Source organism: Ranitomeya variabilis, chromosome 4, assembly GCF_051348905.1.
Source record: "Ranitomeya variabilis isolate aRanVar5 chromosome 4, aRanVar5.hap1, whole genome shotgun sequence".
Lineage (NCBI taxonomy): Eukaryota > Metazoa > Chordata > Amphibia > Anura > Dendrobatidae > Ranitomeya > Ranitomeya variabilis.
Window position 1 is genome coordinate 567235438 of NC_135235.1, and position 144179 is coordinate 567379616.

The following is a 144179-nucleotide window of genomic DNA, read 5'->3' on the forward strand; positions in this document are numbered from 1 at the left end:
AGAACAGCTTCTTCTGTTTCGCTCTGCTCTGTTGGTTGGCTATCAATGCCGATGTAATACTTATTGACAGCTGGCTCCCTGCTGCATAACTGCGGGGAGTTGCCTGTCAATCAACATAGCGGGGAGCTGCCTGTCAATCAACATGACATCAACAGTTGACAGAGCAGAGGGGAAGAAGAAGCAGCTCTGCTGATGTGAGGTCACATGAAGCCGGGAAATTTCCACCTGAGTCTGACAGAGCAGGCAGGTGGTTAACAACTATCTGCGGTAAAATCTTAGCTGCATGCACAAAAATAATTAAATTCTCGGCTATCTACTTGAAAAATAAAGAAAAAACTAAAGTATATTTAGTACTTTCCATGTGTAAAGGAGAGAGAGAGAGAGAGAGAGAGAGAGAGAGAGAGAGAGAGAGAGAGAGAGAGAGAGAGAGAGAGAGAGAGAGAGAGAGAGAGAGAGAGAGAGAGAGAGAGAGAGAGAGAGAGAGAGAAAAAACTAAAGTATATTTAGTACTTTCCATGTGTAAAGGAGAGAGAGAGAGAGAGAGAGAGAGAGAGAGAGAGAGAGAGAGAGAGAGAGAGAGAGAGAGAGAGAGAGAGAGAGAGAGAGAGAGAGAGAGAGAGAGAGAGAGAGAGAGAGAGAGAGAGAGAGAGAGAGACCAGAATGGAAAATGCATGATTTGTTTAACCCCTTCACGACCAAGCCTATTTTGACCTTAATGACCTGGCCGTTTTTTGCAATTCTGACCAGTGTCCCTTTATGAGGTAATAACTCAAGAACGCTTCAACGGATCCTAGCAATTCTGAGACTGTTTTTTCGTGACATATTGAGCTTCATGCTAGTGGTAAATTTAAGTCAATAATTTTTGCGTTTATTTGTGAAAAAAATGGAAATTTGGCGAAAATTTTGAAAATTTTGCAATTTTCAAATTTTTATTCTGTTAAACCAGAGAGTTATGTGACACAAAATAGTTAATAAATAACATTTCCCACATGTCTACTTTACATCAGCATAATTTTGGAAACAAAATTTTTTTTTGCTATGAAGTTATAAGGGTTAAACTTTGACCAGCGATTTCTCATTTTTTCAACAAATTTTACAAAACCATTTTTTTTAGGGACCACCTCACATTTGAAGTCACTTGAGGGGTCTATATGGCTGAAAATACCCAAAAATGACACCATTCTAAAAACTGCACCCCTCAAGGTGCTCAAAACCATATTCAAGAAGTTTATTAACCCTTCAGGTGCTTCACAGCAGCAGAAGCAACATGGAAGGAAAAAATTAACATTTAACTTTTTAGTCACAAAAATGAACTTTTAGCAACTATTTTTTTATTTTCCCAAAGTTAAGAGGATAAACTGGACCCCGAAAGTTGTTGTACAATTTGTCCTGAGTACGCCGATACCCTATGTGTGGGGGGGGAATCACTGATTGGGTGCACGACAGGGCTCGGAAGGGAAGGAGCGCCATTTTACTTTTTGAATGAAAAATTGTCTCCAATCTTTAGCGAACACCATGTCGCGTTTGGAGAGCCCCTGTGTGCCTAAAGCTTGAAGCTCCCCCACAAGTGACCCCATTTTGGAAACTAGACCCCCCAAGAAACTTATCTAGATGCATAGTGAGCACTTTCAACCCCCAGGTGCTTCACAAATTGATCCGTAAAAATGAAAAAAGTACTTTTTTTTCCACACAAAAAATATTTAAAGGCCCCGTCACACATAGCGAGATCGCTAGCGAGATCGCTGCTGAGTCACAAGTTTTGTGACGCAACAGCGACCTCAGTAGCGATCTCGCTATGTGTGACACGTACTAGCGACCCGGCCCCTGCTGTGAGATCGCTGGTCGGAATGGCCTGGGCCATTTTTTGGTCGTTGAGGTCCCGCTGACATCGCTGAATCGGTGTGTGTGACACCGATCCAGCGATGTCTTCACTGGTAACCAGGGTAAACATCGGGTTACTAAGCGCAGGGCCGCGCTTAGTAACCCGATGTTAACCCTGGTTACCAGCGTAAATGTAAAAAAAACCAAACAGTACATACTCACCATCTGATGTCCGTCAGGTCCCTTGCCGTCTGCTTCCCACACTGACTGAGCGCCGCAAAGTGAAAGTGAAAGTACAGCACAGCGGTGACGTCACCGCTGCGCTCTGCTCTCACTGTACGGCCGGATCTCAGTCAGAGCAGGAAGCAGACGGCAAGGGACCTGACGGACATCAGATGGGGAGTATGTACTGTTTGTTTTTTTTGGTAACCAGGGTAAACATCGGGTTACTAAGCGCGGCCCTGCGCTTAGTAACCCGATGTTTACCCTGGTTACCCGGGTGCTGCAGGGGGACTTCGGCATCGTTGAAGACAGTTTCAACGATGCCGAAGTCGTTCCCCTGATCGTTGGTCGCTGGAGAGAGTTGTCTGTGTGACAGCTCCCCAGCGACCACACAGCGACTTACCAACGATCACGGCCAGGTCGTATCGCTGGTCGTGATCGTTGGTAAATCGCTATGTGTGACGGGGCCTTTAGCCTCAATTTTTTCATTTTCACATGGGTAACAGGATAAAATGGATCCTAAAATTTGTTGGGCAATTTCTCCTGAGTACACCGATACCTCATTTGTGGGGGTAAACCACTGTTTGGGCACACGGCAAGGCTCGGAAGGGAAGGAGCGCCATTTGACTTTTTGAATGAAAAATTAGCTCCAATCGTTAGCAGTCACCATGTCGCGTTTGGAGAGCCCCTGTGTGCCTAAACATTTGAACTCCCCCACAAGTGACACAATTTTGGAAACTAGACCCCCCCCCCCCCAAGGAACTCATCTAGATGTGTGATGAGCACTTTGAACCCCCATGTGCTTCACAGAAGTTTATAACGCAGAGCCATGAAAATAAAAAATCATTTTTCTTTCCTCAAAAATTATTTTTTAGCCCACAATTTTTTATTTTCACAAGGGTAACAGGAGAAATTGGACCCCAAAAGTTGTTGTCCAGTTTGTCCTGAGTACGCTCATACCCGATATGTGGGGGTAAACCACTATTTGGGCACATGGCAGAGCTCGGAAGGGAAGTAGTGATGTTTTGGAATGCAGACTTTGATGGAATGGTCTGCGGGCGTCATGTTATGTTTGCAGAGCCCCTGATGTGCCTAAACAGTAGAAACCCCCCACAATTGACCCCATTTTGGAAACTAGAGCCCCAAGGAACTTATCTAGATGTGTGGTAAGCACTTTGAACCCCCAAGTGCTTCACAGAAGTTTATAACGCAGAGCCATGAAAATAAAAATCATTTTTCTTTCCTCAAAAATTATTTTTTAGCCAGCAATTTTTTATTTTTACAAGGGTAACAGGAGAAATTGGATCCCAAAAGTTGTTGTCCAATCTGTCCTGAGTACGCTGATACCCCATATGTGGGGATAAACCACTGCTTGGGTGCATGGCAGAGCTCGGAAAGGAAGAAGTGACTTTTTTAAATTAAGACTATGATGGAATGGTCTGCGGGTGTCATGTTACGTTTGCAAAGCCCCTGATGTGCCTAAAAAAAGTAGAAACCCCCCACAAGAGACCCCATTTTGGAAACTAGACCCCCCAAGGAACTTATCTAGATGTGTGGTGAGCACTTTGAACCCCCAAGTGCTTCACAAAAGTTTATAACGCAGAGCCGTGAAAATAAAACATATTTTTTTTCCTCAAAAATGATTTTTTTAGCCCGCAATTTTTCATTTTCACAAGGGTAACAGGAGAAACTGAACCCCAATAGTTGTTGTCCAATTTGTCCTGAGTACACTGATACCCCATATGTGGGGGTAAACCACTGATAGGGCACACGTTGGGGCTCGGAAAGGAAGTAGTGACGTTTTGAAATGTAGACTTTGATGGAATGGTCTGTGGGCATCACGTTGCGTTGGCAGAGCCCCTGATGTACCTAAACAGTAGAAACCCCCCACAAGTGACCCCATTTTGGAAACTCGACCCCCCAAGGAACTTATCTAGATGTGTGGTGAGCACCTTGAACCCCCAAGTGCTGCACAAAAGTTTATAACGCAGAGCCGTGAAAATAAATAATCTTTTTTTTACCCCCACAAAAATAATTTTGTAGCCATTTTTTTATTTTTCCAAGGGTAACAGGAGAAATTAGACCCCCAAAATTGTTGTACAATTTTTCCTGAGTACGCTTATGCCCCATATGTTTGGGTAAACCACTGTTTGGGCACACGTCGGGGCTCGGAAGGGAGGGAGCACCATTTGACTTTTTGAATGCAAGATTGGCTGCAATCAATGGTGGCGCAATGTCGTGATTGGAGACCCCCGATGTGCCTAAACCCCTCAATTCTAACTCCAACACTAACCTCAACACACCCCTAACCCTAATCCCAACTCTAACCATAACCGTAATCACAACCCTAACCCCAACACACCCCTAACCACAACCCTAACCCCAACACACCCCTAACCCTAATCCCAACCCTAACCCCAACACACAACCAACCCTAACCATAACCCTAACCACAAGCCTAACCCTAACCTCAACACACGCCTAACCTTAACCCTAATTCCAACCCTAACCCTAATTCCAACCCTAACTCTAGTTCCAGCCTTAACAGTAAGGCTATGTGCCCACGTTGCAGATTCGTGTGCGGATTTTTCCGCACCGTTTTTTGAAAAATCCGCAGGTAAAACGCACTGGGCGTTACCTGTGGATTTACGGCGGATTTCCAGTGTTTTTTGTGCGGATTTCACCTGCGGATTCCTATTGAGGAACAGGTGTAAAACGCTGTGGAATCCGCACAAAGAATTGACATGTTGCGGAAAATACAACGCAGCGTTTCCGGACGGTATTTTCCGCACCATAGGCACAGCAGATTTGGTTTTCCATAGGTTTACATGGTACTGTAAACGTGATGGAAAACTGCCACGAATCCGCAGCGGCCAATCCGCTGCGGATCCACAGCCGAATCTGCACCGTGTGCACATAGCTTAAAGGTACCTGCACACTTTGCAGCGAGGACAACGATCCGTGACGTTGCAGCGTCTTGGATAGCGATCTCGTTGTGTTTGACACGCAGCAGCGATCTGGATCCCGCTGTGATATCGTTGGTCGGAGCTAGAAGTCCAGAACTTTATTTCGTCGCTGATCACCCGCTGTCATCGCTGGATCGGTGTGTGTGACACCGATCCAGCGATGTGTTCACTTGTAACCAGGGTAAATATCGGATTACTAAGCGCAGGGCCGCGCCTAGTAACCCGATATTTACCCTGGTTACCATTGTAAATGTAAAAAAAAACACTACTCACCTTCTGATGCCTGTCACGTCCCCTGCCGGCGGCTTCCCTGCACTGAATGTGTCAGCGCCGGCCGGCCGTAAAGCAGAGCACAGCGGTGCGCTTAGTAACCCGATGTTTACCCTGGTTACCCGGGTGCTGCAGGGGGACTTCGGCATCGTTGAAGACAGTTTCAACGATGCTGAAGTCGTTCCCCTGATTGTTGGTCGCTGGAGAGAGCTGTCTGTGTGACAGCTCCCCAGCGACCACACAACGACTTTCCAACGATCGCATCGCTGGTCGTGATCGTTGGTAAGTCGTTTAGTGTAACGGTACCTTTATTCTAACCCTAATTGCAACCCTACCCCTAACCCTAGTTCTAACCCTAGTTCGAACACTAACCCTAGTGGAAAAATATAAATAAATACATTTTATTTATTTCATTATTTTCCTTACCTATGGGGGTGATAAGGGGGACTTTATTTACAATTTCTTTTTATTTTGATCACCGTGATATAACCTATCACAGTGATCAAAATGTACCTGTAACGAATCTGCACTGAGAATGCGCCCGTCATTTTGGAAGATGGCGGCGCCCATCTTAGATGCCGGACGGACACCGGGTCTCCAGTGGTATGGGGGGTGGGATCGGACAGGGGGTGGGGGGGCGTCGGACAGGATGGAGGGGAAAGGAAGGCAGCGGAGCGCAGAATGGAGGGGAGGAAAGACTGACAGTGGCGGCAGATCGGTGAAGGGAGCAGATCGCAGTTTCCAGCCATGGCCGATGATATTACAGCATCGGCCATGGCTGGATTGTAATCAGCAGTTTGACTGGTGAAATATTACAAATTGCTCTGATTGGCTGTTTCACTTTCAACAGCCAATCAGAGCGATCAAAGCCACGTGGGGGGCAAAGCCACCCCCCTGGGCTGAAGTTCCACTCCCCCAGTCCCTGCAGATCAGGTGAAATTGGAGTTAACCCTTTCACCCGATCTGCAGGGACGCGATCCCTCCATGACGCCACATAGGCGTCACAGGTCGGATTGGCACCGACTTTCTTGACGCCTACGTGGCGTCACAGGTCGGGAAGGGGTTAAAAAAAGGAATATGTTGCCGGATTCCATCATTTCACCTCATGTTTCACCGTTTTTCGCCGGATCCGTCGCTGTTCGTTTTTTCGATGGACAGAAAAAACGTTCCTAAGTCTGTTTTCTCTGGCCGCCGGAAAACGAATTTTCAACGGATCCGGCAAAAAACGGATGAAACATTAGGCCATCCATCGCAATCCGGCGCTAATACAAGTCTATGAGAAAACAATCTCATCCGGCGGCAACTTTTGCGGATCCTTTTTTTCAAAATTCGCCGGATTGTGCCTGACGGCAAAAAATTGATGTGTGAAAGCAGCCTAAGGCTACTTTCACATTAGCGTCGTGCACTGCACGTCGCAATGCGACGTTGCGGCGCACTGACGCATACTGTGGAAGCGCTGCACAACGGGGCAGCGGATGCTGTTTTTCAACGCATCCGCTGCCCCATTGTGAGGTGTGGGGAGGAGGGGGCGGAGTTCTAGCCGCGCATGCGCGGTCGGAAATGCTGGACACGACGCACCAAAAACGTTACATGCAACGCCTTTTGGTGGCAACGGTTGCGACGTGTGGCAATGCGTCGCACTGCGTCGCTAATGCAAGTCAATGGAGAAAAAACGCATCCTACAAGCACTTTTGCAGGATGCGTTTTTTCTACAAAACTACGCATAGCGACGTGCAGTGCATGACGCTAGTGTGAAAGTAGCCTAACTCGTGCAGTAAACACAGTAAAAATCAATACGTCAGAATTTACACTTTTCAGTGCCACACCATTCCCCCAATATAGTCAGAAATCCAAACAGCGTACATACCCCACGATACCAAATTGCAGCTTGCCCCCACACACTAAATGTTTTCATTAAAATTTCATAACAGAACCGAGAATCATTTTGCGCAACGAACAGCATAAAAACAATCACAGACCCAAAATAATAGTGGAATTGAGCTTTTTTTCACTATTTCACGCTATTAGGATTTTTTTTACATTACATGGCAAAATGGACGGAAAAATAAAAAACTTGTTGTCCGGGAATACAAAAAAAAAATCCTCAAAACAGTTGTGTACACTGAAAAAAATAGAAAAGTTATAGGGGAGAAAAAAAAACAAAAGTGCTCAAGAAAATCGGTCACAGCAGCAAAGGGTTGAGAAGAAATCATGAGACAGTTGGGTCTGGCCGCCATTGTGGTGAATTGTCACCCAAGTTCATATTGGTAGGCACAGAGACAGAGAAACAGCAGGACTCTAGGGTCACATAGGACAAGCCGACCATTAGTACGGTCTACAGGCTCTCCATTCATGAGCTGCCTACCTATTAGTCACACGGTCCGTCTCCGGTGCAGATCTCTCGGTGTACTGCGGTAATTACCGCCAGTGTGACGTTATCTCTTCAGCCACAGCCGGACGTGACCATTACCTCAGGGGAGGACGGCAGCGGGTTCCCGCCATTGTGCAGTCATAAATAGTGTCAGTGTCAGGGGGCGTGGCCTGCTACAGGTCTCCGCCTTATCCAGCCAATCAGGCGTCGTTTTCTTTCAGTTATTACGGCCGCGATTTAAAAGCTGAGGTAAACTGTTGCTTCTGCCTGTGACGGCCGCGGTTGTAGCACTTCATGTTTCCTGACAGCGCTGTTATATTAGGAATAAGGGCACTTTACCTCAGTGTAGTCTCTGCCTCGTTATAACTGCACAGAAATAAATGGAAACCTTGGAATACATACATAGTGTTTTCATTAGTGTGCTCTGCAGTTTCACAACCTGTTAAAACTTCTGCCCTTAGGCTACTTAAACACTAGCGTTGTTTGCTGTACGTCGCAATGCGTCGTTTAGGAGAAAAACCGCATCCTGAAAAGTTGCCGCAGGATGCGTTTTTCCCCCATAGATTTACATTAGCGACGCATTGCGACGTATGGACACACGTCGCAACCGTCGTGCGACGGTTGCGTCGTGTTTTGGCGGACCGTCTCAAAAAAAGTTACATGTAACGTTTTTTTGCGACCGCGCATGCGCAGCCGAAACTCCGCCCCCTCCTCCCCGGACCTTACAATGGGGCAGCGGAAGCGTCGTAAGACTGCTTACGCTGCCCACATCGGGCATTATTTTCACAACGCGACGGTCCTGTGCCGACGCTAGTGTGAAAGCAGCCTTAGCCTGTAAGGTGGACTCTTAGGGTAAGTGCACACGTTCAGGATTTTTCGTGATAAAAACGCATACATATGCATCCTATCATTTAGAATGCATTCCGCAATTTTTGTGCACATGATGCGTTTTTTTCCGTGAAATAAACGCATTGCGATAAAAAAAAGCAGCATGTTCATTAATTTTGCTGATTTTTCGCGTTTCCCGCTATTTAATGCATTGGGAAAGCTCCGGGAAAAACGCACAAAAAAAACGCATGCGAATTTCTGGCAGAAATGTCCAGTTTTTGTCAGGCAATTTCTGCAAGAAATCCTGAACGTGTGCACATACCCTTAATGGACTCACCCCCTGTGGGGAGAGTGAGGGTCATAGGACCACTGTTAGCCAATGATAGCCACTGGCTCTGCTATAATGTTGTCACTTCTCCATTGAGGTCTCTAGGAATTAGGAAACCAGAACGATTGCTGCTTAGAATCAGGGACGTGTGTGATCCCACAGGGCCCGGACCCTTCTATCATTAGTAAAATTAGGGGACGTACTAAAAAGAATGAAGAAAAGGACTAAAGTAAAAGAATGAACATAACTTATAGGTCCAAAGAGATGAAGAAGTATAGATTTCTTATGCATCTTGGATATGAAATGAACATGATTTATATGTAGACAATTAGGAAATCAACACAGATCCCATTTAAATGGGTGTATATTATATTCCCTGAGCTTTATAGGTGGGGAATAAACATGGAATATAAGTAGATTATAGGAGAATGAACACATTCCCCATATAAACAGGTGTAAATTACATTCCCTGAGCTTTATATGAACATGGAATATATGTAGATAATAGGAGAATGAACACATTCCCCATATAAACGGGTGTATATTATAATCCCTGTGCTTGATAGGTGGGGAATGAACAGGAAATATATGTAGATAATAGTCACTTGCGGCACTACAGCGTGAGAATTTTCTCACGGCTGTAGTGCCATAAAGTGAACTCTGATGATACAATGCGGGAGGGTTATCTCCGGTCAATGTGTCATCAGATGCCCTATAGAGCGGTCACATCTGCTGATGTGACCACTCTATAGGGGAGATCGTCGTGGGACACTCGTTATTAACCCCTTAACGACCGTCGATAGGCCTTTTAACGGCGGCAGTTAAGGGTACTTAAACCACAGCGCCGTTAATTAACGACGCTGTGCAAAAAGTGTATAGCGCCCCCCAGAGTCAGATTTTCTCTGGGGTGTCGGTTGCCGGGGGTAGCCGAGACTCCAGAGAATATGATTCGGGTCGGTTTTTACCAACCCCCGGGTTGTGATCGCCGGTAATTAACCGTTTACAGGCGGCCGCAAAAAAAACCGCGATTTCCCATTTAATTTCTCTGTCCTCCGATGTGATCGCACATCAGAGGACAGAGAAATAGGGTCCCTGATTGCCCCCCGATACCTGTTTCCCCCGATGCTCCATGTGGCTCCCGATGGGCGCCGCCATCTTTTTCCAGAAAAAAATGGCGGGCGCATGCTTAGTGCGCCCGCTGTCCGGCACCCAACGGATCTTTGGGATCTCGGGTGCCGGGGGTAGCTGAGACCCCAAAGAACATGATTGGGGTCGGTTTTTACCGACCCCTGTTTTGCGATCGCCGGTAATTAACCGTTTACCGGCAACCGCAAAAAAAAAGCGGTGTGTCATTCTTTGTCCTCTGATGTGACTGCACATCAGAGGACAGAGAAATAGGGGGATCGGGGACCCTGTTATTGCAGCGCCCCAGAGTCCTGGTCGTTGCAGTACTGTGGCTCCGCCACTATGGGGAGCTATGGTGCGTCTGATGGCACTGAAGGAGTTCATCGGATCAGGTATCACAGACACCAATACATTTCACAGTCGGGCCTCCGGGGGGAGCTAAGGGTTCTATTCACTAGGCCACTCCCCACCATAGTGGGTAAACTGGGGGTCAGGCAGGAAGTTAGATCAGAAAGCTGACTGGGTTGGAACCAGACAACACCTTGTGGCAGAGGGTGTTGTGGGGGAAGATACAGTAGGGTCTCTGTCAGGGGTGGGATCCTGACAGAGGCTTGGCAACTTGAACGAACGTAACGGGACCGCGCCTGCTCCGGGTAGCGGCGGTGCCCAAGGAAGGATTAGAAGCGAGATAGATTGTGCTGAGTGAGAAACGAGATCACGCAAAAGGAGAAATACCAGTAGGAGTCGTGCTGTAAGACCGAAGCAACATCCTATTGAGGCGCACTACCGGTGGCCGGAACGCCGAGGGAGTATAATAACATTCAGCTTCAAGCAATACTCCAAACAGCGGCAGGACAGTCAGTCTAAGGCGGGCTGTCTAACTTTAATCACCTATGCAGTCTTGGGGGGCAACTTGTGGAGAGGGGCGACTCTAGGGTCCCGGAAGAGCTCCGAGCCTACCCGTCAAACGGGTGCCGTCCCAACCAGAACACCAGGGAGGGACGGAGGATTAGAAGAACATCATCTAATCGAGTTGTGAGGGAACTTAAGAAACAGACACAACAGTTGTGGGGACTTTTGTTGTGGATTCTGTTGGTGGGCTCCCTCTGGTGGTTACTGCTGGTACTGGGTGACTTTGGTGGGTTGCGGCCTTTGGTTTCCACCTGTCCATCAGAGGCTGGGTGTTTCCTATTTTACCTGGCCTTTCTGTAATTTCCCTTGCCGGCTATCAATGTGTTCAGATGTGCTCTGTTTGGTTCCTGCCTACCTGCTCCCAGATCTTTCAGGATAAGCTAAGTGCTGATTTTCAGTTGTTTGGTTTTTGGTCCAGCTTGCTTAGAATGTCTCTATGCTAGCTGGTTGCTCTAGTGGACTGAGGTTCTCCCCATGTGCCATGAGTTGGCACATGGGTTCTTGTAATCTCAGGATGGTTTTTTTGATTAGGGTTTTTTGCTGACCGCTCAGTCCCCTTTTGTATCATTCTGCTTTCTAGTTTTTAGCGGGCCTCTATTTGCTAAAGCTATATACATCATCTCTATGTGTGTTCCTTCCTCTCATTTCACCGTCAATACTTGTGGGGGGCAACTATACCTTTGGGGTTAATTCCTCTGGAGGCAAGTGAGGTCTTGTTTTCTCTGCAGTACTAGTTAGCTCTTAGGCTGGTGCGTGGCGTCTAGAACCAACGTAGGCACGCTCCCTGGCTATCTCTAGTTGCGTTTGTCAGGCGTAGGGCAGCGGTCAGCCCAGGTTCCATCACCCTAGAGCTCGTCCGATATTTGTTATACTTTGCTTGTCCTGTGCTATCCCTAGCCATTGGGGATTCATGACAGACTTTCTGTAAGCACAGCAGGGAAGGACCACAACACATAGCGCTAGAAGGAAGGCACAGATTTCCACCTGCTAAGATAACTCTGGAGGTGCCATTGGAGCGTCCGGACTTGCGCAGCCTGGTAATCCGGATTCCGGACTGAGGACCCAGAGACCTTCAGTAAAGAGGTAAAGAGACTGCAACCTGGTGTCCTCATTATTTACTGCACCGCACCACCACAGCATCACCACCACCATCATCTACCCACATCATTCACTGTGCGCCCCTCGGCAGGGTCACGGACTGGGCCTAGCCACCGTGACAACCCCAGAGTAGAGACTCAGAGGCCCGGTACCGGGTACCCCTTGGCCCTGCGGCGGTGGGGGCGCTACATTATACTTACCGGTGCCCCTGGGTCCTCCTGCGTCCCCTCCTGGCCGCCGGCTTCTTCCTCTGGGAAGAAAATGGTGGGCGCATGCGCAGTGCGCCTGCCGTGATCTGCCGGCAGAGGAAGATTCTTCCTCTTGTTTTATTTTGGTCACTGTGAGATCCTATCACAGTGATCAAAATAAAAAAAATAGTAAATAACCCCCTTTATCACCCACTTAGTTAGGAAAAAACAATAAAATAAAAAAAGGTATGTATTTCCATTTTCCAATTAGGGTTAGGGTTGGTGCTAAAGTTAGGATTAGGATTGGAGCTAAAGTTAGGGTTAGGGTTGCGGCTAAAGTTAGGGCTAGGGTTGGTGCTAAAGTTAGGGTTAAGGTTGGGGCTAAAGTTAGGGTTGGGGCTAAAGTTAGGGTTAGGGTTGGGGCTAAAGTTAGGGTTGGGGCTAAAGTTAGGGTTAGAGTTGGGATTAGGGTTGGCATTAGGGTTAGGGTTAGGTTTGGGATTAGGGTTAAGGTTAGGGTTTGGATTAGGGTTAGGGGTGTATTGGGATTAGGGTTAGGTATGAGGTTAGGGTTGTGATTATGATTAGGGGTGTGTTGGGCTTAAGGATTTGATTAGGGTTAGGGTTGGGATTAGGGTTATGGGTGTTTTGGCATTAGGGTTGTGATTAGGGTTATGGTTAGGGTTGGGATTAGGGTTAGGGTGTTTTGGGGTTAGGGTTTTGATTAGGGTTATGGGTTGGAATTAGGGTTAGGGGTGTGTTGGGGTTAGGGTTAGAATTGGGGGGTTTCCACTGTTTAGGGGTCTCCAAACACGACAGCCAATTTTGCGCTCAAAAAGTCAAATGGTGCTCGCTCCCTTATGAGCTCTGCCGTGCACCCAAACAGTGGTTTACCCTCACATATGGGGTATCATCGTACTCAGGACTAATTAGACAACAACTTTTGGGGTCCAGTTTCTTCTGTTACCCTTGCAAAAAAAAAATTGGGGGGCTAAAAAATAATTTTTGTGAAAAAAAAATTATTTTTTTTTTCACGGCTCTGCATCAAACTTCTGTGAAGCTCTTGGGAGTTCAAAATGCTCACCACATATCTAGATAAGTTCCTTGGGGGGTCTAGTTTCCAAAATAGTCACTTGTGGGGGGTTTCTACTGTTTAGGTACATCAGGGGCTCTGCAAATTCAACATGACACCCGCAGACCATTCCATCAAAGTCTGCATTTTAAAACAAGCCCCGATGTGTGCCCAAACAATGGTCCCCCCCACATATGGGGTATCAGCATACTCAGGACAAACAAGACAACAAATTTTGGGGTCCAATTACTCCTGTTACCCTTGAAAAAATAAAAAATTGCGAGCTAAAAAATCATTTTTGAGGAAAAAAAAGGATTTTTTATTTTCACGGCTCTGCATTATAAAGTTCTGTGAAACACTTGGGCACACATCTAGATGAGTTCCGTAATGGGTCTCGTTTCCAAAATGGGGTCACTTGTGGGGGGTTTCCACTGTTTAGGCACATCAGGGGCTCTCCAAACGCGACATGGCGTCCGATCTCAATTCCAGCCAATTCTGCATTGAAAAAGTCAAACGGTGCTCCTTCTCTTCCAACCCCTGCCGTGCACCCAAACAGTGGTTTACCACCACATATGGGGTATCGGCAGGCTCGGACTGGCCCACAGGGTAACAGGGGAATCCCCCGGTGGGCCCCTGTGTAGATCTGGGCCCCAACCCCACTGTATGGGCAATACTTGGCATAATTCACTTGATTCACTCTGTACAGAAAAAAGCAGCATCTCATCATTCATTAACCAAACTACTCAGCTTATTATTATATAGAGATAGGTAGTATAATATTTGCATGCAGGTGAAAAGTGGGCCCCCCCAAAGTCAATGTTATTGGTGGGCCCTGGTCACCCCAGTCCGACACTGGGTATCGGCGTATTCAGGAGAAATTTTACAACTAATTTTGTGGTTCATTTTCTCTTTTTACACTTGTGAAAATAAAAAAAATTGGTTCTGAAGTAAAATGTTTGCAAAAAAAAGTTAAATGTTCATTTTACCTTCCACATTGTTTCAGTTCCTGTGAAGCATGTAAAGGGTTAATAAACTTCTTGAATGTGGGTTTGAGCACCTTGAGGGGTGTAGTTTTTAGAATGGTGTCAAGTTTGGGTATTTTCTGTCATGTACACCCCTCAAAGTGACTTTAAATGTGAGATGGTCCCTAAAAAAATGGTTTTGCAAATTTTGTTGTAAAAATGAGAAATCGCTGGTCAACGTTTAACCCTTATAACTTCCTAACAAAAAAAAATTTTGATTCCAAAATTGTGCTGATGTAAAGTAGACATGTGGGAAATGTTATTTATTAACTATTTTGTGTGACATATCTCTCTGATTTAAGGGCATAAAAATTCAAAGTTTGAAAATTGCAAAATTTTTAAAATGTTTGCCATATTTCCGTTTTTTTTCATAAATAATCTCAAGTAATATTGAAGAAATGTTACCACTAACATGAAGTATAATATGTCACGAAAAAAACAATCTCAGAATCAGCTGGATCTGTTAAAGCGTTCCAGAGTTATAACCTCATAAAGTGACAGTGGTCAGAATTGCAAAAATTGGCTCGGTCATTAAGTACCAAATTGGCTCTGTCACTAAGGGGTTAAAGGGGACTACATCTGAACAGGGAGTATTTGTGTTTGTTCTTTCAATTTTTTTTTTCAGGTGATAGATGGCTTCAATTGGATTAGGTGTGGAATAAAAATTATTGACGCCTCTCCATTATTAACCAGGCTTAATGTCATCTTACAATCAAAGGTGACATTAATCCCTTATTACCCCATATGCGACCGCTACAGGGCAGTGGGAAGAGAGAGGCTAAGTGCCAGAATTGGCGCATCGTACAGATGCGACAATTCTGTGGCGGCTGGGTGCTGGTATTTTTAGCCAGGGGGGCAATATCCCTGGCCCCTTTCTAGGCTATGAATATCAGCTGTTTGCATAGCCTTTCTGGCTATAAATTATAGGTGGACACAACGTAATTTTTTGGGGGGGTCCCCCTATTTTATTAGCCATTAAAGGCTAAATATACAGCTGCGTGCTAATATTCATAGCCTGGGAAGCTCCTTGGGTATTAACCCCTTCCTAGGCTAGAAATATTGGCCCCCAGCCGTCTGCTTTCCCTCTCTGGCGCAGTTAATTGTGCGGGAGCCCAAGCCTTTTTTTTTTTTTTAATTAAAGATATCGTGTGCCGATTTTTTGTGTGTGTGTTTCTTTAACTATTAATGTACCATTTTATCTGCCTGTCTGTAAACACTATTCCATGGAGTATGTAAAATAAAAGCTTGGACAAAGAAATTATATCACAATTCATTCTTTTTTTTTTTTTTTTAAATAATAGATCTTTATTTAGGTTACAAAAACGCATACAAATCCGTATGAAAAAACGCATCAAAATGCGTGGATTTTTACCTGCATTTTCTGCCAAGAGGTGCATATCCTGTGCAGAAAATTCTGCAGGAAAATCTGCAAGGAGTGCACATACCCTAAGATTTGTCAGCAACAAGACCATTAATATGAGTCATACAGGTAGGACTAATGTAACATTTCTATTACGTGTATGCCTAAATTAATATGTCGTATACGTCCCGAGGGGTGACAGATTCCCTTTAAGTTGTGAAAAAAAATTGTGTCGCAAATTTCTGAGACACATAACGTTTTTATTTTAAGGTCACTGTTGCTGTGTAAGGCCGGTTTCACACGTCAGTGTCTCCGGTATGTGTAGTGACAGTTTTCTCACGTACCGGAGACACTGACCCATGTAGACCCATTCAAATGAATGGGTCTATGCACATGCCTGCGTGTTTTCACGGACTGTGTGTCCGTGTTGAAAACACGTAGACATGTCCTTTTTTCTCCGGCAGCACGGTCCACAAAGCGCACGCACGGAGAACAGTGTGTACTCTCCTCCATGTGCATGTACCGCGGTAGGAGAGACAGCGCTACAGTAAGCGCTGTCCCCTGCGTGTGGTGCTGAAGCCGGCATTCATCCCTTCTCTCCTGCTCGGCTGAAAGCAGCGCTAGCAGGAGAGAACGGATGAAAGATCAAGATTTTTTTGTTAAATTAAAGTTTGGAGTCACCACGTGACCGCTCACACAGGACGAGCTGCCGGCGCTGAAAGCAGGCATTGCGGGAGTTGGGTGAGTATTTCTCTTCAAGCAGGCAGGCGCACGGGTGATCCCAAACTTTAATTTAAACAAAAAAAAACTTGATCTTTCATCCCTTCTCTCCTGCTAGCGCTGCTTTCAGCCGAGCAGGAGAGAAGGGATGAATGTCGGCTTCAGCACCACACGCAGGGGACAGCGCTTACTGTAGCGCTGTCTCTCTTGCGGCGGTCCGTGTGGTCCTCGGGCGGCACACGGCTGCTGATGTGCCACGTGAGCACATGGACACAGATATTTCCGGTACTGATTTTTCCGGTACCGGAAATATCTGGACGTGTGAGACTGGCCTAAGGGCTTGTTTTTGCTGAGGTGAGCTGTCCTTTTTATTGATATAATTCTGGTGATAGTTTTGATCGCTTCTTAACGCCTTTACGACCTTCGACGTATACATACATTCGGGTTGGGAAGAACTGTCCAATCTTGGACATACAGTGGGTAAGGAAAGCATTCAGACCCCTTTAAATTCTTCACTCTGATTCATTGCAGCCATTTGGTAAATTCAAAATAGTTCATTTTTTTCACATTAATGTACACTCTGCACCCCATCTTGACTGACAAAAAAAAACCAAAACTGAAATGTAGAAAATTTTGCAAATTTAATAAAGACCTCACAGCTCACAGTGCATGTCAGACCAAATAAGACTCATGAGATCAAAGGAACTCAGAGACAGGATTGTGGCAAGGCACAGATCTGGCCAAGGTTACAACAGAATTTCTGCAGTACTCAAGGTTCCTAAGAGCACAGTGGCCTCCATAATCCTTAAATAGAAGAAGTTTGGGACCATCAGAAGTCTTCCTAGACCTGTTTCCAGCCAAACTGAGCAATTGTGGGAGAAGACCCTTGGTGAGAGAGGTAAAGAAGAACCCCACAATCACTGTGGCTGAGCTTCAGAGATGCAGTAGGGAGATGGGAGAAAGTTCCACAAAGTCAACTATCACTGCAGCCCTCCACCATTTCGGCCTTTATGGCAGAGTGGCCCGACGGAAACCTCTCCTCAGTGCAAGACATATGAAAGCCCACTTAGAGTTTCCTAAAAAAAACATATGAATGGCTCCCAGACTATGAGAAATAAGATTCTCTAGATGAAGGTAGACCTTTTTGGTGATAATCCTAAGCGGTATATGTGGAGAAAACCAGGCAATGCTCATCACCTACCCAATACAATCGCAACAGTGAAAAATAATGGTGGCAGCATCATGCTTTTGGGTGTTTTTCAGCTGCAAACACAGAACGATTGGATGTCATTGAAGGAAACATGAATGCGGCCAAGTACAGAGATATCCTGGCTGAAAACCTCTTCCAGAGAGCTCTGGACCTCAGACTTGGCCGAAGGTTCACCTTCTAACAAGACAATGACCCCAAGCACATGGCTAAAATAACAAAGGAGTGGCTTCAGAACACCTCTGTGACCATTCTTGACTGGCCTAGCCAGAGCCCTGACCTAAACCCAATTGAGCATCTCTGGAGAGACCTAAAAATGGCTGGCCACCAACGTTCACCATCCAACCTGATGGAACTGGAGAGGATCTGCAAGGAAGAATGGCAGAGGATCCCCCAAATCGAAGTGTGAAAAACTTGTTGCATCATTCCCAAAAAGACGCGTGGCTGTTCTAGGTCAAAAGGGTGCTTCTACTCAATACTGAGCAAAGGGTCTGAATATTTAGGACCATGTGATATTTCAGTTCTTTTTTAATAAATTTGCAAAAATTACATTTCTGGGTTTTTTTTTCTCAGTCAAGATGGGGTGCAGAGTGTACATTAATGTGAAAAAAATGAACTTTTTTGAATTTTCCAAATGGCTGCAATGAAACAAAGAGTGAAAAATTTAAAAGGGTCTGAATACTTTCCGTCCCCACTGTATGGCAACGTTCTGGCGATTTTGCACGCAAAGACTCTGTGCGATCGCCTCTGGATGTTCAGCAAATCTGACAGCTGACACCCGGTTCTCACTCCCAGGAGTGGTACCAGCACCTCTACCTGTACATTAACCCCGTAAATGCTGCGATCGATATCAATCAGCTTCTTTAGCAGTGACCTTTTGTGGCTTACCCTTCTTGTGGAGTGTGTCAGTGACTGCTTTCTGGACATCTGTCAAGTCAGCAGTTTTCCCCATTATTGTGGAGCCTACTGAAACAGACTAAGGGACCGTTTTAACCCCTTAACCCCCAAGGGTGGTTTGCACGTTAATGACCAGGCCAATTTTTACAATTCTGACCACTGTCCCTTTATGAGGTAATAACTCTGGAACGCTTCCATGGATCCCGGTGATTCTGAGAATGTTTTTTCTTGACATATTGTACTTCACGTTAGTGGTAACATTTCTTTGATATGACTTGCGTTTATTTGTGGTAAAAAAAAAGAAATTTGGCGAAAATCTTGAAAATGTTGCAATTTTCCAACTTTGAATTTTCATGCCCTTAAATCACAGAGATATGTCAACAAAATACTTAATAAGTAACATTTCCCACATGTCTACTTTACATCAGCACGATTTTGGAACCAACATTTTTTTTGTTAGGAAGTTATAGGGGTTAAAAGTTGACCAGCGATTTCTCATTTTTACAACACTATCTTTTTTTGTAGGGACCACATCACATTTGAAGTCACTTTGAGGGGTCTATATGATAGAAAATACCCCAAAGTGACACCATTCTAAAAACTGCACCCCTCAAGCTGCTCAAAACCACATTCAAGAAGTTTATTAACCCTTCAGGTGCTTCACAAAATTTTTGGGAATGTTTAAAAAAAAAATGAACATTTAACTTTTTTTCCACAAAAACTGTACTTCAGATCCAATTTTTTTTATTTTACCAAGGGTAATAATAGAAATTGGACCCCAAAAGTTTTTGTCCAATTTGTCCTGAGTACGCTGATACCCCATATGTGGGGGGGGGGGGGCACTGTTTGAGTGCATGGCAGCGTTCGGAAAGGAAGGAGCGCCGTTTGACTTTTTCCAACTAAAATTGGCTGGAATTGAGTTGGGATGCCATGTCGTGTTTGGAGAGTCCCTGATGTGCCTAAACCTGGGAAACCCCCCAATTCTAATTCCATCCCTAACCCCAACATACCCCTAACCCTAATCCCAACCCTAACCATAACCCTAACCACAAACCTAACTCTAACACACCCCTAATCCAAACCCTAACTTTAGCCACAACACTAACTTTAGCCCGAACCCTAACTTTAGCCCCAATCGTAACCATAACTTTAGCCCCAACCCTAATGGTAAAATGTAAATAAATACATTTTGTTTATTTTATTATTTTTCCCTAACTAAGGGGGTGATAAAGGGGGGTTTGATTTACTATTTATAGTGGGTTTTTATGTTTGGCAGCTGTCACACGCTAAAAGATGCTTTTTATTGCAAAAAATAGTTTTTGCATCACCACATTTTGAGAGCTATAATTTTTCCATATTTTGGCCAACAAAGTCATGTGAGGTCTTGTTTTTTGAGGGACAAATTGATGTTTTTATTGGCACAATTTTCGGGCACATGACATTTTTTATCTCTTTTTATTATGATTTTTGGGAGGCAGAATTAATTTCTTTGGGGAGGGCGTTTATACTGTTCCAAGTGTGATAAAATTGATAAAGCAGTTTTATTCTTCAGGTCATTACGATTACAGTGATATCTCATTTATATCATTTTTTTATGTTTTGTCGCTTTTATACAATAAAAACTATTTTATATAAAAAATAATTATTTTTGCATCGCTTTATTATGAGGGCTATAACTTTTTTATTTTTTCGCTGATGATGCTATATTGCAGCTCGTTTTTTGCGAGACAAGATGACGTTTTCAGCGGTATTATGTTTATTTATATCCGTCTTTTTGATCATGTGTTATTCCATGTTTTGTTCGGCGGTATGATGATAAAGCATTTTTTTGCCTCGGGTTTTTTTTTTATGGTGTTCACTTAAGGGGTTAACTAGTGGGACAGTTTTATACGTCGGGTCGTTACGGACGCGTCGATACTAAATATGTGTACTTTTATTGTTTTTTTATTTACATAAAGAAATGTATTGGAACAATATTTATTTTTTTCTTTATTTAGGAATTTAAAAATATATATTTTTACACAGTATTGTATTTTTTTTACATTGTCCCAGGGTGGGACATCACTGTATAAAGTCAGATCGCTGATCTGACACTTTGCACAGCACTGTGTCAGATCAGCGATCTGACAGGCAGTGAAAGAGGCTCATCAGGTCCTGCTCTCAGCAGGCACTGACAGGCTACCTCCCTTCAGGACCCGGAAGGACCCTGTTGCCTTGCAGGCAGGAAGAACCTCAGAACAACGCGATCACATCGCGTTGTTCTGAGGGAAGCACGCAGGGAGCCCCCTCCCTGCGCGATGCTTCTCTATGCAACCGGAACGCTGCAAGCTTGTTTGATCGCAGTGTACCGGGGTTAAAGTGCCGGGAGCGGTCCGTGACCGCTCCTGACACTTGGTGCGGGGTGTCAGCTGTGAAAATCAGCTGACACCCGGCCCCAATCGGCCACACACCACCCGTGTGCGCGGCCGATCAGCTTCGACATGCTAACCCGTCCATGGTCATACGGGCCCAGCCCACATGGACAGGATAGTACATCGGATGTCATAAAGGGTAAAACGCTTAGGAAGCCTTTGCAGGTATTTTGTGTTAATTATTCTAATTTACTGCGATAATGACTTTTGGGTTTTCATTGGCTGTAAGCCATAATCATCATTAACAGAAATAAACACTTGAAATAGATCACTTTGATTGTAATGACTCTATATGATGAGTTTCAGTTTTTGTATTGAAGAACTGAAATAAATTAACTTTTTGATGATATTCTAATTTTATGAGAAGCACCTGTAGTGGGCTTCAATTTCCATGTTGCTGGTAGTGCAAAGGCCCTGGAAAAGCGCCATGGTTCCTTACCACCCTCCTCACTCAAAAAAAAAAAGAAATCCAATGAAATCTCCCTCTCCCTTCTGAGCCCCAATGTTTATAAACCACATTTAGCCACATATATATAATTTCTACAGCGATGAGAACCAGCCTAATTTATGGGTGCGTGTCTCCAGAAGAACGAGCTGGGCATAATCTACTGGGCACTACAATGTATGGGCCCAATAATGTACTGGCACTACTATAGCAGATTTGCAATTTTTACTCAGCAACATCCACTGCTGCTTGTTTTTGGAAAACACTCATGGAGTAAAATCATCACAGCTGTAGATAAATTTCCAAAGGGATATAATTTCCAAAACTGGGTCACTTGAGTGGGGTGTTCTGCTCTTCTAGCACTTAGGGGCTCTGTATATGGAGTTTGCAAACTATTCTAGGAAAATGTGCGCTCCAGGAGACAAATAACTCTCTGTCCCTCCTGAGTCTCGCCATGTGGCTAAGTAGTACTTTAGAGCCAAGCCACATATGGGGTATTTCTACATTCAGCAGAAATTGTGTGACAAATTTTGGTGCCAATTTTAACCAATTCGCCTTGTGAAAATTTAAAATCTGAGGCTAAAACAAATTTTTTGTTTTGTGGTATTGTTTCTTCACTGCCCTATGGTATAAAATTCTGTGACTTTTTTTTGTCAATATGATCACAGCACCCTTTGATGAATTCATTGAGGGGTGTAGTTTATAAATTGGGGTCACTTATGGGGGTTTCTGCTATTCTGGCACCTTAGAGGCTCTTCCAGTGGGTCATGGCAGCCACAAACCATAACAGTAAAATCTACAATATAATATGGTGCTCTGTGCCTCAAAAGTAAGTCCTGATTACGTGTAGAACATTGATGCACTCAAGAGAAACTCTAAAACAAATTGAGAGGTCCATTGTTTCCTATTAGCCAATATATAAATAAACAATTTCAGGCTAAAACAATTCTTTAGCTGCAAAAATGTAATTATTCTTTCTTTACCACTCAATGATATAAATTTCTGTGAGGCACATGTAGGGTCAACATGCTCTATGCATCCCTAGATTAATTAATTGGGTGGTGTAGCTTGTAAACTGATGTCACTTATGGGGGGTTCTGCTGTTTTGGCACCTCAGGGGCTCTCCCAATGTGACATGGCTCTCTCAAAACCATTCTAGCAAAATCTGAACTCCAGTATGGTGCTTTTTCCCTTTGCACTGTGCCTCAAAAGTAGTTTTCGTCCATATATGGGGTATTGTCGTACTCAAGAGAAATTGCACAACAAATTGTATGGTGAAATTGCTCCTGTTACCCTTGTGAAAATAAAATTTAGGCTAAAACAATATTTATGTGGGATTATTCATTTTCACAGCTCAACGGTATAAAATCCTGTGAAGCACCTGGGTTTTCAGTGTTCACAAGCCATTTAGATCAGTTCTTTGAGGGTGAAGTTTCCAAAATGGAGTCACTTGTGGGTCGTTTTCACTGTTTAGGCACATTAGCGGTTTTCCAAATGAGACACGGCGTCCTCTAATGATTATAGACAATTTTTGCGTTCAAAAAGTCAAATGGCCCAAACAAAAGTTTTCATCCACATATGGGGTATCGGCGTACTCAGGAGAAACTGCACAACAAATTTTTTTTTTTTTTAATTCGTTTATTAATTCCAGAATAAACAAATAATGCACACATTAGCATTTATCATCATCAATTATACCACCGGATACAAAGAATTACAGAATATTATCATATCCAGAACTTACAGAGGTAATAAACTGTGCATGCTAAATCACTAGCATCTATAAAATATCTACTATACAACTTTAACCGTTAACAGTAAGTCGCCAAAAGAAAAAAACAGAGCTGAATCCTACTCCACAAGCGATGTCCCAGAACCACAAGCCCATCCTCCCGTGCATGTATCTAATCAGTGCAGACTACAGAGTATGATAAGAGGAGTTCCATCTACCCCAGATTTTTTCGAATTTACCTGGGCATCCTCTATTTTGGTACAGTGTTCTGCACAACAAATTTTGGGGTTCATTTTCTCATGTTACCCTTGTGAAAATAAAAAATTGAGGCTATAAGAATGTTTTTGTGGGAAAACTTAGATTTTTTTTATTTTCACAGCTCAACGTAACATTTAGATACATTCCTCTAGGGGTCTAGTTTCCACAATGGGGTCACTTGTGGGGGGGTTTCACTGTTTAGGCACTGCGGAGCCTCTCCAAATGCGACATGGTTTCGACTCTCGAGTCCAGCTTTTTTGCGTTCAAAAAGTCAAAATGGTACTCCTGACTATCGCAGCTGACATCCGGCACTATGTGCCAGGAGCGGTCACGGACCGCTCCTCGCACATTAAACCCCGGAACACTGCGATCAAACATGATCGCAGCATTCCGGGGGCATAGGGAAGCATCGCGCACGGAGGTAGCTTCCTGCGGGCTTCCCTGAGACCCTCGGTACAAGGCGATGTGCTCACCTTGTATCGAGCGTCTCCTCCCTGCAGGCCCCGGATCCAAAATGGCCACGGGGCTACTTCCTGGTCTTGCAGGGAGGTGGCTTACAAGCGCCTGCTTAGAGCAGGCCCTGGTAAGCCAGGAGCACTCCCTGTCAGATCGCTCTTTTGTGGGAAAAAAATGATTTTTTATTTTCACAGCTCTGCGTTATAAACTGTAGTGAAACACTTGGGGGTTCAAAGCTCTCACAACACATCTAGATAAGTTCCTTAGGGGGTCTACTTTCCAAAATGGTGTAACTTGTGGGGCATTTCCATGTTTAGGCACATCAGTGGCTCTCCAAACGCAGCATGGTGTCCCATCTCAATTCCAGTCAATTTTGCATTGAAAAGTCAAACGGCGCTCCTTCCCTTCCGAGCTCTGCCATGCGCCCAAACAGTGGTTTACCCCCACATATGTGGTATCAGCGTACTCAAGAAAAATTGCCAAACAACTTTTGGGGTACAATTTCTTCTGGTACCCTTGGGAAAATAAAAAATTGGGGGGAAAAGTTCATTTTTGTGAAATAATATTTTTTATTTTTACGGCTCTACATTATAAACTTCTGTGAAGCACTTGGTGGGTCAAAGTGCTCACCACACATCTAGATAAGTTCCTTAGGGGGTCTACTTTCCAAAATGGTGTCACTTGTGGGGGTTTCAATGTTTAGGCACAACAGTGGCTCTCCAAGCGCAACATGGCGTCCCATCTCAATTTCAGTCAATTTTGCATTGAAAAGATAAATTAATTAAAAGTTTGAAAATTGCAAAATTTGTTACATTTTCTCCTAATTTCTGATATTTTCACAAATAAACACAAGTCATATCAAAAGAAATTTCACCAATGTCATGAAGAACAATATGTCACGAGTAAACATCTCAGAATCACTGGGATCCGTTGAAGTGTTCAAGAGTTATTACCACATATTACCACATAAAGTGACAGTGGTCAGAATTGTAAAATTTGGCCTGGTCATGCAGGTGAAAACAGGCTTCGGGGTGAAGGGGAAAAAAGGGTTTTATGGGTCAAAAATGACAAGTCTGCAGTCACTTTATGTGAATCCTCACATCATGTGCACTGCGCACTATGACGATTTGTCTATGTCAGCGCTGGGAACAGCAGTCACGTGACTGCTAGTATGTGATGTACATATTACCGTCCAGAACCCGACTATTCTGTTTTCGGTATGCTCGAATGTGAGGCCTGAAACAGTTTAGTCGGATTCTTGCCGGGAGTATGTATATCGCGCGGTCACGTGACCACCATTCCTGGTGCTGACACGGGGCAATCCTCACAGCCCATAGTGCACAAAGAGTGACTGCAGACTTGCTACTTTTGACCGGACAACCCTTTTATCCATTGTTTTGCGGCGTTGCTGTGACCAAAGTACCAAAACTTTGGCGTTTTGTTTTATTTTCTCTTTGCTGTGTTTACCAATTATCTGCCATAACAGTGCTCAATTAAACACCAACCTGTGTCTGGTGTTCCTAACAGACCAGTACATAGTATAAGGGATCAAATGATTGTAGGTACAAGTCCTCTAAGGGGCCAAAAAAATAAAGTAAAAATACAAAAAGTAAAAAAAAAAAAGTATTCAGACCCATTTACATTTTTCACTCTTTGTTTCATTGCAGCCATTTGGTAAATTAAAAAAGTTCATTTTTTTCACATTAACCCCTTCATGACCCCAGCTTTTTTTGGTTTTGCGTTTTCGTTTTTTGCTCCCCTCCTTCCCAGAGCCATAACTTTTTATTTTTCGGTCAATATGACCATGTGAGGGCTTATTTTTGCGGGGCAAGTTGTACTTTTTAACGACATCATTGGTTTTTGCATGTCATGTAACAGAAAACAGGGAAAAAATTCCAAGTGCGATGAAATTGCAAAAAAAGTGCAATCCCACACTTATTTTTTGTTTGGCTTTTTTTTGTTTGGCTATTTTGCTAGGTTCACTAAATGCTAAAACTGGCATGCCATTATGATTCTCCAGGTCATTATGAGTTCATAGACACCAAACATGTCTAGGTCGTCTTTTATCTAAGTGGTAAAAAAAAAATTCCAAAGTTTGCTAAAAAAAAATAAAAATGGTGCAATTTAACGATACCTGTAGCGTCTCCATTTTTCGTGATCTGGGGTCGGGTGAGGGATTATTTTTTGTATGCCGAGCTGACGTTTTTAATTATGCCACTTTTGTGCAGATACGTTCTTTTGATCGCCCGTTATTGCATTTTAATGCAATGTCGCAGCGACCAAAAAAACGTAATTTTGGCGTTTTGATTTTTTTTTCTCGTTACGCCATTTAGCGATCAGGTTAATCCTTTTTGTTATTGATAGATCGGGCAATTCTGAACACGGAGATACCAAATATGTGTATGTTTGATTTTATTTTTATTGTTTTATTTTGAATGGGGCAAAAGGGGGTGATTTAAACTTTTATATTTTTCTTATTTTTTTCATATTTTTTAAAGCATTTTTTTTTTACTTTTGCCATGCTTCAATAGCCTCCATGGGAGGCTAGAAGCTGGCATAGCCTGATCGGCTCTGCTACATAGGAGCGAAGCTCAGATCGCTCCTATGTAGTAGAATTGCAGGCTTGCTATGAGCACCGACCACAGGGTGGCGCTCATAGCAATCTGGCATCAACAACCATAGAGGTCTCAAGGAGACCTCTGGTTGTTATTCCGACGCATCGTTGACCCCCGATCACATGACGGGGGTCAGCGATGCTCTCATCTCCGGCCCAAAGGCCGGAAGCGCTAGTTAAATGCCGCTGTCAGTGTTTTACAGCGGCATTTAGCTAGTTAAAAGCTAATTAATAGCTGTACAAAACAGCTGACAGGTCCCGACTTTGATGCGGGCTCACCCCCGGAGCCCGCATCAAAGCGGGGGTTCTGACCTCGGACGTACTATCCCGTCTGAGGTCAGAAAGGGGTTAATGTACACTCTGCACCTTATCTTGACTGAAAAAAAAACAAATATAGACATTTTTGCAAATTTAATAAAAAAGAAAAACTGAAATATCACATAGTCATAAGTATTCAAACCCTTTGCTCAGACACTCATATTTAAGTCACACGCTGTCCATTTACTTGTGATCTTCCTTGAGATGGTTCTACTCCTTCATTGGAGTCCAGCTGTGTCTAATCAAACTGATAGGACTTGATTTGGAAAGGCACACATCTGTTTATATAAGACCTCACAGCTCACAGTGCATGTCAGACCAAATGAGAATGATGAGGTCAAAGGAACTGGCCAAGGCGCTCCGAGACAGAATTGTGGCAAGGCACAGATCTGCCCAAGGTTACAAACAGAATTTATGCAGTAGTCAAGATTCCTACGAGCACAGTGGCCTTCATAATTCTTAAATGGAAGAAGTTTGGGACCACCCCTAGACCTAGCTGTCCAGCCAAACTGAGTAATTGTGGGAAAAGAGCCTTGGTGAGAGAGGTAAAGAAGAACCCCAAGGTCACTGTGGCTGAGCTCCAGAGAGGCAGTAGGGAGATGAAAGAAAGTTCCACAAAGTCACGTATCACTGCAGCCCTCCACCAGTCAGGCCTTTATGGCAGAGTGGCCCGATGGAAGCCTCTTGTCAGTGCAAGACATATGAAAGCCCTCATAGAGTTGGCTAAAAACACATGAAGGACTCCCAAACTATTATAAATAAGATTCTCTGGTCTGATGAGACGAAGATAGACCTTTTTGGTGATAATTCTAAGCGGTATGAGTGGCGAAAACCAGGCACTGCTCATCACCTGCCCAATACAATTCCATCAGTGAAACATGGTGGTGGTGGCAGCATCATGCTATGGGGGTGTTTTTCAGCTGCAGGGACAGGACGACTGGTTGTACTTGAAGGAAACATGAATGCGGCCAAGTACAGAGATATCCTGGATGAAAACCTCTTCCAGAGTGCTCTGGACCTCAGACTTGGCGAAGGTTCACCTTCCAACAAGACAATGACCCTAAGCATACAGATTAAATAACAGAAGTGACTTGAGAACAACTATGTGACCATTCTTGACTGTCCCAGCCAGTGCCCTGACCTAAACCCAATTGAGCATCTCTGGAGAAACCTGAAAATGGCTGTCCACCAATGTTCACCATCCAACCTGATGGAACTGGAGAGGATCTGCAAGGAAGAATGGCAGAGGATCCCCAAATCCAGGTGTGAAAAACTTGTTGCATCATTCCCAAGAAGACTCATGGCAAAAGGGTGGTTCTACTCAATACTGAGCAAAGGGTCCGAATACTTATGACCATGTTATATTTTTGTTTTTCTTTTTTAATAAATTTGCAAAAATTAATACATTTCTGGTTTTTTTTTTAAGTCAAGATGGGGTGCAGAGTGTACATTATAAGAACAAAATGAACTTTTTTTGAATTTACCAAATGGCTGCAATGAAACAAAGCAGGGCCGTATTTGCCACTAGGCACTTGAGGGCACGTGCCTAGGGCGCCAGGATGCGGGGGGCGCACTTGAGCTAGGTTTTTTCTTTTTTTTTATAAAAGTCCGGGGTCATGTGCTGGGGGAGCCATGCACGCAGGGTGGGAGGATAGAGGAGCCATGCACGCAGGGGAGGAGGATGGGGGAGCCATGCACGCATCGTGGGAGGATGGGGGAGCCATGCACGCAGGGGAGGATAATGGGGGAGCCATGCACGCAGGGTGGGAGGATGGGGGAGACATGCACGCAGGGTGGGAGGATGGAGTATAAATATGGAGTATAAATACTGGGCCCTATAGGGGGGACACAGTGTAAGAGGACAGTGTGAAGAGGGGGCCGGTATAGAAAGGAGAGGTCAGTGTGAAGAGTATGTACCATAAGAGGGACAGTGTGGGGGTCATATTTTGTGCAGACAATATAGTGAGGGGCAATTTTTTATTCAGGAGCATTATAATGACACTTGTATCTTTAAGGACATCATGTGGAGATTTTCTGCAAAAGAGCGGAGAAGATGGAAGTCTGCAGAGACGGCTGTGGATGAGAAAACTCATCATGGGATCTGGACAAGATGAAGAAAAGAAGAACGGCTCTAGAGGGCGACGTCATCTATAAGGTACCTGGATGTAAATGTTATTTGTGATACTAACTCTCATGTTTTTATTTATGTTAGGAGCATTAAAGGGGATGTCCAGGTTTGTAATGAATAATAGTAATTATTAGTAATAATAGTAACTGAATTCTCACAGTGCGCACTGCACGCTGTCAGAATTCTCTCATGCTGGAGATTTACATTAATGCGGTCACATGCTGACTAGACATGTGTGGCCTCCGTCAATGAAAATGAACTAAGCGAGGCCGGGCACGTCTAGTCGGAATGTGGTCAGAAGTATACAAATCACATGCTTGTGCTGACATGACCGTCCACCGGCAAGGGAGAATCCTAAAAGTGTGCAGTGCATGCGTTGTGAGAATTCAGAAGCCTGCGATGTCAGGATTCAGCTCTGCAGGTTTCAGTAGTCATCAGATGAACACTTCACTCATATGCGATTTTTATACTCATGGTCCTGTGACACCGAGCTTCTCTTCCCGCTTCTCTCGGTTTTTCACTGTACATTGAGAGCATTAGGGAGAGGAGCTTGTGGGCACATGACTAAGTGTGCAAATTGCATATGTCCTTGGCGGAGGGGGCACCAAAATGAATTCTTGCCTCTGGTGCCAGAAACCCTAGATACACCTCTGCCGGTATGCTACTACGAGCGGCGATTACCGGGTCCGGTGGAGGGATGTCTGTGCACAGTGCAGCACAGGCAGTGAGGCAGGGACTGAGGGTGTGCACAGAGAGAATGGAGACTCGGAGAATGCCCTTCCCAGTCTACGCCGTAGCCTGGAGCCCTCATTATCATAGGAATATGTCAGTTAATAAATTGTTTTTCTAAAGCTTTATAGTGTAGTTTTAGGTCAGAGGGATGGTTGGGATGAGCTAGCAAGGTGCAGGGACAGGTAGTGATGGCTACTTGCGGACATGTTCGGCAATTGCGGTTTTGCACTTGCGGTGAGACAAAAAACACTGCTAGCAGTGTTTTTTTTCCATTGCTGCAAGTACCGCATTTGCCGGATCGCGGCAAAACCGCAAGTGCCGTACATGTCCGCAAGTCCCATAGGGAATGAATGAGGCCGAACGCAGTGTTGCCGTGGCAGATGTGGAAAAACTGCCGGATCTGCTGCAAAAGGCTACTTTCACATCTGTGATTTATGGCAAAGTCACTGCCGATAGTGTCATACTCACCAATGGGGGAGGCCGCACTAAAACTGCCTAGGGCAGCAGAAACTCTAAATACGGCCTTGAAACAAAGAGTGAAAAATGTAAAGGGGTATGAACACTTTCCGTAACCACTGTATATATAAAAAAATAAAAATTGGGATTACACTCCTTTTCATTATTAAAATTAAGTAAAAAAAATAAACACATGAAGTATTGTTGTTGAGCTCGCACTCAACATAAGATGTTAATGCTCCCCAATGTCACCATGAGAGGGAATCAGGTGGTACTTCCAGAGTATAATATTACGTAATTATTTTATACTACCACAAGGTCGGTTTCTGGACTGACTGGTATGGCATAAGTCCCTATCTGAAACGTGTTTTTTCACCGTAGACTTCTATGGCATATCTACAAGACATGTTATAAATGTCTGATTGATGAGAGTCCCACCACTGGGAATTGCACCTACATAGACACAGGGGGCTTGCTGGTGGCAGGCAGCTAATTCAGGCTGAAAATGAAAGTTACATGCCCAGATATTTCCATACCAGTAAAAGGAGAGAGGTGCTTCCATACTTTCAATTATTCTCTTCCACAAAAGTGTTGGCAGCCTCTGGGAGCCCCTGCTCTCCACACAGGCACAGGCAGGTGCTCTCATTTATCAGACATTTCATGTGTAAATTACCCTTTTAAAGGGATTTCCACCACTCTGATATTGATGACCTATCCAAAGGGGTACACCTGGGTCCCTCATCGACCAGTTAGCTGTTACTACCTCCTGCAGTGACCAGAAAAGTGTACGGGTCCAGAACAGCAGTGCTCTTGTGCTGTGTATTGGCGGCTCATAGTTACTGTAGCTCAGCTCCTATTCAAATTATATCAATATTATAATAGTGGAAAACCTCATTTAATTGAACTCTTCAAACATAAATGTTGTTGTGATTTTTGTCAGTTTTTGTTTACTTGGTCTAAGAGATTAAGCTGTTATGTTACCTCTGCCACCAGTCACTGACCGCAGAGCCAATGACAGTGTGGATAGTATGTAATATCACTGCAGTCAAATAAACAAAGACCGCTGGGAGACCATGGAGTTTTAAACTTTGTTTGTTATTTTTGGCAGTATGCTCGTTTTGCTTTTTTTATAAACTAAAAGTGTTTGAAATCTAGATATTACTCAGGAACAAAGCTACCGAGCGCCATCACAATTCCATTACATATTCCCTACTAAACCTCAATTAGACTGGGCTTACATGAGAGAATGCCAAATCATGTGCTTTTCATCCAGAAAAAAAACATGACTTTTCATCCGTATTGACATTCATATGTAATCCATCTAGTTTTTACATGAACAATAAAAGGACAAATTCAGTTTCCAATGTTAAAGGAGCCCTCCATGAAATGTTATTTTTACTGCATTGGTTTATATTTGCATGTAGTGTAGTGTGTGTGTTAATATACTCATGTTCCGCTGCCCTCTCCAGGATCCAGTGCCGTTCTGCTCCTCTTCTAAGTGACATCCTCTCTTCAGACTCTCAAAGTCATACTTCTCTCTCTCACTTTTACAATATAAGTGTATGGTGTCTCAGAATGAAGCTCCATAGACTTTTTTCAGAGTGAGCCAGCTAGTCTGAAAAGTGGTGACGTCCCTGAGAAAAGGAGCGGAATAGCGCTGGATCCTAGAGAAGGCGGCGGTAGGTGAGTATATTAACATTTACATAGTACACTACAATAACATACTGTATACACAGATTTATACAGTGGGTACGGGAAGTATTCAGACCCCTTTAAATTTCTCACACTTTGATTCATTGCAGCCATTTGGTAAATTCAGAAAAGTTCATTTTTTTCTCATTAATGTACACCCTGCACCTCATCTTGACTGAAAAAAAAAACAAATGTAGAAATTTTTGCAAATTTATTAAAAAACGAAAAATTGAAATAGAAAAATTGCATAGAAAATTACTATTTAGTTTTACTGTACAATCAACTATTAAATGGTAGTTTAGTTGTAGAGTTTTTAATTCAGTACATGCTACTGTCCCCGAAACCTATGGTCCATATGTCCACATTTCTCTTGAAACCAAAGTGTTATGAAAATATCATAACATAGTCATGTAATCATGTATGGAGACCAAGTCTTATATATTGTGGTGTCATGTTAGTGCGCCTGCAGACGAGCGTATGCATCGGACACTTGCTATCTGATTTTTAATCATACAGCACACTGACCCATGTTATTCAATAGCGCTGTTCAGATGAATGTCTATTTTTCTTGGTCTGAGTGTACATAAGAAAAAAATCACAGCATGCGCTACTTTCATTCTAGATTCAGATGAGACTCACATATTCAAGTCTATGGGTGTGAGAAAAAAATCAGATCCCCCACGGACGATCATAGTGCACCCAATTTGTACTTATAGATTTCTGCTATAAACGTAAAAAACTGTATATGATCATCTAAATGTTTTAAAGTAGTTGTATGGATCACACAAACGTAAAAAAAACAGATACACAGATAGCACACGGATGAAACTATGATGAAAGTTAGAAAGAAAAATTCCAAGTTTTCTGGATGTGAATACTTTTCTGCCCAATGATGACAAAAGTGTTCTCGGAATGATACCTTTATTGGCTAACCTGAAAATAATATATGTTTGCAAGCTTTCAGAGCAAAGAGGCTCCTTCATCAGGCAAGATTACAAATAAATTACCGTATATACTCGAGTATAAGCCGAGATTTTCAGCCCACTTTTTTGGGCTGAAATTGCCCCTCTCGGCTTATACTCGAGTCATACCGGGGGTCGGCAGGGGAGGGGGAGCGGGGGCTGTCTAAAAATACTCACCTAGTCCAGGTGCGGTCCCTGTCTTCCCCGGCGCCGGCAGCAGCAGCTTCTTCCTGTACTCAGCGGTCACATGGTGCCGCTCATTACAGTAAATGAATATTCGGCTCCACCTCCCATAGGGGTGGAGCCGCATATTCATTACTGTAATCAGCGGTACCATGTGACCGCTGAGTACAGGATGAAGCGCTGCGGCGTCGGGGAAGCAGGATCTACACAGCGGCAGGACCAGGTGAGTATACGGGGAGGGGAGCGCAGCGCGATAGTCACCTGCTCCTCGTTCCGGGCGCCGATCTGTCTCCAGCAGTGACGCTGAGGTCAGAGGGCGCGGTGACGTGGTCAGTGCGCGCCCTCTGCTGAACGTCAGTGCTGGAAACAGATCGGCGCCGGAACGAGGAGCAGGTGACTATTGAAAGTGCGGGGGCTTGACCGACGGAGAGGTGAGTATGTGATTTCTCTTTTTTATCGCAGCAAATGGGGCAAGTGTCTGTATGGAGCATCTATGGGGCCATAACGTTCCTGCAGCACTATATGGGGCCATAACGTTCCTGGAGCACTATATGGGGCCATAACGTTCCTGGAGCACTATATGGGGCCATAACGTTCCTGGAGTACTATATGGGGCCATAACATTCCTGCAGCACTATATGGGGCCATAACATTCCTGCAGCACTATATGGGGCCATAACATTCCTGCAGCACCATATGGGGGCCATAACGTTCCTGCAGCACTATATGGGGCCATAACATTCCTGCAGCACTATATGGGGCCATAACATTCCTGCAGCACTATATGGGGGCCATAACGTTCCTGCAGCACTATATGGGGCCATAACATTCCTGCAGCACTATATGGGGCCATAACATTCCTGCAGCACTATATGGGGCCATAACATTCCTGCAGCACTATATGGGGCCATAACATTCCTGCAACACTATATGGGGGCCATAACATTCCTGCAGCACTATATGGGGCCAGAACATTCCTGCAGCACTATATGGGGCCATAACATTCCTGCAGCACTATATGGGGCCATAACGTTTCTGCAGCACTATATGGGGCCATAACGTTTCTGCAGCACTATATGGGGCCATAACGTTTCTGCAGCACTATATAGGGGCATAATGTTTGTGCAGCACTATATGGGGCAAGTGTCTGTATGGGGCCATAATTAACGTTTGTAGGGCACTACGGCATATGGGGCAAGTGTCTGTATGGAGCATCTTATAGGGCCATAACGTTTGTGCAGCACTATAAGGGGCAAATATCTTTATAGAGCATCTTATGGGGCCATAATCAGCATTTGTGCAGCATTATATTGGGCAAATGTGTCTATGGAGCATCTTATGGGGCCTTTATTAACCTTTATGCAGGATTATATGGGACATATTTTAATATGGAACATCTTATGGGGCCATAATGAACAGTATGGAGCATTATATGGGGCTCCTGATTCAATATGGATATTCAAAGACACTTAACCTACTGATTTCTCAATTAATTTTACTTTTATTGGTATCTATTATTACTTTTGACATTTACCGGTAGCTGCTGCATTTTCCCCCCTAGGCTTATACTCGAGTCAATAAGTTTTCCCAGTTTTTTGTGGCAAAATTAGGGGGGTCGGCTTATACTCGGGTCGGCTTATACTCGAGTATATACGGTAATAAGAAAAAGGCACAACATTTAAGGGATATTTCTAGTGATGAGCGAGTGTGCTCGTTACTCGAGTTTTCCGAGCATGCTCTGGTGTTCTCATAGTATCTTGGGTGTGTTCGTAGATTATGTTTGAGTCCCCGCAGCTGCATGATTTGTGGCTCCTAGACAGCCTGAATACATGTGGGGATTCCCTAACAAACAGGCAATCCCTGCATGTGTTCAGGTTGTCTATCTAACAGCTGCAAATTATGCAGCTGTGGGACTCAAACATAATCTACGAGCACACTCCAGATACTCGGAGAACACCCGAGCATGCTTGGAAAACTCGAGTAACGAGTACACACGTTCATCACTAGATATTTCCCTTAAATGTCGTGCCTTTTTCTTATTACGGTAATTTATTTGTAATCCTGCCTGAAGAATGAGCCTCTGTGCTCTGAAAGCTTGCAAACATATTATATCTGGTTAGCCAATAAAGATATCACTCCAAAAATACTTTTGTCATCATTGGACAGAAAAGTATTATCATTTGCTATTGTACATCAAATTTTCTGGATGAAACCATTCTTATCTGCTCACCTGTAGGCATCGTTAGAGGAATAATTAGGAGGCATAAGTATACATTTTGAAGCAAAACATAGATGCTTCCAGCTACATCTTTATATCAGTGAATGTATACTCCACCTGCACACAGACTACTTGCTAATGCAGTTTTCTCATTCCCTTAAATGGGTAAAATTGCAAAGTGCTTGAAAAATTTGCAACTTTCAATTTACCCCTTATTAAAATACCTCTCCCTTCTCAACAATGAATTGACTTTTAATTCTGTTGTGTGCTGCTCGTTGCATAGTTACCAGCCACAATGCAGTCCTAGTATGGCCTTTGTTCTGGTCAAGGAGTGTGCGGCATTAGCAGGTTTTATGCTTTACAGCCAGCTCACACCAAGCTAAAACTTGCTGCTCGTTAAAGTGGTTTATTCATCCTCATAAGGGCTCACTGTTACATAGTGACGGTCTTCAGTAAGGAAGGGTGAGCCGCAAACTTTGCTGGAACTGGGACCCTGTCACTGTCCCAGGGGTACTCTTAAAAGTAGAGAGGCCCGAGTCTCTGATCTTACTATGCTCCTGTTAATGTCGTAAGCTGTCCACTCCCCCTCCCCAGAAGGCCTGGGACAGATATGTTACTATATATACACGTAAGTCAAACAGGGATAACAAAAAGCAATTTAGAGAGGAATAAAGGGAAGGATAGGAAGGTACAAACCAAATGGAAATAGGACAATGGAGAAAACATACACTCAAAAACAGCAGACAACAATCTCCAGCAGCAATTACGAACTCCAACTTCAGCACACCAACTACAGCCAGACAGGAAGTAAAACTTTCACAGGCAGGGATGAGAAGGTTTGGCCAGGTTTTATAGGGTGAGAAAATGAGCAGGTCAGGAGCAGCTGTGAGATGGAGCTGCATGTCTCTAACCAGCATACAAAGTCATTAACCTCTTCAGCGCCAGAGGAAACAAAGTCCATTTAATATGAGAAGCAAAACACACAGGCTAAATGAAAGACCTTCGATTCACAGTACGTAAAGATCGCTTAACCCCAGATTTCACAGGAGGACGTGACACACTATGCAGATCGTGTTCAGTCATGAAAGTCAGTAAGTGCATGGAAAACATCTGACTGCACTCTCATGACATTTGAGTGCAGTCTGATTTCCACGGATTGACACTATGGAGAAGATGGAGACATTTTTTTCTCCATCTTCTCATCATCCTAGAGAATCAGCTCACTCTCTGATCAAACTCTGATCAGATTTACATAATCTGCTTGATTCTCTTGGATGAAAGAATATATAGTCATATGATCCTAACCTAAATGGGCAAAACTGTAAAGTGCTTTTAAAAACAAGCAACTTTGCAATTTAAAGTAACTCTTATTAAAAATATTCTCTGTTATCATAAAATAAAGTATTTTCATATAGGTTACTGCTCATTGCCTAGGTTACCGGCCAGCTCTTCAATTTATCATATGTGTCCAATTTTCTAGGCAGGGAGCATGCACTTGCAAAGAGTTTCAGTGCCCCCCGCACTAATTCTTCCCTGCCATTGGTCTGAACTGTCAATCGTTCAGGAGTCTCTTGGCAAGAAGGAAGGCAGGAGAGCGGTACAGTGAAGATCTATAATGAGAATATCCCTTTGTCACAATAAGGTCAGGGTCAGACGGGCATATGGTCTCTCATGCGAGATAATCGGGCCGGTTAGACTAGTGTCATTAGTGTCAGAGTTTGAGCCGAGTGTCATTTGAGTCTGATCCGATTCTCTTGCATGAGAGAATCGCAGCACAGATGCGAAGAACATGGAGAATTTTATATATCCATCTTCTCCATTGTCTATGTGCGTGTACATAGGACTGCACTTAGATAACATCCTAGTGCAGTCCGATGTTTCACATGCACCTATAAACCAGTATGGGTGTGCATGGTCCAAGTATTGGATGCACTTTCAGCATGCTGCGATGGTTTTCTCATGACGAATCTGCATGGCAAAAAAATTGCAGATCTGCACTGTCTCATAGTAAAACATTAGGCCAATTTCTATCCTATAAAACATCGGCTAACACTAGTCCGAATTATACACTAGTGTCGCGCACCCTTAGGCCGGGATCACACATGCGAGAAATACGGCCGAGTCTCGCATGTTAATACCCGGCATTGCCGCCGTCACTCAGGAGCAGCGCGTGCGGCCGCATAGCAATACATGCAGCCGCACGCTCCGCTCCTGAGTGACGGCGGCAGTGCCGGGTATTAACATGAGAGACTCGGCCGTATTTCTCGCATGTGTGATCCCGGCCTTACATTGCTTCCCAGGCCCCTCAGCACATTGCGAAATGGGCTGCTGTGTATGTACATATGCACAGGAGCTTGTCAATCAGCACCCTGAAGAGTTCTCCTTATGAATACATAAGATCCATACAGTATGGGGCATATTTGGCAAGGTAAATACATCACAAATAAAACTGTCTTTCATGACTTGCACCATATAATCTGACCAGTGTCCCTTTATGTGATAATAATTCTGGAACGCTTCAACAAATCCCAGTGATTTTTAGATTGTTTTTTTTCGTGGCACATTATATTTTATGATAATGGTAAATTTATGTCGATATGTTTTGTGTTTATTTATAAAAAATATCAGAAATGTGAGAAAAATGTTAAAAAATTAGCAATTTTCAAACTTTAATTAATTATCCCTTTAATCCAGATAGTCATACCACAGCAAAACATTTCGTAAATAACATTTCCCACATGTCGGCTTTACATCAGCACCATTTGTAAAATGTTACTTTATTTTCCTAGCATTTTAGGAGGTTTAAAAATGTAGCAGTAATTTTTCATTTTTTCAAGGAAATTTACAAAATTTATTTTTTAGGGACATATCCATGTTTGAACTGCCTTTAGGGGTCCCATATATTGGAAGCCCCCAAAAGTTATACAATTTTAAAATCAGCACCCCCGACATATTGAAATCTGCAGTCAGGTAGTTTAGTAAGCCTTCAGTTGATTTTCAGGAATTAATGCAGAGTGACATGACAGAAATGAAAATGTGTATTTTTACAACCTAAATGCCGCTAACTTCTGAACAGGTCACTGTAGCCGGCAGACTCTAAGGCCGCTATTTGGTCATGAAATGCTATGGCAAACATCAGGACCACACAATCATGATCTGAGGACACCAATTGGGATAAAGAGGAAGCCCCCACACTCTGTTAACCATTTAAATGATGTAGTCACTATTGACAGCAGCATCTAAGGGGTTAAACAGATTTGGACGGTGCAAACACTGATCGTGGCCGAAACAGAAAGTTGTCAGCTATAGTGGACAGCCATTAGCTGCTGGATTGTCACCTGTATGGGGATGCCATTCGCTTATATCTCGGTTCAGTTAAAAGACGTATTGGCGGTCATTAAGGGGTTAAACACTTTTTACGTCTTGTTCAACAAGGCGGTGTTGCTCAATTAAAATAAATGGGCATGGCCTCACATGAGACACCGTACAACAAAAAATTAGCCAAAATTATGGCACTTATTTCTGGCATAAAGAAAGCCAACAAATGTGTGGTGTAAACGCAGTCTAAACAGTCTTAACCCCTTCGCTGGCACTGCATTTGTGCCAGCCGCAGTACTAGTACGGCGCACCGATCACCGCGGTCTCACGCTGAGCACCACGTTGATCGGGTGCGGGTGTCAGCTGTATATGACAGCTGACACCCCGCAGCAATGCCCACGATCGTGGGCATTTAACCCCTCTGATGCCGCTGTCAGTAGTGACAGCGGCATAGAGGGGGATCGCGCAGGGACGGGGGCTCCCTGCGCTCTCCCACCGGAGCAATGCGATGAGATCGCGTTGCTCCGGTGATCCGGAAGGAGTCCCCAGATCCAAGATGGCTGCGGGACTCCTTCCGGGTCATGAAATGACCTGGCTAGCCGGCGCCTGCTCAGAGCTGCTGAGAGCAGGCGCCGGAAAGTCACCTAAACTTGCCTGTTAGATCAACGATCTGATCCAATACAGTGATGTCGCACCCTGGGACAATAGTAGAAAGTAAAAAAAAAAAAGAAATAGAATGTATAAAAAAAAAATTAAAAAAAAATCCCCAAATAAAGGGAAAAAAAAAACATTTCCCAGTAAATCCATTTATTTATGTAAATTAAAAAAAAACAATAAAAGTACACATATTTGGTATCGCCGCATCAGTAACGACCCACTCTATAAAACTATCCCACTAGTTAACCCCTTCAGTGAACACCGCAAAAAAAAAAAAAAAAAAACAAGGCAAAAAACAACGCTTTATTATCATACCGCCAAATAAAAAGTGGGATAACACGCGATCAAAAAGACGGATATAAATAACCATGGTACCGCTGAAAACGTCATCTTGTCCCGCCAAAAAAAAGCCGCCATACAGCATCATCAGCAGAAAAATAAAAAAAGTTATAGCTCTCAGAATAAAGCGATGCAAAAACAATTATTTTTTTATATAAAATAGTTTTTATTGTGTAAAAGCGCCAAAACATTAAAAAATGATATAAATGAGGTATCGCTGTAATCGTACTGACCTGAAGAATAAAGCTGCTTTATCAATTTTACCACACGTAAAATGCTATAAACGCCCCCCCTAAAAGAATTTCAGGAATTGCTGGTTTTTGTTCATTCCGCCTCCCAAAAATCGGAATAAAAAGCGATCAAAAAAATGTCATGTGCCCGAAAATGGTACCAATAAAAACGTCAACTGGTCCCGCAAAAAACAAGATTCCACATGACTCTGTGAGCCAAAATATGAATAAATTATAGCTCTCAAAATGTGGTGATGCAAAAACTATTTTTTCCAATAAAAAGCATCTTTTAGTGTGTGACGGCTGCCAATCATAAAAATCCGCCAAAAAAACGCTATAAAAGTAAATCAAACCCCCCTTCATCACCCCCTTAGTTAGGGAAAAATAATAAAATTAAAAAAAATGTATTTATTTCCATTTTCCCATTAGGGTTAGGGTTGGGGCTAGGGTTAGGGTTGGGGCTAGGGTTAGGGCTGGGGTTAGGGTTGGGGTTAGGGTTTCAGTTAGAATTGGGGGGTTTCCACTGTTTAGGCATATCAGGGGCTCTCCAAACGCAACATGGCGTCCGATCTCAATTCCAGCCAATTCTGCTTTGAACAAGTAAAACAGTGCTCCTTCCCTTCCGAGCTCTGCCGTGCGCCCAAACAGTGGTTCCCCCCCAAATACGGGGTATCAGCGTACTCAGCACAAATTGAAAAACAACTTTTGTGGTCCAATTTCTCCTGTTACCCTTGGGAAAATAAAAAAGTGGGGGCTAAAATATCATTTTCGTGGAAAAAAAATATTTTTTATTTTCACGGCACTGCGTTATAAACTAGTGAAACACTTGTTGGTTCAAAGTTCTCACAACACATCTAGATAAGTTCCTTGGGGGGTCTAGTTTCCAATATGGGGTCACTTGTGGGGGGTTTCTACTGTTTAGGTACATCAGGGACTCTGCAAATGAAACATGACGCCTGCAGACCAGTCCATCTAAGTCTGCATTTCAAACGGCGCTCCTTCTCTTCCGAGCTCTGCCGTGCGCCCAAACAGTGGTTCCCCCCATGTATGGGGTATCAGCGTACTCAGGACAAATTGGACAATAACTTTTGTGGTCCAATTTCTCCTGTTACCCTTGGGAAAAAAAAATGCGGGCTAAAACATCATTTTGTGGAAAGAAAAAATGATTTCACGGCGCTACATTCTAAACTTTAGTGAAACAATTGGGGGTTAAAAATGCTCACCACACATCTAGATAAGTTCCTTAGGGGGTCTTCTTTCCAAAATGGGGTCACTTGTGGGGGGTTTCTACTGTGTAGGCACGTCAGGGGCTCTCCAAACGCGACATGGGTTCCGATCTCAATTCCAGCCAATTTTGCATTGAAAAGTCAAACGGCGCTCCTTCCCTTCCGAGCTCTGCCATGCGCTCAAACAGTGGTTTATCCCCATATATGAAGTATCAGCGTACTCAGGACAAATTGCACAAGAACATTTGGGGTCCAATTTATCCTGTTACCCTTGGGAAAATAAAAAATTTGGGGCGAAAAGATCATTTTTTGTGAAAATTAATATGACATTTTTTTTACGGCTCTACATTATAAACTTCTGTGAAGCACTTGGAGGTTCAAAGTGCTCACCACACATCTAGATAAGTTCCTTAGGGGGTCTACTTTCCAAAATGGTGTCACTTGTGGGGGTTTCCACTGTTTAGGCACGTCAGGGGCTCTCCAATCGCGACATGGGTTCCGATCTCAATTCCAGCAAATCTTGCATTGAAAAGTCAAATGGCGCTCCTTCCCTTCCGAGCTCTGCCATGTGCCCAAACATTGGTTTACCCCAACATGTGGGGTATTGGCGTACTCAGGACAAATTGTACAACGACTTTTGTGGTCCAATTTCTCCTCTTACCTTTGGTAAGATAAAACAAATTGGATCTGAAGTAAAAATTTTGTGAAAAAAAAGTTAAATGTTCAATTTTTTTTAAACATTCCAAAAATTCCTGTGAAGCACCTGAAGGGTTAATAAAATTTTTGAATGTGGTTTTGAGTACCTTGAGGGGTGCAGTTTTTAGAATGGTGTCACATTTGAGTATTTTCTGTCATATAGACCCCTCAAAGTCACTTCAAGTGTGAGGTGGTCCGTAAAAAAAATGGTTTTGCAAATTTTGTAGCAAAAATGAGAAATTCCTGGTCAACTTTTAACCCTTATAACTCCCTAACAAAAAAAAAATTATGTTTCCAAAATTGTGCTGATGTAAAGCAGACATGTGGGAAATGTTGTTTATTAACTATATTATGTGATATAACTCTCTAATTTAAGGGCATAAAAATGAAAAATTTGAAAATTGCTAAATTTTCATAATTTTCTACAAATTTCTTTTTTTTTCACAAATAAATGTAAGTCAAATCAAAGAAGTTTTACCACTATCATAAAGTACAATATGTCACGAGAAAACAATGTCAGAATCACCAGGATCCGTTGAAGCGTTTCAGAGTTATGACCTCATAAAGTGACAGTGGTCAGAATTCTAAAAATTGGCCCTGACACTTAGGTGAAAACAGGCTTCGGGGTGAAGGGGTTAAAATTAGATTACGGTAGATTTATAAATCAACATGAACAACTAAACAATTTGGTGCATTTTAACTCTGTCTAGTCTTTTGGCACTATCTAAATATTAGATAACGTTAGATAAATATACCCCACTGTGACTTGGGTATTCTTTCAGTACGTTTTTTAACTTTTTTGTCTGCTTGGAATATTGTCCTGTAACCTTAATATAATGCCTTTACAGCAGTCTACAAAAGCACAAAATCCCCAGAGAGGATAGTTGGGGGGTGATGGTTTATCGTTGCAGTATAATTGCTCATACATAAGACAGAGCTTGTGGCACAGATAATGTGACACTAAGGGCAAAGGTTTTTACAGTACCCAAGCGTCTTGAAATAATTCAATCTTGGGTGGAAGGGTTTAAAATGTATGTTGTTCTAAGGCTTGTTTTCTATGCAAATAACAAAACCAGCCCTCCTAGCCACTCCAGTGCTGCCTCTTTATTGATTCCCGTCAGTCTATGTTTACATGCTCGCAATCTACCTCTACAACACATGACCTCTGCAGCTAATCACTGAGCTTAGCTGTCTCTTTCCATCAAATTTGTCATGTCTGCTCAGCGATTGGCTGCAGCAGTCATGTGCCATAGATGTGATGTCACCCCTGCCGCTATGTCAACAAAGACCATCAGTGAATAGCGAGCGATAGGTGATGTTGAAGTTGTGTTATTTTCCATAAAGATCAAACTTTGAGGAGATCAAGCTTTAACCCCTTCCTGACGTCGGACGGGATAGTACGTGCGACGTCAGGTCGCCTGCTTTGATGCAGGGCTCCGCGGTGAGCCCGCATCAAAGCCGGGACATGTCAGCTGTTTTGAACAGCTGACATGTGCCCGCAATAGCGGTGGGTGAAATTCACCCGCCGCTATTAACTAGTTAAATGCCGCTGTCAAACGCAGACAGCGGCATTTAACTACCGCATCCGGCCGGGCGGAAATTACGTCATCGCCGACCCCCCGTCACATGATCGGGGGTCGGCGATGCTTCAGTATTGTAACCATAGAGGTCCTTGAGACCTCTATGGTTACTGATCGCCGGTAGCTGTGAGCGCCACCCTGTGGTCGGCGCTCACAGCACACCTGATTTTCTGCTGCACAGCAGCGATCTGATGATCGCTGTTATGTAGCAGAGGCGATCGAGTTGTGCCTGCTTCTAGCCTCCCATGGAGGCTATTGAAGCATGGCAAAAGTAAAAAAAAAAAAAGTAAAAAAAAATGTGAAAAAAATAAAAAAAACATAAAAGTTTAAATCACCCCCCTTTCGCCCCCAATCAAAATAAATCAATAAAAAAAAAAAATCAAACCTACACATATTTGGTATCGCTGCGTTCAGAATCGCCCGATCTATCAATTAAAAAAAAGCATTAACCTGATCACTAAACGGCGTAATGAGAAAAAAATCCGAAATGCCAGAATTACGTTTTTTTGGTCGCCGTGACATTGCATTAAAATGCAATAACGGGCGATCAAAAGAACGTATCTGCACCAAAATGGTATCATTAAATACGCCAGCTCGGCACGCAAAAAATAAGCTCTCAACCGACCCCAGATCATGAAAAATGGAGACGCTACGAGTATCGGAAAATGGCGCAATTTTTTTTTTTTTTTTTTTTTTTAGCAAAGTTTGGAATTTTTTTTCACCACTTAGGTAAAAAATAACCTAGTCATGTTAGGTGTCTATGAACTCGTAATGACCTGGAGAATCATAATGGCAGGTCAGTTTTAGCATTTAGTGAACCTAGCAAAAAAAACAAGCAAAAAACAAGTGTGGGATTGTACCGTTTTCTAGTACACGACATGGTAAAACCAATGATGTTGTTCAAAAGTACAACTTGTTCCGCAAAAAATAAGCCCTCACATGGCCAAATTGACGGAAAAATAAAAAAGTTATGGCTCTGGGAAAGAGGGGAGTGAAAAACTAATACGGAAAAACGGAAAATCCCACGGTCATGAAGGGGTTAAGGGAAACTCCACTTTAGTCTTATAGCGGTGAAATGCTACATTGCTGAAACAAATACTATACGCAATTTTGTTGTAGTGTACGATTTTTCCTTAAATAGATGACAGAACAAGTGGTAATGCAGTGGTTCTTGGCTAGAGAATGCTAATTGGTTACTACTGCCATGTACTTACGACACTGTGGCATGTTTGTGTTAGGTGGTCCATCTCATAGTTCCTCCCCATATTCCTCCATCCTAGTGATCAGTGGGGGTCTCAATAGTTGGACCTTCATCAATCTAACAACTATCAGCTATCTCTTTACTGCAGTCACAATTTGGGGTCCCAGCTAAGTTGTAGCTTGCAGCTACATGATTATAGATGAGGGATCCAGGTGTTAGGCGCTCAGAAACAATATTAAAAAATCATCCAAAAATGAAAAAATATTTTAAAACATGTATTTAAGACCACAATGTGTTTTGACTGCGAACAGCCTTCCTCAGGTGTCTGGAAGACCTCAAGGATAATTATCTCATTAGCTTTTGAGACACCTGAGGAAGGCTGTTGGCAACCGAAATGCGCTGTCATTTTAAATATATTTTTAAACCTTTTCTTCATTTTCGGATGAGTTTTTTCTATTGTTTGGGAGCGCCTAGCACCTGGATCCCTCATCTCTGATTGGTCTCTGCTGGAATTCATCCTAGAAGATTTCCTTACAGCACACCAGGTATATGGAGTTGTGCCCTATCTGCATTACTTCACCAGGTGAGATACTTTACTCACCATTATGATTTTAATTTCACACTTATTATGCTCAGAAAGCCCTACCATTTCTCCCTTTCCTGCAGGGATTGTCCACATATCATATATAAGCTACTTGACTATGAACATGTAGTCGTGGCAACTCCAAACAGGCCACTTGTTCTAGCCACATTATAGTGGTAGGCTCCAAAGCAAACGATCAGGCTATAATACATCAGTGACTTGTGTAGGTTAGATGACATGTATATATTCTGTAATATGCAATGTCCCTAAAGATTTGATACAGATGCAGTATATGGATTTCCCCCCCAGGAGCGGAGCAGTATAGACTTTGTATTTATTAATATTCTTGTGTATAGATCAGGGAGATTGTACATTTCTCTATAGTGTGACTATATGAATACAAAAACTTACCACAGTTTGCATAGCTTAAGATCATATTTGTAATAAAATACTGATTGGTTGTATCATCTGAGGCAGTTACATAGTCAAGACAAACGGTAAGAAATGGTCCACATTAATCAGATTTTTCCTGAAATTGTGTAATGGTAGCTGTAAAGGGGATGTGTCATTCAATTCATGCTGCCCAAACCACAGACGACATGAATCTGGGCCTGACCGCACGATTACAGCCAGGTATTTTCTCTCTTAAATGTTTCATGTAAACAGATTGAAGAGGTGGCCGGGGACTATAGGGAGAGACTGACTAGTCCGGCTTCTCCTCCTTGTAGTTGATCGACAGGTCTCTTCTATGTTTGTACATAGCCAAGGACCTGTCAATTAACTGTAGTAGGATGAGGAGAACCCAGACTAATTGATCTCTACCTACAGTATCCATGTGGTTCTTCAAACTATGTTTTATCTGAAACAATGCAGAATTTAAGAGAAAAACATATCAGGCCGCCAGGCTCTGATTCATGCTGCTCATGGTTTGGGCAGCATAAATAAAGTGACAGTTTCCTTTTAACCTGAGATTTGTTTTACACCATCCATGTTTTCTCCATAATCAAACAGAAATTGCTAATATGCTAAATCTGATGAATTAATTATCAAAAAGGAGGCACACGTGTCTTATAATGGCTGAAGAAACGTTTACAATAAACATTACCTGGCAATATGATTCTTTCAGATCATATTTTTTAGTTTAGACGGATTACAACAAGACAGCCCGTCTTCTGGAGAAAGTGCCCCATTGACCATGTGATTTCATCTGAATCTCCAGCAATGAGCTGATATCGCTGGAGTGAAATTTCAGCTATCCAGACATTTATATAATATTACGTGCCAACCCAGATTTTTTCATAGGAATCTTGGTGAATGCCATTTCACACTGAAGTTTTACAATGCATTCCTAGCTGAGGCCCTATGTATGCACAATGTTCCCTTTAATTAAAGCACAAAACTGACATATTTATCACATATAATTAAATACTTATAGCTGCTGTAGAATTATCTAACTATAACCAAGCAACAACACCCAACAAATATTTCCTTGACAGCAATTTACAACACGTACGGTATGTAAAATCATGTGCAAACCACACAGTGTTCAGTCCAGCAGCTCCATCCACCTGATCAGTCACTGCCGTCAGTGGCTTATTCTAGATTGTGAGTGATGATCCCGTGTGACCCCAGAAGCCGCAGGCTACAAACCTGAGCACATTTATTGTATCCGGGCCATTTTCTCCAGTAAAAGATTGCTAATTAATACATTAGATGAAATGGATCCAGCTCTGCTCACAGTCTTTTGGCATTTTAAGTCTATGGCTCTTTGATATAAAGGTATAGTTTTTACCATAGTTGTTATCCCAATAATCTTTGCCAGCAACCTGGTACCTTATGGCAAATTGTACCACAGAGCAAATTTGCTGGAGGAAGGGTGGTAACGGAATAACAAAGGCAAATACATCTGTGCCAGGAACAACTGTGGCGTCGCTTTTTTGCCAAGTAGCTTTTGCTTCATAATGAGTTTTCCAGTTGGTGAATGAATACCTCACTAAAACCATTTTCTCAAAGGCAAGATTTACCACTCGAATGGTGCCGGAAATGCCAAGCTCCTCCGAGCTGGTAACTTTCTCTAAGCAGACACAATATTGATGGAGACGCTCCTGAAAATCTCCACCCTCCACAGGCTGTTTGAAGTCGGGCTCCAAATATTGGATGGAAACGTCGAAATCTTGACTGCAACACAAGTCCGAGTTGATGGATAACCGGGAGAGAACATGGAGAGGGATGAATGGGTTGTCCCCAGTGTTGAATAACTTCACTTCTGCCAACTCCAAGCCAAGTGAATCTGCAAACCTGACTTTATGGCACCGAGGCCGACATTTGGCAGCAGTCTTTCTCTCCGGAGAACTAGGCAGAGATTTTGTTCGGCGCCGCATAATAGGCCGCAGTTCTGGGTCGCAGCTGTTGCTCACCTTAGTCTCTGTCCGAGGTGGCCGGCTTGATCTTTGTTGCTCTTTGATTAAGGATGCTCCTGGTGAACCAAATCCTTCTGGCAATTGTGCATGTTGGTAAAGGTTATTGATATAACTTATGCTGCGGGGGAAACCGAGCTCAGCTTTTTCTTTGCCTGCCATTATAGAAGGATGCATCGTGAAAGACATGATTATGAGTTGTAAATCTTCACATACTGGAATTTATCCAACAGCTTTCATTTCCCATTTTGCTGACCTGTGAAAAGTTAAAAGCAGCAGATACTTTAGTCCCAGAATGTGAACAAATGCTCCTCTAATTCCAGATCAGTAAGACTGCATGAGGGTTAACGCACCTTTTCCAATTCCGGGTTTAGCAGCAGCAGTCTGCTCACACCCCTAGCCTGGGAGGCACTGGCAGCAGTCTGCTCACACCCCTAGCCTGGGGGGCACTGGCAGCAGTCTGCTCACACCCCTAGCCTGGGAGGCACTGGCAGCAGTCTGCTCACACCCCTAGCCTGGGAGGCACTGGCAGCAGTCTGCTCACACCCCTAGCCTGGGAGGCACTGGCAGCAGTCTGCTCACACCCCTAGCCTGGGGGGCACTGGCAGCAGTCTGCTCACACCCCTAGCCTGGGGGGCACTGGCAGCAGTCTGCTCACACCCCTAGCCTGGGAGGCACTGGCAGCAGTCTGCTCACACCCCTAGCCTGGGAGGCACTGGCAGCAGTCTGCTCACACCCCTAGCCTGGGGGGCACTGGCAGCAGTCTGCTCACACCCCTAGCCTGGGAGGCACTGGCAGCAGTCTGCTCACACCCCTAGCCTGGGAGGCACTGGCAGCAGTCTGCTCACACCCCTAGCCTGGGAGGCACTGGCAGCAGTCTGCTCACACCCCTAGCCTGGGAGGCACTGGCAGCAGTCTGCTCACACCCCTAGCCTGGGAGGCACTGGCAGCAGTCTGCTCACACCCCTAGCCTGGGAGGCACTGGCAGCAGTCTGCTCACACCCCTAGCCTGGGGGGCACTGGCAGCAGTCTGCTCACACCCCTAGCCTGGGGGGCACTGGCAGCAGTCTGCTCACACCCCTAGCCTGGGAGGCACTGGCAGCAGTCTGCTCACACCCCTAGCCTGGGAGGCACTGGCAGCAGTCTGCTCACACCCCTAGCCTGGGAGGCACTGGCAGCAGTCTGCTCACACCCCTAGCCTGGGGGGCACTGGCAGCAGTCTGCTCACACCCCTAGCCTGGGGGGCACTGGCAGCAGTCTGCTCACACCCCTAGCCTGGGGGGCACTGGCAGCAGTCTGCTCACACCCCTAGCCTGGGGGGCACTGGCAGCAGTCTGCTCACACCCCTAACCTTGGAGGCACTGACCTTATGAATGAACACTCCCACCTACAGACAGCAAGCAGCATTGGAGGACCAGCAGTCACTGGGCTAATGCACAACTAGATTACAACCTTTCTGTCTGGGGAGGGCTTGGTATTGTATTGTGGCAGCTGTATACAAATGTCCTTTCTGGTGATTGGATCAGACAGTGCACGTTCACACTGTGCTGACCCAGCCTCCATAGGGTAGAACCAAGAAATGGAACCTTGCAGAAGCAGTTCTTATCCAGTCTTCTGTACGCTAAATGGATTACTTGATCAAACCAGATTATATACAGCCTTTAGTCACTCGGTATCAGTATGATGTAGACTAGGGAGTCCAATGAAACGTATACGTGCCCCTTGGCATGCTCACCAAAATGGATTCTAGGAAACAAGCAAGAGCAGCTGCACATGATATGTCTGCTGGAATCTTCCAGCTATGTGTGCACACTGAGAAAGCAGCAGAAGGCATTGTCTCAGGTATCAGCTGTACTGTGGCAGGCACAACCCATAATCCTCTGCTCGGGGAATGACAGCCCTGTCCCTTTGAGGTTGGAGGGGAGGAGTTATGGGCTTTATTTACTCACCTCCTAGCAAGACTATCTCCCTGTGACAGCACAACAAAGGGTGGCAGGATCATGGCACATAACGGAGATGGGCAGGCAAGTAAAGAGTGCACAGTGTGCTGTTCTTTTGGCTGTGCACAGGTTGTGTGATGTTGGGATGGATCTGTTCTAGATTTTACAATAGAGGGGCTTATTTCCTGCAATCTGTAATGGGATCCCAAGTCCAGGATTGACAATTTATAGGATGTGCTGCCTGGTAATGTAAATGTTGGTATCCTACATGCTGCGTCATTGCTGTAGACTGAGCATGGATGTGTGGATAGATCAGCTGTGTTTTCTGTTCTCTCACTTTTAATATGACCATATGGTGCACATGAAATCAAGGGCTTATTATTAAGATTTTAGTCCAGGTTTCCTAAAGACTGAAACATCATTATTAGGAAACCGCAGTCATGTTAAAATGTTGCAGTAATCAACATTAAATGTTGATAATACATGTAAAGTACACGCTGGTCATCCTCGAAAAAAGTTTTGGTTTGCATTACATTTAGGGCAGGCGCAGACGACCGTATGTTCTCCATCAGAGAAAAACGGTGCAACTATGCTAATCAGATTCTGATCTGAGATTGGCATCCATTTTTCTAGGATGTGGAGAATTTAAAAAAAAAGTTTCTCCATTCAGACTGTTCTTGAAAATTGCCATCTGATTATTGGAAGCAGTTCATGCATGCTGCGATATTATTCATCTGAACATTTGGAGGAAAAAATCAGATATGTGCACAGCCCAATAGAATAACATTGATCCTAGTGCGATCCGATGTTTTGATGGATCGCACTCATACCGAAACTACATTGTCTGCACGAGCCCTTAGTGTAAGTTGCTAATATGGAAAGTCAGATTAATTAATTATTTCATTTTCCCCCAGTTAGGTTCTATAATGAATTAAGATTTGTATTTTTAATCTTTTAGGTCTGTTTGGTTGCCCAATTCTGAATGCAGCATGTGACACTCGCTGATTTTAGCAGACTGCCTCTTATATATTTTTTATGTCACAGTTGTGGAACGTTTACAGCCAGCAGTTGGGAAGATTTAACATATTTTCCCCCTTACCACAACAGCACCACGAGAGAGAGGGTACACTACTGGGAATGGAAACCTGGAGATAAAAAAAGAAATGTCTCCTTCCCTAGCGTCAGTGCTTTCTTGTCCCTATGGGACATACCTGGAAGTAACTGCCGTGCTGCTGGAGCTCCTTTTTTGACTTGCCTTAGAGAACACTCTAAGGCCGGTATCACACGTCCTGATATTTCTGGTAGTGGGAAAAAAAAAACGGTACCGGAGATGACAGTGTCCGTGTGTGCAATACTTGCGGCACGTGTGGCCGCATCAGTACCACACGGACAGGTGCCAGGGAAGAAGCACTGCAATAAGAGCTGTTCCCTGGTGCCGGGTGCTGAAGATGGCTCTCACCATTCTCCCCTACTCTGCTGGTGATCAGTGAGAACAATGACAGCTGTTGTCGCTAATAACAGTGACAACAGAAGAGGCTGATTGGAGGATTCATCACCCACCGCCTGCCCTATAAGTAAATAAATAAAAGAAAAAAACAGCGTGGGTTCCCCTGTATTTTCTATAACCAGCCAAGCAAAACTCACAGCTGGGGTCTGCAACCTTCAGCTTCAGCAAGGCTGGTTATCAAGAATAGAGGGGTCTCCATGCTGTTTTTTGAAATTATTTAAATAAGTACCGCCCTCATTTTTGACAACCAGCCTTGCTAAAACTGACAGCTGGGGGCTGGTATTATCAAACTGGTAAGGAGCCATTGATATAGGCACACCCAGCCTAAAAATAGCAGCCCGCAGCTGCCGAGAAAACGCACATCTATTAGATGAGCCAATTCTGGCTCTTTGCCCGGTTCATCCCACTTGCCCTATAGCAGTGGCAAGAGGGGTTCATATTTGTGGAGTTGATGTTACCTTTGTATTGTCAGATGACATCAAGCCCACGGGTTAGTAATGGAGAGGCGTCTATAAGACACCTATCCATTACTAATCTTATGGTTACATGGTAAATAAAGACACAGCCAAAATAAAGTCCTTTATTAGAAATAAAACAAAACACAGTTTTCCATTTTTATTTAAAAATAGAAAACACAGTTAGGCTACGTCCCCACGGTCAGCGGTCAGAAATGAGCAGTGCTTTAGACGCAGAACATGTCTGCTCTGTCCAAAGCACTGCTGGCTTTTGAACGCAGGTGATTCCGCATGTGGATTGGTGATATTTATCTTGCAGGGACTGAGCGTCTCCACAAGATAAATAGACCTGCTGCAGTCTAGAATTATGCGCTGCATGTCTGTCTCCACAGGGAAGCCGGTGGCATCTGTGCACTAATAGTGGAGATGGGATTTCTTGAAATCTCATCCACTGTGCTGTAACATCTGGCCACTGCGTTTTGGGCGCCGTGGATGTACGCAGCGTCCAACCCGCAGCATTTACTGACCGTGGGAACATATCCTTATACTCAATAAATATATATATATATATATATATATATATATATATATATATATTCCACTGGCGCTAGACACAAGGTTCTTTGGGGGTTCTAGCTGCCTGTTTGGGTGACAACAACCACCTGTTGTCTAGAAGTAAAAATTAGAATAAAAATAGTAAAAGTCCAAAACGGGTCTAAGAAAACAGTCGCTATGCCACTAGTGGTATAGCAAATCCTCAATAAAAAAGAACGTATGTTCTCATATGGAAGTGTTCCAAGGGCGAGTACAGACCCTTACCTGATAGACCTGACCATGGTACGGAGGTGACGTCACTACCTTAACTAGTAGCGGTATGCACCGCGTAGGTCAACCGGCAGTGATTCTTGCACGCTTGCCACCGGCCGGGGCAGCGTTCGTTCATTATCACTGCCCAAACAAAGCCCCTTCCAGCACTTTTGAACTTCTTCGCAATTGTCATCCTTGGACCAACATGAAGCAGGTCAGTGGATAGTATCTCCTGGAGCGATCACCTGCTTGAACCAGCAGCACAGTCTGATTGACACCACCGCACCCAGCTTTCCACAGAAGTCTTCAAGGTGTGACTTTCCTAACATCCAGTGCAACCAGCTTTTCCAACATTGATCGTTAGGCCGGGATCACACACAGCGAGATACGGCCCAGTCTCTCTCACAGGTTAAAACCAAGCTCTGGCATCGGTACTCCAGAGCGGAGCGTGCAGCTCCATGTATTGCTATGCGGCCGTATCTCGCTGTGTGTGATCCCGGCCTGACCTATTTTCTCTTTACATCTAATACACCACCAGCAGCACAGCCAGATTGCTACCACCACACCCAGCTCTCCACAGCAGTCATTATGGTGTAGCTTTCCTAACAGCCAGTGTACCCAGCTTTCCCAACATTGATCGCTATCCATCTGCTTTCTACAATCAACGCACTGTGCCAGTAACAACTTACATTAACTAAGGTAATTCCTTAATTGCAACCAATTACATGGTATAAAATATCATTTTTAGCAGTGGCACTTAAGGCACCAGATCATTAGTAAAATTCACTGGGTTAACCCAGGGACCTTATATCTATTTTATCTGAGTCATTATATACAATTTTTTGTGTTCACTTTATACTCTGGAATTTCACCAAACTTTTGGCGTTATAACTGGCACACCGCTGCCCTAATTTATTGTGTGGACCTAGTTGTTTCCACTTCTTCCACCTTCCGGTAATATTAAATATATTTTCCCACATCGTGGTTTCAAGAACGGTATTGCTACTTGAACCAGCAGCTCAGTTAGATCGACACCACTGTACCCAGGTTTGCACAACAGTTATTAGGGTGTGGCTCTCCTAACAGTCAGTGCACCCAGCTTTCCCAACATTGATCGGCATCTATTTTCTCTTTACAACCAACGCCTCATCAGCAGCACAGCCAGATTGCTACCACCACACCCAGTTTTCTACAGCAGCCATTATGGTGTGGATCTCCTAACAGCCAGCGCACCCAGCTTTCCCAATAGTGGTTGCTATCCATCTTCTCTCTACAACCAACGCCCTGTGCCAGGAACAACCTACATTCACTAAGGTAATTCTTTTAATAATTTCACGGTATAAATATTGCTTTTAGTAGTGGCACTTAAGGTACTGGATCATTGGTAAAATTCACTGGGTGACCCAGGGACCTCATATATATTTTATCTGAGTCATTATATGCAATTTTTTGTGTTCATTTTTACTCCTGGTATTTCACCGGACTCTTGGTGACACCACTGGCACACTGCTGCCCCAATCTATACCTTTATTGTGTGGACCTAGTTGTTTCCACATCTTCCACCTTCTGGTGATATTAAAAGTACTTTCCCACAACGTGGTTCTAAGAGCGGTATATTCTTGTATACTGGCCCTTGGAACACTTCCATATCAGGACATACGTTCTTTTTTTCTTGTGGATTTGCTATACCACTAGTGTCATAGCGACTGGTTTCTGAGCGCCGTTTTGGACTTTTACTATTTTTATATCCTTATACTCTCCTAATGCCTAATTCCACCAAAGCAATCGTCTTCTGTAATAAAACAAAATCAACAATATCCCTCACCTGTCAGTCGTTCTGTCCCACGCTGTAATCCATGTCTGGGGGATAAATAGTTTTCAACCTGGACGGTGCCAAGATGCGACTGTCCAGCCTGAGAACCACTGATGAATGAGCGCAGCATCATTGACCAGCGGTGACATCGTCGAGGTTCCGCCAGACAGTGAGGCTACGTTCCCAGCAGGGCTGAACTGTATTGACCTCAGCACCGTGGGAAAAGTCAGTGATCAGGTCACCACAGTTCAAGCTCAGTGAGTTCACAGCAGATCACGTTGAGGAGCCGCTGATGGGAGTATTCATCAGCCGCCGCCTGCGCTATAAATGAAAAACCCAGCGTGGGTTCCCCTGTATTTTCTATAACAGCCAGGCAAAACTGACAGCTGTGGGCTACAACCCTCAGCTGTCAGTGTTAGCAAGGCTGGTTATCAGGAATAGAGAGGTCCCCACGCTGTTTTTTAAAATAAAGCTTGAGAACTTATAGCACACAATGTACGTGTTTTGTAACATACTTTTTGCATAGGTAAGTGTAGGCAATTATGTTTTTCCATACAATTGCGGAGAAAGAGCACCAGCTTGTTGGATGCCAAAAGGGTATTCTTGTGTTGGGTAAATGGAAAATTTCTTGGTCACATGCCGTATACTGAACATACACTGCAGTGGAGTTTGAATATATCCTTTTAGCTTTTCTGCTGCTCTATCTTTATTTGTGAGCTGTTTGTGCGGTGTTAGGCCTCTTTCACACTTCAGTTGTTTGGCGTCAGTCTAAAACCGCCAGTTTCCTCAAATAACAGATCCGTCATTTTTTTTGGGGCGGATCCGTTATTTTCCCATAGACTTGCATTGGCGACGGATTGTGACGGATGGTTGTCAGTTCCATCCGTCATGCGACGGATCCGTCGAAATTTGGCAGGCGTTGTCTAGACATAGACGGACATTGAAACGTTTTTTGTCAACGCCGAAATGACGGTTCGCGGCGGATCCGTCGCGACCGTCATTTCGGCGGATCCGTCGCCCCAATCCGTTTTTTCAATTGCGCATGCTCCAAAAAGTAGATACTTTTCCCAGACAACCCCCAAGTAACGGATCCATCAAAAAAACGGATCCTTTGGAACCGTTTTCTCAACAATTGTGACGGATCCGTCGATCCGTCACTATGTCGGAAGTGACTGACGCCAAACAACTGAAGTGTGAAAGAGGCCTTATCACCAGTGTTTCTTTGCTTCCAATTTTTTTTTGTACTGTAGATGACAAAGCATTATTGCTAAAGGTTATCCTGCATTTTGATTTAGTTCTTGTTTTTGTTTTCCAGGAAGGAGTTAAATTATAAGTGCTATGAAAAAAACAACAAATCCTCAGTCATGCATACCAGGTAGTTTTTCTACTTTTTATGTAGTTTTTAAGCCTTCTAGAAACACTTTATGGCTTCTCCAAATTTAACACAAAATGCCTCTGTAATGATTCCTGCAGTCTCAGAATTACCCAACCCCCTGATTAGAAGCCCTCATAAACAGAGCACATTTGCAAATCAGGTTTTGTCTGATGTAACTAATCTGGAGACTAGCCTGTCATGAAAACAAACACATTAAGGGTATGTGCACACGTCAGGATTTCTTGCAGAAATTTCCTGAAGAAAACCGGAAATTTTCTGCAAGAAATCCGCATTTTTTTTTGCGGTTTTTTTCCAGGTTTTTTCGCGTTTTTTTTAGCATTTTGCAAGCGAAATTAGCTTGCAGAATGCTAAAGTTTTCCAAGCGATCTGTAGCATCGCTTGGAAAACTGACTGACAGGTTGGTCACACTTGTCAAACATAGTGTTTGACAAGTGTGACCAACTTTTTACTATAGATGCAGCCTATGCAGCATCAATAGTAAAAGATAGAATGTTTAAAAATAATAAAAAAAATAAAAAAAAAATGCTTATACTCACCTGCAGACAACCGATCTCCTCAGCGGCGTCCGTTGTCCTATAGATGGTGTGTGTGTGCAGGACCTTCCATGACGTCGCGGTCACATGACCGGTCTCGCGACCAATCACAAGACCGCGACGTCATCGCAGGTCCTTCACCGCACACCAGCTATAGGAACCGAAGCGGCAGCATGCACCGGAGAGGCGGGAAGACTCCGGAGGCCATCGAAGGTGAGTATATCACTATTTTTTATTTTAATTCTTTTTTTTTGACCAATTATATGGTGCCCAGTCCATGGAGGAGAGTCTCCTCTCCTCCACCCTGGGTACCAACTGCACATAATCTGCTTACTTCCCGCATGGTGTGCACAGCCCCGTGCGGGTAGTAAGCAGATCAATGCACTCCTAGGTGTGCGGAATCCCCGCAATTCCGCAATTTTAATGAACATGTTGCTTTTTTTTCCGCGATGCGATTTTTTTGCGGAAAAAAATGCAACATTTGCACAAAAAATGCGGAATACCCTGTAAATAATAGGAGGCATATGTTAGCGTTTTTTTCGCGTTTTTATCACCTTTTTATAGCGAAAAAACGCGAAAAAAACGTGAAAAATCCTGAACGTGTGCACATGGCCTAAATGCCTAGACTGACTTGGGTTTTTTTTATCTTTGTTTGATTGCAAGTCAGAAATATGGCCAAAAAGTAGTCCAAGTTACCAAACGTTATTAGAAGAGATCATTACCTTGCACAACAATAAGAAAAAGTTACAAAAAGCTAGAAATTGAATGTTTCTAGAAATATAGATGAAAGCATAGTTTAAGTTAAAAGGGGTTGTCCATGCTTTTCAGAAAAGTATTCACTCTGTATGACTGCAGACTTGTGAATCCTCACATCTTGTGCACACAGCTGGAGTCGAGTGTTATTAGCATATCGCATCCAATGTTATACGCTAGTGTCACTCCGACCTAAGAGACTAGTCGACATATTACGGCAAGTATGACCTACCCACTCGCATAGGGACTGTAGGAGAATTATGACAAGTGTTTTCATCACACACTGTTATGATTCAGAAGTCTATAGGCAGATTGAGTGGCTGCAGACACTACCTGGAAGTTCCAAAAACAAGAAGTTGTCACCAGATTGCTGAGGAGGCAGGTGGTTGGAAACCCTTAAGTGACTGCAGCAATATTTGGTGGCAGTGTATACTGAGGTTTCAGCGTATACCTCAAAGTCCACCAAGGATTGGTGTCAGAAGAAGTCCTGGAAAATCCTGGAGTGGCCTGCAATATTTTCCTGACTTGATCCCCATAGAAAATCTTTGCTGGGATTTGAAGAAAGTGGTTGCTGCACACAAACCGAAAAACATTAGAGAACTGTCAACGGTCATTGTTGAATGGGCTAAGATTCCGCAGGAACACTGCCAGAAACTAGTGTCTGGTATGCATCACGTTTGCAGCAGGTCAAAAAAGCCAATAGGGCTCTTCTAAGTACTAAAGAGGCTTGTCATGAAGGGGGTGAATAATTCTGAGACTGCCGTGTTCAGTAAAAGTGGCATTTTGTGATGAATTTGTTGAAACCACTTTTCATATTATGTGTGTGGAGATATTTAAATTCTTCTTGTTTCTTTGGTTTATTGCAAACAGAAGAAATAGTGTATGTTTTGCAAATAAATCTAATTTACTATGGAAGGTGAATAATGTTGTACCTTGATAGACATCATTAATTGACATGTCAGCAGACTCTTTCAGCACTACAGTCTTAAGATTTGGCCCACAACATCAAACAACCATTCCTGAATCTAAAATTAAAATATTACGCTCGTTTTCCCATCCTATGGTACAAAAGGAGCCTTCTTTAAGTTACACGTAATTCATTCCCAGCGACACCTTCTGTGAACACGAAGTCTTATCTGGATAATCCTCAACAGCTGATATCGCATATACTCTTGCTGACTGTCCTCTACCGGTATCTCATGTCTTGTTACTCCCTTGCTTGAGCGAACCGCAATAAAGCATTCATTACCACTTTCATATTATATTCATGAATGAAAGGCCATAAAGCAATTTGTTTCACCACTTTATATACCTGTAATTGGAGATTTTTTGTCAAACAGTGTCATCATTATAGCTCTTGAGTATCAGGCTATGGGGATAATGTTCGGAAATCAATTGCCTATGGTATAGTGTGAATGGTACTGGGCACATTAACAATGCAAATTGCAACTGGAACCAAAACTGTTTACTTTTTTATTAGACAGCATTTACTTAGGCCGGTTTCACACGTCAGTGGCTCCGGTACGTGAGGTGACAGTTTCCTCACGTACCGGAGACACTGACACACGTAGAACCATAAAAATCAATGCATCTGTGCAGATGTCATTGATTTTTTGCGGACCGTGTCTCCGTGTGCCAAACACGGAGACATGTCAGTGTTCGTGGGAGCGCACGTATTACACGGACCCATTAAAGTCAATGGGTCCGTGTAAAACACGGACCGCACACGGACATTGTCCGTCTGCAGTCCGTGTGCGTGCAGGAGACAGCGCTACAGTAAGCGCTGTCCCCCCCACATGGTGCTGAAGCCGCCATTCATATCTTCTCTGCAGCAGCGTTTGCTGCAGAGAAAATATGAATAATAGTGTTTAAAATAAAGATCTATGTGTCCGCCGCCCCCCCACCCCCTGTGCGCCCCCCCCGCTGTTCAGAAAATACTCTCCCGCCTCCCTCGCAGTGTTCTGTGCCGGCCGCCCCTTCTACTGTATGCGGTCACGTGGGGCCGCCGATTAGACTCATGAATATGTGGCTCCACCTCCCATAGGGGTGGAGCCGCCTATTCATGAGTGTAAATGAGCGGCCCCACGTGACCGCATACAGTGGAAGCCGCGGCCAGACCAGGAAGCAGCGACAGCCAACGAGGGAGCGGGTGAGTATTTTCTGAACAGCGGGGGGGCGCACAGGGGGTGGGGGGGTGGCGGACACATAGATCTTTATTTTAAACACTATTATTCATATTTTCTCTGCAGCAAACGCTGCTGCAGGGAACATATGAATCGCGGATTCAGCACCAGATGCTCGTACGTGTGGTACCCAGCACGGTGCGTGTGGTACCCAGTGGGCACACGGGCGGCACACGTGTGCCGCAAGTGTGCCACACTGATGTACACAAGAAACATAGGGGCACACGGACACGGATAATTCCGGCACCGATTGTTTCCGGTACCGGAATTATCTGGACGTGTGGGACAGCCCTTACAGTGTAAAGTCCAAATAAAATCTGGGGACCTCATGATGAATTATCACACATTATCTAGTAAAGGCGAACCATGAAAATTCAGATGTTTTCATATATTCTTTCCATTGTCTGAATGTTTATTAGCAATGGAAACAGGAAAAGACTAACAGGATTTCTGGGTTGGGAAAAATGGGTAATTTTCTCATTGCAGTTATTTTATATTTAAACAACAAAGCATGTTCATATTAATGGGATGAGTACAGTAGGCTGCTGCCAGACTACCCTAGAAGTGGAAACAAATATAAAAGTACAGTATTTGGCACTCAAGAATATAATGAAAAAATAATAAATAGGTACATTCAGGTTTTTTGTTTTTTTTTGTTAGCAATCCAAAATCCAATGTTGCTATATTTTCAGCTCCAATATCTGGACATTCATCAGATGCTACAACAAGAAAATAATTGCAAAATCAATATACATATGAGGAAACAAACAAGAGATATGTACAATAGAAAAATATATATAATAGTAGAATACCCGCGGCTTTGCATGTGGAAAATATGTTAAATTGTTGGTTATGGTAGCTAAAGCAAAATTTTCAGTATCTCCCTGAAATTGAAATTTTTCGAGTGCTACAGTAAAAAAAATTTTTCCACTTTAAATTTTTATTAATTTGGCATTTTACTAATTTGTAGTAACAATGATGTGAGCTACAACTTTTTTTTTTTAATGTCAACATTTTTATTGATTTTACATATTAAATACATATTATGTAGTATAAATTATTACAACTATTTTTTTAACAATTTTTTATCAAAAATTAAAATTTATGCACCATACACAAACATATAAAACATTTAAACCCAATTAACAACATAGTGAAACCCTTCCCCCTCCCTCCATTGTAATCTATAAGTACCGTATTTTCCCGAATATAAGGCGCACTTTTTTCCTCCCAAAATGTGGAGAAAAATGGGGGGTGTGTCTTATAGTCTGGATGTATGGGCTCTGGCTGTGGTGGGGAGGTGGGGGATAGGTTTCGGTGGAGCATTGGGTCACAGGAGGCTGGATCCGGCAGATCCGGCTAACTCCTGTGCCCGCAGCTAAAGAAAAATGAATATGAACTGCATTCCATGCCCATGGGCATGGAGGGCAATAAATATTCATTTTTTTTCTGGCATTTGGTATGATTGGCCCTATTATGTTGCTGGTATGATTGTCCCATCCTTTTTCTTTTACAATTGGCCCCATCCCGTTCCTGGTATGCATGGCCCCATCAGGAAAGATTTAAAAAAACAAACAATACAATCACCTTCCTCTGCTCCCTCGTAGTCGCAGCGTCCTGCTCCGGTGCCAGCAGTTGCTTAATGCTTGTAAGCAGTGGTGAGTATTTATTCCTCTTCAGTAGCGCACAGTGTCAGCCGGAGCTTTCCTGCTGCTGCTGGAGGTCACGGGTGCCGATACTTAAGAGAAATTAATATTCAGAATATTAATTTCTCTTAAGTATCGGCACATGTGACCGCCGCAGCAACAGGAAGCTGCTGGATGACACTGCGTGCTACGGAAGAGGAATTGATACTCACCGCTCTCTGCGATGAACGGTCCCGGTGAGTATTCTAGCAGCTGTGCTCTTGCTTGTGAGCAGCGCATGGGGCCAATCATACCAGCAACAGGATGAGGCCAATCATACCAGCAACAGGATGACGCCAATCATATCAGGAACAGGATGGGGCCATTTATACCAGAAAAGTGATGGGACCAATCATACCAGGACCTTGATGGGGACAATCATACCAGGATAAGGATGAGGGGGCCATGCATACCAGGATAGGGGATATTAAGTACAGAATTGACCATTTATTTGCTTCAATTTTTTTCCCCTACTTTCCTCCTCTAAAACCTAGGTGCTTCTTATGGTCCCGTGCGTCTTATAGTCCGAAAAATACTGTAGTTCACGGACAAAATAGTACAATTGGTTTACAGTTAAACAACTATCTATTGTAGTGCTTTTTGGTAAACAATGTTTCTGGTTTTACCTTCAGGTGCATATATGAAAGGATTTTTGGGATTACCCACTCTAGAGAAAGCACGTATAACTGTCCATGTGAAAAACACGGGCTCTCCAAACTAATGCCGGCTACTTTAAGTGATTGACCTTGTGCTTTGTTTATAGTCATAAGAAATGCAAGTCGGATTGGCAATTGCAAACGCTTAAAATTGAAGGGCATGTCGCTTGGTAGCAGAGGAATGCGCGTAATGAAAACATTTGCTCCCTTAGAGTTTCCCATAAGAATAGTGGCTTCAATAACATTGGACATGAGACTCTTAATGCGCAATCTTGTGCCGTTATGCATTTTTGGTGGGTCAAGGTTCTGAGGCAAAATTATTGTGGCTCCTATTTTTAAAGTGAGCTTATGCGGTAGCATTCCAAGAGGCTCCAAAGAATTCAGGAACTCCAATGGATACATTACGGCTTGTTCACTCTCCATGACTGACTCAATCGACATGTATGTGGTCGCTAGACCATGCAGCCTTCCCTGAATTAGTAGATTTATGGAGCTGACACTATCATTTTCAGGCGCTAGGACTGCATGGTCACAAAGCCACTGGTGGTTGTTCAAATTGTTAAAAATATCAGGGAAAACTTGATCAATAAGTTCCATTACCGAAGATGTCATTTCACAAAAATCTTCCAAAAAGGAAATGAGACCAGTAGTGGAATCAGTAGGGAACCTGTCATTTCCAATGAATAGTAGCTGGTGTGGAAATTTGTCCGCAGTTGTATTTCCCATCAAATGAACCCACATATTAGTGGTAAGAGTTTGTTTCTGTACATGTATCCACAGATAAGAAGATTTTAGTCAGGCATTCAGCTCATCCGCTGGTGTTGCTCCCTTAAGAACAGGTAATGTCTGGCAGAAGTCACCTACAAAAATTACAACAATTCCCCCCATTAAACGATCAGTTCCCTGCAAATCTTTCAAGGTGCGTTTAAGGGCCTCGACCACTTTCTTCCCAAACAATTACTTTGCAAGTTTGTAAAGGTCAATCCTAGTGCTGAATGAGCTGTGCGCCCTCCATCTAAAAGAGTGGCCGCAATCCCAGATAATGCAACAGCCAAGGCAATGTCATTGTTTGAGCGAATTTCTGCAAGCAGCAAATTAATTAAAAATGTTTTACCAGTACCTCCTGATGCATCTAGGAAAAAGTCTGGTAGATTTGGTGCTGGTAAACCTAATTCTATTAGGCTGTGTGCCCACGTTGCGTTTTTATGCATTTCTGCTGCGTTTTTTGCCGCAGCGGAAACGCTTAAAAACTGCATTCCCATGCAATCCCATGGGATTCCGCAGTTGCTGTGTCCATGCTGCGGACTTTCCCGCTGCGGAATTGCATAGCGGTAAAATCCGCAGCATGTTCATTATTTCTGTGGAATCGTGGGCGATATGGGCAGTATGCGTAAAGTGAGCGCTTCATGTGCGGATGGTACCCAGGGTCTGCAGGAGAGGAGACTCTCCTTCAGGCCATGGGATCCATATTTCTGTAAAAAAAAGAAATAAAAAATATGGATATACTCACCTTCTGATGGCCCCCAGAGTCCTCCTGCCTCTTATCAGTGAACGGAATATACCGGGAGCGCCGCTGAGGAGATCGGGGGCCGTCGGAAGGTGAGAATAACCATATTTTTTTTTTTTATTATTATTTTTAACATTCTATCTTTTACTATTGATGCTGCATAGGCATCAATAGTAAAAAGTTGGTCACACAAGTGTGACTAACCTGTCAATCACTTTTCCAAGCAATGCTTCAAATCGCTTGGAAAACGCAAGCATTCTGCAAGCTATAAACGCTTGCAAAACGCTTGTGTTTTGCGGGAAAATGCATGTGAATTCCGCATGCATTTTACCCATGGCAGGGAGTTGCGAAAATGCTGTGGACATTTCTGCAGCATTTCTGCAACGTGGGCACATAGCCTTAGAGTTTTACTATTGATAGATATACACTACCGTCCAAAAGTTTACGGTCACCCAGACAATTTAGTGTTTTCCATGAAAACACATAATTTTATTAATCAAACGAGTTGCCAAATGAATTTAAAACCTACTTCAGACATTGACAAGGTTCAAAAAAAGATTTTTATTTGAAATAATAATTTTCTCCTTCAATCTTTGCTTTCGTCAAAGAATGCTCCCTTTGCAGCAATTACAGCATTGCAGACCTTTGGCATTCTAGCAGTTAATTTGCTGAGGTAATCTGGAGAAGTTTCACCCCATGCTTCCAGAAGCCCCTTCCCACAAGCTGGTTTGGCTTGATGGGCACTTTTTGCGTACCATACGGTCAAGCTGCTCCCACAACAGCTCAATGGGGTTGAGATTTGATGACTATGCTGGCCACTCCATTACAGATAGAATACCAGCTGCCTGCTTCTTCCCTAAATAGTTCTTGCATAATTTGGAGGTGTGGTTTGGGTCATTGTACTCTTGTAGGATGAAATTGGCTCAAATCAAGAGCTGTCCACAGGGTATGGCATTGCAAAATGGAATGATAGCTTTCCTTATTCAATATCCCTTTTACCTTGTACAAATCTCCCACTTTACCAGCACCAAGGCAACCTCAGACCATCACATTAACTCCACCATGCTTGACAGATGGCGTCAGACACTCTTCCAGTATCTTTTTAGTTTTTCTGTGTCTCACAATTGTTCTTCTGTGTGATTCAAACACCTCAAACTTGGATTCGTCTGTGCATAACACTTTTTTCCAGTCTTCCTATGTCCAATGTCTGTGTTCTTTTGCCCATATTAATCTTTTCCTTTTATTAGCCAGTCTCAGATATGGCTTTTTTTTTGCCACTCTGCCCTGAAGGCCAGCATCCCGGAGTCTTCTCTTCACTGTTGACTTTGACACTAGCGTTTTGCATGTACTATTTAATGAAGCTGATTGAGGACCTGTAAGGCGTTGATTTCTCAAACTACAGACTGTAATGTACTTGTCTTGTTGCTCAGTTGTGCAGCGGGGCCTCCCACTTCTCTTTCTACTCTGGTTAGAGCCTGTTTGTGTTCTCCTCTGAAGGGAGTAGTGCACACTGTTATAGGAAATCTTCAGTTTCTTGGCAATTTCTCACACAGAATAGCCTTCAATTCTAAGAACAAGAATAGACTGTCGAGTTTCACATGAAAGTTTTTTTTGGGGGGCCTTTTTGAAAGTTTAATGGAACCAAAAAATTTAATGCTCCAGGTTCTCAGCTAGCTCAAAGAAAGGTCAGGTTTATAGGTTCTCAAATCAGCCAAACTGTTTTCAGCTGTGCAAACACCATTGCACAAGGGTTTTCAAGGGTATTATAACCATCCATTAGCCTTCTTACACAGTTAGCAAACACAAAGTACCATAAGAACACTGGAGTAATAGTTGTTGGAAATGGGCCTCTATACATCTATGAAGATATTGCATTACAAACCAGACGTTTGGAGCTAGAATAGTCATTTACCACATTAACAATGTATAGAGTGTATTTAGGAATCATTAAATGTTAGCTTCATTGGAAAAAAAACTGTGCTTTTCTTTCAAAAATAAGGAAATTTCTAAGTGACCCTAAACTTTTGAACGGTAGTGTACACCTTTCTTCTAACATCAAGAGGGCTTTGTTGAATATGTCAGCAGTGAAAATTAAGTCTAAGTCTAGATTAACTCTCCTTTGCACTCTAAGAATATCTTCACTAGGATATTCTTTGTATTTGTTCTAAAGCGCGCAGGGATTGGAAGGTGCGCAGGTTGTAATTATTATAGCGAACAGGTCTCTTAGTTGAGGTGGAAAGTGAGTGAGAGATGCTTCCTGCAATGTCATGTCTCAGTGTTGATCTTCTTCGATCAGATCATGCTTTTGGCATGCTTCTCTTTAAGTTTGAGACCTCTCTCTATCAACCATTTTCAAATCTGTGAAAGAAGTTGGCCCACGTACAGTGTGAAGCAGCAATCTGAGGTAGCAACGCTGCCTTGTTTGGATGCACTGTATACACACGTCCAAGAGCATCAAGTCCATCCCATCCTGGGACCTTTGCACCTTGTTTCCTCTTGCAAAATACTTTTCTCGATTTATTCCATAAACATACTGATTAACTAGTCATTAAACTGCGTTAAATCAAGACGTTTCCTTGTGTTTTTTTTAAATAAAAGATATTTCACCTTTATTTAAACATTTACAAATATACATACAAACACTAAAATAGTGTCTCTAACCAAAAGCAATTATCCACAGCAAGGTCAGCTAAAGCATATACAATAAATAGAAATAGAAGGTAAATTTGCAAATTCTTTTATGCTGCGAATTAGATATATATGAAATACTGGCTAAGGATACATACAATCATTCACATCATATCCTTGCTCATGGCTTATAAATTATATGGGACTGTCCCTGTTTAACTAGAGCAAGTTATAATCTAAAGTGCAAATGCGTAGATATTACGAGTACCAAAAGCCATATTGTATATGTATTAATTAATCTAAAGGAACAATCCCCAGTGGCCAAATAAGGAACATATATCTAAAGTGCATATGCATGATATACGTAACATCAGTAAACCAGCAGTCGTTTCTCAGACAGACTGCGTCTTGCAATTTACTCAAAGTAAAGATTTGCTATACCTAATCAATACATATTACCTGGATCTGTATGTTGCTTAACGTATATGGTGCCAAGTGACACGCTGCACCTCACAAAACCCTGACCCGCCTTTCGCGAGTGCTTCTTCCAGAGGGCATGTGGTTTATTTATTCCATGAATAATATTTTGGAACATCTGAATATAATAAAGTCCCTGCAAATGGATCTGCTTGACATAGGAGAAATGTTGTATTGGTTGGTCGCGCAGCTCTTTCCTCTGCATAGTTGGGAGTAAAATAAACTCGTTCATTTTCAAGATGGACACTGAGATGAACAGCAGTCAGATATCTTTCATGGATGGGAGAATTTAGTAATCGCCACACGGCTTCATTACTACTTGTATACCTTCCCATCTGATACAGCATAATCTCATGAGATGTACATTTTTGGATTCTCTAGCTGGAAAACTGCCATATCACTGCACTTGTTAACATATTTCCAAATGTATTTAATTGACTTAACAGAGTTACAATATTCTACGTTAATGTGCGCATCAAACATTTTTGAAAGCTGTGGAGAGTAAGGTACAACCCATCGATTATCTGTTTCAATATCTGTGTTTTGTTTAACCCTTTTTAGTTTCAATATGTTTATTTGAAATTTTTCAACATAACATAAACAATCTTCCACACAGAAGAAAAGGGTGAATTATTAAAAGATATAACAATTGCTAAATGGAAGACTCAACTTGACAAGGGGTAGACCAGACATATAAAGATACAAATACATCACGTACAAAGGGTAAGAACATCAGGGCAGTGAGTACCTGTACTGTCAGCAGAACAGTCAATGGCTACTGTTTAGAGGGCGATATTGTACATTGGGGTCATCCTTTTTAATCTGATTGTTGCAGTATATCCTCCCTGTTCAGGTTTCCATCTTCTGTAAAGAGGATAACCATCATCTCCTGTTTGTGTTTCTACAATCAAGTTGCGAGGATAATTTTTAGTACATTTTCCTTCCTTCATACAAGGCGATCTTGAGTTAAGTGGCCCACATGGGCCATGGATCATATTTTTAGAAATAGTTTTAAAAAGTACCGGGTCCTCTTCTGAATTTGGATGCTCAGCAGAAATAACACTGTCAATTTGATCAGGGCGTATCTTATCCTTTAGCCATATCAGTAAATGAGCATGTGGAAGACCTCTTTTTTTTTGCCACTCAATTAAATACATCCAACACTGACTTTCACCAAAAATGTAACACTTTGTAATTACGTCCGTGAGCTTGATCAGTTTTTGTTTAAAAACCCTTGATGTTAAATCATGTCGATCAGAGGGGCCCTGACAATTCAGAAGCTCTTCCCTTATCTTTGGCCAAGTTAAGGTACCGTCACATTAAGCGACGCTGCAGCGATATCGACAACGATGCCGATCGCTGCAGCGTCGCTGTGTGGTCGCTGGAGAGCTGTCACACAGACAGCTCTCCAGCGACCAACGATGCCGAAGTCCCCGGGTAACCAGGGTAAACATCGGGTTACTAAGCGCAGGGCCGCGCTTAGTAACCCGATGTTTACCCTGGTTACCATTGTAAAAGTAAAAAAAAAACAGTACATACTCACCTTCTGATGTCCGTCAGGTCCCTGGCCGTCTGCTTCCCACACTGACTGTGAGCGCCGGCCGGCCGTAAAGTAAAAGCAGAGCACAGCGGTGACGTCACCGCTGTGCTGTGCTTTACGGCCGGCCGGCGCTCACAGTCAGTGCGGGAAGCAGACGGCCAGGGACCTGACGGACATCAGAACGTGAGTATGTACTGTTTTTTTTTACTTTTACAATGGTAACCAGGGTAAATATCGGGTTACTAAGCGCGGCCCTGCGCTTAGTAACCCGATATTTACCCTGGTTACCATTGTAAAACATTGCTGGCATCGTTGCTTTTGCTGTCAAACACGACGATACACGCCGATCTGACGACCAAATAAAGTTCTGGACTTTCAGCAACGACCAGCGATATCACAGCAGGATCCAGATCGCTGCTGCGTGTCAAACACAACGATATCGCTATCCAGGACGCTGCAACGTCACGGATCGCTATTGTTATCGTTGCAAAGTCGTTTAGTGTGAAGGTACCTTTAGATTGCATGTATCTGTAATAAACAAATCAGGACGACCATATATCTGAACATATGTCATGGCGTCCTGAGCATACTCGCGTATATGTCTGGGACTTCAAGTAAATGTAGTCGGTAAAATAAACATACGCCCAATGTAAGCCACATTGCCATCATTAGCAACAGCATCCCTTAAATGAATGTATTCATCCACTCTTAAAGGGCCACTGTCACCCCCCCCAGGCGTTATAAACTAAAAGAGCCACCTTGTGCAGCAGTAATGCTGCAGTCTAACAAGGTGGCTCTTTTAGTTTTTGATTAAGTTATTACCGCAATAAAACGTTTTAAAAATTGGCCAAACGTACCAGCGATTGTACCGGGAGGCGGTCCGAAGCGTCCTCTATGAATCTTCAAACTGCCGTCACTCTTCTCTTCAGGGCCGATGGTACCCGCCCCCTTCGCGTTGTTGCTTCAAATCCGGCGCCTGCGCTGTGCGTGCCTGCCTGGGGCCTGCGCAGTCTTCTTTGGCCGTCATCACTCACACGCAGGGTGCCTGACTGCGTCTGTGCGGGCAGTGCGGCCGCCCTGTTACTGAATCCCCGCCCCGCACTGTGTTATTCATTATGCACACTGCGGGGCTGGCATTCCTGGGCATGCGCACTGCACTGCGCTGTTCAGGCCCTCCCCCATCTCGGACGTTCTCCCTTGTCTGACGTTCCCCCTGCTCCCCCGCCTTCCGGCATTATTTTCGGCTGCCAGATTCCAAAATCTGGTGAGGATTAGTGTATATGGCGGCAAGCTGCTGTGTGCTTTGTCTCTCTCTATGTGTTTGTATGTTTTAATGCAAATGCATATTTACACCAGCAGCAATGAAAATTTGGTACTTGTGTGGGTGGCCATAAATTACAAAGCACTGATGATCAATACTGTTTTTTGGGGGAGCATTATAGGTTTACATTGCGTTCGGGCAATACGTTTTGCGAATATAGCTAGCGTATTGCACCAGCGCAATGTCTTTAGCGGGATTGCTTTTGCCGATCCCGCTATCGCAGATCCACGATCTGCGCTAGCGAGGAACGGAGCTGGGACGCTGAAAGCAGCATCTGAGGTCCGACTGAAAATAACGGCACATCGCAAGGGCGTGCCTAAAAAATGGCATGCGCTAGCGATGCGATCCAGATCCTAAACACATTGCCGTCAATGGGTGCGCTAACGGACCCGTTGCATGGCGTAACTTGCGACAATCACGCCATGCAGCGTACTCCTTTAGCGTTAACCCATTAACGCTTAGTGAACCTATTCGTAACGCACTGAACATCACTAAAGGAGGAGGGGTCTGCATTATACCACATCAAAAAACAATAAACGTTGAGGGGTGACCATTATTACACCGTACTGCAGATCAATGCACGGTCAGGGGTCTGCATTATTATACCGCACTGATCATCAATAAACGGTGAGGGGGGATCATTATTATTCCGCACTATAGATCTATAAACGGTCATGGTGGAGCATTGAGTGGAGCACTTAAATACGTGGCACAGAAATACGTTGCACTGAAATACGTGGCACGTGGCACTGAAATACGTGACACGTGGCACTGAAATACGTGGCACTGAAATACGTGGCACGTGGCACTGAAATACGTGGCACTGAAATACGTGGCACGTGGAACTGAAATACGTGGCACTGAAATACGTGGCACGTGGCACTGAAATACGTGGCACTGAAATACGTGGCACGTGGAACTGAAATACGTGGCACTGAAATACGTGGCACTGAAATACGTGGCACTGAAATACGTGGCACTGAAATACGTGACACGTGGCACTGAAATACGTGGCACTGAAATACGTGGCACGTGGCACTGAAATACGTGGCACTGAAATACGTGGCACGTGGAACTGAAATACGTGGCACTGAAATACGTGGCACTGAAATACGTGGCACGTGGAACTGAAATACGTGGAACTGAAATACGTGGCACGTGGCACTGAAATACGTGGCACTGAAATACGTGGCACGTGGCACTGAAATACGTGGCACTGAAATACATGGCACTGAAATACGTGACACGTGGCACTGAAATACGTGGCACTGAAATACGTGGCACGTGGCACTGAAATACGTGGCACTGAAATACGTGGCACGTGGAACTGAAATACGTGGCACTGAAATACGTGGCACGTGGCACTGAAATACGTGGCACTGAAATACGTGGCACGTGGAACTGAAATACGTGGCACTGAAATACGTGGCACGTGGCACTGAAATACGTGGCACTGAAATACTTGGCACTGAAATACGTGGCACGTGGCACTGAAATACGTGGCACGTGGCACTGAAATACGTGACACGTGGCACTGAAATACGTTGCACTGAAATACGTGGCACGTGGCACGTGGTATTTCAGTGCCACGTGTCACGTATTTCAGTGCCACGTATTTCAGTGCCACGTATTTCAGTGCCACGTGTCACGTATTTCAGTGCCACGTGCCACGTATTTCAGTGCCACGTGCCACGTATTTCAGTGCCACGTGCCACGTATTTCAGTGCCACGTATTTCAGTGCCACGTGCCACGTATTTCAGTGCCACGTGCCACGTATTTCAGTGCCACGTATTTCAGTGCCACGTGTCACGTATTTCAGTGCCACGTATTTCAGTGCCACATGTCACGTATTTCAGTGCAACGTATTTCTGTGCCACGTATTTCAGTGCCACGTATTTAAGTGCTCCACTCAATGCTCCACCATGACCGTTTATAGATCTATAGTGCGGAATAATAATGATCCCCCCTCACCGTTTATTGATGATCAGTGCGGTATAATAATGCAGACCCCTGACCGTGCATTGATCTGCAGTACGGTGTAATAATGGTCACCCCTCAACGTTTATTGTTCTTTGATGTGGTATAATGCAGACCCCTCCTCCTTTAGTGATGTTCAGTGCGTTACGAATAGGTTCACTAAGCGTTAATGGGTTAACGCTAAAGGAGTACGCTGCATGGCGTGATTGTCGCAAGTTACGCCATGCAACGGGTCCGTTAGCGCACCCATTGACGGCAATGTGTTTAGGATCTGGATCGCATCGCTAGCGCATGCCATTTTTTAGGCACGCCCTTGCGATGTGCCGTTATTTTCAGTCGGACCTCAGATGCTGCTTTCAGCGTCCCAGCTCCGTTCCTTGCTAGCGCAGATCGTGGATCTGCGATAGCGGGATCGGCAAAAGCAATCCCGCTAAAGACATTGCGCTGGTGCAATACGCTAGCTATATTCGCAAAACGTATTGCCCGAACGCAATGTGAACCTATAATGCTCCCCCAAAAAACAGTATTGATCATCAGTGCTTTGTAATTTATGGCCACCCACACAAGTACCAAATTTTCATTGCTGCTGGTGTAAATATGCATTTGCATTAAAACATACAAACACATAGAGAGAGACAAAGCACACAGCAGCTTGCCGCCATATACACTAATCCTCACCAGATTTTGGAATCTGGCAGCCGAAAATAATGCCGGAAGGCGGGGGAGCAGGGGGAACGTCAGACAAGGGAGAACGTCCGAGATGGGGGAGGGCCTGAACAGCGCAGTGCAGTGCGCATGCCCAGGAATGCCAGCCCCGCAGTGTGCATAATGAATAACACAGTGCGGGGCGGGGATTCAGTAACAGGGCGGCCGCACTGCCCGCACAGACGCAGTCAGGCACCCTGCGTGTGAGTGATGACGGCCAAAGAAGACTGCGCAGGCCCCAGGCAGGCACGCACAGCGCAGGCGCCGGATTTGAAGCAACAACGCGAAGGGGGCGGGTACCATCGGCCCTGAAGAGAAGAGTGACGGCAGTTTGAAGATTCATAGAGGACGCTTCGGACCGCCTCCCGGTACAATCGCTGGTACGTTTGGCCAATTTTTAAAACGTTTTATTGCGGTAATAACTTAATCAAAAACTAAAAGAGCCACCTTGTTAGACTGCAGCATTACTGCTGCACAAGGTGGCTCTTTTAGTTTATAACGCCTGGGGGGGGGGGTGACAGTGGCCCTTTAAGTTTTTTGTTGGTTCAAGTGTATGTACAAAAGACTCTCACTTTCCACCTAGGCATACATATCAACTATAAAATGATGAAAATTGTAAAATGTGGTTAGAAGACCCATGTCTGATCATTATTTGGTAGGTATAAAAGTCCATAGCTGATATTTTTTTTATTGGTTGGCCTAGCAGCCTTGGGATCAGTCTGTGTTAGATTAAAGTGATAGCCATCTTGGCTATTTCAAAATATTATCGGATATTGCAGAGCATCATATGATCTATGTGTTTCTGCAATACGTTGAAGATTGTCGCTTCGTCACTGAATAATTATATCTCGGCTTTGAAAGTCCTGTCCAACCATTACAATAGCTACTTCGTTAACAGTGGTAGAATTAAATCGCCTTTTATGCTCGCCAACCGGTGTCTTGTCTGCTCTTATTACAACTTGATATTCATCACTTGGCATTCTTTCTAAGGCTATTTTGAAAAGGTTTACTAACTGATTGTGCTGATGGAAAAATCTTTTGCAAATTCAACACAATCTCTTTTTTTTGTCTCAAGTATAGCTTCACAGCGTCTATAAGCTTGCATTTGTTCGTCTCCCAAAAAATACTTTTTAAAAAACATTGGATCTTCATGTGCTCCAGGAAGCATTGAACCGATTTTGTGATATATTTGGCCCTGGACTTTAAAAGTTAGCATAAATCCTGCTTCCTGGAGTACAGCTGTCATACCAAAGGATGTCATCTGGAAAGATGAATTGTATCTCCTAATGTTTTGCAGAAAATGCTTGGACTCGGGAGTTGTTCCTGACATGTATGAAAGAAGTGGTTCAGGAGGTAGATCTAAAGGTGGCAAACTGACTTTGCCATTTGAGCAGCACATACCAGGCAATTCCAAGTTCTACTTCTTTGCTTGACAATGTTCGCATATTATGTCCATTTTGCCAGTTATGACTTTCTGATGCGACCTATAGTCTTGAATTGTGATATAGTGAAATGCTTCCACACTCAAATAAGCCTGCCTACATCTTTAAACACATTGCATATGTCGTACGCGGTCATTTTCTCAACGTTTATCCTTTTGTTCAGATGTTTCCATATTCCTTGCTTCAGCCTGACTTATCCAATTCTTGTGAAGACGACATTCCTGTTGCTCTGATGTTTCAGCTGCCTTACATTTAGCTTGTCTTGTCCGTTTCTTTTCGAGCCGCGAGTCACATTGTTCACTTGTCTAAGCTCTTTGACACAATTTTGCTTTCTTAGCTTTTGGATGAACTTGCCCAATAGATGGTCGTTTTTTGGGCGGCATTTTAAAAAACAGTCCTTAGTATTATGACCTTTAGTATTCACCTGACACTGATAAGAGATGTAATAGGATGAATAGTAAATACAGAGCAGCCCTCACACATTACTACTATGACCTGAAGGAGCTTACATCTCAATAATGAAAACCGCCTCACAGGCAGACTTATCTAGTTGCCCATAGCAACCAATCAGAGCTCAGCTTTCACTTTACCTCAGCAGCTTCAGTGATGAACGCTCCCTGTATAGTAAGCAATAATGGCAATCTTACTATGAGGCATTTTTCGCCTGACTAATATTGCTGCTCATTAATGTTCGTCCATGTGCGTAGGGTGCATCCATCAGAGTGTGTTTGCATGCGTGTGTGGTCCTTGCGTGCGTGCATGTGTGTGGTGTGCATATGGTATTTATAGGGTGGTGTTTTGGTATTTGTGGGGTGGTGTTTGTGTTGTGTCTAAAGTGGTCTTGTGTTTGTGTGGTGTGTTGTGGCATTTGTATGGTGTTGTGCTTGTGGATTGGTGTATGTGTGCTGTCTGTGTGATGTTTGTTTGGTGTCTGTGAAATGTTTGTGTGTTGTGTGTGGTGGTACGGCCCATTTATGTCATGTCGGACGCTGTTCACACTAGGGCGTCCGACAGACAGCGGTAATTCCTCATTCTTCCACTATATGCTCAGTGGCGCCAGCTAGATTGATCCAGATTGTCCGGGGTTAAACTGGCTGGTACTCGGGTTGGAGGCTTAGTCACGCCAATTGCCTTTAAATAGTTTTGCTGGGCTTTGGGCGTCGCCGATTATAGCTTGTGTCTTGTGCCTGGTGATCTCGGTCTGGAGTGGTGGTCTAGGAGAGGAAATATCGTATCTGGTGGTGTATTATCCTTCGTTATATTTCTCCTTCCTATATTTGTATTGTTTTGCCCTGTGCACATTATAGTGTTTTCCTGTGTGTCTGCGGCGTGGTGCGTTTTTAGTTTTCCTTGTCTGTGCTTTCTGTAGGGGATGGTGTGAGGTCTTATCACTGGGTGGCGGGTGGAGGTTTCAGCTTAGTACTGAAACAGGACTCAGGGTCAGGCCTGGCGGCCCAGACATGCACACCATCAGTGTAAACTCTGGGAGAAGGACAGACAGGGTTTCCCTATTTTGAGGGATATTGCAGGGGCCCGGGTAATCAGCTGTAGTCTACCCAGTACCCCCGTGACATTTTAGCAGTGACTCTTTGGCGCCGTCACTATAATCCGTCCCTGTCAGCACAACTGTTGTTTTCCCCTCAGCACTGTTACTTTCACCTTCACATTTCTCCATTTTATGTATAGGGCCTAACTTCAGGGGCCCCAATCTCATGATGGGGAATGCTAGCAAGATTTAACTTGCACAGTATTCTGCTTCTGTTGGTGGAGAGGGGGTGTGCCAAATTGCACCCAAATCAGGCGAGAACTGTGGATTTGTATAGAGCGGGCTACTACGGATTTCACATTTCCCCATTATATGTATAGGGCCTAACTTCGGGGGTCCCAATCTCATGACGTGGGGACGCTAGCGAAATGTAACGTGCGCAGTATTCCGCTCCTGTGGGTGGAGAGGGGGCGTGCCAAATTTCACCCAAATCGGGCGAGAACTGTAGATTTGTATAGAGTGGGCTACTACAGATTTTGAGTTTTATATATATAGATAGAGAAAATGTGACTTGGATAACAATTCCTGGCAATGGTATAAGTTGAACAATAGTTTGATAGAGAGCATATCTTATACAGTTCTGGCAAAAATTAAGAGACCACTGCAAAATGTTCAGTTTGTCTGATTTTTCTTTTTATAGGTATATTTTTGAGTGAAATGTACCCGTATTTTTCGGACTATAAGACGCACCGGACCATAAGACGCATCCCAAATTTGGGGTGAAAATTGCAGAAAAAAAGTTTTTTTATAAGATGGGAGTCCGTCTTATTGTCCGAATTTACAGTATCTTACCTGAGGGCTGGCGGTGGCAGAGCAGGGTCACAGGAGGCATGGTGTCGGCAGAGGTGGGGTGATGCAGTACGGCGTGCACATGAGCAGGGTCCCTTCCTACTTAGGTGGGCGACGCCACGGCCTGGTGTCCATTGGGGGGTTGCAGCAGTGGTGTGGCGACGGCAGAGGTGCGGGGATAATAAGCGGTATGGCGTGAGCAGGGTCCCTTCCACAGGTGAGGTGATGCAGCGGCCCGGTATCCAATGTGAGCAGCAAAGCCGGGTTAATCACCGGTTTCTCGGTGGCAAAATCGGCTTCAGGAAAATGGCCGCCGCGATCTCCATCTGCGCACGCGCGGCTTCCCGCGGCCATTTTCCTGAAGCCCCGGGAAGCAGAGCACTCCATCTGCGCACGCGCGGCATCAGGAAGATGGCCGCCACCACCGAGAAACCGGTGATTAACCCGGCTCTGCTGCTCACATTGGATACCGGGCCACTGCGTCACCTCACCTGTGCAAGGGACGCTGCTCAAGCCATACCGCTCATCATCCCCGCACCTCTGACGCCGCCGCACCTCTGCCGCCGCCAACACACCACTGCCGGTAAGCCTGCATTACGACTATAAAACGCACCCCCCATTTTCCTCACATTTTTTGGGGGGAAAAGTGCGTGTTATAGTCCGAAAAATACGGTAAGTTGTTCTTTTATTCTATAAACTTCTCACATGTCTCCAAATTTCCAAGCAATAAGTTTTGTATTTTTTTCTGACAAAGAAAAATGGTCAAAATTAAAAAAAACACAGTGTTTTCAGACCTCAAATAAAGCAAAGAAAACAAGTTCGTAATCATTTAGAAACAACAATACTAATGTTTTAATTCAGGAAGAGTTCAGAAATCAATATTTTGTGGAATAACCATGATTTTTAATCACAGCTTTCATGCGTCTTGGCATGCTTTCTACCAGTCTTTCACACTGCTTCTGGTACAAAAATGTAAGCAGTTCTTCTTTGTCTGATGTCTTGTGGCTATCCATCATCTTCTTGATTACATTCCAGAGGTTTTCAGTAAGGTTCAGGGCTGGAGACTGGGCTGCCCATGACAGGGTTTTGATGTGGTGGTCTCTTAATTTTTGCCAGAGCTGTAAATAGTGCATGCCACGTTAAAAGAAATTCTGGAAGTGGCTTATCTACCAAAGGAATAAACGATTGGCTCACTGTGCTACTGTGTTTCCGTAATTCTCATTCACTTCTATGGAAGTTATGGACAGTGTCAGCCTGCTCAACTGTTTCTTTAGCTCCAACTACTTGTGGACAGCGCATGATGACAAACATTCCCGTCGCAGCCATGGATTGTTGTGATGGGCATACCCTTTTATTATTATTGTTATTATTATTTATCTTTTATAGCGACATTTATTCCATGGTGCTTTATTTGTGAGGAGGGGCATACATAATAAAAACAAGTACAGTAATCTTAAACAATACAAGTCACAACTGGTACAGGAGGAGAGAGGACCTTGCCCGCGAGGGCTCACAATCTACGAGGGATGGGTGAGGATACAGTAGGTGAGGGTAGAGCTGGTCGTGCAGCGGTTTGGTGGATTGGTGGTTACTGCAGGCTGGAGGCTTGTCGGAAGAGGATGGTCTTCAGGTTCTTTTTGAAGGTTTCCATGGTAGGCGAGAGTCTGATATGTTGTGGTAGAGAGTTCCAGAGTAGGGGTGATGCGCGGGAGAAGTCTTGTATACGATTGTGGGAAGAGGAGATAAGAGGGGAGTAGAGAAGGAGATCTTGTGAGGATCGGAGGTTGCGTGTAGGTAAGTACAGGGTGACGAAGTCAGAGATGTATGGAGGACACAGGTTGTGGATGGCTTTGTATGCCATGGTTAGGGTTTTGAACTGGAGTCTTTGGGTAATGGGGAGCCAGTGCAGGGATTGACAGAGGGGAGAGGCTGTGGAATTGCAGGGGGACAGGTGGATTAGTCGGGCAGCAGAGTTAGAATAGACTGGAGGGGCGTGAGAGTGTTAGAGGGGAGGACACAGAGCAGGAGGTTGCAGTAGTTAAAGGGAACCTGTCACCAGTTTTTTTGCCTATCAACTAAAAATATCATCTAATAGAGTGTGAGCTATACATTCCCCAGCTACTTGTGAAACCCCCTGTCTCCCCATGAATCCCCCATAAGAACCTTTTATATTGCTCCCACGCTCTATGGAAATATCCTCGGTCCGGTCTGATGGCGTTGGTTCTGGCCCCCCTCCCCACCCCAAATCAGCGTGCTGTACGCATTCCGTTCTGTGAATAGCGTTGTTCACGTACAGGTCCCGTGCGTGCGCCTTCAAATTGCCTTTTGTGCATGCGCAGTATGCTTTGCCAAACTGTGGGTAAAGCCGAAAAGCATTAGTACGCATGCATCGGTAAACTATGTCCCTGAACACAGCGAAAGACTTCAGGGACATAGTACTTCCGGAGTACTTCCGAATGAATGAGAGTTGTCAGACAGGGAGGATATGAGAGATGAGAAGTAAGTTTGTTTTGCTGCAGTGAGCGTGGCCTTGAAAGTAGTGAGGGACTGTTTGAATGCGATGAAGTCCTCGTTGGAGTGGGATCTTTCCCATCTCCGCTCAGCAAGCCTGGAAGCTGTCTCTTTGGTCAGGCTGGTGTGCCAGGGCTGTCTGTTGATTTTGAGAGCTTTGGTATGTGTGACGGGCGACCGATTCAAGAGCTGCAGCTACTTTGGGGTTATATACAGCGACGGCTGAATCCGCATTGTGTAGGGAACTTATGTCTGCAAGCGGTAGAAGGGATTCAGATTGAGTGTGTGGGTGTGTGTCAGGGTGGACACACTTCCATGTGTCCCGGCTGGACACTGCAGAGTGGCCTGTGTGTTGGACGGTTCCAAGTGGGGACAGACATCCTGAACAACACACAGAGTCCATTTAGGCTGGAGAGCCTACGTGCTGGACATAGCATGACCTGTGTGCCTACAGGTCTGAGAGAGAGCGGAGCTCTACTATGGACATTGAGGATTAATCTGTCTGATGTAAGACTGTTTACCTGTTGTTCCTGTTGCAATGTGGTTTATGGAGCAATAAACCTGTGAACTTTTAAGGAAACGTGTCTCCTGAGTGTCATCCGATGCACCTAAGCGAGTGTCCCCTAGACCCGTAGCGGGTGAAATGCTACAAAGGTTAGAGAGGTTAAGGAAAGTTGTGATAGAGCGTGGAAGGGAGTTATAAATGACTGTGGGGATGTGGTGGAGAGGACCAGGATTTGGAGAGATATCACCAGCTGTGAGAAGGCGCAGAGAAAGTGTTAGCAGGTGGGAGCAAGAGAGGGCATGAGGCGGCAGTCTGTGTTTGAAGACAGAGGATTGTATGTTGAGGAACAGTTCTGAGGAGGAGGTGAGATAGGTGGGGAGGATTGAGGAAGAGATGAACAGTTCCTTATTGGGTGTAAGGATTAGGGGGTTACCAGAGAGTGAAGGATTATAGGGGTGAGAGTGAAAACAAACAGAAACATTGTTTACAGTGACTGTACCCAGTTACTTTCAGTTCCCTTCTGGTTCAGTTTTGGAATTAATTCTGATCTTCACACTTATAGGATACACGCTGCAGACTGATGTCTTGCAGACTTACGGCTTGCAATATATTTGCTAGAAACTGCATTCAGTTGTGAAGCAGAGAGGAGTGGTCTGTGCTCATCTTGGTCACATAATTAAGAGTGGACCAGATGCATATGATCAAGCCAAAGTAAACAAGTGCATAAATAACATTGGGGTAAAGCAGGGGTTAGTTGAAAGACATACCGAGTGAATGCTAGCAGCAGAGGGTAAGAAAAGTATGCATGGAAAGTTGGGTGACATACCGAGTGAATGCTATCGGCATTTAAATAGATTATAACTTGTTTGTTCAGGTAAATTTTGCAGCTTTAATATATATTTGATTTTCTACTCATTAACATGGGGGGGTACAGCACTGTGGGTATATACTGTTGTGAATTCTGTTTTTGGGCTCCCTCTGGTGGTTACTGGTGGTACTGGTTGACTGGTGTCTTGTTTTTTCCAGTGCACCTGTTTCCATTAGGAAATTGGGAGTCTCCTATTTAGTCTGGCTTCCCAGTCATTGCAGTGCCGGCAATCAATGTTATCAGAGCACCTTGTTGCTTGCTTCCTGCTCCAAGTCTGCAAGTCCGCTAAGTTGAATCTTTGGCTTTTGTGTTTGTTTTGTCCAGCATGCATTTTCATATCTCGTGCGGCTGGAAGCTCTAGTGATCTGGAATTGCTACTCCGGTGTCATGAGTTGACAACGGAGTTAAGGTAATTCCAGGATGGCTGTTCAGGGTTTTGAGGTGACCGCGAAGTCCTCTTTTGTATATTCCGCTATCTAGTCAGAGGGCCTCGCTTTGCTGAATCTATATTCATACTGCGTTTGGGTTTTCCTCTTACCTAACCGTTATTATATGTGGGGGGCTACTATAACCTTTGGGGTTTCCCTGGAGGCAAGTCAGGTCTGTGTATTCCTCTATTAGGGGTAGTTAGTTCTCCGGCTGGCGCGAGGTGTCTAGAGACAACGTAGGCACACCCCCTGGCTATTTTTAGTTGCGTGTTAGGTTCAGTATCGCGGTTACCTAAGATACCATCCTTCCTAGAGCTTGTCTGTTTTTTGCCTAAGTCCCTGCCATTGGGAATCACGACAATATACCCTGCTAATAGGAGGCTGACACTGTAGAATATCAAATCCCCCACCCGCTGGCTGTACCCTCTCCTCCAATTCTAGGCATTGGAGCCTAATCTGTGATGGAGGCAGACAGGACTTGTCTGCTGCTTTTTTTAACTCCTTAGTGACCGGGCCAAATTTTTAAACTCCGACCAGTGTCACTTTATGTAGTAATAACTCTGGAACACTACAACAAATCCCAGTGATTTTGAGATTGTTTTTTCGTGGCACATTATACTTTTTGATAATGGTAAATTTAGGTCAATATGTTTTGTGTTTATTTATGAAAAAAAAATTGTCAGAAATTTGAGAATGAAAAAAATTTAGCAATTTTCAAACTTTGAATGATTATCCCTTTAATCCAGATAGTCATACCATAGAAAAACATTAATAAATAACATTTCCCGAATGTTTACTTTACATCAGCACCATTTGTAAAATGTTATTTTATTTTGTTAGCATTTTAGGAGGTTTAAAAATGCAGCAGCAATTTTTCATTTTTTTTCATGGAAATCTACATAATTAATTTTTTTAGGGACCTATCCGAGTTTGAAGTGACTTTATATTGGAAAAACCCCAAAGTGATACCATTTTAAAAACAACACCCCCTGACATACTTAAAACTGCTGTCAGGTAGTTTATTAATCCTTCAGGTGCTTTTCAGGAATTAATACAAATTGGCATGATAGGAATGAAAAAGTATATTTTTATCCCCTAAATGTTGCTGACTTCTGAACAGGCCTCTATAGCCGGCAGACTCTAATGCCACTATTTGGCTGTGAACTGCCATGGCAAACATCAGGACCCCACAATTACAATCTCAGGGTGCCAGTGGAGATAAAGAAGGAGCCCCCACACTCTTTTAACCATTTACAGTGGGGCAAAAAAGTATTTAGTCATTCAGCAATAGTGCAAGTTCCACCACTTAAAAAGATGAGAGGCGTCTGTAATTTACATCATAGGTAGACCTCAACTATGGGAGACAAACTGAGAAAAAAAAATCCAGAAAATCACATTGTCTGTTTTTTTATCATTTTATTTGCATATTATGGTGGAAAATAAGTATTTGGTCAGAAACAAACAATCAAGATTTCTGGCTCTCACAGACCTGTAACTTCTTCTTTAAGAGTCTCCTCTTTCCTCCACTCATTACCTGTAGTAATGGCACCTGTTTAAACTTGTTATCAGTATAAAAAGACACCTGTGCACACCCTCAAACAGTCTGACTCCAAACTCCACTATGGTGAAGACCAAAGAGCTGTCAAAGGACACCAGAAACAAAATTGTAGCCCTGCACCAGGCTGGGAAGACCGAATCTGCAATAGCCAACCAGCTTGGAGTGAAGAAATCAACAGTGGGAGCAATAATTAGAAAATGGAAGACATTCCAGACCACTGATAATCTCCCTCGATCTGGGGCTCCACGCAAAATCCCACCCCGTGGGGTCAGAATGATCACAAGAACGGTGAGCAAAAATCCCAGAACCACGCGGGGGGACCTAGTGAATGAACTGCAGAGAGCTGGGACCAATGTAACAAGGCCTACCATAAGTAACACACTATGCCACCATGGACTCAGATCCTGCAGTGCCAGGCGTGTCCCACTGCTTAAGCCAGTACATGTCCGGGCCCGTCTGAAGTTTACTAGAGAGCATTTGGATGATCCAGAGGAGTATGGGGAGAATGTCCTATGGTCTGATGAAACCAAACTGGAACTGTTTGGTAGAAACACAATTTGTCGTGTTTGGAGGAAAAAGAATACTGAGTTGCATCCATCAAACACCATACCTACTGTAAAGCATGGTGTTGGAAACATCATGCTTTGGGGCTGTTTCTCTGCAAAGGGGCCAGGACGACTGATCCGGGTACATGAAAGAATGAATGGGGCCATGTATCGTGAGATTTTGAGTGCAAACCTCCTTCCATCAGCAAGGGCATTGAAGATGAAACGTGGCTGGGTCTTTCAACATGACAATGATCCAAAGCACACCGCCAGGGCAACGAAGGAGTGGCTTCGTAAGAAGCATTTCAAGGTCCTGGAGTGGCCTAGCCAGTCTCCAGATCTCAACCCCATAGAAAACCTTTGGAGGGAGTTGAAAGTCCGTGTTGCCAAGCGAAAAGCCAAAAACATCACTGCTCTAGAGGAGATCTGCATGGAGGAATGGGCCAACATACCAACAACAGTGTGTGGCAACCTTGTGAAGACTTACAGAAAACATTTGACCTCTGTCATTGCCAACAAAGGATATATTACAAAGTATTGAGATGAAATTTTGTTTCTGACCAAATACTTATTTTCCACCATAATATGCAAATAAAATGATAAAAAAACAGACAATGTGATTTTCTGGATTTTTTTTTCTCAGTTTGTCTCCCATAGTTGAGGTCTACCTATGATGTAAATTACAGACGCCTCTCATCTTTTTAAGTGGTGGAACTTGCATTATTGCTGAATGACTAAATACTTTTTTGCCCCACTGTATATGATATAGTCATTATTGACAGCATCATCTAAGGGGTTAAACAGATATGGACTGTGCCAACACTGATTTTGGCTGATGCAGCAAGTTGTCAGCTATAGTGTACAGCTGACAGCAGCTTGTAAAAAGACGTATTGGCGGTGATTAAAGGGTTAAACCTTTCTTTTTTGTTTTTTACTTTTTTTTTTTTACTTTATATTCTCTTTTTTATGCTGTGTGGATGTCTCCTATGTTTATTTTGTTTTGTCCAGGTAGGCTACAGTTTTTACTCCACATTAGTAGATCCTACCGGGGGGTGGGGGGCTGTGGTGTCAACTGCTTACCAGTCACCTCTTACCAATCTGCTGCAGAAGAGTGCATTGCTAGTAAAGTAGTGATCTTTCAGGTGCCCAAAGATGTCAAACAGGCAAGTAGCACCTGGCATACTTAACCCCCAAACCCTTGTAAGTTGGTTGTTTCTTCTTATGTCCCCTGTGCCCTTTTGAGGGCATTTCAGGCATTGTATTGGGCCTACTTGGAATCCTTTGGCCTCTGTAGATCCTCCCCTCTTTCTACCTGAGCTCGAAGGCCTGTGAGGTATTTCACACAAGTCACTGGCATCTCCCCCTCTCTAGGCTGCAACCAGAGACATACACTATCCTCCCAGATTTCGAAAGTCAATCTCTATATTCCTAACCAATGCTCCTCAGGCCTCATTTCTTGTGGGAATTCGTTAGAGACACAGCTCTTCTGACCCCTGCAGCTGCATCACATTTATGGGACACGGATTTGTCTTTGGTTGCTCTGCCAGATTTTCAGTCCTATCTGTTAGTAGATTTTCTTCTTTTTCTCAGGTATCATGCTCTATTCCCAAGAAAAACCCCAGACATTCTCACCAGTGTCTCCGTCTTTCGCATTGCTAATGGTTCTCAAGTTTCCAGTTTTTCACTCTCCTGTTACGATGTGTGACAGCTCCCTGGGTCTTCACCAATGTTCTTGCTTTACTCATGGGACTTCTCCAGTGGTGAAGACTCCTTCCAACACTGAAAATTCTGTCCAGTCTTCATATCACCTTGGACTCCCTGAAACTCTTTGGTTGTATTTCCAGCCATCAGAAGTCATGTATCTATCACACAATAGCAGTGCATGGAATTCCTGAGAATGACCTTTGACATTTGTGTGGGTCAGGTGTTTCTTCCTCCATACAAACTGTCTCTTCAATGAGGAAGATGACTTAAACTCTAGTGCCACCTATTGGAAGTAGCAATCCTTAAAGTCAATATTAACTTTTTAACGAGCCTTAACACATGACTTACGATAAAAGAGTCGATATCGACTTTTAGGATTGTTACTTCCAGTAGGTGTCACTAGATTTGTAGTCCTCTTCCTCTCTGAAGAGACAATTTGGTAGTTGACTTCCCTCACTCTTCTCTGTGCCAAGTTTTTCCTTCCCTTTAGCGACTCCCAATGCTATTCTCTTGGGCTGTGGAGCAGTGTTCACCCAATACACCACTGAACAACGAGGAAGTGTCTGCTCCAACCTCATAACATTTAGGGCCATCATTCTAGCTCTCTCCCTCTGATGAAAACTTTGGCCTTCACCCTGGTCTTATCTGTGCTTCAAGAACATTCCTTCCATGTGTTTCTTCCCAATTCCTTTTCTAGAAAGTGACATTTCTGGTGGTAATCACCTTCTTTTGCTGGGTGTGTGAACATGGGACTTTGTGCTAGGCGGTCTGCATGGTCAGCTAGTTTTTTTTCTACCCACTGGAAGTGCTCTAGAACGTCCCACAGTGATATGCTCTTAATATTATAATGAGAAAATTGGATTCTTGTTCTCAATCTAAAATTTTTATCCCACTGCATACAGCTCCCACCCTATTCTTATGTGTTAACTTTAATAAGGATCAGTCCTGGTTGCCTGTAACCGAGTTTCTCTGCCACAGATTTAGGTCATGTTGGTTCCTGTGGTTGTTAGGTCTCATTCAGACTTGCGTTTATTCTTGTACGTGAAAATTCAGATTTTCATCAGTGTTTAGTCAATGTGTCAGTTTTTTACATTTGTGTTTCATCAGTTTTTCATGTATACAAAAAGTTTTCCAAGCTTGACCTGCCTGTTAAACAGTAAAAAATTGGTGTACGTCACATAGATGAAACATGGATCACAGATAACATATGTGTGTTGTCAATTTTTTCAGAATTAGCCAGGAGAGACAATTTTAAACTAAAACATAACTTTTAATACGTATATCCTATTAAAAACATTGGATAATTCTCAACAACCTGTGATAAAGTGCAACAGAGATCAAAATTACCAGTGCTCAATAAAAAAATAGTTTAATCTCACCAATCTCACCCTCTTCAATCTGGCTTCCGCTCTTTACACTCTACTGAAACTGCCCTCACTAAAGTCTCTAATGACCTACTAACAGCTAAATCTAATGGTCACTACTCCATGCTAATTCTCTTGGATCTCTCCGCAGCATTCGACATTGTGGATCATCAGCTCCTCCTCACTATGCTCCGCTCCATCGGCATCAAGGACACCGTTCTCTCTTGGTTCTCCTCCTATCTCTCTGACCGATCCTTCACTGTATGTTTTGCTGGTTCCTCCTCCTCTCACCTTCCCTTTACTGTTGGGGTTCCTCAAGGATCAGTCCTAGGCCCCCTCCTCTTCTCTTTGTATACTGCCCCTATTGGACAAACAATCAGTAGATTTGGTTTCCAGTACCATCTCTATGCTGACGACACCCAATTATACACCTCTTCTCCTGCTTTCACGCCGACCTTCTTAGAAAACACCAGTGATTGTCTTACCGCTGTCTCTAAGATCATGTCCTCCCTCTATCTGAAACTGAACCTGTCAAAAACTGAACTCCTCGTGTTCTCTCCCTCTACTAACCTACCTTTGCCTGACATTGCCATCTCCGTGTGCGGTTCCATCATTACTCCAAAGCAACATGCCGGCTGCCTTGGGGTCATCCTTGATTCCGAGCTTTCATTCACCCCCACATCCGATCATTGGCTCGCTCTTCTTATCTGCATCTCAAAAACATTTCTAGAATTCGCCCTTTTCTTACTTTCGACTCTGCAAAAACTCTTACTGTCTCACTTATTCATTCTCGTCTGGACTATTGTAACTCTCTACTAATCGGCCTCCCTCTTACCAAACTCTCCCCGCTCCAATCTGTCCTGAATGCTGCTGCCAGGATCATATTCCTCACCAACCTTTACACCGATGCCTCTACCTTGTGCCAGTCATTACACTGGCTACCCATCCACTCCAGAATCCAGCACAAAACTACTACCCTCATCCACAAAGCACTCCATGGCTCAGCACCACCCTACATCTCCTCTCTGGTCTCAGTCTACCACCCTACCCGTGCCCTCCGCTCCGCTAATGACCTCAGGTTAGCATCCTCAATAATCAGAACCTCCCATTCCCGTCTCCAAGACTTTACACGTGCTGCGCCGATTCTTTGGAATGCACTACCCAGGTTAATACGATTAATCCCCAATCCCCACAGTTTTAAGCGTGCCCTAAAAACGCATTTGTTCAGACTGGCCTACCGCCTCAACGCATTAACCTAACTATCCCTGTGTGGCCTATTAAAAAAAAACAAACAAACAAAAAAAACATAATCAGGTTCCTCGCATCATGTTCTCATACACTTTATGCAGTTAATAGCCTCTGTGTCTGTACTGCTACATACTTAGCCTGTTAACTGGTTCATGCAGCTTTACATGAACACCCGAGCCTTACACTATGGCTGGTCCAAATAACTAAAGCAATTGTTACCATCCACCTCTCGTGTCTCCCCTTTTCCTCATAGGTTGTAAGCTTGCGAGCAGGGCCCTCATTCCTCCTGGTATCTGTTTTGAACTGTGATTTCTGTTATGCTGTAATGTCTATTGTCTGTACAAGTCCCCTCTATAAGTTGTAAAGCGCTGCGGAATATGTTGGCGCTATATAAATAAAAATTATTATTATTATTATTATAAGTTTGTAGTTTTCTTTCTGCTGGTTACAAATACGCAGGAGTACACATGACATCTTTATATATCAGGGGAGAAGCTAAATGGTTTCTACTATACTCCAGTCATGCCCCTAAAGTACTCCTGCCCTTACAAGGACAGTCCCCTAGTAAGGCTGCTTAATTGTACCCACCAAACCATGTAGAATCTCCCTACGTGTTTCCTCCCCCCTTCGGGGGATTCATCAGGGGAGAGAAACATAGAAAATGTGGGAGTTTTAATGGCTCCTGCAGTGGCAGGTGCCTCATATGTCCAGTCACCCTGGTTCGGGTTCAGACTGTTTTTCTGTGCCTAAGGCAGCAGAAAGAAAACTACAAACTTGGGGAGATTAAACAATTTTTTTATTGAGCACTGTTGCACTTTATCACAGGTTGTTTGTTGTTAGTTATCCATTGTTTTTAGGGCTGTCCCACACGTCCAGATAATTCCGGTACCGGAAAAAATCGGTACCGGAGTTATCGGTGTCCGTGTGCCCGTGAGCTCACGTAGGCCATATGTGCGGCACACGTGTGCCGCCCGTGTGGCAAGTGGGTACTACACGGAGCGTGCAGGAGACAGCGCTAAAGTTTAGCGCTGTCCCCTGCATCGTGCTGAAGCCGCAATTCATATCTTCTGTGCAGCAGCGTTTGCTGCATAGAAGATATGAATAATAGTGTTTAAATGAAAGATCTACCTGTCCGCCGCCCCCCCCCTGTGCGCCCCCCCCGCTGTTCAGAAAATACTCACCCGCTTCCCTCGTTGGCTGTCGCTCCTTCCTGGTCTGGCCGCGGCTTCCACTGTATGCGGTCACGTGGGGCCGCTCATTTACAGTCATGAATAGGCGGCTCCACCTCCCATAGGAGCGGAGCCAACTATTCATGATTGTAAATGAGCGGCCCCACGTGACCGCATACAGTAGAAGCCGCGGCCAGACCAGGAAGCAGCGACAGCCAACGTGGGAGCGGGTGAGTATTTTCTGAACAGCGGGGGGGCGCACAGGGGGTGGGGGGGCGGCAGACAGGTAGATCTTTCATTTAAACACTATTATTCATATCTTCTATGCAGCAAACGCTGCTGCACAGAAGATATGAATCGCGGCTTCAGCACCATGTGGGGGGGACAGCGCTTACTGTAGCGCTGTCTCCTGCACGCCACAGGGACCGCACACGGAGAACGTCCGTGTGAGGTCTGTGTTTTACACGGACCCATTGACTTTAATGGGTCCGTGTAATACGTGCGCTCCCACGAACACTGACATGTCTCCGTGTTTGGCACACGGAGACACGGTCCGCAAAAAAATCAATGACATCTGAACAGATGCATTGATTTTAATGGGTCTACGTGTGTCAGTGGCTCCGGTACGTGAGGAAACTGTCACCTCACGTACTGGAGACACTGACGTGTGAAACCGGCCTAATAGGATATACGTATTAAAAGTTATGTTTTAATTTAAAATTGTCTCTCCTGGCTAATTCTGATAATCACATAGAGAGGACATTTAGGTGTGTAAAATAGATTACACTTTATTGCCGATCCTTACATTGTCCATTTTTTCCACAGATCCATTGACTTGCTTTGGCTAGATTGATTCATAACATGGATCACAATTTGTAAGCCTTCATTTATACATCTTTTTTCACATATTTGTTCTATCAGTGTTTTTCATGAACAGATCAAATACTCATTATAATCTATGAAGCTGTTAAAATGTCTGTGTTTTATTGCGTACAGAATGTTTGAGAGGAAAAAAACAAGAAAAATCGAGACATAAGTGTTTGTGATTCACAAACACTTATGTCTCGATTTTTCTTGTTTTTTTCCTCTCAAACATTCTGTACGCAATAAAACACAGACATTTTAACAGCTTCATAGATTATAATGAGTATTTGATCTGTTCATGAAAAACACTGATAGAACAAATATGTGAAAAAAGATGTATAAATGAAGGCTTACATTTTTTTTTTTTTGCCACAAAACTGTGATTCCTGATTATTTAAGGAAAGATTATAGCCCACCGGGCAGAGACAACCCTTTTTTCTGCCTACCGCCTGCCTAGTCTTAGGACTGTATCCATCGTGCTGCTTCCTCCAATGTATTATATGATAAAGTGTCTTTATGGCAAGCAGAAAAATCTATTCGTTATTTTTTTCAATATATATAAAATCACCACCAAGTGAAAATGATTATTTGTGATATTTGTTGTACAGACATAGATTTTCTGTATGTCTACCAATGTGTCACATAAGAGTACAGTATGTAGGCATAAGTGATGATGAGTTTTAATAAAGATTATATTTCTTCTTGCTTAAACAGATTTTATAGTTTCACTGTTATATAAGATGTCGTTTTTTTTGTTTTTTTTCCCAGTTCTAGTTTTTCTTCTTATGAAAAAATTAAACTGCAAAAGATGAAAAAGGAGTCATTAAATGAATGTTGTTATGGAAACCAGAATATAAATGACACCCCTACTGCAGAAAACAGTTCAGAACATTTTTCCAACGCTGCAGACAGTAGCTTGCTACAACCTGTTGAATCCTGGAAACAACCGGAGGCTGCATGGGCTCTAAGAAATATGTCATCCGCTGAGAATGTGACTTGCTCTCAGTACAGAAGACAATCTTTAGAAAAGCTATTCCTGGACTTTGAATCGGTTCGGCTCTCAAAAGAAGATGAAGACAGCGCCAGTGACCTTTCGGATTCAGAAAGAGTTCCCATCCCACCATCACCACTTACACCTCCTAAACTCAATTTACGAGCTGAAGAGATCAAACCTGGATATTTCAGTGAATATGTAGAACATAAAAGCAAAGAATACGAGTATCCAGATTTCCTTCCCCCGCCTTACAACACCTGGAACCTTCGTGAGGTCTCCATGTATGTAAATAAAGAAGGCAAAAATACACTACAATCCACAGCTTCAGCCCCCCTAGAAAGATATGTTGACCGTCTTCTCCATTTAGAATGGCTTCAAATGCAAACTGTGCAATCTGAAAAGACAAAAATGGGAAAGTTGAGACCTCAGACGGTTCCTGCACCATGCCGAAATGGAAAATCTCCGGGAAAATGTAAACCATGGCCGAGTCCATTTCCCAGTAAAAATGTGTCTAATTCAGACAATGTCACCAAAACAAGCACCGGACAAGATAAAAATTATCACAAAAAATATACCCACCGGGAACCTTATGTTGCAACATGTTTGCGGAAAAATTGCTCAAAAGTTTCTGGAACAGTGGACGTACACCAATCTGCACCAAAACAAACTCAGGATGTTAGATGTAAGAAAAAATCAACCACAAGCTGTCAGCAAACAAAAAATGTGTTAATAAGTGATCCTAAAATACAGTGTGCTGGCAATATTAGACCCCAGAGGCAAACGTTTGTTTCCAGTAGTGCTGAAAGCATCCCAAAGCAGACAAAAGCCGGCAAAATAAGGAAAAGTGAACTGTCAGTCAGTAATAATGTCACAAATAGACACTGTATATTAGAAAGAAAAAAGTAAAAACCAAATATTGTTACCGAAAGTAAAAACATAGTATATATGGCATGGTCTACCTTTCTTCTTTTAAATATAGGGAAACCGGAAAGCACTTATACAGATCAAAATAAGGCTCAGTTCACATCACTTCTGAATCTTCCCTTAGGCTACATATACACATCTACAGGTGCTTCTCACAAAATTAGAATATCATCAAAAAGTTAATTTATTCCAGTTCTTCAATACAAAAAGTGAAACTCATATTATTATTATTATTTACTAATATAGCGCCATTTATTCCATAGCGCTTTACATCTCAGTAGGGGTATACATAATAAAAAACAAGTACAACAATCTTAATCAATACAAGTTACGATGGGTACATAAAGAGAGAGGACCCTGCCCGCGAGAGCTCACAATCTATATATTATATAGAGTCATTACAAACAGAGTGATCTATTTCAAGTGTTTATTTCTGTTAATGTTGATGATTATGGCTTACAGCAAATGAAAACCCAAAAGTCATTATCGCAGTAAATTAGAATACTTTATAACAGCAGCTAGAAAAATGATGTTAAAATCCGAAATGTTGGCCTAGTGATATGTATGTTCAGTAAATGCACTCAATACTTGGTCGGGGCTACTTTTGAATCAATTACTGCATTAATGCGGCGTGGCATGGAGGCGATCAGCCTGTGGCACTGCTGAGGTGTTATGGAAGCCCAGGTTGCTTTGATAGCAGCCTTCAGCTCGTCTGCATTTTTGGGTCTGGGGCCTTTCATCTTCCTCTTGACAATACCCCATAGATTCTCAAAGGGGTTATGGTCAGGTGAGTTTGCTGGTCAATCAAGCACAGTTATACTGTTCTTTTTAAACCAGGTGTTGGTACTTATTGTAGTGTGGACAGGTGCCAAGTCCCGCTGGAGAATGAAATTTCCATCTCCAAAACGCTTGTCAGCAGAGGGAAGCATGAAGTGCTCTAAAATTTCCTGGTAGACGGCTGTGCTGACTTTGGTCTTGATAAAACTCAGTGGACCTACACCAGCAGATAACATGGCTCCTCAAACCATCACTGATTGTGGAAACTTCACATTAGACCCTAAGCAGCTTGGATTGTGTGCCTCTCTGATCTTCCTACAATCTTCTTTATTTCCAAATGAAATGCAAAATTTACTTTCATCTGAAAACAACACCTTGGACCACTGAGCAGTCCAGCTCTTTTTCTCCTTGGCCCAGGTAAGACGCTTCTGACGTTGTCTATTCGTCATGAGTGGCTTAACACCAGGAAAGCGACACTTGTAGCCCATGTCCTTTATACATCTGTGTGTGGTGGCTCTTGAAGCAATGACTCCAGCAGCAGTCCACTCCTTGTGAATCTCCCCCAAATTTTTGAATGGTATTTTCTTAACAATCCTTTCAAGGCTGTGGTTATCCCGGTTGCTTGTGCACCTTTTTCTACCATGCTTTTTCCTTCCACTCAACTTTCCACTAATATGTTTGGATACAGCACTCCACTCTGTGAACAGCCAGCTTCTGTAGCAATGACCTTTTGTGGCTTACCCTCCTTGTGGAGCGTGTCAATGATTGTGCCTTCTGGACATCTGTCAAGTCAGCTGTCTTCCCCATGATTGTGGAGCCTACTGAAACAGAGTAAGGGACCTTTTTAAACGCTTAGGAAGCCTTTCCAGGTGTCTTTTGTTAATTATTCTAATTTACTGAGATAATGACTTTTGGTTTTTCATTGGCTGTAAGCTATAATCATCAACATTAACAGAAATAAACCCATGGAATAGATCACTCTGTTTTTAATGACTGTTTGTAATAAATAATAATAATATGAGTTTCACTTTTTGTATTGAAGAACTGAAATAAATTAACTTTTTGATGATATTCTAATTTTGTGAGAAGCACCTGTATATTTCTCCTCCATGTGCTGCCCATTTTTATTACAGACAGCACACTGACCTAAAGAGTTTGATGAAACCAGTCACACGTTTTATTTATTGGATCCATATGTCTGTTTTATTAAACCCAGTGCATGTCCTTAAGCCTCAGTTCGGGCGCTGGCTTGGTGTTTCAAGTGAAACAGTGATGTCATGTTGACAACACACATAAACACTGGCAACAATCATCAAGTTCTGCAGCTCTGCCAATGTAGACTGTGCAAGGTGTCGAGCTCAGCGATTGACTGCAGTGGTGATGTGAGCTGTCAACTTCACAGCTGTAGTCAAAAACTGGAGCAGTGGTGGAGAGACAATGCAGGACCCGTAAAAGGGAGAGTGTCTGCTCTATTTACTAAGTTACATATATAAAAGTGTTTTCCTAAACATTTGAATGCATATCTGAGATATGTGAACATAGTCTTAATATGAATGTATCATCAGAAAAAGAGCTATTCTTGAAATCAGGTTTTTGTTTTAAATGTATTTTTGGCAATGTTTTTTTTACAATATTAAAAATAAAAATTAGAAATCTTGCAAATTTCACCCTTTTTTCGATTATAACTTTTTGTTTCAGGAAAAATACTTGTACATTAGCCAAGTGTTTTGTATTGAAGCATCTAATGAATGTGTACAAAGGTAATTATGAAGGGAGGGGGTGAGCTGTGACATTATTGTGATTCCTGTATACTGTGCTATAAGCTGTGTATAGAGGTGTCACCTGTCATTATATTCCTGGTGATGATGATAGAGAAACTGCCATAAACTCTTCTTTAACCCATTCACGCTATGGCCATTTTTCATTTTTATTTTTTCCTCCTCTTCTTCCAAGAGCCATAACTTTTTTATTTTTCCACCAATATAGCAGAATGAGGGCTTGTTTTTTGTAGGACAAGTTGTTCTTTTGAATGACACCATTAATTTCATCATGTGATGCACCAGAAAGCAGGAAAAAAAATTCCAAGTACAATTTCACAATTGTTGTTGTTTTTTTTTCTTTTCACCATGTTTACTATTTAGCAGAACTGAACAGGCAATGTGATTCTCCAGGTGAGTACGAGCACGCAGATACTAAACATTGTATAATTTTTTTTATTTAAGTAGTCCAGAAAAGAAATTTGCAAGAAAAAAATTTGCTTTTGTTGCCATTTTCTGAGACCCGTAACTTTTTCATTTTTCTAGATATGGGGCTGGGTGATGGCTTATTTTTGATCACTGAGCTGAAGTTTTTACTGATTCTATTTTGGGGTAGATAAGATGTTTTAATCGCCTCTTACTGTACTTAATTGCAATTGGTGTGGCAGGCAAAAAAAAAGTAATTCTGGCGTTTTTGATCCTTTTTTTTTGCGTTACATCATTTACCGATCTGATTAATTTTATTTTATATTGAGGTAAGACAAGCAGGTGTACTTAAATGATTGGCTCCACCAAGAAACACCAAGTGGCGGGACTTAGTTTGAACAGTCATTCTGTGCTGCAAGTTCCTTTAAGAAACCTCCATCAGATTTGTTTTCAGCCAAGAAAAACTGATGAAACTCTGACCTAACGCTGATGCTAAAACTGACATTCTGACCAAGCTGATGAAACTCTTAAAAAACAGTGATGAAACTCACACCGTTTTTGCATACAAGAAAAATCAAAGGCACCTGAATGTGACCTTACTAAGCTACTTACAGTGGCTTTTGAAAGTATTCCCTTGGCATTTTTCATGTTTTGCTACCTCACAACCTGGAATTTCACTGTTTTTTGAGGGTTTGCATCAGTTTTTGTAAAGAACATGCCTAAAATTGTTTTTATTGTGAAGCAAGCAAATAGGACGAAATAACTGAAAACTTCGGTGTGCATAACTATTCACCCCCCTAAAGTCTGGACTTTGTAGTGGTTCGTTTTGTGGCAATGACTGCTGCAAGTCGCTTTGGATATGTCTCAATGAGCTTTCCAAATCTTGCCACTGAGATTTTTGCCCATTCCTCAAGGCAAAACTGCTGGAGCTCCCGGAGACACATCCTGGAGACACATGTAGACCCATTTAAGTGAATGGATCTGTGCACATGTCATTGTGCTTCCATGGATTGTGTGTCCATGGATTGTGTGTCCATCGGCAAAATACGCTGACATATCTTTTTTAACAGCAGCACAAGCCGCAAAATATCCCGCACACGGATGACATACAGGAATATCATCCATGTGACATGTACCAGCTCCTGGGATGCAGCGGTACAGTTTGCGCTGTTCCCCAGCGCCGGGTGCTGAAGACCGCTCTCATCATTCTCACCTGCTCTGGCAGCAATCGGCGCCAGCAGGGTAGAATGAAGAGAGTTATATTCAACTTATAACAGCGACAGCAGGCGGCTGCTGATGGGACTATTGGGCCGGGATCAGACATACGCGTGATACGGTCGAGTCTCGCAGGTGAAATCCCTCCTCTGGCGCAGGTACTTGGGAGCAGAGAGTGCAGCTCCATGTGTTGCTGTGCGGCTGCACGCTCCGCTCCGGAGTGCCGGTGCCAGAGGAGGGATTTCACCTGCGAGACTCGGCCGTATCTCGCGTATGTGTGATCCCGGCCTTACTCCCTTCAGCTGATGCCGCTAATAACAGTGAGAGCAGGTGGCGGCTGATGGGAGTATTCATCACCCACTTCTTGTGCTGTAAATACATACAAAATCCGACATGGGTTCCCCTGTATTTTCTATAACCATCCAGGCAAAACTGACTGCTGGGGGCTGCAACCCTCAGCTGTCAGCATTAGCAAGGCTGGTTATCAAGAATAGAAAAACACACTTTTCTATTTTTATTTAAAAATAAGAAGCACAGTTACACTCACCGAACGCCCATTCCATTGAAGCCCTCGTCTCCTGCAATAAAACAAAAATAAAAAACAATATCCCCCTCACCTGTCCGACGTTTTGTCCCACGCCATAATTCAAGTCTGGTGATTAATAGTTTTCAACCTGGATGGAGCCACGATGCGACCGTCCAGGCTGAGAACTACTGGTGAATGAGCTGCTGCTAGCGAAGGATCAGTGAGCAGCGGTGACTTCAAACGTATTTCCGGTTTATGTACTGGAACTACTTCCATGTACAGGAAATACATTTGCCGCTGCATGTGCACTTCTGCTTTTCAGCTTTGCCCGCAGTTGGACAATCATACTGCGCAAGCGCGAGACACGATTTGTCTGCGCAGTTGCAAAAATCCTCCCTGCAAAAAGGATGACGCAGGAGGCATCATCCACGTCCACGATACCGAGCACCAGCCAGGGAGAGGTGTGGAGTGGCCCGAAGCCAGGCCCATCTGATCGGATTGACCTGATTAGAATACAGCGCAGGAAAAATAAAAAAGGTTTTTCAGGGCTATACAGGGGGTTTAACCTTGTAAACTCTCCCACATCGATTCCTGTGGGAGAGTTTACAAGGTTAAAACGAAATTGTAACAACAACAATGCTCTCGAACAGGATCTGGTTAAATCGTGCACTAGATTCAACAAACGTGGTTACCCCAACTGGATGTTAAACAGAGCTCTTAATATAGTTTCCCACAAAAATCAAGATGACCTTACTGTATCACGGGTAATTAATGACAGGAACAAGAATAGTAACAGGAAAAACAATTCAGACACTAACCAACGTGCGGACAGACCTTTTGTATGCCTCCAGTACAGCCCTCAATTCAATGACATTAAAGCCATTATTAATAAATCCATTCCAATTTTATATGAGGATCGAAATTCTTGTTAAGATCCTGCAAGGGGGCTGTAACATTGTAGCTAGGAGAGCACCCACTCTGGGTAATATTTTGTCACCTAGCACATCTGGTTCATGTAGATCACATTCAACTTGGTTGAGTTGTAAAGGCAGCTATAAATGTAATGTCTTGAATTGTTCCACATGTAGACAAAAGACTGTTACTAAATCGTTCAATGATTATAATAACGCTAATACCTTTAATATACAAGGGTTTATCAATTGTAACACACGTTTCGTTGTGTACAAAATTGATTGCATTATATGTAATAAGGCTTATGTAGGGTGCACTATCTGCAAACTAAAAAACCGCATTTCGGAGCATTTATATGATATTTCCAATGTAAGGAATATTAACCGCAACATTTCTTCCACAGCCAAACATTTTATTGATAACCATTCACGTGATATTTCATCTTTCCGGGTTACTGGCATTGAGAGGTTGATTAAACCTTATCGCGGTGGTGACATGCATAGACTTTTACTCACCCGTGAAGCTTATTAGATTTTTGTGTTGGGCACTAGGTTTCCTGACGGTCTTAATAGTAAGAACGAAATAATGTTGCAATATGACAAATGCTAATAATGAAACATGTACTTTCACATTGTTTTTATATATATTTTCTCTTTTTTTGGTGTGTTATGTAGCATATTTTGTTTCATTTGTAAAACAGGTTCTATTTGTTTCATTTTAACTTGTACATTTCAGGACCTTTCAATCATGTGATCCATTGGAGACTGTTGATTGGTATTTGGGTCTTTTTATACCGGTGCGCATAACCTGATAGACCAGCTTGGATAAAGACTGCTGTCGCAGTCGAAACGCGTCGCTTTCCTCACAGGGCTCATGGTGATGTCCTAGGAGCATGTACGATTTTAACCATTTGGATTAAAGATTTATATTTTATTCAGAAGAAGCTGGAACATTCGCTTTATTTCATTGTACCTTCACGTCTTATCAGGACTGGGTTCCGTGCTTCTCTTCAGGATCGGTGAGCTGGCTTTTTTTGCTTTTTTCTATAAGCATGCTTGCGTGACAACTGCGTTATTTACAGTGCCTACAAGTAGTATTCAACCCCCTGCAGATTTAGCAGGTTTACACATTTGGAATTAACTTGGCATTGTGACATTTGGACTGTAGATCAGCCTGGAAGTGTGAAATGCACTGCAGCAAAAAAGAATGTTATTTCTTTATTTTTTTTTTTTAAATTGGGAAAAGTTTTTTCAGAGGGTCATTTATTATTCAACCCCTCAACCCACCAGAATTCTGTTTGATTCCCCTAAAGTATTAAGAAGTAGTTCAGGCACAAAGAACAATGAGCTTCACATGTTTGGATTAATTATCTCTTTTTCCAGCCTTTTCTGACTATTTAAGACCCTCCCCAAACTTGTGAACAGCACTCATACATGGTCAACATGGGAAAGACAAAGGAGCATTCCAAGGCCATCAGAGACAAGATCGTGGAGGGTCACAAGGCTGGCAAGGGGTACAAAACCCTTTCCAAGGAGTTGGGCCTACCTGTCTCCACTGTTGGGAGCATCATCCGGAAGTGGAAGGCTTATGGAACTACTGTTAGCCTTCCACGGCCTGTACAGCCTTTGAAAGTTTCCTCCCGTGCCGAGGCCAGGCTTGTCTGAAGAGTCAAGGCTAACCCAAGGACAACAAGGAAGGAGCTCCGGGAAGATCTCATGGCAGTGGGGACATTGTTTTCAGTCAATACCATAAGTAACGTACTCCACCGCAATGGTCTCCGTTCCAGACGAGCCCGTAAGGTACCTTTACTTTCAAAGCGTCATGTCAAGGCTCGTCTACAGTTTGCTCATGATCACTTGGAGGACTCTGAGACTGACTGGTTCAAGGTTCTCTGGTCTGATGAGACCAAGATCGAGATCTTTGGTGCCAACCACACACGTGACGTTTGGAGACTGGATGGCACTGCATACGACCCCAAGAATACCATCCCTACAGTCAAGCATGGTGGTGGCAGCATCATGCTGTGGGGCTGTTTCTCAGCCAAGGGGCCTGCCCATCTGGTCCGCATCCATGGGAAGATGGATAGCACGGCCTACCTGGAGATTTTGGCCAAGAACCTCCGCTCCTCCATCAAGGATCTTAAGATGGGTCGTCATTTCATCTTTCAACAAGACAATGACCCAAAGCACACAGCCAAGAAAACCAAGGCCTGGTTCAAGAGGCAAAAAATCAAGGTGTTGCAGTGGCCTAGTCAGTCTCCTGACCTTAACCCAATTGAAAACTTGTGGAAGGAGCTCAAGATTAAAGTCCACATGAGACACCCAAAGAACCTAGATAACTTGGAGAAAATCTGCATGGAGGAGTGGGCCAAGATAACTCCAGAGACCTGTGCCGGCCTGATCAGGTCTTATAAAAGACGATTATTAGCTGTAATTGCAAACAAAGGTTATTCCACAAAATATTAAACCTAGGGGTTGAATAATAATTGACCCACACTTTTATGTTTAAAATTTATAAAAATTTAACTGAGCAACAAAACTTTTTGGTTTGTAAGATTTATGCATCTGTTAATAAATCCTGCTCTTGTTTGAAGTTTGAAGGCTCTAACTTATTTGCATCTTATTAAACCTACTAAATCTGCAGGGGGTTGAATACTACTTGTAGGCACTGTATTTGTAGACATATGACCCCTTTCTTTCCCAGAAATGTAATCCCCAGGAATAAGACACTTAAAGGGAATCTGTTAGCAGGTTTATGCTATTTAATCTGAGAGCAGTATGATGTTGGAACACAGACCCTGCATCCAGTGATTTGTCACTTACTGGGCTGCTTGTTATATTTTAAATAAAACCACTGTTTTACTAGCAGAGGATTATCCCTAAAGCACTAGTTGTCTCCTGCGATGTAGTCCTACTGTTCTGTGTAATCCCTTCCCCACAACTGATTGGCAGATTTCTGCCTATGCATAGTGTACACAAAAATCTGCCAATCAGTGGTGTGGGAAGGGTTATACACAGCTCAGCTGTTTGCGTGGGTTTCCTCTGGGTACTCCGGTTTCCTCCCACATTCCAAAGACATACTGATAGGGAGTTTAGATTGTGAGCCTCATCGAGGACAGCGATGATAATTTGTGCAAAACTGTAAATCGCTGAGGAATATGTTAGCGCTATATAAAAATAAAGATTATTATTATAAGGATTATTATTATTATTGATAATGTCTCCTTCACTGCAGTCCAAGGTGAGGCCTGCTTCTTGCTAGAAGCCATGGCGACATCTGGGGAGCTGGCTGCTGCTACTAGAAGTCAGGAGCAGGCCACACCCCTTCACCATGGATTACAATGAAGAAGAGATCAGAGGACTTGCTGCTACTAGAACCCAGGAGCAAGCCACGCCTCCTGATCTGTGACGTAACATCCCATAAGGGAGGAGCAGCAGCTCTATGTCACACAGAATTACAAGTACTCACAGGGGTACAAATAGCAGTTCATATCTTTATTGTTTACAAAAGCTAGGCGATTATAATAATTTTTTATCTCCCCGGAGTGCCCCGTTAATGTTGTAGAGGATTCAGTGACAAGCTGGCCTCAGCTGTTATTAGAATGAAATCTCATTTTCATAAATGCTGCCAGTCTTACAAAACAGATAACTATGACTCTCTGTCTAAATTATAGGAGGCCTTTTAAAATACATTATTGAAATACACAACTCTATAATGAAAAAAATCTGACAATGTACAGTGGGTACGGAAAGTATTCAGACCCCTTTACATTCTTCACTCTTTGTTTCATTGCAGCCATGTGGTTATTCAAAAAAGTTCATTTTTTCACATTAATGTACACTCTGCACCCCATCTTGACAGAAACCCCCCCCCCCCCCAGAAATGTTTTAATTTTATTAAAGAAAAACTGAAATATCTCATGGTCATAAGTATTCAAACCCTTTTCTCAGTCAGACATTCATATTTAAGTCACATGCTGTCAGACCAAATGAGAATCATGAGGTCAAAAGAACTGGTCAAGGAGCTCAGAGACAGAATTGTGGCAAGGCACAGATCTGGCCAAGGTTACAAAAGAATTTCTGCAGCACTCAGGGTTCCTAAGAGCACAGTGGCCTCCATAATCCTTAAATGGAAGAAGTTTGGTAGCACCAGAAGTCTTCCTAGACCTGGCCGTCCAGCCAAACTGAGCAATCGAGGGAGAAGCTCCTTGGTGAGAGAGGTAAAGAAGAACCACAAGATCACTGGCTGAGCTCCAGAGATGCAGTAGGGAGATGGGAGAAAGCTCCACAAAGTCAGCTATCACTGCAGCCCTCCACCATTTGGGCCTTTATGGCAGAGTGGCCCGACGGAAGCCTCTCCTCAGTGCAAGATATATGAAAGCCCACATAGAGTTTGCTAAAAAAAAAATACACGAAGGACTCCCAGACTATGAGAAATAAGATTCTCTGGTCTGATGAGATGAAGATAGACCTTTTGATGACAATTCTAAGAGGTATGTGTGGAGAATACCAAGCACTGCTCATCACCTGCCCAATACAATCCCAAGAGTGAAACATGGTGGTGGCAGCATCATGCTATGAGGTTGTTTTTCAGCTGCAGGGACAGGATGACTGGCTGTCATTGAAGGAAACATGAATGCGGCCAAGTATAGAGATATCCTGGTTGAAAACCTCTTCCAGAGTGCTCTGGACCTCAGACTTGGCCGAAGGTTCACCTTCCAACAAGACAATGACCCTAAGCACATAGGTAAAATAACAAAGGAGTGGCTTCAGAACAACTCTGTGACCATACTTGACTGTCTCAGCCAGAGCCCTGACCTAAACCCAATTGAGCACCTCTGGAGAGACCTGAAAATGGCTGTCCACCAACGTTCACCATCCAACCTAAGGTGTGAAAAACTTGTTGCATCATTCCCAAGAAGACTCATGGCTGTATTAGCTCAAAAGGATGCTTCTACTCAATACTGAGCAAAGGGTCTGAATACTTATGAACATGTGATATTTCAGTTTTTCTTTTTTAATAAATTTGCAAAAATGTCTGGATTTCTGTTTTTCTTTTCCAGTCAAGATGGGGTGCAGAGTGTACATTAATGAGAAAAAAATGAACTTTTTAGAATGTATCAAATGGCTGTAAAGAAACAGAGTGAAAAATTTAAAAGGGGCTGAATACTTTCCGTACCCACTGTACACTGGCATATCTATCCCAGGTCTCCTGGGGGAGAGGACAACTTAGGACATTAACAAGAGCATAGTAACTATTTACCTATCAGTGTACCCCCAGGACAGGGATAGTTAGGTATTCTCAGTTCCAGGGACAGTTTAAGTTGAGGCCCCAGGTACAGGCCCCATATTTCTTGATTCTGACATGGATCCTGTTGCTAGCCTTGCATGACAGCTGCAGGGTTTGTCTTGTGAGCTATCAGACCTACTGTCTAAGGTTTCTTCACAGCAGACAGTTGGACTGGAACCTAAAGTGGCACTCCCGGATAGGTTTTCGGGGGGTCAGGGCCTGTAAGCTCCATATCAGGCTTTGTTTGTGGTCATCTGGGAATGACATACAGAGGGTGGGGATTGTTGTCTCCCTCCTTCAAGGAGATCCTCAATCGTAGGCCTTCTCACTCCCATCCGACTCATTGTCACTCTAGTCGGGGGATGGATTTTTGGGGGCTCTTGACCTCGTTTATGATGACCAAGATCGGGTCTTTCTTGCGGAACCTAAACTAAAAAAGATCCAGCAGGGTGAGCGACCGGCAAAGAAATTTTGTTTAGAATTCCGTAGATGGGCCACTGACACCCAGTGGAATGACCCCGCCCTTAGGAGGCAGTTTTGTCAGGTCCTGCCTTAACAGTTAAAAGACACATTGTTGCTGTACAAAACTCCAGCGTCGTTGGAGGCCACCATGACTCTTGCCATACATATAGGAAGATGCCTCTGGGATAGACCAGTAGTGACCCCACCCCCTGTTGTACTTCCTAGGACTGAAATTTTCCCCATGTTCTCTGAAGACCCTATGCGGTTAGAGGGGGCTTCTCCCCATTATGGCTCTCTTGGGGTTGGCAGCAAGATGGGGGTGTGCTTTTACTGTGGCATAATGGGTCGTTTTATTGGGGTTTGTCCATCTATACTTGAACACCAGAAACTGTCGGAAAACTTTTTTGGGGAAACAGGATGGGGGACATATATGAAAAGAAGGAACCCATGATGGAGGGCATATATACCAGGATGGGAGACATAAATACAAGGAAGGGGCCCAGGATGGGTGGAATATATACAAGTATGGGGGACATATATACCGAGAAGGAGCCCATCAGGCTCGGACTGACCCAAAGGGTAACAGGGGAATCCCCCCGTGGGCCCCTGTGCAGGTCTGGACCCCCAACCCCACTGTATGAGCAGTACTTGGCATAATTCAATTCACTCTGTACACAAAAAGCAGCATCTCATCATTCATTAATCAAGCTACCCAATTTTGTTATATTATATGGAGATATAGGTACATTTGTGAACGAGGGTAGTGTAATATTTGTATGCAGGCGGGCCTCCAAAGTCAGTGTTACAGGTGGGCCCTTGGCATCCCAGTCCGACTTTGGAGCCCATGATGGAGGAGGATATCTACCGGGGGGGCACATATACCAGGATAGGGGCATATATACCAGGAAGAAACTCAGGATGGGGGACTTGTATAACAGGAAGGTGTCCAGGATGGGGTGCATGTATACCTGGAAAGGGCTTAGGATAGGAGACATAAGAGAATGGAAAGAGTTTTTAATAACAAGCAAGTTATTTATTTTTGCAAGTACTTTGCAATTTTATCCATTAATGAACCTTTGAATAACCCTTTAAGTTCTTAATATATACAATATATTGGGAAAGCCTTTGACATTGCATACATCCATAGAAATATATAGGTATTTACATCGATATGAAAGCTTCAGAACACAGTCACACATACTACACGGCTCTAAGTAGGTTTGAGGGCACAAACCTAATATCTTTATAGCGAGTACAGACAATTAGCACATTGTAAGCTGATGTGTGTAACGTTCACATGAGCTGAGCCTGCTCTATACATGAGGGGTGCTTGCTGTATTAAGGTACCGTCACACTAAACGATATCGCTAGCGATCCGTGACGTTGCAGCGTCCTCGCTAGCGATATCGTTTAGTTTGACACGCAGCAGCGATCAGGATCCTGCTGTGATGTCGCTGGTCGCTGAATAAAGTCCAGAACTTTATTTGGTCGTCCGATCGCCGTGTATCGTTGTGTTTGACACCAAAAGCAACGATACCAGCGATGTTTTACACTGGTAACCAGGGTAAACATCGGCTTACTAAGCGCAGGGCCGCACTTAGTAACCCGATGTTTACCCTGGTTACCAGCGTAAAAGTAAAAAAAACAAACAGTACATGCTCACCTGCGCGTCTCCCAGCGTCCGCTTCCTGCTCTGACTGAGATCCGGCCCTAAAGTGAAAGTGAAAGCACAGCGGTGACGTCACCGCTGTGCTGTTAGGGCCGGAGCTCAGTCAGTGTCAGGAAGCAGACGCTGGGGGACGCGCAGGTGAGTATGTACTGTTTGTTTTTTTTACTTTTACGCTGGTAACCAGGGTAAACATCGGGTTACTAAGCGCGGCCCTGCGCTTAGCAACCCGATGTTTACCCTGGTTACCCGGGGACCTCGGCATCGTTGGTCGCTGGAGAGCGGTCTGTGTGACAGCTCTCCAGCGATCAAACAGCGACGCTGCAGCGATCGACATCGTTGTCGCTATCGCTGCAGCGTCGCTTAATGTGACGGTACCCTTATACATCCACCACTTCCCTTTATGAGAGCTAGTGTTGCTATCTAGTCTTTAAGCACTTAGATTTAATTAGTTGTAAACTGAGGAGATTATTATGTTGGGAGGCCTATTAAAGGCATCGATCACTGCCATCTTGGTAGTCCTATGGAGCCTAACCTGAGCAGGTTGTTAATTGTTAATTTCACTGTATACTGCAATTCTAGAGTATTACAATATGAAGTGCAAGCAATTAAACTAAAGGGGCTAAGAAATTTGTAAAAAAGTTTAAACTAATCCCGTTTGCCAGTCAGAAAAAAAAAAAAAATTAATAAACAAAAAAATTATAATAAAAAATATTTTTTTTTTTCACAATGTTAATTTTTTTTTAACCAGTAAATTGTTACAAATAGCAATATAAGTGTCACATTGTTGCAGTATCATACTGACGTAAACGATGAGGTTGCCAGGTTATTTTGTATGTTGTAAAAATGAAACCTAAGAAACAATGACAGAATTGTGCTATCTTCACCATTGCACCCTACTTTAATTTTTGTGCCTATTTCTCAGTTTATTATATTGTAAACTAAATGGTGCCATTCAACATTACAACTCGTCTTGTCAGTTCAGGATAAATGCAGTAAAATGTCTGTGTCTAGTTCCTCCCTCTCCCTCCATAGAACTTTATGAGCACCAACTGTCATCTCCTCTCTCAGTAATTGGAAAATCTGTCTTCACCGAATACTGATTTTAGAAGTGAGAATGAATAATCAGTCTAAAAGGAGAAAGAAGCAGATTTCTCTGATGAGATATATTACAAAATTGCTTATTTTCATGTGTACTATTGATTTATAAAATAAGAATTCATATTTTTTGTAGGTTCTAACTTTTAGAAAGAATGGTAGAAACATAAGCTGCACTTTGACATCCTTCCAGCAAGTTAAAATTAATCTACAGTGAAAGTAAAACTAAAATTAGTGCTTTATGCTTCCTTATATATTTACATAGTGTGCTGAGTGATGACAATCTCTGTATAGCGCTGTGTAATATGTAAGTAAAACTTTCCAGAAAATAATGTAAATTCCGTCAGCACAGTTTACAATCTCTACAATTTCTGCTATGAGAATAAGACAGTTCTTTCCCAATTATCTTAAAAGCTTCTGTCACCCTGGAAATGATATAGGTACATAATAGTGCTGTGAAATAGAACTGTATAATGAGTTTGAAATTCTTTGACTTTGGGAATATATTCCTAGTGTTATGCAACATTTGACCACAAGATGTCACTGTAATCCTTATCACAAAACTATCGGTACATTGGAAAGAAACTATCGCTGTTCATTTGTGCCAGTTTCTTCAGGAGGTTTTTCAAATCCATACTTCTGTCATCATTGGGCAGAAAAGTATTCACACAAAACTATCGGTAATGTAAAAGAACCCGCATTACTCCCTTCTGCACTACTATAAGGCTAGGTTCACATCACGTTAGGGCATTCCGTTTAGCGGATCCGTTTCTAAGCGGCAATAACGCTATGTACCGGATCCATTAACGCGCCCATAGGCTTCAAGTAGTGTAACGCATCCTGACGCATGTCAAAATCGTCATGCGTTAGCGATGGGTCCGTCACTTTGTGACACACCTTCGAATGCGGACTACCACTTTTTTGGGTACGTTACAGCAAACGGAAGCGTTTGCTGTCCATTGAACTCTATTGCTAGCGCATGCCGATGCAATGCAACCATGCGGTAACTCATGCATTAGCACGATCGCAAAAAATAAGACAATTTGGGACACATCGTTAGCGCATCCGTTTCACAAATCCGTTAAACGGAATGCCCTAACGCAATGTGAACCTAGCCTAAAAGCTTTTTATCCATCAGTTCTACATTTCAACCCCTGACACTCGTCTTATTTAAGCAGATAACATCAACGCATCATCGTGTTGTGCAAATCAGTGAACGGATATCAGTATCCATATCACTCATATAAAATTAAAGAGATGAAAACCAGGATATTTCACCTCTGTCCAAGGAAAACTTCTTACAAAACGCATGTGCACAAACTGTATAAACCGCTGCATGACCAGCTCTATCCTCGCCTACTGTATTCTCACCCATCCCTTGTAGATTGTGAGCCCTCGCGGGCAGGGTCCTCTCTCCTCCTGTACCAGTTATGACTTGTATTGTTTAAGATTATTGTACTTGTTTTTATTATGTATACCCCTCCTCACATGTAAAGCACCATGGAATAAATGGCACTATAACAATAAATAATAATAATAATAATATTAATAATAATTAGATTTAAGGGTCAACTAAACGGGCTTGTTGATTCATCCTGGCAGGTAAATACATACTGTCGTTTGAGAAGTGAGTATCAAAGGATATCGCCAACAAGTTGGCAAAGTCTTTGCACAAAACTCTATCATAATTAATATACTCCTCTTACCCCGTGCAGAGTCAACCTGATGGCAGATTATTATTATTATTTATTTCTATAGCACTATTGATTCCATGGTGCTGTACATGAGACGGGGTTACATCAAAATACAGACATCACTTACAGTAAGCAAACTAACAATGACAGACTGGTACAGAGGGGCGAGGACCCTGCCCTTGCCGGCTTACATTCTACAGGACGGTGGGGAAGGAGACAGTAGGTCGGGGGTTGCGGTAGCGCCGATGGTGTTGAGGTGGCCGTGTGGTCATTACAGGCTGTAAGCTTTCCTGAAGACATGGGTTTTCAGGTTCCGTTTGAAGGATCCAAATGTGGTGGATAACCGGACGTGTTGGGGCACTGAATTCCAGAGGATGGGGGATATTCGGGAGAAGTCTTCGAGGCGATTGGGTGAGGAGCGAATAAGTGTGGAGGAGAGTAGGAGGTCTTGGGAGGACCGGAGATTACGTGAGGGAAGATAGTGAGAGATTAGTTTGGAAATATATGGAGGAGAAAGGTTATGGATGGCTTTGTAGGTCAGTGTTAGCAGTTTAAACTGGATACGCTGGGAAATTGGGAGCCAGTGAATGGATTTGCAAAGAGGGGAAGCAGGATACATATATGATATCCAATCCACTTGGGGATAGACTTGCACTTGGCATTAGAAGTATATACAGTACTGTAAATATACAGTGGGTGAAATAAGTATTGAACAAGTCACCTGCTTTTAGAGTAAATATATTTTTAAAGGTGCAATTGACATAAAATTCTCACCAGATGTCAGTAACAACCCATCCAATCCACACAGGCAAAGTAATCAAACCATAAATGTCCATAAATTAAAGGGGTTGTCCTGTCAAAACTGATAAGTCTGCAGTCAGTCTGTGTGACTGTAGACTTAGGAATCCCCCAGCACACACACTGTGCTTTGCGGGGATTCGCTAGTATCAGAGTCAAGACTGGAGGGTATGTATGAGGCCGGGATCACACATGCGAGAAACACGTCCGTGTCTCGCATGTGAAACCCAAGCTCTGGCGCCGGCACTTTCTGAGCGGAGCGTGCAGCTCCATGTGTTGCTATGCGGCCGCACGCTCCGCTCCACAGTGCCGGCGCCAGAGCTTGGGTTTCACATGCGAGACACGGACATGTTTCTCGCATGTGTGATCCCGGCCTGAGTTATACATACCCCTGGCTAGTGGGTGTGGTCTTGCTCATACATTTGAGCCAAGCCCCACTTGTGACAAGCCTGGCCAGTAGGTGGGCCCGTCTAGTTGCCTCACTCAATACTAGGGTATGGAAAGCAAGGTCGTGCCCACTGGCCGGGGGTATGTATAACTCTGAAACCGGAGCACAGTACGGTAGTGTAACAACTCTGCTGGCATCACGGCATGACCTCTCATCTCTCACACTATCTTACCCACTGCTCCAGGTCATGATGTGGTTTCTGTTTCTTGCCAGCTCCATATTCTGTGCCTCTGCTCTCTGCACGCTTCCTGGCTGTGTGAATAGGGGGGCGGTGCCTGAACTCTCTGGTTCTTATAGGAATCAGGTGCACCTGTCTAATCTGTTCCTGACCAATTACCAAGAGGCCTCCAGTAGGGTTGAGCGACTTTTCATTTTTTGAGATCGAGTCGGGTTTCACGAAACCCGACTTTCTCAAAAGTCGGATCGAGTGAAATCGGCCGATCTTATTGAAAAGTCGGGGTCGGGGATCGGCCAAAACACTAAACCCAATGCAAGTCAATGGGGAAGCATACTTTTTTTATATTTGCTTCAGCGCGATAATTTTGAAAAGCCGGTAATTCAATTGCCGGCTTTTCATTTCTCCTGCCTAAACCCGACATGATATGAGACATGGTTTACATACAGTAAACCATGTCATATCCCCCTTTTTTTTTTGCATATTCCACACTACTGTTAGTAGTGTGTATGTGCAAAATTTCGGCTCTCTAGCTATTAAATTTAAGGGTTAAATCGCGGAAAAAATTGGCGTGGGCTCCCGCGCAATTTTCTCCGCCAGAGTGGTAAAGCCAGTGACTGAGGGCAGATATTAATAGCCAGGAGAGGGTCCATGGTTATTGGCCCCCCCGTGGCTAAAAACATCTGCCCCCAGCCACCCCAGAAAAGGCACATCTGGAAGATGCGCCTATTCTGGCACTTGGCCACTCTCTTCCCACTCCCGTGTAGCGGTGGGATATGGGGTAATGAAGGGTTAATGCCACATTGCTATTGTAAGGTGACATTAAGCCAGATTAATAATAGAGAGGCGTCAATTATAACACCTATCCATTATTAATCCAATTGTATGAAAGGGTTAAAAAAACCACACACACATTATTAAAAAGTATTTTAATGAAATAAACACACAGGTTGTTGTAATATTTTATTGCTCTCTCAATCCACCTGAAGACCCTCGCTCTAAAAATAATAAACCAACAATATACATACCATCCGAGGATCTGTCAGGTCCCACGATGTAAATCCTTCTGAAGGGGTTAAAATATTTTACAGGCAGGAGCTGTGCTAATGCACTCGCTGCTGCCTGTAAACCCCGGCGAATGAATGAAGGTAATGTAGGTCAATGACCTGTAGTTACCTTCATTCTAAAACATGATGTACCCCCCCCCCCCCCCCCCCTTGGGGCAATGTTATAAAGTTTAAAAAAAAATATTTACACATGTAAAAAAAACAAAAAAAAACAATAAAAGTACACATCTTTAGTATCGCTGCGTCCGTAATGACCCGACATGTAAAACTGTCCCACTAGTTAACCCCTTCAGTGATCACGTAAAAAAAAAAACGAAGCAAAAAAACAATGCTTTGTTATCATACCGCCGAACAAAAAGTGGAATAACACGCGATCAAAAATACGGATATAAATAACCATGGTACCGCTGAAAACGTCATCTTGTCCCGCAAAAAACGAGCTGGGATACAGCATCATCAACAAAAAAATAAAAAAGTTATAGTCCTCAGAATAAAGCGATGCAAAAATAATTATTTTTTATATAAAATAGTTTTTATCGTATAACAGCGCCAAAACATAAAAAAGATATAAATGAGGTATCGCAGTAATCGTACTGACCCAAAGAATAAAACTGCTTTATCAATTTTACCAAACGTGGAACGGTATAAATGCCCCCCCCCCAAAAAAAAAAGAAATTCATGAATAACTGGTTTTTGGTCATTCTGCCTCACAAAAATCGGAATAAAAAGCGATCAAAAAACATCATGTGCCCGAAAATGGTACCAATAAAAACGGCAACTCGTCCCACAAAAAAACAAGAACTCACATGACTCTGTGGACCAAAAGATGGAAAAATTATAGCTCTCAAAATGTGGAGATGCAAAAACTATTTTTTGCAATAAAAAGCGTCTTTTAGTGTGTGACGGCTGCCAATCATAAAAATCCGCTAAAAAAACCCACTATAAAAATAAATCAAACCCCCCTTCATCACCCCCTTAGTTAGGGAAAAATAATAATAATTTTAAAAAATGTATTTATTTCCATTTTCCCATTAGGGCTAGGGTTGGGGCTAGGGATAGGGTTGTGGCTAGGGTTAGAGTTGGGGTTAGGGCTACAGTTAGGGTTAGGGTTGGGGCTAAAGTTAGGGTTAGGGTTGGGGCTAAAGTTAGGGTTGGGACTAAAGTTAGGGTTTGGATTACATTTATGGTTGGGATTAGGGTTAGGGGTATGTCAGGGTTAGGGGTGTGGTTAGGGTTATGATTGGGATTAGGGGTGTGTTGGAGTTAGGGGTGTGGTTAGGGTTGGGATTAGGGTTAGGGGTGTGGTTAGGGTTGGGATTAGGGGTGTGTTGGGGTTAGGGGTGTGGTTGGGATTAGGGTTAGGGGCATGTTTGGGTTAGGTGTGTGGTTAGGGTTATAGTTAGGGTTGAGATTAGGGTTAGGGGTGTGTTTGGGTTAGGGTTTCAGTTAGAATTGTGGACTTCCACTGTTTAGGCACATCAAGGGCTCTCCAAACGCGTCATGGCGTCCGATCTCAATTCCAGTCAATTCAGCGTTGAAAAAAGTAAAACAGTGCTCCTTCCTTTCCAAGCACTCCCATGCACCCAAACAGGGGTTTACCCGCACATATGGAGTATCAACGTACCCAGGACAAATTGGACAACAACTTTTGGGGTCCAATTTCTCTTGTTACTCTTGGGAAAATAAAAATTTAGCGGGCTAAAAAAACATTTGTGTGGGAAAAAATATTTGTTATTTATTCGGACTCCCATGACAGCACTACGAGAGAGAGGATCCGCCCTTAAGGAACAGGAAACCTACGGATACAAAAAGGGCGGCACCTCTCCCATGCATCAGTTGGATAGCGAGGTTTATGAAAGCAGTCTGTAGATCTAGACCAGTGTATAAAGACAGAACGGTTCCGTGGGATCTAAATTTAGTTCTGTCCTCTCTAACAAAACCCCCCTTTGAGCCTCTACAAGATGCCTCGATCAAAATGTTGACACTTAAGACAGCCTTCTTGATTGCCATAACCTCAGCTCGCAGGATAGGGGATATCCAGGCACTTTCCAGACTTCCCCCATATACAGAATTCCTGTCTGACAGGGTAGTCCTTAGGCCAGACCCAGCATATCTGCCGAAGGTAGCGACGCGTTTCCATAGATCGCAGGAGATAGTTTTACCATCTTTTATTCCTAATCCCTCTAATCCTAAAGAGCAGGAGCTTCATACGTTAGACGTTAGGAGATCTCTTCTTCAGTATATTTCAGTCACCGATAGTTGGAAGAAAGATGGAGCACTGCTTCTTTCCTTCCAAGGTCCAAGGAAGGGATGTAGAGTATCAAAATGTTTACTGGCTAAATGGATTAGGGAAATTATCTCTATGGCTTATACAGCGGGTGGGGGGTCAGCTCCACAGAATTTAAAGGCACATTCCACCTGGGCCATGGCGTCATCCTGGGCAGAAAGATCTGGAGTATCAGTGGAACAAATATGTAAGGCGGCCACATGGTCATCCCCTTCCACGTTCTTTAAACACTATTGGTTGGATTTGGGGTCCTCCTCTGATCTCACCTTCGGGTTAAGGGTGCTGCAGACTATAGTCCCTCCATAAGGTAGCTTACATCTCTGTAAATCTCTCGTAGTGCTGTCATGGGAGTCCGAATAAAGCATTAAGCTACTTACGGGTAGCGGCATTTTTCGGAGGCCCATGACAGCACCCTTAGTTCCCTCCCTATTCACGTGGGGGTTACACTTCCTGATATGTATATAGTGTGATATGTAGATCTCACGTATGGTGTCTAGTTACAATTTAATAGTATATTTTCGGTTTCAGTATGTATATAATGTATATTTGTATGCCACTAACCGCGGTAGTCCTCTCAGGCTCTGAAATACAACTGATGCATGGGAGAGGTGCCGCCCTTTTTGTATCCGTAGGTTTCCTGTTCCTTAAGGGCGGATCCTCTCTCTCGTAGTGCTGTCATGGGCCTCCGAAAAATGCCGCTACCCGTAAGTAGCTTAATGCTTTTCACGGCTCTGCAGTAAACTGTAGTGAAACACTTGTGGGTTCAAAGTTCTCACAACACATCTAGATAAGTTCCTTGGGGGGTCTAGTTTCCAATATGGGGTCACTTGTGGTGTGTTTCTACTGTTTAGGTATATTAGGGGCTCTGCAAACGCAATGTGACGCCTGCAGACCATTCTATCTAAGTCTGCATTCCAAACGGCGCTCCTTCCCTTCCGAGCTCTGCCATGCGCCCAAACAGTGGTTCCCCCCACATATGGGGTATCAGCATACTCAGGACAAATTGGACAACAACTTTTGGGGTCCAATTCCTCCTGTTACCCTTGGGAAAATATAAAACTGGGGGCTAAAAAATAATTTTTGTGAAAAAAAAAAAAAAAGAATATTTTCACGGCTCTGCGTTATAACCTGTAGTGAAACACTTGGGGTTCAAAGCTCTCGCAACACATCTAGATAAGTTCCTTAGGGGGTCTGCTTTCCAAAATCCCGTCTCCACTATGTGTGCAAACACGCATCCGGTGGCCCTGTGTTTACTGGCATGCGGCGCCATCTGCTATATAATTATCTAAGGGTCACTTCCGTCTGTCCTTCTGTCTGTCATGGATATTCATTGGTCGCGGCCTCTGTCTGTCATGGAATCCAAGTCGCTGATTGGTCGTGGCAAAACGCCCACGACCATTGCCACAACGAATCAGCGACGCGCACAGTCCCTAAGAAAATGGCTACTCCTTACTCCCCGCACTCACTGCCCGGCGCCCGCATACTCCCCTCCGGTCACCGCTCACACAGGGTTAATGCCGGCGGTAACGGACCGCGTTATGCCGCGGGTAACGCACTCTGTAACTGCTGCTATTAACCCTGTGTGTCCCCAATTTTTTACTATTGAGGCTGCCTATGCGGCATCAATAGTAAAAAAATGTAATGTTAAAAATAATTAAAAAAAGTAAAAACCTGCTATACTCACACTCCGTAGTCCGCCAAGCCGCTCACGCCGGCCGCTATCTTCCGTTCCCGGCGATTCATTGCGAAATTACCCAGAAGACTTAGCGGTCCCTCTAAGTCTTCTGGGTAATTTCGCAATGCATCCTGGGAACGGAAGATGGAGGCCGGCGCGAGCGGCTTGGCAGAGCTTCGGTGGATCCCAAGCGTCGGTAACCGCTTCCTGGATCCAGGCGCCAACGGAAGGTGAGTATATAACTATTTTTTATTTTAATTCTTTTTTTTTTTTTTAACAGTGATATCATGGCCACATTGCTATATACGTGGGCTGCGCAATATACAACGTGGGCTGCGCAATATACAACGTGGGCTGCGCAATATACAACATGGGCTGCGCAATGTACTACGTGGGCTGCGCAATATACAACGTGGGCTGCGCAATGTACTACGTGGGCTGCGCAATATACAACGTGGGCTGCGCAATATACAACGTGGGCTGCGCAATATACAACGTGGGCTGCGCAATATACAACTTGGGCTGCGCAATATACAACGGGCTGCGCAATATACTACGTGGGCTGCGCAATGTACAACGTGGGCTGCGTAATATACTACGTGGGCTGGGCAATATACTACGTGGGCTGGGCAATATACAACGTGGGCTGCACAATATACTACGTGGGCTGCGCAATGTACTACGTGGGCTGCGCAATGTACTGCGTGGGCTGCGCAATGTACTGCGTGGGCTGCGCAATGTACTGCGTGGGCTGCGCAATGTACTGCGTGGGCTGCGCAATGTACTGCGTGGGCTGCGCAATGTACTGTGTGGGCTGCGCAATGTACTGCATGGCTGTGCAATATACTACCTGGGCTGTGCTATGCACTACGCATACATATTCTAAAATACCCGATGCGTTAGAATCGGGCCACCATCTAGTCTTTTTATAACGCAGCATGTGTGTTTACCTTGTGGCAACATATGCAGATAGAGAGGGGGCTGACAGCACTCACTCATCGGAGCGCCCGTTCCATGTCCAGGGAACCTTCCTGGATATCCACGAACAATTTAGCAAAGATGAACAGCGCTCCAGCCGGGTGTATGAATATCAGGAAAAAATATTTATTGAAGCCATAAAAAGCAACGTTTCGACCACCATGTGGTCTTTTTCAAGCATACCAAACATTGCAAAGGGTTGGCTTTAAATAGGGTGAATACCACACAGGGCACCAATCCCTATCAAAGCACCACCCACTTTAAAATATATACACCATAATACATAAAAACAGACATCAACAGTGCATAAAATTACCACCCACCAATTTTAGTGTATGCATTATTCAGACAAAACCAATATTCAATCCACAAATATGAAATCTATGTTTTGTTGATTCCATGTTCCACAAATCAACTCCTTGCATCGGCGTTGTCATGGAGAGTTTCAGCCAATGAGTGTCGCTGTGTCCGGGTATTAATATTCCAATGGGCTCAATGAAACAAAGTGGCGCTAAAAAGAAAAGCAGCCTATCCATACATTTCATATATAACATCATAGATCATATACCCAATCCAGTCGCCCGTTGCAACAGGATATTCCTACATCATCAGCATGCGTTTCCCCTGATCCTCACAGCGTGCGATCGCTGGCGTACCAGGAATCAGGCTGGACTGCATCACATGATTGCAATGGAGCCACGCCCAGCTCCGGAGCGCACATCCGTCACAACGCAGCGGACCCACGTGACCATCACCTAAGTAACGCCGGTAAACAACAGAGACCTCCTCTAAATAAGGATCTCCTCAGGGAACACAGTGCGCAAACGCAGGAGAGCCGCCCGTCAGACGACACCCCATCACATGACCGCAACGAGGCCCCGCCTAACCACGGCGCCCACATACGTAGCGCAACCGCGGACCTATCTGATCCCCCCACAGATTAATCACCCTGGCAACAATAGTAAACAATAAACTTTCTCTCATAATCAAAACTATAACAGCAGAATCTTATCATGAACACAGAATCTATAGCAAAGCATAACATTTTACAACAATGCACACAAGAAATATTCATTTAAATATTGGCAACAAGGCAATCGGAAGACAGTCGGCAAACTATAAATGAAAACAGCATCATATTTGAAACTACAATATTTTATACCAAATTCCAACTCTAAGGCTACCATTATCCAATGGCCGACTGTCACATCAAAAGCCTATATAAAGACAAAAAAAACACAAAATTGATAAAAAACATAAACAGTGTATTAAAAACCGCATAACCAATGACAACGCTATCACTTAATGGGAAGAACTCATCCTTACGGAGTGAATGGATGAAGATTAAAATCTATGTTCAAACCCTTAGGCCATGTGCACAAGTTCAGGATTTTTCGTGTTTTTTTCACGTTTTTTCGCTATAAAAACGTGATAAAAACGCGAAAAAAAACGCTAACCTATGCCTCCTATTATTTACAGTGTATTCCGCATTTTTGGTGCAAATGTTGCGATTTTTTCCGCGAAAAAATCGCATCGCGGAAAAAAAAGCAACATGTTCATTAAAAATGCGGAATTGCGGGGATTCCGCACACCTAGGAGTCCATTGATCTGCTTACTTCCCGCACGGGTCTGTGCACACCATGCGGGAAGTAAGCAGATTATGTGCGGTTGGTACCCAGGGTGGAGGAGAGGAGACTCTCCTCCACGGACTGGGCACCATATAAGTGGTAAAAAAAAAAAGAATTAAAATAAAAAATAGTGATATACTCACCTTCGATTGTCTTCCCGCCTCTCAGGTGCATGCTGCCGCTTCGGTTCCTGTAGCTGGTGTGCGGTGAAGGACCTGCGATTACATCACGGTCCTGTGATTGGTCGAGACCGGTCATGTGACCGCTCACGTGACCGCGACATCATGGAAGATCCTGCGCGCACACACCATCTATACGGAACGGACGCCGCTGAGGTCTGCAGGTGAGTATAAGCATTTTTTTTTTTTTTTTAATTATTTTTAAACATTCTATCTTTTACTATAGATGCTGCATAAGCAGCATCTATAGTAAAAAGTTGGTCACACTTGTCAAACAGTATGTTTGACAAGTGTGACCAACCTGTCAGTCAGTTTTCCAAGCGATGCTACAGATCGCTTGGAAAACTTTAGCATTCTGCAAGCTAATTACGCTTGCAGAATGCTAAAAAAAACGTGAAAAAAACGGAAAAAAACCGCAAAAAAAAAATGCGGATTTCTTGCAGAAAATTTCCGGTTTTCTTCAGGAAATTTCTGCAAGAAATCCGGACGTGTGCACATACCCTTAGGCTGTAAGGAACCTAGGGTATATATCCATCTCATTTCTTTCTTTCTTCTTAAGTATCTGTATTCTATCCCTCCCTCTCCTTAGGGCAGGGACACTGTCTATGACCCTAAACCTTAATTGGTTTACCGAATGTTTACTCTCCAAAAAATGTTTAGGAATGGGTAGTTCAGTGAGACCCGTCCTAATCGTACTTTTATGCTTACTTATGCGGGCTCTCACCTCCATAGTGGTCTCACCAATATAGGCCAGACCACATGGGCACGTAATCATGTATACGACAAAATTTGACGTACACGTATACCTCTTTCAAAAAGATTTTTTTACCCGTAAGGGGATGACAAAAAATCCCCTTTCAGCATATTATTGCAGCATGCACATCCCATGTGGCCCCACTTATGCTAACATCTACATGGCGGTATTTGAGGACAGGTTCGTGTACAATTCCAGCCTCTGGCGCCACGTCAGAGCTTGGTGGCGCTATATAGACAACATATTTATGATTTGGGAGGGCAACATTGCTGAATTGAATGACTTTCAGAGTGTTCTGAATGGAATTTATCCAGAGCTACAGTTTACGTTGACATACTCTACCACTCAGATACAGTTTCTGGATACTTTAGTATACAAGGATGGTGAGAGGTTAAAAACGGATATTTTTGTAAAAGATACTGACAGAAACAATTTGCTGTTATTTGACAGCAATCATCCTAGAAGGATGATGAATTCACTACCATGGAGCCAGTTACTTAGGGTTCGTAGAATAGTGTCTGATGACAGTCGAATAGATCAGCGACTAGAGGATATGGGCTCTAAATTTCTAGCGAGGGGATATCCAAAGGAGGGAGTAAACAGATTTAGGGCTAAGGCCCGAAATTCCTCACGTGAGGATATTCGACGAAAAAACCCCATAGCTAGGTCTTGTGAACGTATTCCTTTCGTGTCAACTTATAGCTCAGCGAGTAATGAGATCGGTAGAATTTTAAGAAAGCATTGGACTTTTTTACAACGTGGGGTACCGTCTGTTACGGGTTTTAAATCTTATCCCATGATGGCATTTAGGAGGGGTCGTAATCTGAGTGACAGACTGGTTAAGTCTGATATTGGTACATCAAAAACCTCAATTCAGCGAACCTTGAGCACACCCAGGAATGGAAATTTTCCATGTCTGGGATGTGCATGCTGCAATAATATGCTGAAAGGGGAATTTTTTTTGTCATCCCCATACGGGTAAAAAAATCTTTTTGAAAGAGAGGTATACGTGTACGTCAAATTTTGTCGTATACATGATTACGTGCCCATGTGGTCTGGCCTATATTGGCGAGACCACTATGGAGGTGAGAGCCCGCATAAGTAAGCATAAAAGTACGATTAGGACGTGTCTCACTGAACTACCCATTCCTAAACATTTTTTGGAGAGTAAACATTCGGTAAACCAATTAAGGTTTAGGGTCATAGACAGTGTCCCTGCCCTAAGGAGAGGGAGGGATAGAATACAGATACTTAAGAAGAAAGAAATGAGATGGATATATACCCTAGGTTCCTTACAGCCTAAGGGTACTGTCTCACAGTGGCACTTTGATCACTACGACGGTACGATCCGTGACGTTCCAGCGATATCCATACGATATCGCTGTGTCTGACACGCAGCAGCGATCAGGGACCCCGCTGAGAATCGTACGTCGTAGCAGATCGTTTGGAACTTTCTTTCGTCGCTGGATCTCCCGCTGTCATCGCTGGACCGGTGTGTGTGACACCGATCCAACGATGCGTTCGCTTGTAACCAGGGTAAACATCGGGTTACTAAGCGCAGGGCCGCGCTTAGTAACCCGATGTTTACCCTGGTTACCATCGTAAAAGTAAAAAAAAACAAACACTACATACTCACATTCCGGTGTCCGTCAGGGTCCCTCGCAGTCTGCTTCCCGCTCTGACTGACTGCCGGCCGGAAAGTAAGCAGAGCACAGCGGTGCACTGCTGTGATCTGCTTTCACTTTACGGCGGCACTCAGTCAGAGCGGGAAGCAGACTGCGAGGGACCCTGACGGACACCGGAATGTGAGTATGTACTGTTTGTTTTTTTTTACTTTTACGATGGTAACCAGGGTAAACATCGGGTTACTAAGCGCGGCCCTGCGCTTAGTAACCCGATGTTTACCCTGGTTACCCGGGGCCCTCGGCATCGTTGGTCGCTGGAGAGCGGTCTGTGTGACAGCTCTCCAGCGACCACACAACAACTTTCCAACGATCACGGCCAGGTCGTATCGCTGGTCGTGATCGTTGGAAAGTTGCAGAGTGTGACAGTACCCTAAGGGTTTGAAAATAGATTTTAATCTTCATCCATTCACTCCATAAGGATGAGTTCTTCCCATTAAGTGATAGCGTTGTCATTGGTTATGCGGTTTTTAATACACTGTTTATGTTTTTTATCAATTTTGTGGTTTTTTTGTCTTTATATAGGCTTTTGATGTGACAGTCGGCCATTGGATAATGGTAGCCTTAGAGTTGGAATTTGGTATAAAATATTGTAGTTTCAAATATGATGCTGTTTTCATTTATAGTTTGCCGACTGTCTTCCGATTGCCTTGTTGCCAATATTTAAATGAATATTTCTTGTGTGCATTGTTGTAAAATGTTATGCTTTGCTATAGATTCTGTGTTCATGATAAGATTCTGCTGTTATAGTTTTGATTATGAGAGAAAGTTTATTGTTTACTATTGTTGCCAGGGTGATTAATCTGTGGGGGGATCAGATAGGTCCGCGGTTGCGCTACGTATGTGGGCGCCGTGGTTAGGCGGGGCCTCATTGCGGTCATGTGATGGGGTGTCGTCTGACGGGCGGCTCTCCTGCGTTTGCGCACTGTGTTCCCTGAGGAGATCCTTATTTAGAGGAGGTCTCTGTTGTTTACCGGCGTTACTTAGGTGATGGTCACGTGGGTCCGCTGCGTTGTGACGGATGTGCGCTCCGGAGCTGGGCGTGGCTCCATTGCAATCATGTGATGCAGTCCAGCCTGATTCCTGGTACGCCGGCGATCGCACGCTGTGAGGATCAGGGGAAACGCATGCTGATGATGTAGGTATATCCTGTTGCAACGGGCGACTGGATTGGGTATATGATCTATGATGTTATATATGAAATGTATGGATAGGCTGCTTTTCTTTTTAGCGCCACTTTGTTTCATTGAGCCCATTGGAATATTAATACCCGGACACAGCGACACTCATTGGCTGAAACTCTCGATGACAACGCCGATGCAAGAAGTTGATTTGTGGAACATGGAATCAACAAAACATAGATTTCATATTTGTGGATTGAATATTGGTTTTGTCTGAATAATGCATACACTAAAATCGGTGGGTGGTAATTTTATGCACTGTTGATGTCTGTTTTTATGTATTATGGTGTATATATTTTAAAGTGGGTGGTGCTTTGATAGGGATTGGTGCCCTGTGTGGTATTCACCCTATTTAAAGCCAACCCTTTGCAATGTTTGGTATGCTTGAATAAGACCACATGGTGGTCGAAACGTTGCTTTTTATGGCTTCAATAAATATTTTTTCCTGATATTCATACACCCGGATGGAGCGCTGTTCATCTTTGCTAAATTATACCTTGTGGCAACACTCTATGTATAGGGTGCGGTGATTCCGGATATGTGCAATGAACACATCTGGAATCACCGCGCGTACAGAGGGGGGTGGAGCGAGTTTTCAGTCCAAAGCGCCGTCAGTACGGACCGTGGACATATACCCTAAAGGTCCCATGGGCTCCTATGAACTCTGAGTTTTAGTTCCTTCCATAAATGTTCTGTTGGATTCAGGTCAGGTGATTGGCTGGGCCATTCTAGCAGCTTTATTTTCTTTCTCTGAAACCAATTGAGCATGTCCTTGGCTGTCTGTTTGGGATCATTGTCTTGCTGAAATGTCCACCCTCATTTCATTTTCATCATCCTGGTAAATGGCAGATTTTTATCAAGAAATTCTTGGTACATTTGTCCATTCATCCATCCTTCAATTATATGAAGTTTACCAGTGACATATACTGAAAAACAGCCCCACACTATGATGCTTCCACCTCCAAACTTCACTGTTAGTATGGTGTTGTTAGGGTGACATGGGGGGGGATTTTTTGACACCCAAAGAGATACATTTTGGTCTCATCTGGCCAGACTATATTCCCCCAGTATTTCACAGGTTAGTCTAAATGTTGCTGAGTAAACGCTCTTGAACATGTATTTTGTTCAGCAATGGAGTTTTGCATGGTGAGCGTGCATACAGGCCATGGAGGTTGGTGCGTTACTTTCTGTAGCTCTCCACAGGTGGTCCTTTGATCTTGGTTGGTGAGATTTTAGACAAGGTGTGGCCCTGGCAAAAGTTTAAATTGTGCCATAAAGGCTAACATATTGCACCACTACACCAAAACATTTAAGTTGCATTTACATACGTTGACTTCAGGTCGTTAAATAAGCACGATCTACAATATTGAAGTCTTTTGACGCTTGTTTCCTGTCTTCTTTTCACAGGCTGACGAAGAATGATGGGAACAAAATCATATCATATCATGTTACTGGCAGCACTTCTGCAGTTCACACAGGGTGATGTGCTGCTGAGAACAATGATTTTTGTTTACACCTATGAACTCTCATCTGCGCTGCCGGGATTTATAAATACAACAAACTGCAGCTGGAGACAAGCATCTTCTGAAAGGGGACAACTCCCTTAAGAGTAATCAATAGTCATGACTGGATTAAAGCAGGATTGCAGTCTTAGGCCGGGATCACACATACGCGAGATACGGCCGAGTCTCGCATGTGAAAACCCTCCTCTGGCGCCAGCACTCCGGAGCGGAGCGTGCAACCGCACAGCAACACATGGAGCTGCACGCTCGGCTCCCAAGTGCTGGCACCAGAGGAGGGTTTTCACCTGCGAGACTCGGCTGGATCTCGCGTATGTGTGCTCTAAGCCACCTTACTTTGCATTTGCACTTTATTTTCTATTTTGGTATTTTACCTTGCACATTGATAATCTTGCTGATTGCTAATTTTACCTTCACCTGTGGCACCTATATATGTTATTCATTACCATTGTGGTCATGCCACACTTTGCAATCCATGTTGTAACTTATGTAGTGCCCCCTTTTTTTTATTTTGTTCCCCATTCTACCTCACGTTGTTGCACATTCCCTAATAAATATTGTTATTCACTTAATTATGGGACATTGCTTTTGTTTTTTTCCTTCGTAACTGGCAATGCAAGTCTATGGGTCTGTGAAAAAAATCAAACTGCGCTTGGATAACATTCAAGTGTGGTCCAATTTTCACGGACTGTCATTATGGAGAAGATCGAGAAACTTTATTTTTCTCTCCAAATACAAGAAAAACAGATGACACTTGGTCCACACTCCAAGTGTCCATTTTTTTCTTGTATGTGAAAAATACTGAATGAGGACTAATACTATTGAAGACCCACAATAGCTGGGAGCCCAATTAGAGGTTTTGCATTGGGGCCCACATGCATTGCATTACAGCACTTCAAATTGTTTATTTAAGTGGATAAATCCTGTGTGGTCTTGCCCACTTATAAAAGCCAACAAGCTTACTTAAGGTACCGTCACACTAGGCGATATCGCCAGCAATCCGTGACGTTGCAGCGACCTGGATGGCGATATCGCTGTATTTGACACGCAGCAGCGATCTGGATCCCGCTGTGAAATTGCTGGTCGCTGCTAGAAGGTCTGCACATTATTTGGTCGCTAGGTCGCCGTGTATCGCCGTGTTTGACAGCAAAAGCGACGATACCAGCGATATTTTACACTGGTAACCAGGGTAAACATCGGGTTACTAAGCGCAGGGCCGCGCTTAGTAACCCGATGTTTACCCTGGTTACCAGCGTAAAAGTTAAAAAAACAAACAGTACATACTCACCAGCGCGTCCCCCAGCCTCTGCTTCCTGACACTGACTGAGCGCCGGCCCTAAACTGAAAGTGAAAGCAACAGCGGTGACGTCACCGCTCTGCTGTTAGGGCCGGAGCTCAGTCAGCGTCAGGATGCAGAGGCTGGGGGACGCGCAGGTGAGCATGTACTGTTTGTTTTTTTAACTTTTACGCTGGTAACCAGGGTAAACATCGGGTTACTAAGCGCGGCCCTGCGCTTAGCAACCCGATGTTTACCCTGGTTACCCGGGGACCTCGGCATCGCTGGTCGCTGGAGAGCGGTCTGTGTGACAGCTCTCCAGCGACCACACAGCGACGCTGCAGCGATCGGCATTGCTGTCGCTATCGCTGCAGCGTCGCTTAGTGTGACGGTACCTTTAATCAAATAAATTGCATAATCTGATCTGTAAAATGCTATCTTAACGTATGCCTCCTCCCTGTCCTTGGGTAAACAAAGAAATCTCCTTTCTGCCTGTTACAGTTGCAGCACCCAAGGCAAGAGAAGAACTTTCTTTCCTAAAGACCAATATCTGTTTCATATTAATATCTGTTACATTTAAATACTTTTTCAAATTCTTGGACTTTCTATGATACTTTAAGGGGGAGAACAGAATTCATTAACATTAGGAAACACCTGTGTATTAATAGATCCATTGATTCTCAAAGCACCTGCAATTTTCCTTCCCCAACGTAGAGTAAGCGTGCTTTTACACTGTTCGATCGGCAGCATTAAACTTACACCGATCTGTAAATAATTCTGATCAGTAGTCATTTAAAAGACTGTTTACATGGGCAGACTACGTTTCAGATGCACAGTGAATGTTAAATAATAGATTATTCTATGCGCATAGGTTCTAGACATGCCCATGGTTCTTGACATCACAAATTCTACTCTCACAGGATGCCGAGAACAATGACCTTTTGGACAAAGCCTCATTATAGGTTATACTCCACAATTTGCTGACAAAAGAGCTTGCCTAGGAATGCTTGTTGCTGATAATCGTGCAGTATAAATGCACCTTAAGGGAGTTGTCCACTATTAGGACAACCCCTTCTCATTCCTCATGTTTATCCCCGTTAAAACAAAAACACTCATACTCACCTCCTATGCTGGTTCCGTTCCAACGGTGTGGGCACTCTCGTTCCCGGGGCTCTCGTGAAGTTGTTATGTCTTATGAACCCTGTACCCAATCAGTGCCGGCGTCATTGTCACCAACTTTGGACAAAGTGAACATCAAGAGGAAGTCAGAGACCAGCCGCAGCCCTGGCTTCCTTTTGATGTTTAATATGTCCATAGGTGGGAACAACGCAGCCCAGCCCTGATTGTGCGCTGGACTTGTGTGATGACTCAATCCTACACAAGCCCCGGGAACAAGTCCAATATAGTCCAAGTGTATCCAGTCTCCACAAATACTATCCAAGGGCTTGTGCACACAACCATATTTTTGGTCTGAGTTCAATCCGACAAAACATCAGATCGCACATGGACCAATTTTTCTATGGGGCCATGCACATGTCCAATCAGAGTGTGATTAGCATAATTGTCCCGATTCTTTTGGATGATAGAAAATATGCTGCAGCTTGAGATCTTAGCTGGAGTGGTGAGGAAGACCGCTGAGGAGCTGTCAACTGGACTAAGTGTACAGAAATTTCCTTAGTAAATACACTAGCACTATAAGGTCTAAATGATCTATTTAATCATATATTTAGTTAGTATTGTCCAATGTGAAAAACAATTCCATGACACTCACCCAATCCAAGCAGATCCCTTTTATATTAATTCACTGTGCAGACCGATACAAACAGTGAGAGGATGAACACAACTCATCCTCATTTGCTTTGTCAAGTGATATCTAATAACAGATCTGCTTTAAAAAGAGATTACAATCCAAGCTAAAATGTTAAAGTTGGGCATAACGGTTGGTCAAAAGAACGGGTCACAATTTAACCCATTTTGGGACATTAAGGAATCAGGTGTTCGTTCCATCAGCGTAATTTATGTTGAATAATTTCATTTATGCATTCCTGCATTGTTCTGTTTATATTTAAACTATTGGTTTATTGAACTATCATGTTCCCTTTTTTATTAGTGATGAGCGAATATACTCGTTACTCGAGATTTCTCGAGCATGCTCGGGTGTCCTCTGAGTATTTTTTAGTGCTCGGAGATTTAGTTTTCATCGCCGCAGCTGAATGATTTACAGCAGGGGTCCCCAACCTGTAGCTCGGGAGCCACATGTGGCTCGCGGTCCCATGAATTGTGGCTCGTGGCTGTCTGTCAGCTTGGTGCATTAGCTCCAGGTCTAGCAGACAGGTATAAAGAGCACATCTGAAAATGGTGAATTTTGTGAGCAGCCCTGCACAGAAGAGCAGATCTGGATGCACATATACTGGTCTTAGGGGTTTTGAGATGATTTAAGTATGGTACGCTGGAGACAAGATGACACCACCTGTCAGAGGAGATGCTTAAAGCTGAATGTGACAGTGTCTTGGGAGTGCTTTATAGGAGAATACTGAATGGAGGCTATTGTGGGAACTCCTGAATCTTACTATGCTACTTTGGGGAGATTTTCGTGGAAATGCTTTGGTTACCATTATGCCTGTAATGGGAGCTTTGTTTGCCACTATTGTGGGGGGGGCGGGACCTGAATGTGTCTCGCAACCCTCTCTCAAGGCTGGATGTGGCTCACGACCCTCTCACAGAGCTGAATATGGCTCTCAAGGTCAGAAACATTGGGGACCTCTGATTTACAGCTATTAGCCAGGCTAAGAACATGTGGGGGTTGAATGGTTGCTAGGGAATCCCCACATGTAATCAAGAAGGCTAGTAGCTGTAAATCATCCAGCTGCAGCGAAGAAAACTAAATCTCCAAGCACTAAAAAATACTCAGAGGACACCCGAGCGTGCTCGACAAATCTCGAGTAATGAGTATATTCGCTCATCACTATTTTTTATCACATGATGTACTAATGTGATTTGCTTGAAAGGACCCATGTAAGGCCGGTTTCACACGTCAGTGGCTCCGGTACGTGAGGTGACAGTTTCCTCACGTACCGGAGCCACTGACACACGTAGACACATTAAAATCAATGCATCTGTTGTTCTCCGTGTGCCGTGCAGGAGACAGCGCTCCAGTAAGCGCTGTCCCCCCCACATGGTGCTGAAGCCGCGATTCATATCTTCTGTGCAGCAGCGTTTGCTGTAAAGAAGATATGAATAATCCATTTTTTTTGTGGTATTTCGTGTTTAAAATAAAGCTCCATGTCCCCACCCCCTGTGCGCCCCCCCGCTGTTCTGAAAATACCCGGCTCCCTCGTTCGCTGTCGCTGCTTCCTGTCCTGGCCACACCTTCTACTGTATGCGGTCACGTGGGGCCGCTCATTTACAGTAATGAATATGCGGCTCCACCCCTATGGGAGGTGGAGCCGCATATTCATGACTGTAATCGGCGGCCCCACGTGACCGCATACAGTAGAAGGTGCGGCCAGGACAGGAAGCAGCGACAGCCAACGAGGGAGCCGGGTGAGTATTATCAGAACTGCGGGGGGGGGGGGGGGGGCGCATAGGGGGTGGGGACATGGAGCTTTATTTTAAACACGAAATACCACTAAAAAAATGGATTATTCATATCTTCTTTACAGCAAACGCTGCTGCACAGAAGATATGAATCGCGGCTTCAGCACGATGCAGGGGACAGAGCTAAACTTTAGCGCTGTCTCCTGCACGGTGCGTGTGGTACCCAGGCGGCACACGGCTGCCGCACGTGTGCCACACGGATGGCCTACGTGAGCTCACGGACACACGGACACGGATAACTCCGGTACCGGAATTATCTGGACGTGTGGGACAGGCCTTAGGGAGTCGAAACATTATATTGCTTGGTGAATGTAGCATTTTAACTTTGCATCAGCGATTCTACTTTTTCTGGAATACTTTGGGTTCATGGGCTGTGACTTGTCACCACAAGCACCTTTACTTACAGATCAAACATTGCCTTGTGCGCTTACACTGTGATTGTGTAGCTGATTTGTAAAATGATGCAATGGAGCTATCCAATTAAAACTGTTTTGCATCGAAGGGTAAATTGTAATAATTTTGTTATCTGATGAAGACAGCATATTTATTGGCTGCATTTATAATATGACAAAGGCTGTTAGCTGTGGTTTTGGCATCCATCTGTCATGAAATGTACCAAGAAGGGTGTAACTAATAATTATTAGGTATGAAAGCAAAACCATTAAAAGAAAGGATTCATCTTTCCCCAGCTAATTAAAAGAAAACTGCTGACAGACATGTAGGAGACTAATGAAAACTGATCGATGATCGGCTGAGGTGCCCATTGGAACAAATCTGATCCATCTTTGAATCTCTAGGGGTGTTTTTTTTTACTTTGAAAAGTGAAAACAGAAGATTGATTGCGTGCTCACTACTACTCCACCTTGTTTTGCCTTACATTTGATAAATGTGTTTGTCGGCAAATGTTTTACCCCAAAGAATAAATAACCTTTTCTAGAAAAGAAAAACAAAACATGTGGCTGCTTTCAATAGTTGGGAATAAGTGAGGTCTTTATAAAGTGTTGACAGAAGGGGCACTTGACCCATATAAGAGATCATTTTGTCTTCACTAGCTAATTAAATCGACAAACTTTTTGCAAGTGATGAGCCCCTTATGTGTTAGGACCCCGTGTCCTGCTGTACTGATTGTTACTCCGAGCTTATGCAGCCCTTAGCAATATTTTGAACTTACTACTATGCCAAGGTGAAGAATAGTTGATCTTTCTGACAAAGTTCTGCCCATCACTGTAACATACCGTGATAGTTATGAGGGTAAAGACTAAATAGTGAAGCACTTTGGGAAGAAAAGGGCAATGTGGACAAGTTATCACCAGTTGCACTTGCTGGAGCTGATTATCCGGAAGCAGACTCTTTCTCCTGCAGACACATTTTAATGAGAGTTAGTTTTGTTTTTTTTTGCCAGTGAATATCTTGGTTTGACAAGTGAGATTTATTACTTATGCATTTCTCACGGTACATGCATAATGTATGTTGTTATTACGGAGCCTAGATTCACTGAAGTGACTTATTTTTCTGGAGTTTGCCTTGCAGCATCCTAAACCTCTTAGTGAAATAAGTAAAAGACACCCACCCCTGGCTTATTAAATAAGTACAAAAAAAACTTTTTGTTACACCCATGATGAGCCTTAACTAAGAATTGTTAAATGGTGACTCCACCTAGTAAAAAAACTTTTAAGACCATATAAGAGCACTTATATAATGCAAACTTATGTGGTACTAGATGGTGGCCCGATTCTAACGCATCTGGTATTCTAGAATATGTATGTATGTACAGTTTGTACGTCGCGCTGTGAGTGGGGGTTAAATTCCACGCCAATATTTTTGATTGGTCGCGCACGACTGGCCGATCAGCAAAGCGTGGTTCATATCTTGCGCCAATTCGCGGCCGGACTGTGCATGTCGCTGATTGGTCGCGGCCGGCCGGGCACGACCAATGACTGAAGCGCTGTTTAAATACTGTGCCAATATCGCTGATTGGTCGCGGCCGGCCAGGGACGACCAATGACCGAAGTGGTGTTTAAATACTGCGCCAATATCGCTGATTGGTCGCGGCTGGCCGTGCGCGACCAATCACTGAAGCGGTGTTTAAATCCCGTGCCAATATTGCTGATTGGTCGCGCCCGGCCGCGATCAATCAGCGAAGCATGGTTTAAATCCAGCGTCAATTCGCGGCTGGACTGCGTCTGTCGCCGATTGGTCGCAGGATGTCGGGGGTTTGGGGTGGAGGATATAGTACAGCCACGTAGTATATAACACAGCCACGTAGTATATAGCACAGCCACGTAGTATGTAGTATATAGCACAGCCATGTAGTGTATAGCAGCCACATAGTATATAGCACAGCCCGTAGTATATAGCACAGCCACATAGTATATAGCACAGCCACATAGTATATAGCACAGCCACGTAGTATATAGCACAGCCACATAGTATATAGTAGCCAAGTAGTATATAGCACAGCCACATAGTATATAGCACAGCCACGTAGTATATAGCACAGCCACATAGTATATAGTAGCCACGTAGTATATAGCACAGCCACGTAGTATATAGCAGCCATGTAGTATATAGCACAGCCCGTAGTATATAGCACAGCCACGTAGTATATAGCACAGCCACATATTATAACACAGCCCACGGACTTTATAACACAGACAGCCACGTAGTATATAGCAGAGCCACATAGTATATAGCACAGCCACGTAGTATATAGCAGCCACATAGTATGTAGCAGCCACATGGTATATAGCAGCCACATAGTATGTAGCAGCCACATGGTATATAGCAGCCACATAGTATATAGCACAGCCACGTGGTATATAGCAGCCACGTAGTATATAGCAGCCACGTAGTATATAGCACAGCCCACGCAGTAAATAACACAGCCCATGCAGTATATAACATTGCCCACGTAGTATATATCAGTCAAGCAGTATATAATACAGCCCACGTAGTATACAGCAGTGTGGGAACCATATCTCTGTTAAAAAAAAGAATAAAAATAAAAAATAGTTATATACTCACCCTCCGGCGTCCACCGAAGTTGTCCCGATGCGTGCAAGGCTGCCGCCAGCTTCCGTTCCCAGAGATGCATTGCGAAATTACCCAGATGACTTAGCGTTCTCGCGAGACCGCTAAGTCATCTGGGTAATTTTGCAGTGCATCTCTGGGAACGGAAGCTGGCAGCAGCCTCGCTGCTTGTGCGCATCGGTGGACGGCGGAAGGTGAGAATAGCACCATTTTTAATTTTTTTTAAATTATTTTTAACATTATATCTTTTTACTATTGATGCTGCAGAGCATCTGTTAATAGCAGCATTAACAGACTGGGTTACACCGCGTTATGCCGCGGTGTAACGCAGTCGGTTTAATGGACTGCTAAAACGCTATGTGGGTGGCGGACGCTGACTGGGAGGGAGAGTATGAAGGGGGCACTGACTGCAGGGGAGTAGGGAGCGGCCATTTCGCAGCCGGACTGTGCCTGTCTGATTGGTCGCGGCCGGCTGGCCGCGACCAATCAGCGACTTGGGATTTCCGTGACAGACAGACAAACAGACAGACAAACAGACGGAAGTGCCCCTTAGACGATTATATATATATATAGATATTTATACTCTGGATTGGATACTTACTACACGTAGTTATAACATAAGAACCTCTAATGTGTTGCCTTATTTTATAGATACAGATTTTTGACCCGCCACTTAAAATGTGCTTTGATAAACTTCAGTCTAAGACCTGAACTTAAATATACAGTATTAGGCCCCTTTCACACATCAGTTTATTGCCATCAGTCGCAATCCGTCGAATTTTGAAAAAAAACGGATCCGTCGCAGATTGCGAAAAACTGATGTGACGGATCCGTTTTTTCGCCGGATCCGACTAGCTGATCCAGCTAATTGGATACTAAAGAAATCGGAGCATGCTCAGTTGTAAAAAACGTAATCCGTCCCGGATTCCATCATTTGACAGATCCGGCGCCATAGGCTTCCATTCTAGCAAACGACGGATGGCGACGAATCCGTTGTTGTCCATTTTTTCAACGGACACAAAAAACATTACTTTGTCCATTGTCTCCGGCCGCTGGACAAACAAATTTCGACAGATCCAGCGAACGACGGATGAAACGTGAGGCCATCTGTCACAATCCATCACTAATAGAAGTCTATGAGAAAAAAAACAGATCCGGCGGCATCAGTCGCCGGATCCGTTTTTTTCAAAATTCAACGGATTGCAACTGATGGCAAAAAACTGATGTGTGAAGGGGCCTTATAAACAATTGTAGACTATCTGTCATCTCTATATGCCATGGCAGACATTATACGATTCTGTGTGGAAACATCTAAACAGCCTCAAATGGGTTGTCTGCTTTGGGCAATCCTTTTTTGTTAGAAGGATCTTCTCAGTGTCTTGCTTCTGTGACCTCCTGGAATGAGGTATAATCTGTGGAGGACACATCTGTTCAATTTACCTGCAGCACCACAATGGGGAAAATGATGCATTTCAGTTTTCAATGGGATCAGTGAGCTGTTGCCTATACAATACATGTATGTGCCAAGCGCTCCAAAGAGAGAGACGCTGTAGACTTTGGCTGAAAGATGCAATGTAGAAGAGGCCTTTTCTCTCCCAAATATTTTTAAATGCCCCAATAGAATATATGAAAATAGTTTTGTCCATGTGGGACTATTGAAGATAGCTGGCGCTGTACTTTGCTATTTTCCTCAGTCCCATAGACAGTCAATAGGATTTAGTCTTAACTCTGTGTAATGCGTATAAAAGATGAATCGGAACACATATTCTGGTAGTTGGGTGGTCAGCAATAACTTCACTGTACCTACGAGTTGCACATCAAGAGCTTGAAGAATACACATAGCTGTGATCTTACTGTCTTGGTGAGACTGTGGGAATTAGTGATAATGCAGATCCAAGCACTAGAACCCCATAGATAGAGGGAGGGTTCTCCCAATGTCAGTCCATTAGTCCCTCTGCAACCGAATCAGTGGTTGCTGATGTGTTGTCAGGACAGCCTTAGTGTATTATTACGCCATAAAAAGGAAAAAAGCCTAAATTGCAGTCATTTATTAATCCACCAGCCAAAACAAATGATTAAAAATACATCAAAAATATTCTAAACTCCCTAAAATGGTAACAATGAAAATATCTACTAATCCTGAAAAAAAAAACAAGCCTCTACATGACTTATGGTAATGGTTTACGGCTGTCAGAATATGACAACATGAAAACAAATCTTCATTGCTGCTTTTATTCTTCATCATATTTTTAAAAATAAAAAAACTGTACAAATGTGTTATTATTGCAATTGTACAGTTGAGTCATAGCATAGCATAGAATTGTACAGCACAGTGAACACTTAAACACTTTTGCAGAATTGCTGCATTTTTCTTCCTCCCAAATGACTTCATCGATGGAGAAATGAAATAGGTACGGCTCTATGAACACAGTAAACAGAAAAAGAAATCCTGTGTCCTTAAGACACAAAATAGATGAATTCTGGAGAAGTGATCATAAATTCATATTCGGCATTCCATGTGAAAGTAATGTACACCATTGAATAAAACAGGATAGGAGTGGCCCTCTGACGATATCTTAGAAACTATTACCATATAGGGGGTGGGGGGTAACCAGCTGTCATTGAATAGAACACACCATGTATGGATACTTATCTCTAATTCAATGCGTCACTGTCCCCACCTATGGATATATAAGTAATCAAGAGGAAGTGGGCATCAGTCTGCCATACCACCCCTGATTGATTATTTCAACTGTAATCCATATCATTTATTTTTTTACTTTTTCATCGAGTCAGTGTGATGTGTCGTTTTTTGGATTTAATGTTGCGAGTGGAAAAAGGGCAGAACATTATAAATACACACTCTTATCGCAAATAAATATATGACAATACCATTTTAAGAGCTTATTGTTGTCATCCTAAGCATACAAAAATGAGTATCCTATCATGAGAAATATTTGAAGCAAAATAGGATTGTCAAGATGAGTAGCAATTTAATAAAAAAAAAAAAAAATGAAAGGACATGATCTGTCATAGACTAAGCAAATGGGTTTACTCAAAGAGGATGCTAGAGAGGCTAATAAAATAGTGGCTAAGATCACAAAATAATTTAAGAAGTAATAATAGCAAAAATAGATGTATGAGTGATTAACAAAACACATTCAGGACTGAGCAAATTCTGTATGTCAAATTATAGACAAAAAAAACAAAACTGTACGAAATATGTACGGTAATATAACATTATAAAGACATACTGTACATCTGTTGGAATGTGAATGGTAGACCATTCAGAAAAAAGGATGAAGCAAAGGAGGAAACATTGAACATTTGGTCATAAAGAGTCAGAACAAAAGAGGTCTCAAAGTAAAAAACCTTTATTCAGCAAAAAAATGGTTATATAGCGGTACTGTAGATTACGAGTGCCCACATATCAATTAAAACCAGTTGTTGGTATACATATATACGTAGACTATAGTATAGATAATAAAACCCTTGAACTACTAGAGGGATAAACAATGGTACTACCATAGAAGATGTAAAGTAAGACCTAAAGGAGTAACTAAATTAGGATTAAATAGCACAGGTGCAGTACCTAATTGGTAGCCATGAATGCCAAAAAAGTGACATGTGCCAATTAGCAATCAATATAAATAAGATGGCAAAATACAAAATATAGTGGCAGTAATTAGTACAATGATAAATATTGTGCAAATATTGTAGAGATCCACAAGGTAGAGCTAATAGAGGGCACAGAAATAATTAAAACGAAGCACCTAAGATCTTCAGTGTATCAAATCTGCACAAAAAGAAAATATACCATTAGGGTAGAACATTGTTTTTTGCCTAAAGGTAAATTCCCATGAAGGGTGGTGTAGTGAAAGTTAATATAACATAAATAGGTAAAATACCCTGAGGGGCAAGTATAGTATGTGTATAAAAGGATGTTACCTGTTGTGAATTCTGCTTTTGGGTTCCCTCCGGTGGTAGTAGGTGGTAATGCAGTTGTCCCTGGGTTGCAGTCCTGGTCAGGTGTGTCTGCTGATTGCAGTTCTGACTGGGGTATTTAGGTGTGCAGGATTCATTAGTCCTTGCCAGTTGTCAATTGTTGTTGGGAGGTGTTGGACCTCTGCCTGGTTCCTCCTGCCTTTCTGCCAAATCAGCAAAGATAAGTGTCTGGTTTTTTTTCTGTGGCACACATGCTGTGTGCTTCATCGTTCAGTGCTATTCTTTTGTGTTTTCTTGTCCAGCTTAGATTGTGTCAGTATTTTCTCAGTCTTGTTGGATTCTGTGGGGTTGCAGATATTCATTCCACGTCTTTAGTTAGATTGTGGAATTTTTTGTATTATCTGCACCCCACACCCCACGGCTACTTCTAGTTGCGGTGTTAGTTCAGGATTTGCGGTCAGTACAGGTTCCACCGACTCCAGAGAAAGTTTCATGCGGCTCCAAGGTCACCGGATCATAACAGTTACCTTAGTGGTCTGAAGAGACGAGTGTGGCGCACACCCCAACGCGCGTTTCAGATTGGTCCTTCGTCATGTCTTGAACGAGCCTATAAACCTGTCACATTAGTTAACCTCTTCAGTGAACAACATAAAAAAGAGGAAAAAACGTTACTTTTTCATCATAGTGTTGAACAAAAAATGGAATAAAATGCAATCAAAAAGATGATTGTAAATAAAAATGGTATCACTGGAAATGTCACCTTGTCCTGCAAAAAAAACAACTCATATGTCCTGTCACAGTGTAATTCCGTTACCACACAATCAACAGAGCTAGAGTATAGTAAATAGAGTAAACAATTCCAAGACTTTTTTAGGCAAAGATACAAAAGGTCCATATATAATCCACCACACAAAGGATAAAATAGTCCAGAACACGAATGCAGTTCAGTAACAGGATAAAAGTCCAACAATCCAGCAGACAGAGGATAGCATAGTCCATATACTCTTCTATCTCTCTCACGTGCTGTCTTCACATCATGGTTCCACACAGTACTGATCTGTGTCTCACCTCCTTGATATTTTAAGTCTCCCTCCTCAATCACAGGTCAAGAGGGGGAAGGTATCAGGGGCTCATTGTTTAAACAAGCTAGGTTAACATGTCATTAGCATATTAGCAAACAATACAGTGCTGTGGGGGCTGATATCAGATGGCAGCAACAGCCATTCATCAATTAGCAAATAACTCCTTCTACAAGAGAATACCATGAAAATAAGTAAAATAGAAATATGCATAAAAATAATACCCACATAGCATATCACACCATCACAGGTCCATCAGTTGAAAAATAAAAAGTTATAGCTTTCAGAAAATAAGTTACAGCTCTCGCAAAAATAATAATTTTTTCTATAAATTGTGTAAAAGCACCAAAATATAAAAAAAATATATAAATGTGGTATTACTGTTATTGAACTGAATTGAAGAATGAAACTCATCAATTTTGCCACACGCAGAACCACATAAAAATAAAAAAACTATTTCTGTATTGTTGTTTTTTTGTTCATTGCTTCTCTGCTTCTCAAAAATCAGAATAGAAAGTGAACAAAAAATGTTATGTGACCGAAAATGGTACTAAAAATGTAATCTCATTCAGCATAAAACAAGCTCTCACATGACTATATATAGGAAAATCATAGCTCTCAAAATGTAGCGATGCAAAAACTTGTTTTGCAATAAAATGCATCTTTTAGTGTGTGACCGCACCCACATATTAAAAAAACTATATAAATCTGGTATTGCTGTAATCGCACCGACCCGAAGAATAAAGTTGTGTTATCACTTATACTGAGAAGGCACTCCCCGGAAGAAGGCACTGCATCGAAACGTGCGTTGAGACAGCGACACCGCAACCCTCAGGTAACATCAGGCACGCATTTACCTACCTTAAATAAGTGCATTGAGCAAAAAGTAACTCTGCATACAGCCCTGCTGGACTTTATCACCATCTATGCACCTTTGAGCTCTGCATACAAACACGTATATTATGTCAATGGGATTATTTATTTGCACAATGCACATGCATTTTTGAGCAACTCACAGTTTGTTTACTTTGCCTGTTTGTTACCTGTCCTAGTTGTGGTTCCATTCTTTGGCTTACCATTGTCATCACCCTATCACCTGTATCTATACATGTTTTTATATGTTTTATCAACAAAGCTTTTAATCTTTTTTAATTAGTTCTTTGGTGTTGTCCTTTCTTGATGTGATTTCTATGAGCCCTACAATGTACGGGCACTACAATAGCAGATTTTCACTCAGCAACATCCACTGCTGCTTGTTTCTTGAAAGCACCCATGGAGTCCAAATCGCCACTACACCTGTAGATAAATTCCCAAAGAGTTATGATTTCCAAAATGGGGTCACTTGAGGGTTAATTCTGCTGTTCTAGTGCTTAGTGGCTCTGTATATAGAGTCCGCAAGTTATTCTAGGAAAATCTGCTCTCCAGGAGGCAAATAGCGCTCTATCTCTCCTGAGTTTCGCCATGTGGCTAAGCAGTACAGTACAACCACATAGGATATTTCCACATTCAGCAGAAATTGTGTGACAAATTTGGGTGCCATTTTTACCCATTTGCCAGTGTAAAAGTATCAAATCTGGGTCTAAAACAACATTTTTGTGGTAAAAATGTAATTATTTCTTCTTCACTATCCAATGCTATAAAATGTTATGTCACACCTGTTGTGTCAATATGATCACTGCACCCTTAGATTAATTCATTGAGAGATGTAGTTTGTAAAATGGGGTCATTTATAGGGGGATCTGCTGTTCTAGCACCTCAGGGGCTCTCCCAGTGAGTCATGGCACCCGCAAACCAAAACAGTAAAATCTGCACAAAATGATGGCGCTCCTTCCCTTCTGAGCTTTGCACTATGCCTGAAAAGTAGTTCCCAATTACATGTAGGGTATTGGAGCACTCAGGAGAAAATGCACAATAAACTGAGAGGTCCATTTTTTGGTATTATAAAAATTAAAAACTTGTGACTAAAACAACATTTTAGTGGTAAAAATGTAATTATTCTACACAGCCTAATGGTATAAAATGCTGTGAGGCACATGTGGTGTCAACATGCTCACTGCACCCCTAGATTCATTGGGGGATGTAGATTGTAAAATTTCGTCACTTGTGGGGTTGCTGCTGTTCTGGCACCTCAGGGGCTCTGCCAATGTGATATTGAACCCTCAAACCATTCCAGCAAAATCTGAACTCCAATATGGAGCTTCTTCCCTTCTGAGCTTTCTACTGTGCCTCAAAAGTAGTTTTCGACCACATATGGGGTATCAATGGACTCAGGAGAAATTGCAAAAGAAATTTAGGTGTCCATTTTCTCCTGCTATCCTTGTGCAGCAAATGAAAAAATTGGGGCTCAAACAACAAAAAGAAAAATGTTTAATTTTCACAGCTCAACTTTGTAAAATTCTGTTAACCACCTGGGAAGTTCACATTTAGATAAATTCCTTGAGGGGTTTATTTTCTAAAATTGGGTCACTTGAGGGGGTTTTCACTATTTAGGCACATCATGGGCTCTCCAAACATGACATGACGCCCGTAGACCATTTCATTAAAGTCTGCATTCCAAAACGTCACTCCTTCCTTTCCAAGCCCTGCCGTACACCCAAACAGTAGTTTTCCCCACATATTGAGTATCGACGTACTCAAGAGAAATTGCACAACAAATTTCGGGGTCCATTTTCTCCTGTTACCCTTGTGAAAATAAAAAAAAAGTTTGGCTAAAATAACATTTTTGTGAAGCAAAGTAAAACATTTGTTTTTTTCCTTCCACGTTGCTTTGATTCCTGTGAAGCACTTGAGGGGTTAATAAAACTTCTTAACCGCAATTTTGAAGACTTTTAGGGGTGCAGTTTTCACAATGATGACACTTTTGGATGTTTTCTGTCATAGAGGCCACCCAAAGTAATTTCAAATCTGATGTGGTCCCTACCAAAAATGGTTTTATAAATTTTGCACATGGAAAATAAAGCCAGCTCACTGACAGCCACAGCAGGTGCACATAACTCTGTCTGGTCTCTTGACGTGGTTAGCAATGAAAAACTTGAAATGTTCCAGCTCCTTCAATAAAATCCAAAATGTATTCAATACACATTAAAACGTATTGGAAGCTCCAAAACCGCACTCAAACAGGAAAGGTACAGCAAAGCGTTTTGATTGCCAAGCGATCTTTACCACAGCTTAATATATTAATTATATAATATGCATGTGTGTTAATATTATTATTCATTATCTTTGTTTGCTACTATTTATATTATGGGAATTATATGTTTCTGATGTCATTTACCACATTTGGGGATATGTAGGTGTCCTTGGGGTTTTTAAACAACTGTTTAACTTATGAGTAAGAAATATTTTCAGCAAAACTCGTCAACCTGATATAATTTATTCTCTAATGGGACTTTTTTCCTCTGTTCAATCATACGATCCTAGAATGGGATTTTAATGAAGATTATTAAAGTTTTTGAATTTTATGGAAATGCTGGATCCTTTAGTTTTTGGGTTACTTATGATGTGTTTTTTGGTTCCGCACACTCGACAGGACAGGTGAGCCTAGGACCAACGTAGAAAGTGGTTACAATCTCCCTCTAGAAGACGTTTTAGACATCCCCTGTGGTTAAACTGAAGGAAAGTTAAAAGCTTACTGAAAATTTTTCACAAAATAAACAGCTTATTGTTGGAATTCTCAAAAAGGAAAACTGTGTGTCAGCCTTATAATGGGAGTGGTGGAGCCACTGTGCCATGGTCCACGGAGAGCCTGGCGGGGTGTGACTAGATGAGCACCTGACTCCTCACTAGAGCACCTGTTGGTGGCTTGGGTCCCTATAGACACCAGGTGCTACACCAGGACAGACCTTGGATGCAAGGCAGCTGACCCCCAAGGGAAGGGTAGCTGGAACTGCCCAGTAGGTGAGTACAGCTGATACAGGCAGGAACACAGAGGCTGGTATATAGAAAGGCACTGTCAGGTGCGGGCTGGTATACAGACAGGCACTGGCAGGTGCAGGCTGGTATACAGATAAGCACTGACAGGTGTGGGCTGGTCTGGCTAGTAAACAGATAAGCACTGGCAGGTGTGGGTTGGTCCAGCTGATATATAGATAAGCACTGGCAAATGCGGGCTGGTATGGCTGAATTACAGGGAGACAAGGCAAGTATGGGCAGACAGGTACTTGGGCAGGTAGACTGACTGGTTGATACTGGGGACCTGACAACAAGCAAGCATGCAGGGGACTAACTATACACCTTACTCAGGTACCTCCATTCAGGTGGAGGTGCCTTACATAATAAGTGTCTCCCAGCCATTGGCTAGGGACATTTTAGGATGATGCGTGCAGCCCCTTTAAGAAAGAGGTATCACACCCTAAGCACAGTACCTGTGAAACCCCGGGCAGCAGTCACGAAGGACGTGGAAGTGTGGGACGGGGACCACTGTGGTAAGTTCCCTGCCAGGGGAGGAGAGAAGTATGCAGGGATGCCGATGCTACAGAACCCCCCATTTATGCCCCCTTTTCTTCAAGCCCACAAGAAATCTCTCCACGAGGAGAGGGGCATGGATGTTCTCTCTAGGCTCCCACAACCTCTCCTTCCAATCCACAAGAAAAAAGGTTTTTCCTCTTACCCTCTTGTTGGCCAGAATTTTTTCGACCTCAAAAATGTCTTCAGAGCTGACTAAAGTAGGAGTGGTATCTCTGAAGAAGACACTGAGGACAACCGTTTGAGGAGAGATACATGAAATGAATTGGGGATCTATAAAGAGGCCGGAGGTTTGAGCTTGTAGGCAACAGGATTTATCTATTTGAGAACCACGAATGGTCTAAAGAAGGGAGGACCCAGTTTATATGAGGGTAACTTGAGGTGGACTTCCTTTGACGACAGCTAAACCTTGTCCCCAGGACAACACGGAGGTGGATCCAGATACCTCTTGTCTGCGTGTCTCTTCATCCAGAGGATTTCAATAAGTTGGTCTTGGTGCCTTCCCACACCTTAGAAAAGTCCTTGACGAGGGATTCTGCAGCAGGAATGTCAGTGGTAGTAGACACACAAGGAGCGGAATATTGGAATATTGACCGTAGACCACAAAAAAATGGAGTTTTACCACAGGATTCACTCACATGGTTGTTGTATGAGAATTTGACCCAAGGCAGGAGTTCAGCCCAATCATTGTGCTGGGCATTGACGAAGTGCTGCAGGAAGTTGGTCAGGATCTGATTGACCCGCTCTACCTAGCTATTATATTGTGAATGGTAGGCTGAAGAGAAATTCAAAGTGACATAGCTTGCAGGGAGCCCTCCAAATGCAAAATGTAAACTGGACTCCTCTATCAGAGATTATATGGAGAGGTAAACCATGGAGTGGAAAATATGTAGTATGAACTTCTTTGCTGGCGCAGGAGCTGACAGAAGACCGGACAGTGGAGTGAAATGGGCCATTTTAGAGAAGCGATCCACAACCACCCAGATGACAGTACACCCGGCCGATATTGGAAGATTGGTAATGAAATCTATCGTGATATGCTGTCAGTGAGCTGGCTCGAGGTTTTCATGGGCCCTAGGCGAAAGAGTCTCAGTGGGCCCCTTTAGCACATACCATGGTTCATGATTCACAGATAGAAAATATAGGTATAGTTCAATGCCAAAGATTTCACTTTTTTGTTACATTACATCAGTGATGTCTATTGTAAATTCTGCAATAGGTCAGACATCGGTGAATCCTCGCAGCGCACAGCACACAGAGTGACTGCAGACTTATCATTTTAGAATGGATAGCATAGTTCTACATACAGTATTATGGGTAGGGATGAACGAATATGTTTGGAAAACGGACGCCAAACATAAATTCGGCAGGAATATGCAATATTCGGATTCGTGATCGGAAACACAAGTGTGGCACCCCAGGGTCCTTGTCGTCACAGTAGCATTGCTTTCCTCCCAGGGAGAGTGATGTTACGCTTGAAGGCAAGAAGGGATAACTGTAACCAGGTGACACATTCACACTCTAGGCCACCAGGGGAGCTTTTGATCCTACTTGCTAGGTGACTCCCCATATATATATATATATATATATATATATATAACTGGTAGTCTGTAGGGAAAGTTAGTTTCAGTTTCAGTGAGTTCCTGTCAGAGAGACAGAGGGGAAGGAAGCAGAATGATGTGCTAGAGAGAGAGAGACTGCCAGAAGGGAGCTTGTCGTGGAACATCACCTGAGGCGGAGCTGGTACGATAGGAGAATAGCTGAGCAGACGTGGGGGTCTGCAGCTCCTGGCAGAAAGAGGAAATTGAAAAGGAAAGAACATCGAACAGTCTTGCCATAAAACAGACTGGATCAGTCTGAGGCAGAGGAAGGTCTTACAGAGCTGTGTAGCATCAGTGCAGCAGTTCCTGGAAAGAGACATTCAGAAAGCCAAATAAATTGCAGAGAACGTGCAGGAGAGCAAAGCACAGGAGAGGACATCAGGGGGAGACCAGCCCCGAGCAGGCTGCCTCCTTCTGAGGCGCAGAGACCGGTAGCCGGAACCTCGAGGTTGTAAGGCCCTCCACGACTTACATCAGAGACCGGCAGGACAGCTGAACTCTACGTTACCTGTCCGACCTAACACCCAGGAGGCACGGTAGCACCCCTCAGAGGCCGGGGCATGCTAGAGTCCCTATAAACAGCCTCAAGCCACCAGTCATACGGGTTATGTCCTATCCTACCCGGGGGACAGAGAGAGAGATAATATCTGTGAGGACCTTATGTGAAGCTTTAAGCAGTAAGGGACTACACCACCACGGCGCTAAAGGAAGACTTTTGATTTCCACCTGGGTAAGGTGATTCCTAACTTGCCTTCAAGCCGGCCAGACCCTGCCTGCCCTGTGATCTGGTGCCCTGGACTGTGGATGCTGAAGTCTTCAGTAAAGGTAAAGAGACTGCAACCTTGTGTCCTTGTTCTTTACTGCGCCACTCACCATCTTCCCTTTACACCACGGGAGCCCTGGGGATACACTTCATCTGTGGGAAGTCATACCATCTAGCTGTCATAACATCACCCCAGCGGACCCCTTAAAGCAGCGTCGGTCCCCACTGACCGAATGCTACCGGTGGCGTCACGAACACAAACTTTATTCCGTTTAAAGACCTTTCCCTTTAACGTTGGTGCCACGGACCGGGTCGCCACCGTGACATCCCCCTGTGAACAGCAGGACCCGGTACCGAGTACCCAGCCGTGGGGCGCTCCACAAGCATTTTTCTTAAAATCTGAAAAAGTCTGTAAAATTCAGTAAAAGTGCGGGAAAATAATTGCGTTGCCACTAAAGTATTTTAAAGTAGATAGATGTCAGTGACACAGAGAGAGAGAGCGAGAGATTAGGTAGGTAGATGTCAGTGACACATATATATAGAGAGAGACACACAGAGAGAGACATTAGATAGAAGAAAAGCTGTGTACAGTAAAATCACAGCAGGACCCGACAGGACAGAGTAGATGGATTACATACAGTATATACACATAGAATAGGTAGATACTGTATATAGATGTCAGTGACATATACAATTAGTAGAGTGTTCAGCTTACTGTTCATTTATTTAATTATTAAAATATTATTTTTCTGAAAAAAATGGCGTGGGCTTCCTCAGCAGAGGGAAAGCCGACAGCTGGGGGCAGTTTTTTATAGAATGGGAAGAGGGTAATACCCATGGAGCTTCCCAGGCTATTAATATCATCTCACAGCTGTATACTTAGCCTTTACCGGCTATTAAAATGGGGGACCTCCCCCAAAAAATGATGTAGGGTCCCCTATAATTAATAACCAGCAAAGTCTAGGCAGACATCTGCTGGCTGATATTAATAGCCTAGGAAGTGGTCATGGATACTGCCCCCCAGGCTAAAAACATCAGCTCTCAGCTGCCCCAGAAAGAGCACATCTATAAGATGCGCCAATTCTGACACTTAGCCTCACTCTTCCCACTTGCCCTGATGTGGTGGCAAGCGGGGTGTTAGTTGGGGGGTTTATGTCACCTTTGTATTGTCAAGTGACATCAAGCCCAAAGGCTACTAATGGAGAGGCATCTATAAGACGCCCCATTACTAACCCCATAGTCATATTGAATTAAAACACACACACACCCAGAATAAAGTCCTTTAACCCCTTTCTGACATTGGACGTACTAATATGTCAATGTCAGTATCCCCTGCTTTGATGTGGGCTCCGGTGATGAGCCCACCTCAAAGCCGGGACATGTCAACTGTTTTTAATAGGCGTGGGTCGAATCGCGATTAGATTTCATTAGATTAGATTACTTTTCTATTTTTTTAAGCTTCTGTACATGGCTATCTAATAGATGTAGAGAAGTAATCAACTTTTCTAAAGAAGCCTTTACATGTGTATCTGAGGGCACTCCAACACTTTTAAAGCTTTTAAACCTACTGTGAATATATTTGTCATGACTATTCTGCACTCTTATTTCTTAATAAATATTATCCTGAAGAAGTGTCTGCCTTCAAAACTCTGAAGCAACTGTGAGACCACTTTCACACGAGTATTTGGTGAGTTTTTACCTCAGTATTTGTAAGCAAAAACCAAGAGTGGCTGAAAAAATGCAGAAGTGATGTGTTTCTTTCAACTCTATGGGCGCGTGTGTAACATCGAACTGCACTTGGATGTCATCAGTGTGCAGTCTGATTACTGTGGACGTCGGCAATGGAGGAGATAAAGAAATTACTTTCTCCTTCTCTCATGCGAAAGGATGGGTTCACAGTGCAGTGACACTGACAGAGTTTGAGCCGAGTGTCATTGCTTAATTTGGACGACTCTCTCGCAAGAGGCATTAAATAAATAGAGAAAATTAAATAAATTCTGTAAAAATCAAATCAAGGCACCCAAGATTGAGACAGAGAGACTCATTGCCAGAGAGAGTAAAAATAATCCCAAAATATTCTTTAACTACATAAATAGTAAGAAACTAAAAAATGATAGTGTTGGCCCCCTTAAAAATAGTCTGGGTGAAATGGTGGATGAGGATAAGGAAAAAGCCAATATGCTAGATGACTTTTTTTCATCCGTATTTACACAAGAAAATCACATGGCAGACAATATGATCAGTGATAACAAAAATTCCCCATTAAATGTCACCTGCTTAACCCAGCAGGAAGTACGGCGGCGTCTAAAAATCACTAAAATTGAAAAATCCCCGGGCTCGGATGGGAAACACCCCCGAGTACTGCAGGAATTAACCCCTTCATGACCCAGCCTATTTTGACCTTAATGACCTGGCAGTTTTTTGCAATTCTGACCAGTGTCCCTTTATGAGGTAATAACTCAGGAACGCTTCAACGGATCCTAGCGGTTCTGAGATTGTTTTTTCGTGACATATTGGGCTTCATGTTAGTGGTATATTTAGGTCGATAATTTTTGCGTTTATTTGTGAAAAAAATGCAAATTTGGCTAAAATTTTGAAAATTTTTAAATTTTCAAATTTTGAATTTTTATTCTGTTAAACAAGAGAGTTGTGTGACACAAAATAGTTAATAAATAACATTACCCGCATGTCTACTTTACATCAGCACAATTTTGGAAACAAATTTTTTTTTTGCTAGGAAGTTATAAGGGTTAAAATTTGACCAGCGATTTCTCATTTTTACAACGAAATTTACAAAACCATTTTTTTTAGGGACCATCTCACATTTGAAGTCAGTTTGAGGGGTCTATATGGCTGAAAATACCCAAAAGTGACACCATTCTAAAAACTCAAAACCACATTCAAGAAGTTTATTAACCCTTCAGGGGCTTCACATCAGCAGAAGCAACATGGAAGGAAAAAATGAACATTTAACTTTTTAGTCACAAAAATGATCATTTAGCAACAATTCTTTTATTTTCCCAAGGGTAAAAAGAGAAACTGGACCCCTAAAGTTATTGCACAATTTGTCCTGAGTACGCCAATACCCCATATGTGGGGGGAACCACTGTTTGGGTGCACGACAGGGCTCGGAAGGGAAGGAGCGCCATTTGACTTTTTGAATGAAAAATTGGCTCCAATCTTTAGCGGACACCATGTCGCATTTGGAGAGCCCCTGTGTGCCTAAACATTGGAACTCCCCCACAACTGACCCCATTTTGGAAACTAGACCCCCCAAGGAGCTCATCTAGATGCATAGTGAGCACTTTGAACCCCAGGTGCTTCACAAATTGATCCGTAAAAATGAAAAAGTACTTCTTTTTCACAAAAAAATTTTTAGCCTCATTTTTTTCATTTTCACATGGGCAACAGGATAAAATGGGTCCTAAAATGTGTTGGGCAATTGCTCCTGAGTACGCCGATACCTAATATGTGGTCACAAACCACTGTTTGTGCACACGGCAAGGCTCGGAAGGGAAGGAGCGCCATTTTACTTTTGAATGAAAAATTAGCTCCAATCGCTAGCGGACACCATGTCGCGTTTGGAGAGCCCCTGTGTGCCTAAACATTGGAGCTCCTCCACATGTGACCCCATTTTGGAAACTAGACCCCCCAAGGAACTTATCTAGATGCATATTGAGCACTTCGAACCCCCAGGTGCTTCACAAATTTATCCGTAAAAATGAAAAAGTACTTTGTTTTCACAAAAAATTTCTTTTAGCCTCAATTTGTTAATTTCCACATGGGCAACAGGATACAATGGATCCTAAAATGTATTGGGCAATTTCTCCTGACTACACTGATACCTCACATGTTGGGGTAAACCACTCTTTGGGCACACGGCACGGCTCGGAAGAGAAGGCGCGCCATTTGACTTTTTGAATGAAAAATTAGCTCCAATCGTTAGCGGACACCATGTCGCGTTTGGAGAGCCCCTGTGTGCCTAAACATTGGAGCTCCCCCACATGTGACCCCATTTTGGAAACTAGACATTCCATGGAACTAATCTAGATGTGCGGTGACCACTTTAAACCCCCAAGTGCTTCACAGAAGTTTATTATGCAGAGCTGTGAAAATAAAAAATCATTTTTCTTTCCTCAAAAATTATTTTTTAGCCCGCAATTTTTTATTTTCACAAGAGTAACAGGAGAAATTGGACCCCAAAAGTTGTTGTTCAGTTTGTCCTGAGTACACTAATACCCCATATGTGGGAGTAAACCACTGCTTGGGCACACGTCGAGGCTCGGAAGGGAAGTAGTGACTTTTGAAATGCAGACTTTGATGGAATGGTCCGCGGGCGTCACGTTGCGTTTGCAGAGCCCCTGACGTGCGTAAACAGTAGAAACCCCCCACAAGTGACCCCATTTTGGAAACTAGATCCCCCAATGAACTTATCTAGATATGTGGTGAGCACTTTGACCCGCAAAGTGCTTCGCAAAAGTTTACAACGCAGAGCCGTGAAAATAAAAAATCATTTTTCTTTCCTCTAAAATTATGTTTTAGCAAGCAATTTTTTAGTTTCACAAGGGTTACAGGAGAAATTGGACCCCAATTGTTGTTGCCCAGCTTGTCCTGAGTACGCTGATACC

At 43.4% G+C, this 144179-nt stretch overlaps 3 protein-coding genes across 6 annotated transcripts in view; 1 reads left to right on the forward strand and 2 right to left on the reverse strand.

Annotated features, from left to right (window-relative positions):
* SYCP2 (synaptonemal complex protein 2) overlaps positions 1-7805 on the reverse strand; it is a 551324-nt gene extending 543519 nt beyond the window's left edge. For both annotated transcript variants that reach the window (XM_077252835.1, XM_077252834.1), the window contains exon 1: positions 7645-7805. The gene's annotated coding sequence lies outside the window, so the exon portion shown is untranslated. The remainder of the gene's footprint in view (positions 1-7644) is intronic.
* Positions 7806-46207: 38402 nt separating this feature from the next.
* On the reverse strand, positions 46208-49129 carry PPP1R3D (protein phosphatase 1 regulatory subunit 3D). Of its 3 annotated transcripts, none has more exons than XM_077252841.1 (2): positions 48995-49129; positions 46208-47515 (listed from the first exon to the last, which is right to left on the reverse strand). In XM_077252841.1, exon 2 carries the CDS (start codon positions 47446-47448, stop codon positions 46552-46554), a length of 897 nt encoding a protein of 298 aa, XP_077108956.1. In that variant the 5' UTR covers positions 47449-47515; positions 48995-49129; the 3' UTR covers positions 46208-46551. The 3 variants fall into 3 exon arrangements, with proteins under 3 accessions (XP_077108956.1, XP_077108955.1, XP_077108953.1); XM_077252840.1 differs by lacking the exon at positions 48995-49129 and adding an exon at positions 48626-48755; XM_077252838.1 differs by lacking the exon at positions 48995-49129 and adding an exon at positions 47613-47755.
* A 12-nt stretch (positions 49130-49141) lies between these two features.
* On the forward strand, positions 49142-119955 carry FAM217B (family with sequence similarity 217 member B). Its single transcript, XM_077252837.1, has 5 exons — positions 49142-49287; positions 55101-55156; positions 88453-92550; positions 95951-96233; positions 119684-119955. Exons 1-3 carry the CDS (start codon positions 49276-49278, stop codon positions 89582-89584), a joined length of 1200 nt encoding a protein of 399 aa, XP_077108952.1. The 5' UTR covers positions 49142-49275; the 3' UTR covers positions 89585-92550; positions 95951-96233; positions 119684-119955.
* The last annotated feature ends 24224 nt before the right edge of the window (positions 119956-144179 follow it).

Excerpts from the sequence above, each read along its gene's own strand:
- PPP1R3D (XM_077252841.1), bottom strand. The coding sequence starts at position 47,448 with ATGTCTTTCACGATGCATCCTTCTATAATGGCAGGCAAAGAAAAAGCT.
- FAM217B (XM_077252837.1), top strand. Across the intron at positions 55,157-88,452 it reads TCCTCAGTCATGCATACCAG|TTCTAGTTTTTCTTCTTATG; the intron begins GTAGTTTTTCTA and ends TTTTTTTCCCAG.